Raw genomic sequence first — 144,179 nt, 5'->3', positions numbered from 1 at the left:
TTTATTTGTTCTAATTAAAATGCAACGTGTTGTTGCAGCCATTCATAAAGATATACACATATATATACTTCAGTATAAAAAAAAATATTTGAAATATAAAATCATTATATATACCAGGATTGGATTTTCAACCAACAAAAGAATACAAAAGACCCATCAGTGACGCTAGAAGAAAAACAGTTTTTTAAAAAAGCCAAAAAAGTTCAAAAAATCATGAATACTTAACAACTTAATTCTTTAATTTTTTTCTGGATATATTCAGTTAAAAAATCATATCATTCCACGCTGTGTATTTCTGGACACAATTTTAAACAAATATATATATATATATTAGGGTTATATTTTCTTTGAAGATGGAAATGGCTGCGGTGCTGTTTCAAACAGCATGTTATTTTTAAGTTCCTGTCATTTGACGGATGGCTTTCTCTATCGTCAAAATAAACACAAATAATAATATGAGTATGCGTTAGATGGAATGTTTGGAGAATTGAGCAGTGTATCATGTTATATTTTTTTTTTTTTTGTAAGCCATCGTAAACTTAGTAACATACTAACTGCCAGTTGCAGAACTTCCTTTTTCTGTTTCACTGAAAATATAAGTTATGCTTAAGTTGATGTTTGAAATTATGCTAAGAAAACGGAGATAAATTATTTTTTCTCACTCTCCATTCTTTAAGATTGTATCACCATTTTAATTTTCATGACAGCAATTTATATCAATTAAAACATTGTTAACGCCTTAGTAACAACACAAGTGTTCGCTATTTATAAAAATTCAAATTAGGATAACGTGTTTTGTCATCATTTCTCAAAACAAAGCCACAATCATAGAATACATATCAAATACATTCAAGTAAAATTGACTATTTTTGCATAGTGATCATTTGTTCCGCGTTGTAGGAGAAGACACCATAGTATTTAACCTGTACAATACATAACCCCCTAAACATGTTACACAAATACATACTCTTCGTTTCAAACATGTAGTAGAGGGAATCCTGTCAATGTCCTTCAACTAAATGACAAACGTGACGCGCTATACAAACTGATTACTGTTATTACAGTAATATCAAATACTTTTTTAACAACCTTTTGTATCGCAAACGAATAATAATATTGTTTTATACCTTAAACGATTTTTCATGTTGATATTTTCGTTCTGTTCAGCATTCTTGGTACTTTCTTCATCTTTATTAGAAATTTCATGACCCTCTCTGGTTCCCCATTTCTCATCATTCATGTTTGCAATAGAATATAGGAAAAGCACGATGGACGTGCAGGGAATGGCAATAAAGTACAACAAGCAATGTTTTACACAGCCGCTTTCCTAAAGTAATACACACATAATGCATACATGTATGAACAATAAAAGTGCTTAACATGTCTCTTTAAACCTAGCGAATACATATGTTATTGTTTCGCAAACATATATGTGTAGTCGTATTGATATAAGGCAAATTTGTTTTACACAATAATTTGATCGTATCATGTGAAATTAAACTATGATCTTTCGATAATATAACAATTAGAAAATCGTTCATTTCAAAAAAAATATTTCGACGCTTGAACCTTTGCATATACATTTGGCCACACAAATATTGAAACTATTGTATTCGAAGAATTCAGTACATTTGTTTTGAAAGGTACGATACTAAAGAGATAGCTAAACCCATAAATTGATAAAAGAGGGGCGAAAAATACCAGAGGGACAGTCCAACTTATAAATCAAAAATAAACTGACAACGCCATGGATAAAAACGAAAAAGACAAACAGACACATAATAGTACACATGACACAACATAAAAAAAACTCAAGACTAAGCAACACGAACCCCACCAAAAACTGAGGGGACCTCAGGTTCTCCGGAAGGGTAAGCAGATCCTTCTTCACATTTGGCACCCGTCGTGTTGCTCATGTTATTACAAACCCGGTAAATAGTAAAATTCATTAGGTCACATTTATGAAAAGGGAAGGGGAGTGTAGTTACGACATAAGGAACATATCCGATATCATATGTGAAATATTTATTCCATAACGGGCAACCAACTCGTGATGGCGTCCGTAAACTTTACAAAAGGATGATTTCAACTTCACCATTTGAAACTATTGGTGGTTTAATAGCTACCTTGTGAGCTGAGTAGCAACCACCTATCAAGAAAATCATGATTAGAAATACTAGCAAGGAAATATCGTATTGGAGATATATACTCTGTATGCAGGCGCTGCTGGAATGTTGCTACTTAGAAATGGAAAGAAAACAAAATTCAACGCATTTAACAACAAAGTGAACAATATGAACCCACATTGATGAAGAATTTACTGTAAGAAGTGATTTTGAGTTCCAGTAAAACACATTTAGTCGCCGTATACGTGATACACACTTTTAATCTAGTTATGTGTTATATAGAGATAATATCTTCAGATTAACTTGGTTTATTCACTATGCTTGCAACACTATTTGTGACTCTTCACCCTGTTTAACTTAAGTGACATTTTGTGTGTTGAGTGCATGTATTGTGTAAACGTATCAACAGTTGGCTTTTAATATCATATTACTTTTTTAATAATTGAAAGATTCACATGTACATGCAATTTAAAACCTTACATGTTCCGTTCATGCTAGAATTGCACATCATTTACATTTTGTTCATCTGAGGTGTTTTTCTCTAGTTATAATTTTGTCTTTATTTTTACTCATAATGTCTTACTGGCTCCTATATCGACAACAATAGTCTTCAGAAAGGTAATGTTCGAAGAAAATTAACGAATGTATATCACAAAGGATTGTCATTCTTGGTATTAAATCTTACCTTAGGATGTAGAATCGTAGCCGATATAAATACTCCGACAATAAAACAGAAAAACATAGTTGACGTTGAACATAACTTTTCTTCAACAGCTGACCGGATTACTCCAGCAATTACCAGAACCATCAACACGAAAAATATGAAGGATACAATTTGAGCACAAAGTATCTGGAAAGACAACCGATAATAGGAACTTAAGATTAGTGTTGTAAATCTGAAATTTGATTTTATTGTAGTATATATGTATTTCGATGCACAACATACAAATATCCTCAAATTGAGTAACTCAAAATAATCCATCTTGAAAACTGTAAATCAATAGAAAGCTTATTAAACCAATATTTGCTTGACATACACATGTCTATATTGCATTTAAAGGACGATGTATTTCGAATTGCAATATATCCATTACATTATCATAGTCTTAACAGAAAAAATATCTAAACATATACATCTTTCATACAAAGTATCATACACGTAGAATGTGAAGACGTCTCTGTTAAACGGTTAAACACACCTGTTTGTCTTTCTTGAACATACAAATATATATAAATGTTATAACTGGTATCAAAATCGCAAATAGTAGGACGAATCCAGTAATGGTCTCTACAGTATCCCCTATCATAAGGACTAGAGCTCCATACATCATCATTATTATTGTACCGGGAGTAAGAATAGATGATATGCAGTATAACAATTGGTACAAAATGTACAGACGGGTAATTTTGTTGTTTTTAGCACACACAGTCCTCGCTTCAATAATTAGGTCGATTACATTTGCTAAGGTTGAAGGTATCCATCGACGTCTTTGTTTGAAGAATTCTTCAAACGTTTCTGGTACATATGTTTTTGCGTCTGATTCTGCGCAATAGTCTATTCTAAAACGTGCTCTCAAAAGTAATGTACAAAGCCATCGGTCTTCACCTAGAAATGCAGAAGAGAAAGTGTATTTGATAGGTATAAGAGCATAGATAAATGTGTGAGGATTTATAGCCTGTATTTTTATAAAATTTCACGTTCTTAGATTAAGAATGTATTGCACAGAAAGAAAGGTTGTGACGTCCTCATGCAAAATTATTCTTAGATATTGTGTTGGGTCGTTTTAGTAACATAATGTTCAGCGGATTTAATCTTTTCTGGTCTGGACAGAGCAGCAGGCACCCTATCAGGAATATTAGTTAACATATTTGACACAGGTCGTAATTCGAAGAGGATTATTAAGACTGATTGACCCAATATAGACAAGTGCATACAAAACAAAATGGAATACTAAAGCAAGGGATGGACAGTTCGTAACAGTCGAAGCATCTAATGTGTTACTGTAATATCTTACCTGCGATAACTGATAAAATATTAGTGTTTGAATTTGTATGCTCTTGTGTATTAATGATATATATCTTCATTTGACTGTGAAAAGTGTTCCTGGTTATAAAGCCTGGTTTATGACTCTCAATGTATGTGTGCTATTAAATATACATATTGGTTTTTCAAATGTTGTTACTGTTTCTAATATTTTTTGAAACAAGACGATTATCTAGTCCAAAAGCTACCCGGAATTTAAGACAACATAAATTGAATATGTATGCGTAGTATCCATTGAGTATGAATAATATTAGTAATTATCGACACTTTACCTAGACATGTGATAAGTTTTATTCAGTTATAATTTTTCTTAATGGAATGTTACCTTGGTCATACTGAATAACATGATGTGCTTCCTCTGGCTGTTTAGAGTAGTCCACTAGTATTTCTTTTAAGGCTGACCCTCTAAATAAACTAAAACATCCAGGACTACACAAGACACATCCAATAACATGTTCAGTTGCTTTTTGCAACCAATGACTGACAGCATATTCAAATTTCTGGTACCAAACCATTGGACCTGAATATATTCCATAAGCTATAAAGTGTTTTTTTATCGTTTATCCCTTGACATGACTCAGTATTTATGCATTCAGCCATTTATTTGTTTTTACTTTGGACGTTTGATATTATATTTGTTATTCTCATCGGATTTTGTCTAATGCTTAGTTGGTTACTGTGTGTGTTACATTTAAATGTTGTGTCGTCATTCTCTTGTATTTAATGATTTTCCCTCGGTTTTGGTTTATGACCCAGATTTGCTTTTTTTCTATCGATTTATGAGTTTTGAACATCGGTATACTACTGTTGCCTTTATTTAGGGCACAGGTTGTTCAAGAGGTGTGGTTTGGACGAAATAGAGGTTTTCCTTGTCTTTCTAATTTGTAACTTATCGAGAAAGTATATACTTAATACTGTATATACTATTAATTACGGAACTTAGTGTAGGATTAATTTAAATGTTTGTTTGAGTGTTTAAGTCAATTGTGTTGTATGGCAGTAATGTATGTCTACACAGCTTTCACTGAAGGATCCCAATTGTTGTCACTACAAAAGTCAAAAAGTCTGAAAAGACCAATTTGTGTCTGAACTCGCATGAATTTTACTCGACATTCTTTATTTGTATCAATAATTTATAAAAAAAAACTTAACATAGTATGAATTTGTCTAATAAGGTTGTTGATTTTTCTTGACAAGTGTCTTGAAAGTATGAACATTGTATTAAAAATCTCGACATCAGCTGTGAGTTTGGATTAGTCTCGACCAATTCTTTACTGTCTTAAATTTGTCTCGATCAGTCTTGACATATTATTGACGTTCATAATATTGTCTGGATATGTCTTGACATATTCTTGACAGTCTTAAGGGCATCCGATACAGTTTCACGATATACTGTCATTTTTATAGTTTTGAAATATGTTGTAGGCCTTGGCGAGTTATAAAATAAAACACAAAATAAAACATAGGTCACCGTTCTCGTTTTCGAGAAAATTGAGGCTGAAAATTGGGGATTTGTGCAATTTTGCAAAAAAGTTAGGCAATGTTATAAAAAATTTGAGCAAATATTCTTTGTCGTAAATTATTAAGATCGGATTCAATTTGAAGATGTGATAAATGACAATAAGGAAAAAAATAAATCAATACACGAATAACTATAAATTTATTTAAGCCTTGCTTGGCATCGCGGACCAGATGCTCAAAGTGGTATTTTTCTAAACCTAAAAAAATGGAAATAAAGTGTTTCTGAAAATGTCATTTTTACTATTTTTCTGCATAAACGGCATTTTGTTATGCTTTCTCAAAATCTCAAATAAAATATATAGGTCATCGGGCTGGATTCCATGACAAATCGCAAATTTATCCTAAAAATTGCGTCCCCCCTTTGTAGCCTCAACGTTAGCGCTAAAGTGCACGACGTCGCTGGCAGACAATTTCGACGTTATCGCTTCAAATTACTGGCGACATTTTTCAGATGCATAAATGTTGCTTGTAAAGTACTATCTATAAATTGATAATATTGTTTTCGGAAATAAAATCATGTGAATAACAAATACCTCTTAGTGTTTGTGGTCTAAGTGAGAAACATCAAAAAAAGTTATTAAGGACTGTTGGTATTTTTTACTGCTTTCAAAAGTTAAAGACTCGGCAATTCAGAACTTGACATACAGGTACATTTACTGTACACACTCATATATTATTTCATACCGTATGTTGACCTCTAGATGTTGTTCTTTGTTTTGTTTTGGTTGGTGGGCTGCTATTTCATTACACATACTCCTTAACATCCTTTTATTCACGTTTTTATCACTGAGAAATCCGTTTTTGTTGATACGAATTAAAAGTTAACGTCGTTTGGACAGTAAATCAAATTTGACGCGCATTGCAATTTGAATTAAAATTTACGTTAGGACTTTTAAACTAATTCGAATTAATTAATGCGAATCGAATTCGAATTATGTGTGAACTCAGCAGTATCCTGCAAACGGAACTTCTTTTTTTGTACATAAATTGTAGCACATAAATTAGGCCGTTATTTTTCTCGTTTGAGTTGTTTTATTATGTCATTTCGTGACCTTTTATAGCTGACTATGCGGTATGGGCTTTGCTCATTGTTGAAGACCGTACGGTGACCTATAGTTGGTAATTTCTGTGTCATGTTTGTCTCTTGTTGAGAGTTGTCTAATTGGCTATTATACCACATCTTCTGTTTTATGTGGTCAGAAAACAAAAGCAAAATCTAATAAAGAATAATCTTCAATTTGCTAAAGGATGTTTTTCTCCGGACAGAGAAATTTTAATTTTCAAATTTTTGATTTGGCAAAAAACGATTAAATTAAAAGCGAGAGGACTGGATATATTACGATTAGTTGCGATTAAAATCCTTCTCTCATAGCGTAATTTTATTGGTAAATAACTATATATTTTTTTCACCACAGCGCGTACATAAAATATCGCACGTCCATTCCTCTGTCTGTCCTTCCGGTCCGTCTGGTTAATTAGATTTTTCAAGTGTACAATTCTTGCCAACTTTCTATAAAACTGATATCGTATGGAAACGTTCGAAAATCAGTGCATATCAACTATTCTTTAAAAGTGTTATGCCATTTGGAAATATTAACTATATTGGAAGTTGCATTGTATTTTCTGTCATTCCGTCATTTCTCTAATATATTTATAAAAAATTAAAGAACAATAGTAACAGCTGCGCTCGCTTGAAACGCCCATCGTCTTATGAAAAAAAAACGTAATACATGTTTTTAAAATAACACGGGGGTTGTACGGGAAGTCATGCTATGTATATCCTGACTCATTCATTATTCTTGCTCAATAGGAAGTTTATATATCAAAACATGTTTTAAATGATCCCAAAATTGAAGCTCAATAAAATTCAAAAACTCAAAAATGAATTAAAGAATTATCACGAAAACGTATACAAATCTTAAGAATAATTTAACTAAAAAGTAGGTGAAGTTTTAGGCAATAATTATAAACAGTTTCTGAGATACGGCGCGACATGTGAAAACCCCCTCTTTTTGTCATAAACTCAATAACTCTTAAATAAAATTTTGAATCATTTTCAAAAGTATATATAAATCTTCAGATTAAAATAACTAAGCAGTGTGTAAAGTTTAAAGCAATAGTCATAAATCGTTTTTGCGATGCAGCGCGAACTGTGAAAAACAACTGTTTTACTTTCAAAGTCCTGTTACTCAAGAAGTCCACCAAAAATGATATAGATCGTTTGACCATCATGACTGAAAAACAACCATGTTCACCTTAATGATAATATGCTGTACCATGTTTACGACGGACAGACGGACGCGGGCATTTGTATACCATAATACGTCCCGTCAAAAATTGTACTGGTGTATAAACATATTGTTGGCTAATGCCTTTTGTTAGATAAAATACGTGCAACGTGGAGGAAATAGGAACTTTGCTCTTTTATAAAAGTTGTATCATTGTTTATATTAGCGGCATACCATTATTTTTTTTTTACATGAATAAATTGTTCAGAAAGGAAATTGACTTCTTCGTGTACCTACATTTTCGATATTATTTTAAAAATATCATTGGTTTTCTGTGCTGTATCAGAAAATCGGAACTGGACCAAATCATAGATGATGAATGAAAATAAAAATGATAATTGACATGCATGATAGTAGTAACACCAAAAAGGGTCAGTCGTCATGAGATTGCTCACTATACGATATTTTGTTGAAAATCTCAAAGAAACAGTAATGTGTTTTATTTCTTATTATGTTATTAGACTATCATCCTGTTAGAATCTAATGCACTAATATCAATGGTTAGGAAGTAAGCATGCGGGAGAAACAGAAATTGGAGCATCGAAAAATCCACATAACGTTTCTTCTTACGGAAAAGTACACGCATTACGTCCCGCAAAAAGTGACGTTTTCCGGGAATTCAAACGCTTAACGTCGCGCAAAGAGTTAACTCCCTTGAAACTGTATCGGATGCTCTTAAAGCTGTCTGAATATATCTCGACACATTATTGACGGTATTAAAAATGTCTTGACAGTATAATTTCGCCTGAAATGTGTACAGACATATTTTGCACTGTGTATGACTTTCTATTAATGTTATACACTCCTTTTTATCAATGCTTAACTAAACTTTGAAGAATCAAGGATTAATTGTGTATAGTAAGATACCCTATGGGTGTAATTAAGTGGTGTGGTAAACAGACATAAAGTCACAGGACAAAAAGTCACATGTAATTATTTTTTTAATTGTTATTAGGTCTTTCCACTTTTCGTGGAAAGACCTTTTGTTTTTCTTCTGATTATTATTATTTTCTTTTTTTTTCCTTCTGCCGTCTGAGATGCTTTTTTGTCTTACAACATATCGAATGGATTTTTGGCCAATGATGTTGTACAGTAATGGGGGTTTTAAAACTCACCCTGTGTGACCGAAAACTTATTCTTATAGGAGTTATCTCCCCACGTCCCCTTTTTCTTGTTATCGCTATATCTCTAAAACCGTAAAAGATTTTAGCAAACTGTTTTCACCAAATTGTTCGTCTACTCTTAAGAATGATTTGGTTTATTTGAGTGGAGTGATCGGAAGACATCTTATGGGAGTTATTTCCCTTCGAAAATTTAAGATAGGCGATTTGTTGGATAAATTCATACGTTATAAGTCGTAGAGGCCTACAGTCTTTTGATATGAAGTCCTTGGTCTATTTGAAGGAAATTGAGGTCAAGGTCAAAGGTCAAGGTCCTGTAATAAATTTTGAATTTTGCTTGTTATCGTTATTCCACAGAAACTGTGACAGTCAATGATATGATGTGTATGCCAAATAACTGTTTTACAAAAAGGCGCAACTTCAACCTATTTAAGTCGAAGAGTTTTGGTTAACCCTTATAGGAGTTTTCTCCCCTTTTGTATTTGAAATGGATATTTCTCCACAGCCATACACGTGATTGACCTGGGGTCTTTTGATTTGTAATCACTGACCTATGACCTCAAAATTGAGGTCAAGGTCAAAGGTTAATTTGACGTTCTAGAGTTTGACCTTTGCTAAAAAATCTGTCTGGTTCATTATAACACAATTAAGTCTTCTGCATAAACCTATTAATCTTCTTTTTTTATATCAGTTTGATTTACCACATTACATCAACACAGAGTGACATTTTCTAACATCGTTTTTTAAATTTCATTCTTATTATCGAGGTGGAAAGACCTTCAAGTGTTTTCTCTGAAGAATTGGTTTTTAATAATATATAAGAGAATTATCTTGAAACATTTACATTTTATAAATATATTCATAATAAAGTTTAGGAAATGTGTCATTATACTTGCAAAATAATTTATTTAATTTTAATCATGCAAATAATATATTTCTAGGCACCATGAAGCCATTTAAGTGCCAAGCCACATTTTGTTTTATTTAAACAATTATTTGATCATCATTGATAACTTTTGTCTACAAAGATGCTTCATATACAATATTTCAAGAAGTATACAAAACTGTTTTTGTAAAAGTAAGCGTTTTCTTATTCAAAGAAAATAATCGGAAAAAATTAATTGCGACGTTTTGTCCTGTGACTTTTTGTCTGCGACTTTTTGTCTGTGACTTTTTGTCCTGCGAATGGGTAGACCCCGAATGACCCTAAAATAGTTTAAATTTTTGATTTCATTTTTTTTTTTTTTAAACGTTAAATCACATGTAATTGTTTTCAAGTCGAATATATGTCAAAATTACTGAGAAGCAGCATTTAGATTCTTAATGTTCGAAAAGCTTCCAGTGAAATTTGCTTTACATAAATGGGTAACTTCGGGCAGTTTTAAAATGTGACCATGCAATTCATCTTGTGCTTGTGTGTGGCTAAAAAGGGGAGGGGGCTTTCGTTTGGGTCAAAGAATTTGGTCCCATCTTGATTCAAAAACTTATTCAATGTTTTAGAACAACCAAAAACATTTGTTATTCAAAATTGAGTGTTGAATTTCATCATTTTTATCAAAATCAATAATGGTATTACTCCATCCTGATTATTTCTCTCTCAAGAAATCATAAAACAAGAAAAAATGTTTAGATCTATATTATTGATGTCTGTTTGAGATCCATTTCACAAGTTCAATGATTTACATAGAAATCATAAATACAGTTTATATTATTCCCGGAGTAGATAATAATTTTCTGTTAATCTTTTGGGAAATTATTGAACTTGTTTTTATGTTATAATAATTCACATCATAATTTTGATGAAGCTAATTCTTTTTAATTATTTTTTTTTTAATGAAAATGATGATTTTCATTTTAATCTATCAACAAACTTTTTGAATTCAAGTAGCATGGTCAATCAACTGATAAGTTACATGGCTGATTACTTAATTTTATGGGGAACATCCTGTCGACATGTTATATTTTATATATATTCCAACAGCCGACAATACACACATTTTCTTTTGTTAAATCAAGGAATTGTTTAGTAAGATTATACAAATTCTTAGAAGAAATATTTAAACACCCACATTTTCAATTATTTTTGTTGTAACAAGTGTAACTTGAAACAACAGTATATAATATATAATGAGAAATAAAGATTAAAGTTATATCATGTATATTGGTGATGATTTGTAAAAATTCTCCAGTAAATTTAAGACACAATACAAAATGTTCAGAATATGTCAAGCCATACTGAGAAAAAAAGAATGTCGAGAGCATGTCGAAACATCTTGAGACTGTATTGAAATGTCAAGAATTTGTCAAGGTATTTTAAGACCATACTCAAAATGTTCAGAATTTTTCGACTGAATTTCAGACAAATTTAATATATATGAGAATTTGTCAAGAAACAAAAAGACCCAAGTCATACTTTTGGAGAATATCGAGTAAAACTTCACGCAAATTAAGACAAGAATTGGTCTTTTTAGAATTTTAGACTTTTTAAGTGTGTCACATTAACTTAATATGAAAATAAATGTTTGGGTCGCACGTCCTATTTAGTCAAAATAACGAATGTAAGAACAGTTGTCCAACAACTATGATTGTCTCTATAAAACCAGGTTTAACCTACTATTGTCATTGGAAAATGACCGTACAAATTCAGGATGACGAAGTTAGTTTTCCATGATATCTGTTCGTATCTTAAACCTTACTTCAGGTTTCGTTATTTTTTATAGACTATTTAAAAATACCTTTAAGGAGTTTTGCCCAATTTAATCAAAATGAATCATGGTTTCAATGTTCTATAACAATTGCATGTCATTTTATCAATTTGACTTACTTGAACTTATCCCTGTTGGATGTATTCTACCACATGCTGCACCTACATCAGAGTATTTCCTCATTCTCTGGAGGAGATGCGGCACAGCTTCTGGTCGAAAATCAACATCGCCATCTAACGCCATTATGAAGGTATTTTCTGCTGTATAACTTTGCTTAACCTTGGAACAGTAATCAAGTAGGTAATACATATACATTACCTAAAATAAGATAACCACATAACAATGATATATCAAAAGCGCCAATCTGAAGCGATATGATATCATATCCTACCTGATACTGATTTCAGAGGATTTAACTGATTACGCAATGCCACATGTCCATCCTTGATTCCTTTTTTAAGTATGATATATACAAGAGTTATCCAAAACCCGCGCTTATATGGCAATCTCGATATTACACTTACAGGAAAACATTACATAACATGCCTATAGTACATATATATGCAAGAATATTTAGGACAGAGAAATAAACGAGTACACTAATAGTACATTTCTACATGTTACTAGGTACTAGGCGTATAATTTGATACGCCAGAAGAGCGTTTAATCTACATAAACTCATCCGTGACGGTCAGATCAAAACAGTCAAAAAACCAAACAAGAATAAAGCTAAAGAGCATTGATGATCCACAATTCCAAAACGGTGCGCCAAATACGGCTCAGGTTTTCTATGCTTGGGACAAACGTGGGATATGAAAATCCTTAATATTTAGAATAATTCATACGATTGCAAACATTTAATTTATAAAAATACCATATAATTGATATGCATGTCAACACAAAAGTGCTGACTAACCACATAATAAAACGCACATGTAAAAAAATATATAGGGTAGCATATAAAAACAGCACAACAGGACCAAGCATTGTCTGTTACACGACTGGATAGACGCCTCAACTGAGAAATACTATGGTTTATACATGGTCAATAAGTTGTTTGTGATGATTCGAGTTCAACTTCTTTAAACGTGTTATATACAATATCAGTCCAACGATGACCTGTATCTGACTGAAAACGAATATGTATAAAGTATTTGTTACTATGAACATCTTTTACACTAACGCAACTATTTTTTCCATCATTCTAAGATTTGTGGTTGGTACTTATGTCATTATACTTGTTAAAATATTATCCATCATAAGTTCATGAAGGCATATATAAGACTGTATATATGTTTTCAAGAACATGGAACTATTATAATAGCTTTTTCTAATATCCTATTGAAATCGTTCACCTCTTTTTTTAAACTGCTTTCCAAACATAAACATGATAAAGAAAGAAATGTAGGAAAACATGATTCCGACAGGAATTTGTCAATGTGAAGATTCACTTGTTTTCAAATTCTAATTATATATTATATAAAATATATTTATATTAACAAATTAAATATTTGAATATGTGTAAATAGAACATTTATACCTGACTCCAACGTTTTTTCTTCCGAATTTTCTTACTGTCTTTCAGGTGAAGAATAAGCTGTGTTTTCCCTGGCAAAACCCAAACAATTTTTCCACCATATGGAGTAATAAAGCATTGATGATGCCTTATTTCGAATTCCGCAGAATATAAATATCTTCAAAATATAATCATAGAACAATAATATTTAGAAGTAAATACAAGGTTCATTAAATGTGTTTATCTTAAACGTTGGAATACATGTACTACAAACAAACATGTTATAAGTTTGATTAACCCTGCTTAATCCTACTAAATAGATATTACAGGAAATAAAGATCACACATTCCATAAAGAAGTCTTAAAAACGATACATTTTTTATTTACTAAATTCAGTAGCATATTTCACTGTATCATTAAATTGATCAATGCATTTTATCTCTTTCCAACATAAAAAAGGAAAACCGGAATTAAAAATTAACTGTTAATAGTTGTGTATGACCTTATATAACACCGCTTTAAACCCAGTCTAAAATCGAAATTCAAAGTACTGTTTTTTCTTCTTCAAGCCATATTAATTTTGTAACGTCATTATACATTTTGATTGGTCGATTTGGTATGAAAGTAGTTTTGAACCGGTCTTATCTGTAACTGCTCATTTTATATTTTTTTGTAATGTATTCATCAAATGGGTGACACAATCGGACTGACAGCCTAGGTTTTGTCACGTAAATCCTCTTTTTGTTTTAAAGAGAAACCTGTTTGTAATAAAACTTGTATTTTCATTTTAATCTTTTGGTGAAAAGGTATTAAGATAACACATTAAATTCTCCCTCGCCCTGCTCGTCCGAATCTAAAGCATTTAATCTCTAATTCAATAGGTTATAAACAAGACAAACACAGATATAGGATTAGTTGCTCGCAGTAACATATTATTTTCTCTTGCGATACAATATTTTATTTTACTTTATTGTACATATTTCTTCGATTGAAACAATATATAAACACATGACATATAACATTGTTCCTCTTTCGCATCGTTTCTTTTCCCCCGGCTAATACCTCCAACGCCTGTACGTACAATAAACATAGCAGCAACTGCACATATACCTATGTGACCAACTTCAATTCGACGTAACTGCTAGCACCTTCGATATTAAAACATTTAAATCCAAAACTTTATATAGTACCTTTAAACCCCACCCATAAAAGCCGCCAAAACTTTCCTCGTGCCTCCTGCACATAACATCAAACTTATAAATAGTACATACTGTTATAAAACCAGTATCCGAACTAGTTATACTAGTTCCCATCTATAAATAATACTACAAATAGCAAACGGGAAAAACCCTATTTCAAACGAAATAAAATACATTGATAAAGTTCTTGCATCTGAAGGTTTTCTCAATTTATCTTCAGCAGAAACACTGAGAACCGCTTAATATTTGAAAACAAATAATGCAAACATCAAATATTTTCATTAATACGGTTGTAAAATGAAATAACATGTGAAGCAAGTGCTGATCCTTTTAGTGTTTATTTGTGTTCACAACTTTTTTGTTTATATGTTTTGTTTGTTTTTAACCTTGTATACAATTGTTTAGTTTTATACATCCTACTGCATGAGTATTACAACATGAAATGTTCCTATTTGAATTAGGAAACGTGTTAATATACGCGATCAGCTTCATTCCGTATACCATTCATTATACAATTATTTTAATATGTAAATGCCAAATTTTAACGTTGTATATTATTTAACTTCAATTTAATTAATAAAATATGTTTAATCTAACTCGTGATGGCGTCCATATTTTTTTTGGAAAGGAATGACATCAACTTCACCCCATTTGAATTCCTTGATTAATAGCTTCACTTTGAGCAGCAACCCTCTATCGAGGAAATAATTATAGAGAATACAACTCCTGGAGTATTGTATCAATTAGGAGATATACATGTATACTCCGTATACATGCACTACTGAATGTTGCTAATAGTACTGAGGACTCAACAGTCCAAAAATGTATCCTTGGATAAAAAAATCTTTAGTTTTTCGAAAAATGAAAAGTTTTGTAACAGGTAATTTATAAAAATGACCATATAATGTAATGAAAAGTTCACTATCAGAAATTTGAAATAACTCTTTTGTCGTGAAAGTTGTTTTCTAAGACTGGAACCTGTTGTCAAGTGGTCGTCGTTTGCTGATGTGGATCATTTGTGTTTCTTGATTCCCAATAGTCAAGTTTATATGTTAATTATACCGTTGGTGTTCTTGTTTGAATTGTTTTTCATTAGTGAAAAACTGAAACAACAAAAACACTGCACAACAACAAATGAAAATGCCAACATTCATAGAAACGGACCAAACATAACAACATATAGTGAATTTTTTTTGCTATAGTAATATTTGAAATCGTAATTGAAAAAAATATCTTAATAATTGATTTGTTTACTTTCCTGCTCCAGTAATGGATTCAAATAAAGTTGAAACATATTCATTGACAAATAAGGTCGAACCTTCTAATCGATCGATAGCGTCATCGAAGAATAAATGTACTGCAAATAGAAAATTATATAATATAACCTTTTTTTTTATGTTGTTCTGCATTACTTTTTCTTTTCTTTTGAACGTTTCAGATTCAGTTAAAAATACACCAGCATTTTATTTGATTTAGGTACTGGAAAATGATGAAATGAATTATCCATCACTTTGAAAAAGTCACAGAATAGAAACGGATACAATCTGTTGGTAGAAAATTGTGTCCTCTATTTTCTATACGTAATTATTTCAGTTAAAAGAATGCATTGAATAATACCTATAAATCCTCGTTCGACAGCAACCCTGTACAACTCAACTTAACCTTAACTTGAATAGGATGAATATATCTTCAACCTGGAAATCATGTGTATCAACATCGTTCGCATTTAATTCTATAAACAAAATGCACGAACAAATAAAGTAAATACATGCCTTCAAAGTCGAATTCATACATTTGGTTTTCCAGATGCCCATTTGTTAAATTCTGGAATCGACTCTCTACATAGTGCGAGCGATCCATTCTTCAAAAAAGTAAAAAGGCAAATACTCTGAGTTAAATTATAGCATGTATCAATCACTCTCCAATCAAATCTGAAGAGTAACTATCTGTATCATTTTTTGTCTAATAAATGTGTTTCCGGATATATACTTTTTATGGTCAACACACCTGTGTGATCACATAAGACAAAATATTCAATCCATCCAGGGCTTTTTAGTATACCCTGATTTGAAATGGATATGTTTTTCTTTAGTTTTTCATGTCTTTTTAAAATTCGATCCTAAAAACATAAATAAACTATCCGATCTACCTACAGAATAGTGTTCTTGTTGTTTTGTTTGTTCTTGCATTTTGACCATTTTATTAAGTAGAAGAACATATGTCGAATCAATTTTATTTAACATATAAGAGCAGTCCAAGATTCCGTCATTCAACAATTTTGTAATGGGTTGTTTCAAGTATTTGGACATGTTGGACTGTTGAATTTCGGAGAACATTTCATATAGCAACTTATTTAGTAGTTGACCGATCTTTTAGTCTAATAACACGATTAAGAATAATCTTGGTAATATAAAACAAGTCTCGTAATCGCCAAAATTATCAAAGAAAGCAAGGTAATTCGTGTCTACCAGGTAAGCATCTCCGATTATGCATACATGACCCACTATTTAAATGCACATAACTTCATTTTGTAACAATCCGGAATCGCACACTTCCTGATAAATAAAAATTAGACTACTACTCAAGTTTCTTCAATATTGATTCCACATCATTTGAAACAGCTTTTGTGTAAATATATTTTTTTTCTGTTACTGACTCTCTATGATTGATGTATGGTTTTCCTCTGTGTTTTAGGTTCGGCAAACTCTATGATCAATAAGTGTTGTATGTGCTCTGCCATCATAAGCCCTCGGTAATTGTTTCAATGAGCTAATCAGACTTCATCTAATCAGAAAGTTATATCAATGGAACAAATAAAACGCAGAAGAAATCATCAAACAGAAGCGACATTAAGTGAAAATGATTCTTTGTTGAATAAGATACACTCGATAAAATACGTAAAAGACGAAAATATTGGTATTTGAAGATCTAACACTGTGACATTATTCATAATTACCTAAATATAGATATCATTAATTGCTGCATTTCGTTTAAATTTTCATGCCACAACGTAGCGCATGCGTAAATCATAGCAGATGATGTATCTATCTGGCTGGTCTGTTATGGAAGTCAATAAAAAAACACATTAAAAGACATGTTATAATCTAAATATTCATTTATGAATAGTCAAAAAAATTCTCGAATATCTAGCTTAAATATTAAGTTAATTTACTGATCTAATAGATGAAGACAATTTTCGAAAATTGGACTAGCTCCTAATCTCCCATTAAGATTTGAATGGTCTTTTTTGGTACATTTAATGGTGTTCTACCATTCAATGAAAGTCAGTTTGTATAAAGTGCGTATACAAAACCTTCAAATGAACATAATCTACGCTTTGAAAATCCTTCACAAAAATAAGAACTTTGTGATTCTGATGATTATAAACTACATTTATTACATTTTTTACAATTATAAGTTTACAAGTTGAATAAAGCTTGTGTGGTTTTTTTGTTCATTCCATGGTATTTCAGTTGTAACTGAGCGCAAGTGCAGTCATGACTGTTGCTATTGCTGAAGAGTAAAATTTTTTTTTGCAATGCCAAACGATTGCTGACAGCCCATCATATGCATGAATGATTATATAATTATTACTAAGCTTCAAAGTTAATAACTTTAGGAAAATATGTTGTTATAACAAACTGTGTATTGTTTTCTGTCGTTTCTATTTTTTTCAATTTTCAACTTTTATCATAAATTCAAATAATGAAAGACCAAAACAGTGAGACACTAAAGTAAATAACTTCATTTTAAAGGAAGCTAGATTATATTTACCTTTCCAATGATTACTTCACATTCGTTATCATTTCTTCTCCTATTAAGCAACATAGATACATCCGAAAATATTCCACAAAACATGCCCGAGACAAATATCCTACAAAGGGTATGAATAACAACAAAGACTCTATGCTTTTTCCTACCATGATCAAAAATTTAATGTTAAAGGAGAGAACAGTTACTATTATAGTGATTAGGTTGAAATGCATAGTTACTACATTAAGTCATAACTCTGAAAACAAAACCATAACTTGTGACGTTGACCTTAGTTTTTTGTCTTAAGAACTTCATTTAATAGATTCTAGTTTTCAACGACTTATTGTTAATGACTTACACATACGTATCATTATTTCAAACTCAAATAAAATTACCCATAAAACACGGAATTGCATTGTTTGCTTTTAATTCAAACGATCATCAGTTTTCATTTAGTGATATTCCGTATCATCTTTTCCGGTTATATATACGTCAAAAGTTCATTTGAATACATTTGCTTGGGTTACCTGATCAATCTCTTACAAACGTTTTCAAAGTTACACATTAAACACTTTGTAAAAAACAATTATACATAGTTTGACAGCCACAGATTATGAGTGTTATTGGCGACATATAGTTCGTCTAATTGGTCTTAGTATTTACAAATTATTTTAGTGTCATTTAATTTGAACGTGTCATGATAAGTAATATAACTGTGATATCTTTAAGACAATCATAGACTTTGCTTAATCAGTATATTTTATTTAGATTGACGTGGGTTTGTGATTCTGTTTTACGATTATCACTATCATATCTTTGTTGATAGGGGTTTGATTTGTGTATATATTATGCTTGAAAAATTCATTTTAGTCAGCAGGAACAAAAACTTTCAATATTAAAACCAATTTTAGTTTTAATATAGACCTTCCTTTTTACACAAGGTGTTAGTAATGGGAATAATAATTGACCCATAGTGCAGTTGTGACCATAACACTTTTATATTTACTATCAGGTAGAAAACTTTCATTTGAGACAATAAATAGGAATGTGGTGAATTTATGCAGGGATTACACTAGGCTATGTTATCTCCCAAATACATGAAATGACGCAATAATATACTGAACCGCAAAAGAAACGTCGCAGTAATTTAAAGCAGACATAACGAAAGAATAAATGCTATATTTTTTTTATTGAATGGGCGTATACATACTCTTGTTATTTAGCCAATTCTCATCATTTCAGTTCATTCGTTGTTAATTGATAAAGTTTTTTACCACCATATAACAATCAGTAGCGTGTGTGTCCGCCATTAGCGTTTAGTATGTGGACGGTCATTTGTACTCATGTTGCATTGTGGCGTTCACGTAAACGCTAGATGGTGTGTACATTGAAGTAAAATGTATTTGCAACGACCTGAGGTCGCTGCCAAGAATTCAAACGTCATAATGCCTGTTCTGTTTGCAGTGGGTTAAGGGGGCTGACTATGCGGTATGGGCTTTGCTCATTGTTGAAGGCCGTACGTTGACCTATAGTTGTTAATTTCTGTGTCATTTTGGTCTTTTGTGGATAGTTGTCTCATTGGCAATCATACCACATCTTCTTTTTTATATGATGACACAAAAACTTCGCACATCTTGAATACTCATATAGAGGCACGGATTCAACGTGCATCTCATCATCATAAAATTTGACTGCGAAACGTGCCCCATGGAACCAGCGAAACCACTATTAGAATGCCCGAATTAATGAACGCAGTCAGCCGTAACGGAGATTTTGACATAATCCTAGCATCATTTGAAGGTTATTAACCTAAACCATAATCTGATTTTTTTTTCAATGCATTTGAAAATTTGGGTTTTCGAAAAATACGACGTTTCTTTTGCGGTTCAGAATATAATGATAAATAATTTCATTAAATCTCCATGACAAAATTGTTTTCAGAGTAGTAAACAACTTATGTCTTAAATACTATATAACTAACTTACTGTGCATTCATAACAGATCAGGATTTTCTTTTAAACAAAGAGGATTTTAAGGGAGGGAAAAGCTAAATATAGTTCAAATTCAGTTAAAAGGGTCTTGAATTTGCAATTACAACTTATAGCACACAAAAAGAGTAAAATGTGGCTTCTAGCATTTAAAATGAACTGTTAGGACAACAACAAAAAACACATTGTTTTCTAATTTTTCGGTTTCACCATTTTTCGCTTTAAAGGAATCAGACCACCAATTAAAAATTCCTATCTGCTAAATTTTGTTTTGCATATTTCACAACTTTCAATTATTTTACCTTAAGTTATATTTCGTAGAAACATGGTATACCCAGAATCATACATGTATCACCTTTCTACATTCCAATTTTCAACCTCCCTTTTTTAGTCGTGTAAGAAAGATCTGACCTTGGGAGCACAGGTACTATAAAATAACCCCTGGTATTCTGAAAATCTTAAATTAGTTTAATATGGAGCCCATTAAACCTGAACTTTTCAACGCAAACTCCGAAACAGTGAATTTGGGCTCAAAAAGGTCGAAATCTATTTCTCTTCCAGTTCTGCAAATTTGTTGGTTAGTTTAATTAAACAACAACAAAAAAGCACTTTCTTGTGTCTGAGTAGGGCTTCTTTAACATAGTTTTCAATTGGATATTTAATTTGTGGTCTAACAACTATAATTGTAAACACACACTGTATTTGATCTTTGTTGTCTCATTTGCAATTGAACAACATTATCATTTTATATTGTACATACCTTGAAGTTTTTGCCTGTGTGTAACCATGTTTCCAATTGTACTTTGCTAATAGAATAAATGTTGATATATACAATAGTATACTGGAAGGATACAACAGGTTATCATCAAATAAATTCATGTCCAAGTGTGAAGTATCGAATGCAGGAATTCCAAAATTTGCTGACAAATGTCCAACATATATTTGCTGAAAAAATATTCCTGAAATAGCTGCACTTGTCATTATTGGAAGATAAAAGCCAATAATTTGACATCGTATCCTACAAGCTGTTTTACTTGCTTTATACATAATAAAGCTACATGTGATATGCAGAATTAATACAACGGTAAGGTTACTTCGATTATTGTACGGCGTTAATCCTATTTTAATATCTTTAGGAAATCCACTAAAAACAAAATAGCCGTCTCCAAACAATGCTATGAAAATACCATTGGAGCTATTACTGCGCACTAAAAATATTGAAATCATTGTGAAAAATGTCATAACAATTTTCCAAAGATGAGTGATAAATGAAACCTTTGAACGAGAGTCGTGAAGACGAATTTTCAAATATCTCAAGCTAAAGCTACAGGATGTTTCATTGTCTGTTTCTGTTATTTCAATAAAATTTTCCCAGTATCGAATTGAAATAAAAAGAATTGAAAACGTATATACAGCTATCATATTAATACTTCTCAAACGAATGCCAAGAAGTACAATGCCAACTATTTGCAGTAGCAGAGCAGATATTGTTAGAAAAATATTACAATAGTATGCAGACAATTTGCAATTCATTTTTTCCCAAATCCAGCTCAAAGATGATTGATAATTTGGATTTGTCTTCTTTAATTGTATAACTTCTATCAGTTCAAGTAGACAGGGTAAACAACCAATTGTCCATGCTATTTGTACAAAACGGAAGGGATCTATGGTCGGTAATATAAGAAACGTTATCGTAGTTAGACCAATTGAATGGAAGCCTTCAGTGACTATTACCTTAAAAATATTAAAATATGCATTTTATATTCTTAGCGAGTATATAATAAACAACAATTGTAAATAATAATTATACGTTAATCATCAATTGGAGTAAAGGTGCAATGAAAAAATAACTGTTATGTTCGGAGGATTTAGTTTTAATAAGGTATAATGTATTGGACACCAAGGTCGTTATGGTCACCTCGTGGTCTCCTCCAGACCAACAGTAAAATATCTGACAAAATGGAGCTTCCAAGTAAATGTGTAGGATGTTAATGAAAATGGACATTATCAAAAGCTTTCAATAACCGGAATAAGTGACAAAACTATAGACATACAGATTTGGTTTTGAAGTTTGGTTATTTCAAACGGGATAGCACATCCTCATTTTTACGGAAATGTTGTTAACCATGCCCGGAAATCTAGAAATGATCCTGGTAAACTTATCACTCCTTCAAATAAACTTATTTGTAAAAGTTGCCAATTCAACACTGTAATGAGATCATTGAATGTTAGTTTTTTTTTTGGTATAAATGTTGATTTTGTAATCAGTAAACTAAAAGTTAACTAAATATTACTAATATGTTACATACACACATTCATGAACCCACAATCTGTCGATACCTGTATCTTGGCATTGCATAAGGTATTTTTTTTTCTTACTGTTTATGACGTCTTTACACTTAATCCATTGGATGTTGGATGTGTACGGATTGATAATTTAGTCTTAGATGCATGATTTTTGTATTAGTTGTAAGTGGCTTTGAACTAGCTGTCAGTTAACTGCGGGTACTCTCAGATCTGTACCTAGTGTCTTTTTGTCATTGGGATATACAAGTACCCGGCGACGTCTACTTGTACTTTTGTCTGATGAGTTCAGCCTTTTTCAACTGATTTTTATAGTTCGTTCTTATGTTGTACTGTTATACCACTGTCCCAGGTTAGGGGAGGGTTGGAATCCCGATAACATGTTTAACCCCGCCAAATTATGTATGTATGTGCCAGTCTCAAGTCAGAAGCCTATAATTCAGTGGTTGTCGTTTGTGTGTGTGTTACATATTTGTTTTCCGATCAATTTTGTACATAGAAAGGCCGTTAGTTTTATCTTTTGAATTGTTTTACATTGTCATTTCGGGGTCTTTTATAACTGACTATGCGGTATGGGTTTTGTTCATTGTCGAAAGCCGTACGATGACCTAAAGTTGTTAATGTCTGTGTCATTTTTGTCTCTTGTAAAGAGTTGTCTCATTGGCAATCATACCACATCATCTTTTTTTATATCATCATAGATGTCATGATTAAATTGTATACGCCATACGCGCGTTTCGTCTACAAAAGAGCTACCACTGATATAAGGTCAATTTGACAATAACGTTGTAACAACCAAGCGTTTTGGAATATTAGTGTACACTTTCTTTATAAAGTTTTAATTAAGTAAATATGAATACAGTTGTAACAAGCTAGAAACAGCACTTTTAAAACAATACATGTATGTCGTGATCGCCCCTACTGACCCATCTGCATCAAGAATGCATTAGGTAAAGAAAAGATACACTCGATAGCTCGAATGGTAAATACAGTTTCATCAAAAGCATAGTGCAAATCAACTTATAGTTAGCTGAACTTACTAAAATTAGACTTGGAATGTGCACTGGCTTCATTGACCCCCATTTATAGCTGAATTTTGACAAACATGAAACACATTTATGCAAGTAGGGTGCTATGATGATAAAAAACATTGCCCAGATCCATAATCTATCAACACAATTACAGTTGGAGCAATCAATGTCGTCCACTATGGATGCATTCAATAAACATGAGGTTGATATATTCCCTCCTTTCAAGAAAGCACTTTTTGAGTTGTTTGTTGTGATGTTCGATTCTTTATTGTCTTCTGTAAAATTGTTTGCATTTGAATAGATATTTCTGGAAATAATGAACACGGTAATCTTTATTATAAAACTGCAAATTCCAACGACAAGGAACAACAATACAGTTAAAACAATCTTTAGAATTTTTTCTGGTCGACCTCCCTCTCTTTCTAGTGGTTCCAAGTTGTCTTTCCTGTTTGGATATCTACAAAAAAAAATTGTATGTCAACCAGATAATTGTATATCAACAAGATAATTGTATATCAACAAAATAATTGTATATCAACAATATAATTGTATATCCACAAGATAATTGTATATCAACAAGATAATTGTATATCAACAAGATAATTGTATATCAACAATGTAATTGTATATCAACAATATAATTGTATATCAACAATATAATTGTATATCCACAATATAATTGTATATCAACAAGATAATTGTATATCAACAAGATAATTGTATGTCAACAAAATAATTGTATATCAACAAGATAAGTGTATATCAGCAAGATAATTGTATATCAACAAAATACCTGTATATCAACAAGATAATTGTATATTAAGAATGCACTTGTATATGAATGAGATAATTATCTAAAAACAAACAGTAACCTAAAATGTCCCTTGAAATGCACAGAATAACCATCCGACCTATGAAAAATTAATATAACATATATAATGATTAAGATATTGGAATGCTTTTATTTTTTATTAACAAAAACCAGTTTATTCATGCAGCAATGTGTTCTCTCTTTTGCTTTCAGTAATATTTACTGAGAACGTTGCTATAATTAAATAATGGAAGTTCTGTATATCATGTCTTTATTTTTCTTTGTTGCATTAATGCTTAAAAATGTTAAAAGACGCGTGGAACCGTCTGATGACAAAAGTTATAACACATATTAACATAATATTCTTTGGATATTTGCCTACTAATGAACCAACAATCTTAAAAATTTGATTCTGAATAAAAAAAATATAGTTTTCCTATATTTTCCATTGCCCTATACTTGGCAGAATTTACTGACCTTCCTCTGCCATCTGTAGTAGAATTACTGTTATCTTTAGGAGTTGTGTGTATAGTAATGGATTGATCATTCTTTATACCAGTATTTGTGCTCGTATTACACTCGTCTGATGTTCTATTAATATACTCCACATTTATTTCCTCTAGATCGACTGATGTTGCCATAGTTTAGTCAAATCTAATGATAGAAACAGAATAACACATGTTCAAATCTTGTTAATCCATTCTATATACATAACTAGACTGATATTATCAACAGAACTCAAAAAAGACCATCAAAACACAATTTCACGAATAGACTTCGCCAATCCTGTTTTGAATATTATAAAAAAAAATGACCGAAGAAAAAAGTGATTTGACAGTATAAGGATCTCCTAACATTCATATATACTGCGAAATGAGATTAAATGAGAGGCAGTATTCATATGAAAAGTCTATTGAATATTAGGAGAAATACATATGAATTGTGGTAGAAAACCACAAATATATACATATGAACAGATCTTAGAGATTAAGAATAATTTGGGCACTGCAAAAGATTTCTTTGATGTGAGTTGTTTCCACGCGATTCATTGGGTACAACTGTAAGTACTGTTATGTATTTTACTTTGGATGGGCATGGTTCATTTATCAGTAGTGTTTAGGTTTCAGCTAGTGTCAGTAGCTATGTTTTGGGTGCTTGTGCGATTCTTATAAGATACATTATACCGAACTTATTAGGTCTTTCCACAGAATAGTGGAAAGACCTATTGTATATGCACTGATTATTTATTTTCTTCTGCCGCCAAATGACGAAACGTATTTAGTGGTTTCGCAAGATGCCGCATAAATTGTTTGCATATGATATCGAACAGTTAATGCGCTTTTGAGACTGACCCTGTTTATTCAAGACTTTTTATTGTAGGAGTCATCTCTAAAAACACTGTTTTCTTTGTGGTGAGATCTCCTCTGTAATCGTAAAAAAAGTTAAAAAAATATTTTACCAAATTGTTCGCTATATCCTGAGGATTTCTTTTCAATTTTGACTTCAGACGAGAGTTGTTTCCCCAATTGCATTTGAAATAAGTGATATGCATTTGTAATTGAAAAAAAAACAGAAGTGATAGAGACCTAGGGTTTGTTGATGAGGACTTTAGTCTACCGAATAGAAAAGTAGGTCAAGGTCAATTGTCAAGGTAAAAAGGTCTAGGTCTAATTCCTTGACTTTTCCTTGTTTTAATACTCCTCTGTCACTTTTAATGATATAAATAGAGGAACAAGTTGTTGAACTTTTTGTAATTAAGATAGGATACATTTGGTTTGAAAAATTAAAAGATATCATAAAAGAGTTATTGGACCTGAAATGATTTAATTTTAGGTTACTTGATTATTACTCAAACTTGGTACATGATAAAGCCATAAGGTTAGTTCATGGAATTGAGAAAGGAAATGGGGAATGTGTCAAAGCGACAACAACCCGACCATAGAGCAGACAACAGCCGAAGGCCACCAATGGGTTTTCAATGAGCGAGAATTCCCGCACCCGTAGGTGTCCTTCAGCTTGCCCCTAAAAATATGTAAACTAGTACAGTGATAGTGGACGTCATACTAAACTCCGAATTATACACAAGAAACTAAAATTAAAAATCAAACAAGACTAAGAAAGGCCAGAGGCTCCTGACTTGGGAGAGGCGCAGATTTGCGGCGGGGTTAAACATGCGTATGATATCTCAACCCTCCCCTATACCTCTAGCCAATGTAGAAAAGTAAACGCATAACAATGAGCACATTAAAATTCAGTTCAAGAGAAGTCCGAGTCCGATGTCAAAAGATGTAACAAAAGAAAATAAATAAAATGACAATAATACATAAATAACAACAGACTACTAGCAGTTAACTGACATGCCAGCTCCAGACCTCAATTAAACTGATTGAAAGATTATGTCTTCATCATATGAATATTAGGCACAATTCCTCCCGTTAGGGGTTTAGTATCATACTATCATAAAATATATGAGAAGAACATAACCCGTGTCATGCCAATAACTGTTTTTTTTTTAAATAAATGTGTTTAGTTCCGATGCAAAGACACTATAAGTGAATCATTATTAAAGCCAAAATATGCAATCTTTAATGACCTGACAACTGTATTGTAACTATATCCCTTCTTAATAAGTCTGTTTAAAGGTTTTGTAAGCTTTTGAGGTGAATACTGACATGTTTGTGCTTTGTAAAGAATATTACCATAAAAGATTGGATGTGAAAGACCTGAACGTATAAGGTGTCTGCATGTTGAGTTATATTTACGAATTATTTCCTTATACCGGTGATAAAATTTAGTAAATGTTTTGACCAGTTTGTGATATCGAAAAGCCTGGTGTAATAATTTTTCAGTAATACATAAATTTCTCTCGCTAAAATCTAATACGTTGTTACATACACGAGCAAATAGTACAAGTTGAGATATATAAACACCATAAGATGGTGACAAGGGAACGTCACCATCTAAAAATGGATAATTAATGATAGGAAATGAAAAATCATCTCTTTTATCATAAATTTTTGTTTTAAGCTTCCCGTTAATGATATAGATATAAAGATCGAGAAAAGGGCAGTTGTCTTTGTTAGTATTAGCTTTATTTAAAGTAAGTTCAACAGGATAAACTTCTTTAGTATACATACTGAAGTCGTCATTATTGAGAGCCAATATATCATCCAAATATCTAAAAGTATTGTTAAATGTTTGTATCAAATGTTGTTTCGATGGGTCTTTGATAATTTTAGTCATAAATTGTAACTCATAACAATACAAACACAGGATGAGACTAGAAGATATAGTTTTAACCGCAAGTTGACAATTATCTCCCATTTTACATTCAAAAATATATAGAAACATTTATTTATTGAATCAATATGAAGAAACATATGATTGTAAGTCGAAAGTAACTCTGAGTTAACCGAAAGTAGCTCCCCATCAACAATTAATAAATCAAGCTGAAAATACCTGCAACTGTTCTCTGAACAATTTTTTTTGTTTAATTTCATTTTATTATGCTGAACTATTATTACGATTCGGGCGTCACTTGTGAGTCTTCTGTTGATATACAGTTTGTTATCACTACTATAGAAACAAGGTATTAAATAAAACTGGAAATCAACATCAATTCTAGAAAACCTCCATTTCTTCTTACCTCTTAATTTCATGGTGTTAGTTCAATTATTTTTTAATTTGATGTAATTACCTTTTTTTTCTGTTTAGTTGTTTTTTTTCATATTCAACCTATTAATTATGTTTTACATACATATTGTGCATTATAACTTACCTTAGGAAATAAATTGCAAAACTTGATAGTATGGCTTAACCTTTTCATGATTTGTAAACATGAAAACTTAGAAACTAAGCTTACTCCATGCATGCATGGACGAAGGTAACTAACGTTAACTTAGTCCATGCATGCATGGACTAACACAACAGACTTAGTCCATGCATGCATGCACTAAGGCAACTAACCCTAACTTAGTCCATGCTTGCATGGACTAACACAACAGACTTAGTCCATGCATGCATGGACGAAGGCAACCAAGGCTAACTTAGTCCATGATTGCATGGACGAAGGCAACTAAAATTAACTTTTTTAAAGTTTAAAAAATTTATAAATGCAAAATATTTCAAAAAAATCTAATTTTTCAAAAATTAAAAAAAAAAAAAAATATTTTAAAAAAAATTTCTTATAAAATTTAATTCTTATAAAAATAAATGAAAAAAACATGAAAAATTTACAAAATTATTTTTTTCCAAAATGCTGAAAAAAGTTTAAATTCCATTTTTTTTTCTTCAAAATTACACAAAAAGAAGAAAAAAATTGTTAATTATCACCACCAGATATAGGTACCCTTGGATATAGGTATAAATACCACATGAGAATATTCACGTCTGCCAAAAGATTGGAATGTGTTCACATTTCATTTCAATGGTAAAAACTCTTCACTGAATAGATCAGTTGGAGACGGTCAGTTGGAGGTGATTTGTTTAACATAACCTGGACAGTAGCTGCAATTAGTTCCTGAAAGTTCCTAATCATTTAGTAGTGGTAAGTGTTATTTTAGTTTGTTGTTATTATATCTGTAATAAACATGTTTTGTTGCACTATGATTTTTGCCTTTGTCTCAATAGCAGCTAACTTTTTGTATATATTGTACATGTACATGCATTTAGTCGTCAAATCATCAAACCAACAATGTAAGATCTGTAAATTTGCTTTCACAAATTTTTTGTTCTTCCCATGCCGGGATTCCAATCCATGCTACTGAGATATTGTGACACCAAATCTGTACAATTTTTAAACACCAGAGAAGAGCAGATGATTTAAACACTTTTGTGTAATCCAGCATTATATAAGATGTTTTTGTGTCTAATGTTATTATTGCAGTTTGAGCACTCAAAAACATGTTCATTATGTCCACTGGTTGTGTTTGGTTGCTGTCTGCCATATTAAATGGATTTCCTTTTTTTGTTATTTGCTTAAATTTGTCTATTAGCTTTCTCTTTTGAAATTAAATAAAAACAGTTCACAAATTAAGTGTGCTGGGCTTATTTTAATTAACCTTCATCAGAAACATACTAACAAAAATTTGAAAGCAAAGGATGTAGATACCATTATCTTGGGACTTAATAAGCCCATGTATAATGATCTTTAAATGCAGGCTTTTGCTCATTGTTGAAGACTTCAGGTGAACTGTACTTGTTTACATCAGTGCCCTACTATGCAGGGCTAGTAGTTGTCTCAATTGCAATCATTCAATGTATCCTTGCTTTTGTATCATTTAAAGACTTCAATTCTTTAATCATTTCAGTTAACACATTTTAATTTCAAAACATTCAACAGATATTTCCAAATAACAAATTTTGTAAACAACAGATATAATTGGTAACTGGTAATTATTTTACAGTCAATATGTTTTTATATTTATCAAGAGGCATCATAATCATGTTCATTAAATTCTTTCCTTGTCAGACTGTTACTGATCTCAATTAAAACCAGTGAAAATTGCAAGTACCTTTTGGTTTCTAGTAGTACTATTTTGATAAGATGTGTAATTTTTCGTCATTTCTTTTGATGTTCTGTCATATCCAGTCAGACTATTTCACATGTTGAACTTTACTCACAATTATGTTTCATCTGTAAATGCTAAATTATGCAACTTCTAATGCAGGGAGACATGAGGGTTTAATACTAATTTTTTAAATGTATAACTAGTTTTTATCTAATACAGTATATTTTTTAATATCAAAATAAAAATAACTAAAACTGAGTATTTAATAACAATATTTATTTGCAATTTTTTTCGTTATCTAACTTCAGTTTGCCTCAACTAAATGTTATGAAACTTATAAATCTAGGAAATTTGTAGAACATATTGTTGTTAATTGACCATGTTGATTTGCCATAATTTATCACATTCACACATATTCATTGCAAAAACATCTTCTTTTTCATAAGTGTCTACAGGAGCTTGTGTTTCTGTATCTTTTCTTTAAAGAATCATCATGATAGCTTCTGTTCCCTTCACATTCGAGACATAAATGAGATCTTCAGGAAAATATCTACTCCTTATACATTTTATATCTTAATCTGAAAAAACAAAACAAAAAATATGCTTTGACATAGTTTGACATATTTTTACAAGATTGTACATACTGAATTCAGAAATGTCTTGCCTGCTTTATGGTCATGATTGAACTTTCTGTTGCATGTTTCAATCTGAAGAACATACCACAACTAGTTCCTAAAACATATACACATGACTAAATTTTTCTTCCAACATGATTTTTATTTATTTACTACGGTAATCAAGGTGAGAGTAGACAATGAAAAGTAGATAAACATATATAGATTACCGTAGCTTCTCAACTTTAATTTGATATCAACAAAATGTATTGTGGCAATTTCTCAAATATCAGTGGTGGATCCAAGGGGAGGGTTCTGGTGGTTGAAACCCCCCTTTTTTTGAGACGATCAATGCACTTGAATGGAGACATATAGTTTGAACCCCCCCTTTAGAAATGTCTGGATTCACCCCTGAATATAATACAGGTTACCCAATCATCACAGTTGGTTGACCATTATGGATAAACCATTTCACAGATGATATCGGATGTTTCTTACTTCGTGCCTACAATCCCCTTTCCTTTTCATGAATGTGATCTACCGAAATAGACTATATACCAAGTTTGTAATAACATGTGCAACACGAAGGGTGCCACATGTGGAGCAGGATCTGCTTACCCTTCAGGAGACCCTGAGATCAACCCCAGTTTTTGGTGGGGTTTGTGTGGCTCAGTTTTTAGTTTTTAATGTTGTTTCTAGTGTACTATTAATTGTCTGTTTGTCTTTTTCATTTTAAGCCATGGTGTTGTCAGTTTATTTTCGATTTATGAGTTTGAATGTTGCTATGGTATATTTCACCCCTCTTATTTTTAACAGGAGGTTTTAAAATAAGCCGTAATTAGCAATGGATGTTAGTAGCCATTTAATTCTTTTAAATTAAAACTAGTCTGAAGTACTGAACCATGTTTGATTGAAATATTTGTAGATGCTATAATGACACACTTCTTCAAACATCAGTAACAGTTATAATCATACCTTTGCTGACTTTAGCATTTGGTTATGTCTTCAGTTTCTTTTCTCATCTGTCATAGTATCAATATTATATATGTAGCATACCACCATCTTGATGCATTCTGTATTACAAATAGTTACAGCAGTTTTATCGTAGCAATCTTTTGGTGTTTTTTTTTATCAGGAACTACATGTTCTATATTCTGGAAATCTTACAATGCATGGAAAAGCTGAAATTATAAATTAGGTAAATAAATTTTAATTAATATGAAACGACACAATCAGCTTTATTAATGATAAATGTGTACTAAGTTTCAAATTGATTGGACTTTAACTTCATCAAAAACTACCTTGACTAAAAAAACTTTAACCTGAAACTGAGGGAACACTTTTAATTTCTATGTTCAGTGAACCATAAAAATGGGGTCAAAAGTCTTTAATTTTGTTTGTTTAAAAATAAGAAAGATCATGTCATAAGGAACATTTGTAGTAAGTTTCAAGTTGATTGGACTTCAGCTTCATCAAAAACTATCTTGACCAAAAACATTAACCTGAAGTGGGAAGAATGGATGGACAGACAAACAAACAGACGAAAGGACGCACAGACTAGAAAACATAATGCTTCTCTACTATTGTAGGTAGAGCATACAAATTCATAAAAGAACTAGCAAAAAAAGGCACCAACAAAAAGAAACAAATCTAAAGTAATTGTCCATTAACCAGGAAACCCTTGTTTTTCCCCTTTTGTTGCTCCTAATTCATAAACAGATTGAGTCATAACTCCAATATTCCAACCCTAACTATCCTTTGGAGTTTTGTGGTGTGGAAACTTCAGGCAATTCTATAAACTGTTCTACAAATTATTGTCTGGACAATAGAAAATTGATTATTTGGGCCCCTTTTATACCCCTTTTTCCTACACCAAAGGGACCATAAATTAACCCCCAAATCAATCCAAACCTTCCTTTTTGTGGTTTCAAACTTCAAAGATTTATATTTACTTATGCTAAAACTATTGGCATTTTTTTTAATTAAACTTAAGTTATTGGCAAATTTCCAATGGATTTTATTAATACCGAAGTTATATATGTTGGTAAATTTCAAAATCACATCTTTAAGGTGGTACCCAACACTTGAACTAAAATTAATTTGGCTCGTTTAATTTTCTTAAAATTTTGACAAAGTATTTACTTTGACCCTTTGACAAAAATATAAAAATTTAAATTTTTTTGAACCAACCGTTTTATCAGAAAAATTACACTGGTTATATAGCAGTTTGACAAACACTCATTTTGATCATTGAAAAGCTTAATATCCCTTTAACAACACAACGTAATTAAAACGTTTAGCTGACTTTACAGAGTTATCTCCCTGTAGTGTTAGGTACCACCTTAAAAGTTGTGTGAAATAATTCAAATATAACTTTTGGATTACCTCCCTTACACAGCTTTCAAATTGTCTTGACTAACCTTTAACCAGAAAAATAATTGTTTTTCATCTTTTTTGCCCCTTATTCATAAATGGTTTTATCTATACCCTCAGCCAATCCTAACCATCCCATAGTAGTATAGAGCATTGGGGTATAATTTCAGAAAGATCATACACTTTTACACAAGTCATTAACTTAAAACTACAAAAATGCTTGTGTTTGGCCCATCATTCTTGACTGTTTGCCCCATAACCCTAAAAATAAATTCCAACCTTCTTCAAATCTTATAATATTTAACATTGTGGTACAATTTCAGAGGAATTGAAATACTTATACACAACTTATTGTCCTGAAACTAGATAAATGCTTGTTTTGGTCCCCTTATCCTAAACCTTAGGGACCATAACCCCCAATATCAATCCCAAGCTTCCTTTTGTTGTTTAAAACATTGTGTTAAAATTCTATTCATTTCTATTAACATGATTAACTTGTACTAAAGTTATTATCTGGAAACCATCCGTCTTTGAACGATGCTCAGCTGACCACAAAGACGATGTGATACCAATATAATTATATGATTGCAAAAATTTTATGGTTGTATAAAAAGGTATTCTAGACTTTAAACTAGAGGCTCTAAAGAACCTGTGTCGCTCACCTTGGTCTACATGTATGTGAATATTAAACAAAGGAAGCAGATGGATTCATGACAAAATTGTGTTTTGGTGATGGTGATGTGTTTGTACATCTTACTTTACTGAACATTCTTGCTGCTTAAAATTATCTCTATATATATTAAACTTGACCCAGTAGTTTTAGTGGAAAATGTTAGTAAAAATTTACAAATTTTATGAAAATTGTTAAAAATTGACTATAAAGGACAATAACTCCATAGGGGATTAATTGACCTTGTTGACCATTTCGGTCATGTTGACTTATTTGTAAATCTTTCTTTGCTGAACATTATTGCTGTTTACAGTTTATCTCTATCTATAATAATATTAAAGATAAAAACCAAAAACAGCAAAATTTCCTTAATTATAAAATTACTAATTCAGGGGCAGCAACCCAACAATGGGTTGTCTGATTCATCTGAAAATTTCAGGTCAGATAGATCTTCACCTGTTAAACAATTATACCAATTATACCCTTGTCAGATATATGTTCTAAATGCTTTGGTTTTTGAGTTATAAGCCAAAAACTGTATTTTACCCCTATGTTCTATTTTTAGCCATGGCGGCCATCTTGGCTGGTTGGCCGGGTCATCTGACATATTTTTTAAACAAGATACTACAATGATAATTGTGGCCAAGTTTGGTTTAATTTGGCCCAGTAGTTTCAGAGTTCTAGAAGATTTTTGTAAAGGTAACAACGCCGGATGCAAAGTGATGGGAAAAGCTCACTAGGCCCTTTGGGCTAGGTGAGCTAAACATTACTTTTTTCTAGTTTATAACTGAGTGAAGGCAATATCATATATACCCAATAAATCATCAAATTCGAAACATATTTTTATGTTGATTAAAATGAAGCTTTTTATTATTTGATGCAAATTTTATGTTCGGAGAGCATTTTCCAGTATTCATTTAGGAATTACTTGATCATCAAAAAAGCGGTGTTTAAAATATAATACAGGGGACTCATATTCATTTTAACTTTATTTCGTGCTGCTTCTTTTGATTTTACACAGTTAAGATGGCTCAGACTTATTCAAAGTCTCTATCAGAATGCCGTATTATTTTAATCTTTACAAAGAGTACCTCAAATTTGTCGAAAAAAATAGGGGTTCCAGACCATTTAAGCTCAAAATTTTACTTTCAAAATAGGTACAAGCATGTTAAAGGGACCATTTTCAATAAAATGAAAATAGAGGTGCTGACATATTTTTATGGGATATCAAATAAAAACTGTCTGTGACACCTCAGGTGTGACCTGGTCCAAATCTGTAATGTACAAAGCTGAAATATAGCTTCAAATATTAAGCAAATACAAGGACTTATATACATGTATGCGTCACTGGCAAATACAAGGGTCACCAATAAGGAAAAATAAAAATTTTGCCTTAAAACCCAAATTTTGGCGGGAAAATGGTGAAATTGGGTGAAATGTCAATTTGAGCCTTTAGCAGACCTGTACAGAAATTGCTAACAAAACCACATAGAAGCACATTTCAGAGATGCAAGTAAGAATTGTATAGCTTAAAATTTATAAAAAAAACATAAATATTTAAAAGTTTATAGGAAAGGTAGTTGTTCAATAACATGTAAATTATTCTCACTGATTTTTGTGATAATTGTCTTTTGATGGATCAATAATAAAAAAACAAACTTTTTGTTTTGATTTATAAGCTAGTAGTCAGCTTGGAATTAATAAAAACAATGATGTCATGGATGTACGAACTGTAAATCACGAAAACAGGAATTTAATACAAGGATTTAAAAGTTCGTTTAAAATTACATTTTGTATATATTCTGAGACAAATGTATTAAAAAACAAATTATTTTGTTAAAAAATACCAATGAAGATAAATTAATACATTGTACTCCAGTGTTCTAGCTACTATCATGACAGTGACTTAAAGCAAATAGATAATAAATTGGTTGTGGCAATACAAAAATTCAGCAAATTTTTCAACAAACTTTAACATGTAATGTTCAAATAATTAACATTATGCAACTGGAGTACAAAAAAAAAATCAGAGCAAATTGATCCAGGGCGAACAAGTACAAGTGTGAGTGATAAATTTGTCCTGGTAAAATATGTCAGGACGGACAAATATTACTATATAGTATAAAAAGTCCATGGTTACAGAATTTACTAGTATATATTTAGTCCGATATTAGTTATATATGTCCCCAGACAAATTTTCCTAGGTAATCATGTCCTATAAAATCCTATAAAAGATTCAATTACTTGCATTTGCAAATTTAAATCTTATGTTTTAGTAATGTTTCAGAGTCACATAGTTAAATTTTTGATAAAATTTATGTCCCCAGACTATTAATTTTCCCACAAAGTCATGTCCATGTCATTAGAAGTCCTAGGTTTAAATGTCTATGCCTTTAATTTTTAAAAGTGAATATGAATGTAATATGTTTTAACATTGTTGACAAAACGAAAGAGTTGTGTATCAATCTGTTACAGCTAATTTCCTAAAGCATGTAGAGCAAGACTTAAGTTAGCTTGCTTGCTTTGTATTTAAATTGTACACTCATTAGGATAATATCCAATTGAATTCAAATATTAAATATACAGGTTAAACTATGCCTATATATATATATTATATAAAGATGACCATCATGTCAATCTTATTAACAAAGCTTGTATAAACAATTATACAAACAAAGAAGGCAAGCCAACCAAAGTTTTGCATTACATGCATTAGGAAATTAGCTGTAAATAAAATTTGTCTCCAGACTAATTTTCCTAGGAAATCATGTCCATGTCATATTTTCCTAGAAAATCATGTCCATGTCATTAGTATTGAACTCCTAGGTAAAAATGTCCTAGTCCAAATAATTATGACAGCTTGAAAGGCTATTATATTTTTTGTCTTTGAAGCCTTACTTCGACGAACTAAGTAAGGCGACTCAAAGAAAAAAAATCTAAAAGCCTTTCAACTTACAAGACGTCATAATTTGACGAAGTAAGGCGTCAAAGAAAAAAGATATAATAGCCTATCAAGACGTCATAATTATTTGGACTAAAAATGTCCATGTCTTTTATTATCAAAAATGTTATAAGCAAAGGAAACTGAATATTTATGTTTTTAATAATTAGGTTATTAATGAAATATTCTTAATTTTTATTGGAAAAAAAATTCTTCTATTTTCCAAGGATTTGTATTTTCCAATCTTATCTATAAAAAAAAAATCTTCTATTTTAAATATATTTTATGATACAAAAAAACTATTAGAAAAACAAGTCTTGTGACATATTTTCCTAGGAAAACAAGTTATAAACATAAATTACTAGCTATGGACTGATTTTCCTAGAAACATTTGTCCTGGGACATTAATTCCTAGTAAAATCATGGACATGGACTTAATTACATGTAACTAGGAAAAAAAGTCTGGAGAACAAATTTTACAACCGGACCAAATTTACTGTTACACTATTCCAACTAATTATGACGTCTGGCAAGGCGTCCCATAAAAAAAATAAAAATAGCCTTGCCAGACGTCATAATTATTTGGACTACTGTTACACTAGGACCACAGACACTAGACGGTTCCCCCTTTTATTAATTTCTTGATTAGCTACTGTCACAGTGTATTTGTATATGGCTAAGTATTCAGTATAGTGTTGTTAGTGTGTGACAACATGTATGATTTTAAAAGTAGCTGTTTCAATCTTAATAACATGATTTTCTGAAAGGAGAATGATTCTAGTTTAGGGTTTTACATGTAAAAAGATAGTTATTTAGTCAGAAAACATAAAATTAGACCTAAATAGCATGTTGGACAGAGGTTATGTTGGACGTAACAGGACATTGAAAAATTGAATATTTTCCTTTTATATGAAGGCCTAGTTAATAAATATATCAATTTTTCTCTGACAGTTCATAAGATCTTCAATTAAAGTATATCATTTTGTTAAATTTTTCAAAAACTAACTTATAAGTTGGAAAAATCTTAAAATATGTCGGACAAACGGGGACATTTTTGGATGAGAATTTGTTCCATTTGCATCATTGAAAGTCAAAAACAAAATCAAAACTATGCTGTTTATACTAATATCTACAGCTGTTGTTCCTCAGCAAGAGGTAAAATGGTTCATTATTAAATAAATGGATAAAACAAAACCATAAAAAACTGTAGGACAAACATAGGACAGATTATATTCCCTGTCGGACAAACATAGGACAGAATTCATTAATTTACTGATTCTTATGGGAATTTAAAAATGGGCACCTCTTAAGAAGAGACTAGGAAGGGTCTGAGAACTATTTTTTAGTTTATGTGGACTTGTTAGTTGTTAACAAGGTTCTTTATACTTTTAAAAAGCTGTTACGTCCGACATTAGAAGATTTTGTCCTACGGTTCGTCCAACAGAAAATTAATGGACTCTTGTTACGTCCTAATTTTCAAAATTATGTCAAATTTAGACTGTCAACAGTTTAAAACCTCTTTATTTTTCATTTATATGGTAGTATTTAAGGTTAAGTAATTGTCAAAGTAGAAGCGAAATTGATTCTGTGACTTGTGGTAGCCATTTTAGAGAATATCTTGGATGTTGGACGTAACATTTTTTTGGACAAATGTTGGATGTAACTTCCATCTCTTGGTTGGACAGAAAGAGTGTTCACCCCTTCAATGTCGTTGACCTCAAGTAAAAAGGAACAGTTGACAGCAATACCGTATGCACATCGCGATTGTCGTAAAATTTGTTGTCATAAACATTAAAAAAAACTTAAACTGAGTTGGCAACTTGCAAATGAAAATTGAAATTTTCGCCCGTAACGGTTGGACAGATTTTTCAAGAGTAAACTTTAATGACAATTCCTGAAAAAAATAAAACTTTCTGCTGTAACTTCATGATGAATTATCACATTTTAGTTAATAAGCTCAAGCCTCAAGATATTTTGTGCATTTAATTGCCCTCTATTGTTACATAACTTATATTTCATTTTCACATAGGAAGAAGACAGAAAATGTTAGTCCAACAACATGACCATTTAAAATTGTTTTTAATCCTTATTTTTCGATGATTTTTCATGTTTTAGTGTCCTTAACCTTGCCAACCCTATTGTTTTACCTGAAAATCCTTTTAACCTACTGTTGCCATTCATACAAAAAGGTTAATAAAACAATTTTGATTTTGGGTCATTCGACCATGTCACAAAATAAGCATGCAAAAAATAGGGAATTCAACACTTCATTTATAAAATACTTTATTCAACAATAAACTTTTCATATGAGACTGTTTATATTATCTCTTCATCATGCAGTGAATATTGATTAGCTACCTGCATTAAAACTCAAAATAATTTAAAATATGAAAAAAATGCATTTTTCTGGGACACCCATTGAAACAGCACTTTACTGAATACTTAGCCATATACAGAAGAATTCTAGAGTTTTGTATCACTTTGGCAGTCAAATCCTGACACAGTTGTAGGAAGGCGTCCCAGAAAAAAATTAAAATAGCCTTGCCAGACGTCATAATTATTTGGACTACTGAGTGACACAGCAGCCCAACCAGAGACATATATACATGTATATATGTCTCTGGCCCAACTGAGACCAGATACCATTTTTATTCATGAGTTATGATCAGTATCAGATATAAATGAGGGGGAGGACAGGGATAAGGGAGACATGGAGAAAGGAGGTAGGAGAAAGGGGTGGGAGAAAGGGGGATAGGAGAAAGGAGAGGAAGGTTGGGAAAAAGGAGAAGTTGGAGAAAAAAATAAAATATCTCTTTTTTCCGGTAAATTAAAAAAAATAAAATAAGGAGAAGAGGGGTAGGAGAAGAGGGGTGAGAGAAGGAAAAAGAGTACCCCCTGTCCTCCCCCTCATAATTGACATAAATGCATTTTCAGATCCTTTTTTCGCTTGTTCTATTAAAATCTTACCACGTAAATTCCTTAACTCTCTTTTTTATTTAATTGAATGTTGATTTTGTTTGCCTCAAAACAAACTGTTTTTCCTGTGAATAATTTTCAATCTCCTTGCTTCTAGTATGAAAAATTTGCAAATCATCTTTGACAGACGACGCGAGCACGAATCGCAATCTGTCAACAATGTTCTAAATGCACATAAAAATAGTCCGCTGTCGAGTTTTAATTTGATTTAGAATGACAAGACATTTCATCGTTCTTTGTAGAACAAACCATGATATCAATACACGTTTGTATTTTATTGATCTTTCTAGGGATGTTGCGACTTTGATAATAAATATGCGTGTAGTAATATGCCCTAACTTTTCTGTACGAAAGGAGACCGTGGTAAAGACAGAGCAAACGAAACTTGAGGATGAAGATGAAGATGTGTTGATAAGATCTGATACGTAAAATGCATAAAACTTAAATTTTCTCGGTACAAAGTCACTTACTATTATTTCTCTTTCAAAACTGCCATTAAGGAAACACGCATCAAAATACCCGTTTGGAAAAAGGGGGGGGGGGGGGTCTCAACGGAAGATTCCGGGAACGTTCGGCCTGATATATATATATATTAAGCCGTCATGTTAAGAATGTAAATTATTTGAATTAATATGGGGAAGTTTGTTGAAATGTTCGCCGATTATGGCCAGATAATTGTTTTCCATTGATTTGTGACTTATAAACTTTTGAGCTGCAAAAAAAATCAGTTTCTTTTAAAGGAGCTATCCATTTGATTTTTATGGGGGGGGGCTAGAATAAAATTAGAAAAAATAGGCAGGACAGGAGTTTTGAGTAAAAAAAAGGCAGGATGACACACTTGCAAAAAAAAATAAGACAATTTTGGTAAAAAAGTCAGGATAAACTAAAAAAAAAAAGGCAGGACCAGAGACATATAAAGGATACAATGTATTATATGTCTCTGGCAGGACCGAACACAGTGAAAAATAAAAAAGCAGGACAGAGATTACAGCTAAAAAAAGGCAGGACAAAATTTACATCCTAGCCCCCCCCTAAAAATCAAATGGTAGCTAAATGGAGCTACCATTTGATTTTTATGGGGGGGGGGGGGCTAGAATGAAAAATTTTGTCCTGCCTTTTTTTTTTTAGTTGTAATCCCTGTCCTGTCTTTTTATTTTTCAGTCTATTTGGTCCTGCCTTTTTTATTTCTTAGCTTATCCTGACTTTTTTACAATAATTGTCATCCTGCCATTTTTTTTATTTATTTTTGCCAAGTTACTCATCCTGCCTTTTTTTTTTTACTCAAAATCCTGTCCTGCCTTTTTTTCAAATCAAAGTGGTTTTAGAAAAAAATTACAGAACTGTAGATCATGTCTTTATTTTAAAAACAATAATAAACAAATATTTGTTTAAATTTAAAAAGAAACTATATGTGTGTTTTGTAGATTTTAAAAAGGCTTTTGACAGTGTCTGGAGATCAGCTCTGTTCTTAAAATTACAAAATAAAGAAATACAAGGCAAATTTTATAATATACTGCATGACATGTACTCTAATACCTTATATTCATGTAAATATCAAAATATGTTTACCAAGCCTTTTCTTGATAATCAGGGTGTCAAACAAGGTGACAGTTTAAGTCCAACTTTATTTACTGTAAATTCAGAAATTATTGGGAGGTTTTGATTATTGCGAAAAATGTGACAGACTTGTAAATGCAATAATTTTAACTCGCATTTTGAAATCATTGATATGAATTAAACAGGATTTTTCTCAAAATCATTATAATTAAAATCGCATTTAAGTCTAAAATGACAAAATCACAATAATAAATGCACGCAATAATTTCTGAATTTACAGTAATATATTTGTTGATGACATAGAAAAATACTTAGATACAAACTTAACTAGTGCAGTAAAGGAGTAGGTTCATTAAGACCCCTTTTTGGCCCCAAAATATAGCAGTTTTAGAAAGTTGTGAATATGTAATCGTTAAGATATTTATCGAAAAGTAGAATGCTTTTGCTACATAAATATGGGCTGTTTTTGACAATACAACGCACATAAATTGGGTACTAGCATCATCAAGTCATGCTTATTTACTGAAATCTTCACAATTTGATCATTTAAGTTAAATTTTAAACGGTTTCCGTCTTAAATGGAAGTGGTCGCATTCGTGTTCATCCATAATATTGAACTGTAAGTTGTATTTGATGATAAAACATATTATATATAATAGTTGAGGATGAACACGGATGCGGCCACTTTCATTTTAGACAAAAACCATCTGAAAAGTGACTATTTTTGACATATTTGATAGATTTTTCATATTTAAGCTTGAATTGGAGCGTTTTTAATGACGTAATCAGTTAATCTTTCCTATAAACTAATTGAATCAATTGAAATAGACACTTGAGTGTTTAAAAAGTGTCTAAAATCTTTCGTTAGATGAACTTGAAAATTTAGGCCGAAATCAGACCTTACCGGACCTACTCCTTTAAATGGTCAAAAAGTGAACCATTTATTGTATGCTGATGATTTGTTATTGATATTGGAATATGCAGATGGTCTCCAAAACTCTCTTGATTATTTACAAAAACATAGTACTGAATGGAAACTGGACTTGAACCTTAAGAATTTTCTCTAAAACTAAAAGTAAATTAAAAAAACGTTTACTTTTATTACAGTTCTAATGCAATTGAAATTGTTGATTGTTATAAATACTTAGGAGTTGATTTTCATAGCTCTGGAAAATGTATACAAGCAGTGTCAAGCCTCTCAGATAAAGCTAAAACAGCATATTTTGCATTGAAGTCAAAACTTCCATATAGTGAAAATTTGTCTGTTAAGACTTATCTCCAGCTTTTTAATTCAATGATAACTCCTATTTTAACTTATGGATCAGAAGTATGGTTATCAGAATTCAAACCAAATTTTGAAGCATTTATAGACAAAAGTAAATTAGACAAAACACAAAACTCCATATTTAAAAACATACTTGTGGTTCATGGAAAGTCTTCCAATCTAGCAGTGCGGTGTGAATTGGGCACTTTACCCATTAGCATTAAATGTTATCAACTTATGTATAAATATTATGAGCGTCTCAGTAATATTGGTGAACAGTCTGGTGGTCCGCATGAAATTTTCAAGGCTGCTTTTGAAGTGGACAAAACTCTCACAAATAGAGAAAATTCATGGTCTTATAAACTATCTGAATTAATGAAATATATTGCAATACCATTTAAAAAGCATTGTAATAGTAATTTCAAACAGAAACTAGAAGATTTCTACAAAAATAAAATTATATTTGAACTTTATAAAATAAAAGATGGACACATGGACACTGTGGTAAACTTTTATTTTTTAGTAAAATTTAAACAACAAGAATATTTAAATTTTAATATTCCTAAATACCTTTAACCCTTTCCTCCATGATGACGCCTTTTGACGCCACCCCCCTTACTCAATAATGACGCCTTTTGACGCCTATGTAGTACCTCAGTTGAAACACTTTGACTACAAAGTGTCTGCAGTTGACTTTATAAAATTGGTATCCATTATGAAAAGGAATATCATAGGAATATATATATATCCGACTCAAATTTATTTGATGAAATAGTTGTTTTTCGCAATGCCTTAATACTTTAAAGCATATGTTCAGCATTTTATCAAAAAAATCCTATGCGAATCAAGTATGCAAAAAAAAAAATTCAATGGAGGAAAGGGTTAATTGAAAAAAACTCACTAAATTAAGAATAATGCACACTCATTAGCAATAGAATAACTGGGAGGTATGCAAGACCAAAAATACCATCTAATGAGAGATTTTGTAAATTTTGCACAGGAAAAATTGAAAATGAGATTCATTTCTTGATTAAATGTCTGCAATATAACAAAATTAGATCTAAATATAAAATTAATGATATAAATTTAAATAATTTGGATGAAAATTTTACCAAAATGTTAAATCCTATGTCTGAAAAGGAATTAAAATCTATTTGTATGTACATATATGTATATTGAAGAAGCTCTTGATTTGAGAGACCACCATACCGTTTCATCAGATAATAATCCTTGACAGTAGTTTGTCCATATACATACATGTATATATATATAAATATCTTATATTGTGTGTTTTAAGTAAATATATGAAAATCTAGAATAATACTGAAATATAAGTCTATGGTATCAATATCAGTTTATAATGTATTTGTATACATAGAATTGGCTTGACTTGTTCCATGAATCTTTATTTCATTTGTGTGTTGTTTTAATATTATTAATTATCTGTATTTGGATCACGCCTCTATTGAGCTCTTTCCAATAAAATATTGAATTGAATTGAATAAACAGGAATCTCGGGAGGGGGCACTTCCTATACATATAAGGTGTCAGCTGGGAACAGTATATTTAATACATGTACACATGTTCCCAATGCATAGTCAGATCCTTGCCCCCCCCCCCCTTTCGTGGGAAAAAATTGGTTTATCAGAGGCGGATTTATCATTTAGGAGGGGGCCTTCCCCCCCCTCCCCTTTTTTTGGAAAAATTTGGTTGCTTATATAGGAAATCACTGAAGCGTGACTGGAGCGGCCCCCTCTTAGGTCAGTCAGTGGGCCCCCACTTATGAAAATTTTTGGATCCGCCACTGTTTATATATAGGGAATCATTGAAGCATGACCCTAGCTTAAATTTCACATTATTATACAGTTTTCCATCAGAAGCTTTATTTTGGCTAGCATACCAATTGCTAATATATTTAGTGTGAATTAATTTGCAAGATATGTTCAAAAATTTATATTGTCCGAAATGTTTTACTTCTTCATGTTCTTGTTTAATTTCAAAAACTTTTTCTACTAGCAAATGAGAACTGGCAGAAGAAGTTATGTTAGATTTGTGAAGCTCTTGGCTGCATTTATAAGCATCTTTCAATAGACTGAATTCAGTTGTAAGATTTTCAAATCTATACCCGTATTTTACAATTGACTTTACAATATCATAATGTAAGGGGAAAAGACTGAAGTGGGGACCCCCTCTTAGGCAGTCTATGGGCCCCCTCTTATGAAAATTTCTAGATCCGCCATTGTTTTCTAGTTTAAAAATATGTGAATAGGTGTTGAAAATATTAAGAAATATATTAAGTCAACAAATTAAAAAGAAAATGTGGTACACTGTATGATTGCCAATGAGACAACTCACTATTATGTTTCTAAATAGGCAGAATCAGGGGGCCCGGTCTGACAACACCTTTTGTTAGAAAAATTTAGTTGATTGTATAGGGAATGACTCGAGTAGGGACCCCCTCTTAGGCAGTAAAAGGTCCCCCTCTTATGAAAATTTCTAGATCCACCATTGATTTCTAGTTTAAAAATATGTGAATAGGTGTTGAAATATTCAGAATATTAAGTCAACAAATTAAAAGGAAAATATGGTATACTGTATGATTGCCAATGAGACAAATCTAGTCTCTAGACAATAGACACAATTACATTAGAAATTAACAACTTTAGGTCACTGTATGGCCTTCAACAATGATAAAACCAGAAACTACTATAAGTTACAATAAGGAGGCTCGAGGGTACATGCATTAAAATTTAAGACAAAAATAAACATTTATTTTTTCATTACAAAGGAGTAGATTCAGTAAGACCCCTTTTTGGCCCCATAATATAGCAGTTTTACAAAATTGTGAAAATGTAATCCTTAAGCTATTTATTGGAAAGTAGCATGCTTCTGCTAAATAAATATAGGATGTTTTTGACAATACAATGCATATATCAGGTACTAGCATCATTAAGTAATGCTAAATTACTGAAATCTTCAAAATTTTAGATTTTTTGGTAAATTTTAGACGGTTTCTGTCTTAAATGAAAGTGTAAATTTTCCCCTTACATTATGATATTGTTATTATTCGTGTTCATTTATAATATTGAAATGTTAATTATACCCCATGCAACGAGTTGCGGAGGGTATAATGTTTTTGACCCGTTCGTCCGTCCGTCAGTCCTGTTTCTTGTCATCACAACTCCTTTCAAACCATGCATCAGAATTTCATGAAACCTTTTCAGATAATAAGGACATACTATGTAGTTGTGCATATTGACGGGAAATTGCGTTTCAATTTTTTTTCTAGGTGTTACGCCCCTTTGAACTTATTTACTTTAATGTACTACTGCAACAGTTTGTCATCGCAACTCCTCTCAAACCACACAACAGAATTTCACGAAACCTTTTCAGATAATAAGGACATACTATGTAGTTCTGCATATCGACGGAAAATTGTGATTCAATTTTTTTTCTAGGAGTTACGCCCCTTTGAACTTATTTGCTTCAATGTACTTCTGCAACAGTTTGTCATCTCAACTCTTCTGAATCCACACAACAGAATTTCATGAAATTTTGTAGATAATAAGGACATACTATTTAGATGTGCATATTGGCAGGATATTAATTTTTCTTATACAATTTTTTTCTTACACTAATTTAATTTCTCCAATGACAATGTGGGGACGTTGGGTATGTGAGTGTGCTCACTAAGGTTCTTTAATTGTATTTAATGATAATACATAATATATATATACATGTAAAGGTTGAGGATGCAGCCACTTTCATTTTTTGACAAAAACCATCAGAAAAGTGACATTTTTTGGCAAATTCAATAGATTTTTCATACGAAAGCTTGAATCTGAGCGTTTTTAATGACTAAGTCAGTCAAAATCTTTCACATTAACTAGATTGAATCAATTGAAATAGACAGTTAAGAGTTTAAAAAGTGTCCAAAATCTTTCGTTAGATGAATTTGAAATTTGAGGCCAAAATTGGAACTTTTCCTACTCCTTTTATTTGTTACCTTATCATATGGTACAAAAATAATTTTAAAAAATCAATTTTTGATGGCCTCAGACGAATTGTAAAATGTAGATATCATTAAAATTGCTCAAAATTATCTCCCTTTGGTATAAAAATGCCATTTTTGGAACTCATCCGTGACCTTTATTTTTTATTATTATTTTCAATTAAGCTGTTCTTAAACTAAACTATTGTAAAATTTGAGCGATTTCTGTAATTAAGTTCTCTTATTTCGGTATTACCTCTATTTCTGCTATTACTAGTTCAACAGAAAAAAGGTACCTTTACAAAAATGTATGCTTCTTTCGAAGGCAGATTGTGAACGGTGACCCCATTTTTTTTTATTAAGTAATAAAGTATAAGATTTAAGTACGTTTATCATTTTTACAGAAACAATTTTTCCTTGTAGATGTTGCAGATACATTCATACAAATGATGTTGAAGAAACAAAGAGAAAAGGAACTTGGACTGTACCATTTTGTTTGCAGCTTCTAAGGTGAAGTATACTTATTTAAATGTTTTGTAAAAATAAGAAGATGTGGTATGATTGTAAATGAAACAACTCTCCATGAGAGACCAGTGAGACAAAAATTAACAACCAAAGGTAACTGTACATCTTTCAACAATGAGCTATACAACGTCAAGGACTTGAAATTACCAATGAACAACTTTGGGCCTGTTTTATTAACAAAACATTGAACGATAAACTGTTATGATATACAGCAACAAACTACTGAATTACAAGCTCCTGAATTGAGACAGACACATGGAGTTTGTAAAACATTAAAAATGGTTGCTGGCACGAAACTCTCCTTCTAACCTATGACAGTGGTGCAACATTTCAACTAGCAAACTATAAAAATCATTTGAAAAGGGCTTAATTCTAAGATCAATACAAAGTCAAAGCACAATAAAAAATCCTAAAACAAAAACACATGAAATACACATCTGAGATTTATAGCAGTTACTGAAAGCATGTTCTAATAATCAATATTTTATCCTTGTCCTTACACAATGGGCTGAATTTCTCTTAAGGGCATACCGTACAGTTTTGATCCTGTATTTACAAGTTCGTGAAAATTTGCATATAGGCTATTTTTTACCTGATTTAATCAAATATGTAATAAAAAATATACCTTCATGTGCTACTTTTTGAGAAAAATGAGGTCGAAATTTTGTATATTTGCTCAAAATTCAGATATGTGGCCGTATTTTCTTTTTTCGAAAAAAAGACATATTTTTATTGTTATAAAAGATAAACACAAATTGTTTTTTGTTAAAGTCATATGAAACGAGTGAGTGGTGAAAAATAATGTTTGTCCAATTCTTGAACCAATGGATGTATACATTCATAAACTTAGTCCTATGTGCACGATTTTATCATTATTTTCGCAAATGTATCATATAATCGCCAATTTTTTTCTCTCTCTGTTATGATTGAACAAATATGGCTGCTCATTAAATGCCATGATTAGAAGCCGAGTTTAACCGATTGTCACCTTATAGTAAACAAATCACAAAAAGCATGGGTATTGAGCACGTGTTTAACATGTATAATCAGATATTTGTTTATTTCAATGACAGATCCATGCGTATTGTGGTCACCGGATTTTTACGAGGAGGGTTACGCTCGGGTCACTATGCATACGGAAAATATGTCGGCAAATTGCTTGCTGGCAGCAAGCAATTAAAAATAAGTACTCTTCTTCTAAATGTGGACAAATTAAAGAATTTTCCTCAGAAAAAAGTATATATGTACATAAGTTGTTTAATGAAAACTAACCATTTTATAGTTATAAAAAACATATGCATATTTTTTTTTAATTTGAGGTTTCTTATGACTTTAATAATCGGTAATTTCTGTATTTTATAAGTATCCTATAAAATTATGCATTTTTTATTCCGAAATAACTCGTATTTATCAAATGTTCATGAATTGAGGAAAAATATGTCATTTTTGGCTTTATGTTTATCAAAATTAAAAAAAATCCTAAATTTGGGTCACATAATCTCCCTGCAAATTGAAAGTCAAACAAATTGCTGTTTTGAAAAATGGGGTTCCATGAACTCGTTTTCAAATAAATTCAGTTTGAATGATCAAAATCAGTTGAAAAATGCATTTTTCCCTGGTATGTTAAAGTTTGATGTCGCGAAAATAACATTTTGCATTAGCAACGTCATTACCTCCTCTGTAACTGTATCGTATGCCCTTAAAAGCTAACCTAGACCTATAAATGAATGATTATAGCCATCACTTGATGTCATCTAAACAAATAACATATAGATGGAGAGAAATTTTAGTTTAAGTCGCAAAAATGATCAACAAGAAAAGATCATCAAATAAGTATCATGAATGGTTGAAATTGTCAGTCAACTTCTAATTATTTAATAAATTAGCCACAGAGTTTTTTGTAAGGTCTAGTTTTAATTAGGATTTTATTGTAGATAAAGGAGATAAATTTCCTCTGTTGACAAAAAAATGTTTGAGGAGTCGGAAAGTTTGACTGAAGATTAAGGATATCAAATGAAGGTAAACATAAATTTAAAGTAATGTTTATATTTGCATTAATACATGTACCTCGAGTATGCATCAAAGATGTATTGGGTAAGATGGTAATAACTGTATGTGAAACAATAAAATTTGTTTAAAGTGGGCAGTACATGTATATTAAAACATACCATCAACATTTAAAAGCACAACTAAAAATGCAATCATAAAAGCATCTGCAAAGTTTCATAGAAATCTGTGAAAGTATGACAGAGTATCCATGGTATCAGTTATTTGATGTCCATGTCATTCAAGGTGGATATTGTGTCATTGGCAATAGACAAATTTCCTATTTACATGTACCCACTTTAATCGGAACAAAATTGAGGGAAGTTAACTGTTTAATGCATATGCCATTATGTTTTCTATACATGACTAAATCATCAGAAAACAGTAAACCTTCCCCCAAAATTGCACCATTTATATTTTTGAATTTACTTCTTTCGGGTGTTTGTAGTGACAGAGTACCAGGATGTCTTACCACAGAGAAGGTATTAAAACCTGTTGAAAAAACAGAATCCGAGTCAAAAGTTGATAATGTGAAAATAGACTATTATACCACATCATCTTATTGTCGAGCCTGCAACTTTTGTTGCAGAAAGCTCGACATATATATAATGTTCTGGGGGCCAGCAGAGGAGTTAGCTGAATTCTTAAAAGCTTTATATTTTAGAAGGATGAAGACCTGGATGCTTCATACTTTGAATATATACCAAGATGCCTCAGGTTACCAAGTTTCTCTCAGTCACATGTCCAATGCCCTTGACCTAATTTTCATGGTTGAGTGTCTACTTGAAAAAAAAGTTAAGATTTTTATACGACTGCAAAAATTCAAAATTTTGGTCGTATATTGGTATGAGGTTGGCGTCGTTGTCGTTGTCATCCGAAGACATTTGGTTTTCACACTATAACTAGTATAAGTAAATAGAAACCTATGAAATTTAAACACAAGGTTAAAGACTAGAAAAGGAAGTTTCAAATTGATTTTGGGAGTTTTGGTCCCAACAGATTAGGAGTTAAAGGGCCCAAATAAGCATTTTTCTTGGTTTTTGCACAATAACTTTAATAGTATAAGTGAATAGAAATCTATGAAATTTAACACAAAGTTTATGACCACAAAAGGAAGGTTGTTATTGATTTTGGGAGTTTTGGTCCCAAACAGTTAAGGAATGAGGGTCCAAAGGGTTCAAAATTAAACTTTGTTTGATTTCATCAAAAACTGAATTATTTGGGTTCTTGTATATATGTCAAATCTAACCGTGTATTTAGGGTGCAATCAACAGTTTTTTTCTATGACGTCATATTTTGAGGGACCATCTATAGTTGACCCTTAGTGGTGTTAATGTTAATGAAGATACTTGTATAAAACTAGATATCATTAGAATCAGAGTTTTCTTTAGTTTATAATGAAATAAAAATAAATTGTACTTTTAATAGTACCAAAAAGTTTTATCCAGAGAAAATGGGAAAAACATTGCCTAATCTATGCATAAAAAACATGAAATCAGGCCATGTGCACACCCATGCAGACATGATACATGCACATTTTTCATATTCAAAACAGTATGAATTTCATAGGTTTTTACCTGGTCTTTCTAAAAATTTATGCTTCAGGCTACGTTCGCCTGCTTCGAAAAGAGATACAGTGGGTGCAAATAAGTTTTGCACTTTTCACTGACAAAAAAACAGGATGTTTACAGTTTGTCTCCCCTTAAAACATGTGTATTTAATCTAATTTTTAAAAATTATTTTAATCATTCAACCTGTTTTAATTGAAGCTAATTAACTTAATTTTACAATTAAATATAAAAAACATGATACTTTTTTACCAATTATGTTGATAAAAAGGGACTTCCCTCCAAGTCTATTTTTAGTTGGGGGAATTACCCCTAGTTTTTTATACGAAACTGTTTATAGCACCCTTAGATTTTTAATTTTTGGTCCTGTTTTCAAATTGGTCTACATTAAGGTACAAATGGTCCAAAATTAAACTTTGTTTGATTTTAACAAAAGTTGAATTCTTGGACTTCTTTGATGCTGAATCTAAACATGTACTTAGATTTTTGATTATGGACTGTCGGTCCAAATCAGGGTTCAAATTAAACTTTGTTTGATTTCAACAAAAATGGGGTTCTTTAATATGCTGAATCTAACCGTGTATTTAGATTTTTAATATTTGGGCCCGGTTATCAAATTGATCCACATTGACATGCTTGAGGTCTAAAGGGTCTAAAATTGCACATTATTTGATTTCATCAAAAATTGAATTCTTGGGGTTCTATGATCATGATGATATGCTGAATCTAACCATGTATTTATATTTTGGATATTTGACCATAATAGGTAAATGTCCAATTTAAAATTTATAAGTTTTTTTCTCGCCTTGACGGAGTAAAAAAATGAGACATAGGTATGGTGTTCCCCGCAGCGGCAGCATCAACTATGTATTAGTTTGTGATTAGGTCAATTTATGGTGAACCACTAGTGGTAGGTGAATGATATTTGGTATGCAGTTGTATAAGCATTGGCATATCTCATTTTCATGGAGATTTTTTGACTCCGCCTCCTTAGTCATGGTCTATAGACTTTAATAATTTTGCTAAGTTAATATGTATTAGTTTGTGATAAGGTCAGCTCAAGGGGAACCATTAGTGGTAGGCCAATGTTAATTGGTGTTCAGTTTTATAAACATTAGCACATCTCATTTCCATGGAGAATATTTGACCCTGCCCCCTCAGTCATGGTCTATTGACTTTGAAACTTTTGCTTAGTTTACATGTATTAGTTTGTGATAATATCAGTTTAAGATGAACTGCTAATGTTAAGTCAATGATATTTGGTATGCAAATTTATTGTCATTTGAAAGTGTTGTTTTCATGGAGATTATATAGCCCCACCCCTGATCATGGTTCATTGACTTTGAAACTTTTACATAGTTTAAAAGTTAATGTTTGTGTTTAAAGGGAACTACTTATTATGAGTCAATGGAAATTGGTATGCAGTTGTATTATATTTATCATTGGCACATCTCATTCCATGGAGATTGTTTAGCCATGTACCTTCAGTCATTGTTCATAGCCCTGAGACTTTGAATATTTGCATAACTTACATGTTAAAATATTGCTATTTAATTTCAACATTGCTTTATCAAAATTACATGAATATTTGCATAACTTACATGTTAAAATATTGCTATTTAATTTCAACATTGCATAATCAAAATTACATGAATATTTGCATAACTTACATGTTCAAATATTGCTATTTAATTTCAACATTGCATTATCAAAATTACAAAAAGGCGATACATATCTCTGTGATAACAGTTTATTAAGTGTAAGTTCTTAGACCACATTCATTCTGTGTCAGAAACCTATCTTGTGTCAACTATTTAATCACAATCCAAATTCAGAGCTGTATCAAGCTTAAATGTTGTGTCCATACTTGCCCCAACTGTTCAGGGTTCGACCTATGTGGTCCTTTAAAGCTGTGCCCTGCGGAGCATCTGGTTTGTAAAGTGAAATTCTCTCTTATTATAAGTAATAGGATAACTATATTTGGTATGTGAGTACCTTGCAAGGTCCTCATGGCTGTCATACAGTTTTCACTTGACCTCACCCTCCTTTCATGGATCAGTGAACAAGGTTAAGTTTTGGTGGTCAAGTCCATATCTCAGATACTAAAAGCAACATGTCTAGTATATTTGGTGTATGGAGGACTGTAAGGTGTACATGTCCAACTGGCAGGTGTCATCTGACCTTGACCTCATTTCCATGGTTCAGTGATTATAGTTGAGTTTTTGTGGGGTTTTTTTCTGTTTTTCATATACTATTTGCAAAAGGTCTAATATATTTGGTGTATGGAAATAAAAACAGAATGATTGTTAGGTGTACATTTCTAGCTGGTATGTGTCATCTGCCCTTGACCTCATTTTCATTGTCAGTGGTCAAAGTTAAGTTTTTGAGTTTTTGTCTTTTTATCTAATACTATATGCAATAAGTCTACTGCTATAATAACTATATTAGGTGTATGGAAATATATTAGTTGTATGGAAGAATTATTAGCTGTATAGATGTGTGCCTTGTATGGTTCATTTCACCTTGCCTGTCCTTGGCCTCATTTTCATGGTTTAGTGGTAAATTTTTAGTTTTTTTGGTTAATGTTAAGGTTATGTTTCAATTGTAATAAAGCTTTATTTTAAGGACTACAAAAGAAGGCGAGACATTTCAGCGTGTGGTTTTATATTAAACATTAGAAAGAAGCTACAGATTAATGTTAACTGCAAAAATACTAAAATCCTTTATTAATTAGATCATGTAGATACAGGAAATGAAAATATTTTGAAATTTTTTATCATAAAAATGGTTATGCTCATATATTCAAGTTTCACTAAATTCCAAGAAGGGTTTCCACAAATAACAATGACTGATTTTCAAAATGATCATCATGTAAAAATGAAGAGATGTGCTAAGATTGCCCATGAAAACTATCTTTATGAACAATGACAGTTCAGTGGTTTGCTTTCAGCCTTTAGCAAAAATAATTACCATATATATTGTAATAAGCTATTAATAAAAGCCCCCCATTGTAAAATGTTAAACAATTAAAAAGTAAAAAACAGCGTCCTGATTTTTATAAGTTCGAAGAATAAAATTGAGTCATATTATGGTATGATGTTGTTGTTAGCGATGTATGTCGACACATATGGTTTCCGGATAATTATAAAGTTAAAGCGAATGGATATCCATGAAATTTTACACAAGGTTTAATACCAAAAAGGAAGGTTGGGTTGATTTTTGGGGTGATGGTACCAACAGTTTTGAAATTAGGGGCAAAAAAGAAGCATTTTTGTAGTTTCCAGACATTAACTTGTGTGCCAGTGTACTAATCTCTCTGAAATTGTTCTTCTGTTCTTCAAGGTTCCATATCACAAAGGGTAGACTGGAATTGTTTAAAGGGGTAATTGCCTCAAACGTTCAGGAAATAGGGGGTCAAAAACAAGCATTTTTCTAATTTCCAGACAATATTTTGTGTTTAAGTGTATGGATTTCTTTAAAATTGTACTGCAAAGTACCATACCACAAAGGAAAAGGCTGGGATTAAGTTTTGGGGTAATTACTGAAAGGGGGTTGAAAAAAATTGGGGGAGGGGGATTTTTTTCTCCTCAAAATTTTCAACAAAATCCAAATACAGACAGTCTATCAAGCTTGAATATTGTGTCCAAACATGCACCAACTGGTCAGTCAAATAACAAGGCTTCGCTGCACATCATTTTCTTCATCATATTAATCTGACATGTTAAAGTTTGTACATTATGAAGTTACTAAATTGTTGATTTTGTGTATTTCAGATTATTATTGAAAAAAGAGCACTATGAAGTACTAGGAGAATTTGATAACATCTTGGTGAAATAGTCTGACTGGTTATGACAGAACATCAAAAGAAATGACGAAAAATTACACATCTTATCAAAATAGTACTACTAGAAACTAAAAGCTACTTGCAATTTTCACTGGTTTTGAGATCAGTAATAGTCTGACAAGGAAAGAATTTAATGAACATGATTATGATGCCTCTTGATAAATATAAAAACATATTGACTGTAAAATAATTACCAGTTACCAATTACATCTGTTGTTTACAAAATTTGTTATTTGGAAATATCTGTTGAATGTTTTGAAATTAAAATGTGTTAACTTAAATGATTTAAGAATTGAAGTCTTTAAATGATACAAAAGCAAGGATACATGGAATGATTGCAATTGAGACAACTACTAGCCCTGCATAATAGGGCACTGATGTAAACAAGTACAGGTCACCTGAAGTCTTCAACAATAAGCAAAAGCCTTAATTTAAAGATTTACATGGGCTTATTAAGTCCCAAGATAAGGGTATCTACATCATTTGCTGTAAAAAATTTTGTTGTATGTTTCTGATGAAGGTTAATTAAAATAAGCCCAGCACACCTAATTTGTGAACTGTTTTCTTTTAATTTCAAAAGAGAAAGCTAATAGACAAATTTAATCAAAAAACATAAAAAAGGAAATCCATTTAATATGGCAGACAGCAACCAAACACAACCAGTGGACATAATGAACATTTTTTGGAGTGCTCAAACTGCACTATAACATTAGACACAAAAACATCTTATATAATGCTGGATTACACAAAAGTGTTTAAAGTATCTGCTCTTCTCTGGTGTTTAAAAATTGTTCAGATTTGGTGTCACAATATCTCAGTTTATACATGGGTTAGAATTCCTGCATGGGAAGAACAAAAAAATTGCGAAAGCAAACTTACAGATCTTGCATTTTTGGGTTGATGTTTTGACGACTTGCATGTACATGTACAATATATACAAAATGTTAGCTGCTATTGAGACAAAGGCAAAAAATCATAAGGCAACAAATAAAATTGAGAAAGGAAATGGTGAATATGTCAAAGCGACAACCACCCGACCATAGAGCAAACAACAGCTGAAGGCAACCAATGGGTCTTCAATGTAGCGAGAATTCCCGCACCCGTAGGTGTCCTTCAGCTGGCCCCTAAAATATGCATAATAGTACAGTGATAATGGATGTCATACTAAACTCCGAATTATACACAAGAAACTAATATTTAAAATCATACAAGACTAACAAAGGCCAGAGGCTCCTGACTTGGGACAGGTGCAAAATTGCGGCGGGGTTAAACATGTTTATGAGATCTCAACCCTCCCCCTATGCCTCTAGCCAATGTAGAAAAGTAAAAGAATAACAATACGCACATTAAAATTCAGTTCAAGAGAAGTCCGAGTCCGATGTCAAAAGATGTAACAAAAGAAAATAAATAAAATGACAATAATACATAAATAACAACAGACTACTAGCAGTTAACTGACATGCCAGCTCCAGACCTCAATTAAACTCATTAACCATGTTTATTATAGATATAATAACAATAAACTAAAATAATACTTACCACTTCTAAATGATTAGGGACTTTCAGGAACTAATTGCAGCTACTGTCCAGGTTATGTTAAACAAATTTTCAGCTCCAACTGATCTGTTCAGTGAAGAGTTTTTATCATTTAAATAAAATGTGAACACATTCTAATCTTTTGGCAGACGTGAATATTCTCATGTGGCATTTATACCTATATGCAAGGGTACCTATATCTGGTGGTGATGATACACAGTGATAATTAACCATTTTTTTCTTCTTTTTGTTTAATTTTGAAAAAAAATGGAATTTAAACTTTTTCAGCATTTTGGAAAAAAATAATTTTGAAAATTTTTCATGTTTTTTTCATTTATTTTATAAGAAGTAAATTTTAAAAGATTTTTTTTTTTAAATATTTAATTATTTTTTTTTTTAATTTTTGAAAAATTTAATTTTTTTGAAATATTTTGCATTTATAAATTTTTTAAACTTTAAAGAAGTTAATTTTAGTTGCCTTCGTCCATGCAAGCATGGACTAAGTTAGCCTTGGTTGCCTTCGTCCATGCATGCATGGACTAAGTTAGGGTTAGTTGCCTTAGTGCATGCATGCATGGACTAAGTCTGTTGTGTTAGTCCATGCATGCATGGACTAAGTTAACGTTAGTTACCTTCGTCCATGCATGCATGGAGTAAGCTTAGTTTCTAAGTTTTCATGTTTACAAATCATGGAAAGGTTTAGCCATACTATCAAGTTTTGCAATTTATTTCCTAAGGTAAGTTATAATGCACAATATGTATGTAAAACATAATTAATAGGTTGAATATGAAAAAAAACAACTAAACAGAAAAAAAAGGTAATTACATCAAATTAAAAAATAATTGAACTAACACCATGAAATTAAGAGGTAAGAAGAAATGGAGGTTTTCTAGAATTGATGTTGATTTCCAGTTTTATTTAATACCTTGTTTAGAGTTAATATCTTTTTGTGCATCAATAAAACCTGAAAAAAAAATGGAAACACACTGCAGACAATATTTTGAAGGAAATGTTGAAGATTTATATCAAGTATTAGGGCAGTTAAAATGACAAAATCTTAACTTGAGAAATTGCATTTAATTTTTCAAATTCATTTACCGAATTGGTAAGACCAATCAAGCATTTAAAATAAATAAAAGTAAGCACTTACAAATACTACTACTTATGTGTAGCTTGGTAGTTGGTATATTGCTGCATATCTGAATTCAGTTGCACAAGTATTATTAACGTATGATAACAATTCAGCCATATATCATTTTAAGAATCCTTACGTATCCGAACGAATGTTTGCTTTGAAAAATATAACCTTGATAATCTATAAAGAAGTTTTTTCAGTTCAACGTTTATTTTTGCAAGTATGCTATGCACATATTAGTCCATAAATATAATGCAATATTGTGATGCAGCTGTCATATTCTTCTTCTTAGGCCGATTTTGAAGGTTTCTAGAAATTAAAAGGTTGCACTTCAACATACGATATCATAAGCAAATCGATTAATAACGTGATAGTGAAATCCAGACATAAACAGGTTTTATGGTAGTGTTCTACAATTTATTGTTTTAGCCCTCTTAATTGTAAAAATAATTTACATTAAAAGTACTACTTGCATTGTAGAGAGAGCATCATATGTTATTATGTAAGATATGCATACGCTATACATTTATTACTTTGGGATACCATACATCAAATTCTATTAATAGTCAACAAAAAGGTGAAAAATGCTACGCTGATGAACAAGTCATCAATATGCTCGAGTTTGTTTTTTTTTGTCGACAGAATCCATGACAAACGTGACGCATCTGCCTCTCATACATTATTAAACGTAACAACAAAATATATTAAAAAATAGGTTTTGGCGTATTGAAAAAAAGAAACAAAACAACATTTTCGAGAAAACTTTACTACTTCCAAATTAAACATGTCAAAGCTAGCTGGCTATTCAAATCAAATATATCAACCACACAACAAGCTAAAGTATGAAATCTTTTGAGTGGCCACTGTCCTTGTTAAGGACCTTATAGTGTAAGCAACAAAATGATCCATTTCACGGGGTAATCCAAAATGTTGAACTAAGTTTTGTTTGTAATTGCTAATTTCTTCAAAACCACTTTTATTTTACACATTGAATATATTGATTATATGTTTTAAAATTTTGCTTTCAATAGAAATGTTGTTAATTTCGGTTGAAAATTTAGTATAACTGAAAAGCTGAAATAATCATACAGAAAAATTACTTAAATACCTACCGCTTTTGTAATATGATATATTCAATGTAGAATCTATACTATAAGTACAATTTTTACCATCAACAAAGAGCGTAATAATTTAATTTTACGTGTTAACGATTTCAAAAACAAAACGGTATCGCAAGGTACCCTGCAAAACACGAAATTTAGAAAATTGTGTCCACGGGATTCATGATTGTAAAATAATATGATTTTTCTATATTTACAAACAAAATTAACCGTGTGTTATCCGGAATTTCAACACTTAAACTAGAGGACTTTTTCGGGACATTGGGCACCCCACTATATGAACATGCACACGAATTGTTTGACAAGTGTGATTATATTTCTTGGTAATGTGATTATTTATATTCATGTCTATCAACATTGTTTGATAATATGGTTTCAAAGTAGCTTGTATTAAGCTAAGTACATTTGTACTGTAGGAAGTGTCTTTTGTTTGTTTTTTCGCCTTGTGTTTTACGGTTTTGTATATAGCTGTTAGGTTAACAATGTCTACCTGTGTCTTACCGTTCGTAATCGTGAAGGATTGAATTTCAATTTATCAAATATTTAATGCTAATATGGAAACATTATCTAAGGCCGTGTTCACACTGACCTAAATGCGGTGTTGTGTTAGTGTAACTCACACGTAAACAAAACATAATTGCGTTCCCATTGATAAAACTCAATGTTTACATGTAGTTTAAATCATGTTTTATCTACACACAGTCGATAGTCGATGTAGGCCTTATGTGGGTTTAGTGTACATAAAACAAGATATTTAAAACACGAATTGTACCATGCAGTCTATTTAAAGAAGAAACGTTTTCTTGATAAAAATATTATTTATATCAATTGTTGATAAAGTTCTTTACAAAATTATGTGTTTAAAGTTGATATTCTTTTGTTTTATATATAAAGGCTATTTATATATATATAAACACTTTACGCATCTTTATTAACCCCTTATCAAGACCCAAAGCATCATTATTGCCACATAATTCATTTGAAAATGTCTTCCCGAATTGACTGGACGTTTGCAGAAACAGGCGCTTTAATAAGCCTATGGCAACAGGACCATATTCAGAAGATGTTTAATAGCATGTGCAGGAAGAAGCCAATTTGGGAAGACATATCAAAACAGTTAAAGATAAAGGGTATTGACAGAACGGGAAAGCAATGTGAAGTAAGAATTCACACAATGACTACAAAATACCGGAAAATTGTAAAGGCAAACAAGGAGAGTGGGGCTTCACCGAAATTCTGTCCCTTCTTTGAGCAACTGGATGAAGTGTTGGGAACAAAAGCCAGTACAGCTCCACCCTGCTTGATTGACTCAGGAATAAAAACATCTGGTAAGAACTTCACAATTTTACATTTACTAGTTTTATAAGTACATATAAGAAAATATGCGTGAAATATTTGCCACTGTTCTATATACCTAATCAACGATTCACGAATAAAAGCGTATTCGGTGATTTTTTTTTGTTTGGCTTGTCTTGCAGATTCCAGAAATTCTCTTACAAATAAAAAAAAGTCAGCAGTAATTTACATTGTATGATTTTTTTTAACATCAAAATCATAGAGAAAATATTGGGTATGATTTCCAATGACACAGTTCTCCACGAGATATAAAAATGAGACAGAAATTAACAAGTATAGGTAACCGTACAGCCTTCAATAATGAGCAAAGCCCATACCGCATAGTCAGCTATAAAAGTCCCCGAAATTACCATGTAACATATTTCAAACGAGAAATCAATGTTTAGACGTATCTGCAAGGAAGTATCGGGACATTGCTCTTGGTTCCAACTCCTGATCGTTTTATTCAACCAAAAGTAATGGATTGAGAAAAACGGAAATAAGTTTCTCAAAATCATCAACTCGCTATAATATATATTTTGCTAAACTTGTATATGTGTATGCTAAGCATATTGTATAATCCTATATTTCCTTTTTTAGTTCCTGAAATGGTTGACGACAACAACAATGAAGTGCCTTGTGAGATGAATGCCGGTTCGGTAACTGTAGTTGACAAAAATGATAACGAAACAGATTGCCAGAAAACAGAAATCAGCCCAGAAAAAAATACAACAACCCAGGCCCAGGATGATAAAGGCAATACTGTATCCAATCCTCGCAGGTAAACTACTGAAAACTAAGCATGGCATTATAATTTTAAAGAGCATACTCTTGTCCGCATAAAAGACCTCTATTTCAATGGGGAACATTTTACGTAAAATAAAATTATCCCATTACATACATTTTCAACATAAATAGGTATCCGTTTTAAATTGGCTGTCATTTCATATAAAACTGCATTTACACGTAGTTCCAATAATTATTTGCATGTCCCCCTTACTTAAAGAGTATTTCATTGCATCGGGGGGGGTTGGCGGGCAAAGCATATATTTTTTTCAGATAGGTCATACGTTTTCATTTTTGTTTGGCTTAATGGTTAATTCGTTTACTCCCTTTCAGAATATCAAATAATTAAACTTTTACCAAATATGATATTTAAAAAAAATTGAAAACCATGTCTTTTGTATTTTTAAGCAACAACGATGACAGAAAATCAAGGAAACGTTCAAACACAGAGGATCTGATGACATCTTTCCTTGAAATGCAACAAAAAAGCGAGGAACGTTTTTTTGAATTTGAAAAGAAAAGAATGGAAATGGAGGCAAAAGAAGAAGAAAATAGACAAAAGAGAGAAGAAGAACAAGAAAAAAAGCAACAAGACTTTTTACTGGAACTAGCTAAAATATTTGCAGCAAAAAAATAAATAAAAAAAGTTATAGATTTTTAGTAATTTTGTTATAATTTATAAATCAAGTGGTCACATCAGTTATTATGACAGAAATTGTACATTTGAATTATAAATACACAAGTCAATTATATATTATCTCTAAACTAAATAGGACGCAACAGCAACCCTGATATTTTCAGCATAGTTGTTTTGATTAATTTGCAAATTGGCAAGAAATACATTATCTTGATCACCAACAACGCCATTAAGCCACTGTTCATTGATACCATCACCATGCACTTCACAAAAGTTATGTAATGTACAACAAGAACAAACAACATAAGGCACACGTACAGTAGCGACATCAAGTCTTTTCAGTAAGCAACGCCATCTCCCTTTCAACCTACCAAATGATCCTTCCACAACCATGCGTGTACTTGAATGCTTGTAATTAAAAGTTTTTTGTTCGTAAGTTAAATTTCCGAAATCGGAAAAAGGTCTCATCAGCCAAGATTTCAAAGGATACGCGGCATCACCCAATAAAAATACAGGTATCTCAGTTCCATTAATATTGACTGTATGTTGAGGAAATAGCTCTCCATTCTCTCCTTGTCGATAAATGTCTGAATTACTAAATATGCGCGCATCATGGACTCGGCCTGGCCATCCGACATAAACATTGGTAAAGCAGTAATTTGCATCAACGACTGCTTGGCATACCATTGAATACCACCCTTTTCTGTTGTAATAATCAGCTGGATTATCACGTGGTGCCACTATAGGTATATGTGTTCCATCTATAGCCCCACCTTCTTGCGGAAAACCGTTGATTCGTCTAAAGTCTCGTATATTCTCAATAAGTCTTTGACCTGTAGGTAGACATATATATTTCGGCATTAAATGGTCCGTTATAACTTTGCAAGTGTCATTTGCAATTGTGCAACACGTCGACCTCCCAACAGCAAATAGGTGCGATATAGTTCTGTATTCTGCATTTGTGGCTAATCGCCATAAAGTAATTGCGACCCTTTTCCTTACAGTTATGCATTTCCTGAAGTTTGTGTTTCTTTTCTCGATGTGGATCTCAAGTTCCGTGCACAAAAAATTGAACGTTTGCTTTGATAGCCTGAAGTTTTCACGAAAGTCATTCTCCTTCCAGGACCCATTTACAACATGTTCCCACCAGTTGTCACTCCTTTGTCTTTGCCAAATACTCCTTGGAGGAGAAATGCCATTGGAAACAAACAAAAATGATAAAAATGCAGTTACCCTTCTTTGCTGCAATATCCTGAACATCTCTATCCTTCTTCTTCTTCTATAAGCTCGCTGCTGCAGCCTACGTTTTTTGTTGCGTAATTGAGAAATCTTTTGTATCTTTAAAGAACTGTATATCATCAAAATGGCTTTCATGACTGCTAGATAACTCGTCCGATAAATATGTATTGAACATTTAAATGACATATAGTTTACAAGTGTGAACAAATCTCATGTACAAGTAACTAAACAATGTGTATAGATGTGAACAAATGTAATGTGAAACTAGTGTACACTTCACTAAACTAATTGTAAACATGTTTACTCTACATAGCGTTTGGTGTGAACACGGCCTAAGCCTATTGAAGATTGAAAAAAACTGTAAAAGAAGTTTGCAAAAAATAATTCACAGCATTCATTATATAAAGTTTTAATTTGAATAGAAAAACCAACGGTCTAATTTAAATCCATATATGTAATCAAATATGTTATACCTGTTCTTTGTGAAACACTCAATTTTATAGAATCTGAAGGAGTTAAAAAATCTTTATCAATATTATAAATGTTATAAACGGATGATTTATTAGTTCAATATATTTTAAGAACATTTATTAAGAACATGCATAAATCTTGCAACAAATTTTGATGATCTTATAGGCACTATGAAAACTATTTTGCAAAACAGATAAAGAAGACTTCAAAGTATTTGTATAGGTAAATGCTCGTCAACCTTATATTTGGTTTCGTTTTCCACAGTTTTATGACTTATACAACTCTGATAAAATATACATTATTGAACTACGTATCTTATCCGGTAAAATAGAGGCAAGAGATACCAGAACGAGATTCACATGTACGATTATAAATGAACTGACACCGTCATGTTAACAAAAGACAATACAAACAAAATACAACATTCACAAAACTTAACATAGCAACTAAAGATTGAGTAAAATTGATACCGCTTGTATTGTCGAAAGTGCGGCAAAAGAAGTTTATTAAAGTCGATAAAAACGAAATCATTAAGCAGGACAGGAATGTTTCTGACAGTGTTGCTCTATATAATAACATATCACGTCTTTTAGAATATTAGATGATGTTTATTTATACTTTTTAATCAACGACATCATTAGAATGAAGTAGATTACATAGTCTTACATGTTCACCAATTGTGTCTATATCATCTTTTAATTCGAATATCATTTACAGATAAACTAAAAAAGTTGTAGAGTGCTAGTGCTCCTTATTTGTTTAATTTTTCTCTATGGACGAGGAGAAAATGGTTATCCATAATGTATGTATAAATATATTGGCTGCACATGTAATGTAATACCAATTTTAAATTACTGAATTACAAATATCTGATTGATTACACTAAACATATTCGAGAGAAATGAGCCGTCAAATCTGTTTTCCATATAGAAAACAGAAGATGTGGAATGATTGCCAATGAAACAACTCTCCACAGATACCAATTGACACATAGATTAACTATTATAGGTCACTATACGGCCTTCAACAATGAGCAAAGCTTATTCCGCATAGTCAGCTATAAAATGCCTCAAAATGGCAAATGTAAAACAATTCAAACAAGAACACTAACGTCAACATCTATGTACAAATATTCAAAGAAAAAAAAATGTGTTAAACATAAAAAAATGTCAACCACTGAATTTCAGGCTGGTAACTTAATACAGACACACACATATAGAATATGTTAGGGTTAAACATGTAAGCGGGATCCCAACCCTCCCGTAACCTGTGTCAATGGTGTAACAGTACAATATAAAAACAAACTCTAAAAATCAGTTTAAAGAGGCTTAACTCATAAGTTGGATACAAACAAAAAAAATGTTTACATATGAAATAAATTTAAACAGTCTGAAAGACAAGACCAAAACAATGAAAAAAACAATCTGATCTAATGCATTATTGCCACATTTGTAATTATAGTGATAGGTGGTATCTTTTATTAGCTCTTACTTCTAGTTTTGTGACTTTTGGTTTATAAGTATCATATTTGAAAACCGAAAAGGTAGTACCCTACAACCGGTTATAGTATATGTCAATATGCAAATTTTAATGAGAAAAAAGATTAAATAATGGAAAAAAGAACGCTTCTTTCACGCCAACGTTTGACCTAAGTATGGGTCTGCTTTTGTTTACATCAGTTCTCTGTATAACATGCGGCTACGCTTCAGAACATACTCTTGGTACTTCGTGGTCTTGACATTTCCATTGCTATAGATATGAACGTACATAATTTATGATATCCAAATATACGGGTATTTTCATTTTGTGCGATATGCCAAATTGTTGTTTTACGTTAAGATACACTCTGAAGAATTATGAATTACAAATTCATAAGAAAATATCCATTTTGACTTAATCAATTTCCGTGTTAATGATTAAGAAAAAGAAATTTAACAATTATTTTTTTCTTATTTCTAATACTTATCCACAATCCATAGAAATTATGAAAAATAAATATTGTAATTACCTTGCTGTTATCACAGTCCCGTCTTACAATTCATTCCAATTACCCTACGATGTTTTACATAATATTGCGTATCTAATAATTTTTCTGTTTACCTTATACATGTACACTGTCGTTATAATGGAAAATACTGCATTATTAAACTTCTTTATAATGTTATAAAATGTTGACTAACTTTAGATATGTTTACTCTGCACTTGATATTGAAATGTCATAATAAGTATGATTATACCTTATATATTCATTAGGTGTTTCAAATTTGTCTTAGTCTGCATATCATTTTTATTGCATTTAATTCAAACCACAAAAGAAATCATATCGATCTGTAACCAAATACTCTTTGCAAATCAGAACTTAACTATGGAATATATCTTTCATTTTGATTTATTATACGATTACATGCCAATGAAAAAAAAGTACTTATGCATAATATTTGTACATTACTTTTTATTATACGGTTGAAAATAGCATATTATGAAGATTGTAACTTATATTAGAGTCACTCAAATTTCCGTTATATTGACAAAAATGTGCGAGCAAAACAAAATAACATCATAGGTAAACATGAAAAAACAGAAGAGTACATCAATCAACATTATGTTATAATTATAATCACTATGACCACAAAGTAATAGAATGATGCATAGGAAACGCACAAGATCAGAAATGTCACAGAAGTATACAAAAATAAACGAATCATCCGTACGATTTGCAGTCTTCAAAAAAGAACTCCAAAAAGCAAATAGTGCTACTTTTATGAATTTTTATTTCTGTTATTATGTATATTATTTTTAACTTCTCTGTAACCATTGTATTTGCATGGTTGTATGAGAATAAACTATCTATCTACACGATTATCGCTCACTTGTTTAATTGCTTTAGTTTTTTCTACATTTATCCGTTCGCAAAAATCAGAAAATCTTAAATGGAGATCACAAGCTTTTTCTATTCATTTTGATTATTTCATATTTCATCAGCATTGCTTTGTATATATCTTATATTTTCTTGTTTTATCATTGTAACATAATGATATATACGAGAGAGGGACGAAAGATACCAGAGGGAAAATCAAATTCATAGATTGACAATTAACTGACAACGTCATGACTAAAACTGAAAAAGACAAACAATAGTAAAGACACAAGATATAAAACTGAAGACTAAGCAACACGAACCCCTAATACAACTGGTAGTGACTGCAGGTGCTCTGGAAGAGTAAAATGATTCTGCTCCACTTGTGGCACCGTCGTGTTGCTTTCACAAATCCGAATTGCTTATGTTAATACAAATCCGAATTGCTTCTACGAATTATCAACGATCTATCTTCACAACCAACATGTCTCAACAGTTAAACATACATTTGGAGTTATGGCAAAAAATGTGTGACGAAAGACAATTCATATTATGTCTTTGAATATCCAGGGGTGAATTATAAACGGCTAATATACATTGATAATAACAAATATGAAATAACAAATACACCATATGACCATGATCAGATGATAAAATGCACTATAAAACCTATTAATTTTTTTTTAAATTAATCTTAACGTATTACGGATTAATTTTTGAGTTTTTGAAAGAACACGTGTTTTAAATGTGGAACTTTATTTTTATTATGATATATTGAAAACAAATATTTAATTTTGTATGCCAATAAAACATGTAAACATGGACAGTTGAAGTTATTTCATACATACAATATATAAAATTAAAAAAACAAATACGCACAACTTTAACATTTTTAAAGGACGATCAAAGGGTTGCAAAAGAGACAAGGGGGATTTTGAAACAAATAATTGAAAATGAAACGACAACGTCACTAACGTCAAAGGTAGAGATACTTTTCTAATTTGCATAGCAACCATTTTGCCTTATCATGATGACAACCATTAAAATAGGAATATACATGCCCTTTAAATAAAAATGTCTACATCCTATGTCGAATCACTAATTTGTCCGCATACAAGTGAATTGTACAAGTTCTTTTGCTTCTTCTCGTGTACAAATGAACATTGTCCACTTTGAAAAATGTTAGGCCTCTTTAGCTTAAAAATCGGAAGCCTAACCGTAGTATAATTGCTATATATATTTAATAACTAATATCTTATAAAGTCCTAAAAAGCAAGATTCAAAATAGAAATTAAGATACAACATCACTTGTTCATGATTTTTCGGCATAAAGGGAAACACCTTATAGGTTGAATTGTATAGTTAAATAAGTTTTAATTTACCGTCTTTCTTCCTAACTGTTTTAAAAACATGATGATTTTAACCTTCCCGTTTTGCAAAAAGTAAATGTTTAAGCGTTTGTCTTAGAATTATTCAACATTTTTTGTAAATATCCGCCAGAGGAAATTTTCAAAGGTTCATGACTGAAAATGACTGGATAATCCGCGAATTAGACATAGTATCCTTGTATTTCCTAGCATGATTTCCTTGATAGAGGATTGATTCTCACGAGGAAGCTATTAAACCAAGAGTTCCAACTGGTGAAGTTGAAATCATCCCGTCGTAAATTTTAGGGACGCCATCACGAGTTGGTTGACCGTTGTGGAATAACCGTTTCGCAGATGATATCGGATATGTTCCTTATGTCGTAACTACCGTACCCTTTACCTTTTCACGAATGTAACCTTCCGAATAAGACTATTTACCGGATTTGTAAAAACATAAGCAACACGATGGGTTGTAGAAACTGCTTACCCTTCCGGAACACCTGAGATCAACCCAAGATTTTGGTGGCGTTCTTTTTGCTTAGTCTTTGGTTTTCTATGTTGTGTCTTCTTTACTATTTTTTTAGTGTTTATCTTTTTATTTTTAGCCATGGCGTGTTCAGTTTATTTTCTATCCATGCGTTGTGTTAAATATAAACTAGGAAATATAAGTTTTTTTTGTTCACGCATCGTTGTCAACTGTGATACGTTTGAGATATTAAGCTAGCTATAAAACCAGGTTCAATCCACCATTTTCTGCCAAGTCATGAATATGACAGTTGTAATATATTCGTTTGGTGTATTTCATATTTTGATTTTTACATTTGATTAAGGACTTTCCGTTTTGAATTTTGCACGGAGTTCAGTATTTATTGTGATTTTACTTTTTCCTTACAGATTATTTCTAGTAAATCAGAATACTTGTTGATCACCAGGTACAACAGCGAGTAAATGAATATAAAACCATTATATCTTTTTTTTTCGAGAAACACAACTAAGGTAAAATAACGTAGAGATACGAAAACTTCATCTCAGTCTCGTACTAATTTTTTGCCATAAATTTTTTTTTTTTTCAATACCTATGCATATATCATCGATAAACACATTTGATTTATTTGAATCAGGTTAATTCCCTTTCACTGTCAATTTTGATATACCATAATGTCTTTATAAATATAATTTGCAACTTTAATGCATTATTGCATCATTCTATACATTTTATTTGATAATATTGTTGTGCCTGGACACACTGTTTGCATCATTCCAACAGGATAATTTAAGAAATAATTAATGGAGGCTTGAATATATTGTGATTTTACCACGAGCTGTCCCTTTATGACAAATATTGATGATCGTTTTATAACACTGGTTATCTTTTTTCACAAGATGAATTGAGACTTCAGCATACTCAAGATGTTTTTAATTATAACTACGATCAAACTCCAAAGCAATGGGGCAGTTGCTACGCTAAACTAATGAAGTCAACGAAGCGTAGTGCAAACTCCTAAGCAATGGGGACGTTGCTATGATCAATTGTAAAGGTCAACGAAGCGTAGTGCAAACTCCTAAACAATTGGGACGTTGCTATGCTAAACTAATAAAGTCAACGAAACGTAGTGCAAACTCACTAACAATGGGTATGTTGCTATGCTAAACTAATAAAGTCAACAAAGAGTATTGCAAATTCCTAAACAATGGGGACGCTGCTATGCCAAACTAATAAAGTCAACGAAGCGAAGTGCAAACTTCTAAACAATGGGGACGTTGCTATGCTGAACTATTGAAGTCAAAGAAGCGTAGTGCAAACTCCCAAACAATGGGAACGTTGCTACGTTAAACTAATAAAGTCAACAGAGCGAGGTGCAAACTTCTAAACAATGGGGACGTTGATATGCTAAACTAATAAAGTCAAGGAAGCGTAGTGCAAACTCCCAATTAATGGGGACGTTGATACGCTAAACTAGTAAAATCAACGAAGCGTAGTGCAAACTCCTCAACAATGGGAACGTTGCTACGCTAAGCTAATAAATTCAACCAAGTGTAGTGTGAACTACCAAACACTGGGGACGTTGCTATGCTAAACTAATAAAGACAACGTAGCGTAGTGCAAACAATTGGGACGTTGTCATGATAAACTAATAAAATCAACGAAGCGTAGTGCAAATAATTGGGACGTTGTTATGATAAACTAATAAAGTCAACGAAGCGTAGTGCAAACTCAAAAACAATGAGGGGGTTGCTACGCTAAACTATTAAAGAAAACGGAGCGTAGTGCAAACTCCTGAGCAATGGGGACGTTCAAACGCTAAACTAATAAAGTCAACGAAGCGTAATGCAAAATCGTCAACAATGGAGACGTGGCTATGGTACACTATTAAAGTCAACTAAGTGAAGTGCAAACTCCCAAACAATGATATGGGTACGTTGATACGCTAAACTATTACAAACAATGAAGCGAAGTGCAAACTCCCAAACAATAGTGACGTTGATAAGCAAAACTTATAAAGTCAACGAAGCGTAGTACAAACTGTGTTTCAATGGAAACATTGCTATGATAAACTTATAAAGTCAACGAAGCGTAGTGCAAACTCCCTAACAATGGGGACGTTGCTACTCTGAACTATTAAAGTCAACGAAGCGTAGTGCAATCTTCAAAACAATTGGAACGTTGAAAAGCTAAACTAATAAGGTCAACGAAGCGTAATGCAAAATCGTTAACAATGGAGACGTGGCTATGGTAAACTATTAAAGTCAACTAAGCGAAGTGCAAACTCCCAAACAATACTTACGTTGCTATGCAAAACTATTAAAGTCAAGGAAGCGTAGTGCAAATTCCCAAACAATGGGAACGTTGATACGCTAAACTAATAAAGACAATGACGCGACTTTCAAACTACCAAACAATAGTGACGTTGCTATGCAAAACTTATAAAGTCAACTAAGCGTAGTGCAAACTCCCTAACAATGGGGACGTTGATACTCTGCACTATTAAAGTCAACGAAGCGTAGTGCAATCTTCCAAACAATGGGGACGTTGCTATGCTAAGCTAATAAAGTCAACATAGCGTAGTGCAAACTCCCAAATGATGGGGACGTTGCTATGCTAAGCTAATAAAGTCAACATAGCGTAGTGCAAACTCCCAAATGATGGGGACGTTGCTATGCTAAACTATTAAAGTCAACAAAGCGTAGTGCAAACTCCCAAACAATGGGGACTTTGCTATGCTAAACTATTAAAGTCAACGAAGCGTAGTGCAAACTCCTAGACAATGGGAACGTTGCTTTGCTAAACTATTAAAGTCAACGTAGCGTAGTGCAAACTCCTAAACAATAGTGATGCTGCTATGCTAATCTAATAAAGTCAACGAAGCGAAGAGCAAACTCCCAAACAATGGGGACGTTGCTATGCTAAACTAATAAAGTCAACAAAGCGTTTTGCAATCTCCTAAACAATCGGGATGTTGCTGCGCTAAACTATTAAAGTCAACTAAGCGTAGTGCAATCTCCACAACATTTGGTACGTTGCTATGCTAAACTAATTAAGTCAACGAAGCGTAATGCAAACTCCAAAACAATGGGGACGATGCTGCGCTAAACTAATAGAGTCAACGAAGCGTACAGCAAATTGTGCAACAATTGGGACGTTGCTATGATAAACCTATAAAGTCAACGAAGCGTAGTGCACACTCCGAAACAACGTGGACGTTGCTTTGCTACAATAATAAGGTCAAAGTTGCGTAGTGCAAACTCCCAAACAATGGGGACGTTGCTATGCTAAAATATTAAAGTCAACGAAGCGTAGTGCAAACTTCTAAACAATAGGGACGTTGCTATGCTAAACTTAGAAAAAGTAGCGTACGTAGCAGAGTGCAAATTCCTAAACAATGGTGATATATCTATGCTTAACTATTAAAGTTAACGAAGCGTAGTGCAACCTCACAAGCAATGGGGACGTTACTATGTTAAACTATCAAAGTCAACGAAGCGTAGTGCAAACTCCGAAGCAATGGGGACGTTGCTATGTTAAACTTATAAAATCAACGAAGCATATTGCAAACTTCTAAACAATGAGGACGTTGCTATGTATACTACACTATGAAAGTCAACGAAGCGTAGTGCAAACAATTGAGACGTTGTTATGATAAACTAATAAAGTCAACAAAGCGTAGTGCAAACTCCAAAACAATGGGTACGTTGCTATGCTACACTAATAAAGACAACGTAGCGTAGTGCAAACAATTGGGACGTTGTTATGATAAACTAATAAAGTCAACAAAGCGTAGTGCAAACTCGAAAACAATGGGTACGTTGTTACGCTAACCATTACAGTAAACGAAGCGTAGTGCAAACTCCTGAGCAATGGGGACGTTGAAACGCTAAACTATTAAAGACAACGAAGCGTAGTGTAAACAATTGGGACGTTGTTATGATAAATTAATTAACTCAAGGAAGCGTATTGCAAACAATTGGGACGTTGTTATGATAAACTAATAAAGTCAACGAAGAGTAGTGCAAACTCCAAAACAATGGGTACGTTGCTATGCTAAACTAATAAAGACACTGTAGCGTAGTGCAAACAATTGGGACGTTGTTATGATCAACTCATAAATTCAACGAAGCGTAGTGCAAATAATTGGAACGTTGATATGATAAACTAATAAAGTCAACGAAGCGTAGTGCAAACTCCAAAACAATGAGGGGGTTGCTACGCTAAACTATTAAAGTAAACGAAGCGTAGTGCAAACTCCTGAGCAATGGGGACATTGAAACGCTAAACTAATAAAGTCAACGAAGCGTAATGTAAAATCTTTAACAATGGAGACGTGGCTATGGTAAACTATTAAAGTCAACTAAGCGAAGTGCAAACTCCCAAACAATACTAACGTTGCTATGCAAAACTATTAAAGTCAAGGAAGCGTAGTGCAAATTCCCAAACAATGGGTACGTTGATACGCTAAACTTTTAAAGACAATGAAGCGTAGTGCAAACTCCCAAACAATAGTGACACTTGCTATGCAAAACCTATAAAGTCAACGAAGCGTAGTACAAACTGTGTATCAATGGGGACATTGCTACGCTACACTAATAAGGTCAACGAAGCGTAGTGCAAACTCCAAAACAATGAGGGGGTTGCTACGCTAAACTATTAAAGTAAACGAAGCGTAGTGCAAACTCCTGAGCAATGGGGACATTGAAACGCTAAACTAATAAAGTCAACGAAGCGTAATGTAAAATCTTTAACAATGGAGACGTGGCTATGGTAAACTATTAAAGTCAACTAAGCGAAGTGCAAACTCCCAAACAATACTAACGTTGCTATGCAAAACTATTAAAGTCAAGGAAGCGTAGTGCAAATTCCCAAACAATGGGTACGTTGATACGCTAAACTTTTAAAGACAATGAAGCGTAGTGCAAACTCCCAAACAATAGTGACACTTGCTATGCAAAACCTATAAAGTCAACGAAGCGTAGTACAAACTGTGTATCAATGGGGACATTGCTACGCTACACTAATAAGGTCAACTTTGCGTAGTGCAAACTCCCAAACAATGGGGACGTTGCTATGCTAAACTATTAAAGTCAACGATCGTAGTGCTAATTCATGAGAAATGGGGACGTTACTATGCTAAAATAATGCATTCAACGTTGTGAAGTGCAAACTCCTAATCAATGATGGTGTTTGTTGCTCTAATCTATCAAGTCAACGTAGCGTTTCCACTGTTTTGTATTTTGGAATAGAATCAGTTTTAACTTTGTAATCAATTGATGATGGGGAACGTAGACAATTATTACTCTGGAGACAGTAAAGAAAAATAAATTACAGCTGGAGTGTTTAAAAGCAAATCATTAATTTGACAAAAAAAGGCATTAGAAATATCAATTACAGTTATCTACTTTTTGTATTTGTAACGTGGAATATAATAAGTCGTACCTTTGTTATCCATTGATGTTAAAGGGAGGTAGCAATTATTACTTTGAGACCAATATATAAAAAATGTTTTATATATCTTTTATAATGTCAGCAATCGCATTTAAAAGTAAATTCATTTGACAAAAACAAGCAGAGTAATTAATTACATCAAATTGACAAAAATATAAAATGTTTAACTACAATCAAACTCCTAAACAATGCTGATGTTGCTACGCTAAATTATTAAAGTCAATGTAGCGAAGCGAGGATGAAGTTTCCCCTGTTTTGAAGTATGAAATACAATGAGTCGTACTTTTGTAATCCATTGATCGATGTTACGTAGGTAGTTATTACTCCCCAGACTAATAAAGAAACAATGTTTCATATAACTTATTGAACTGTCGTGTTTAAAAGCAAATGCATTTCACAAAAAAAGTCAGAAAAATTCATTATAGTTATCAAATAGATTAAAATATAAATGCTATTTAGTATTTGCTTTTAAACATTCTAAGTTTAAATACAGTTTTTCGTTGTTTTAGAAATGCAAGTGTATGTTATCGCTTTGATATATAGCTTTTTTTTTCAAAACTTTCAAAATGCAGAAATTGTTGCTGGGAATTTACAAACGAGACACGAAATTTTCATAGTAGAAAAGAATAAGAAAAGCCGGTCAGTGGCTCTCACATCTCTGGGGAAAATGTCTCAACTCAACAAAAAAGGCATTAGAAATATCAATTACAGTTATCCACTTTTTTGTAATTGTAGTGTGGAATACAATAAGTCGTACCTTTGTTATCCATTGATGTTAAAGGGAGGTAGCAATTATTACTTTGAGACCAATATATAAACCATGTTTCATATATCTTTAATAATGTCAGCAATCGCATTTAAAAGTAAATTCATTTGACAAAAACAAGCAGAGTAATTAATTACATCAAATTGACAAAAATATAAAATGTTTAACTACAATCAAACTCCTAAACAATGCTGATGTTGCTACGCTAAATTATTAAAGTCAATGTAGCGAAGCGAGGATGAAGTTTCCCCTGTTTTGAAGTATGGAATACAATGAGTCGTACTTTTGTAATAAATTGATCGATGTTACGTAGGTAGTTATTACTCCCCAGACTAATAAAGAAAAAAATGTTTCATATAACTTATTGAACTGTCGTGTTTAAAAGCAAATGCATTTCACAAAAAAAGTCAGAAAAATTAATAACAGTTATCAAATGGATTCAAATATAAATGCTGTTTAGTATTTACTTTTAACGATTTTAAGTTTATATACAGTTTTTCGTTGTTTTAGAAATGCAAGTATATGTTATTGCTTTGATATATAGCTTTGTTTTTCAAAATTTTCAAAATGCAGAAATGTTTGCTGGGAATTTCCAAACGAGACAGGAATTGTTCTTAGTAGAGAAGAATAAGAAAATTCGGTCAGTGGCTCTCACATCTCTGGGGAAAATGTCTCAAACTCAATGTGCGGCACTATGTTTGAAATTTGGAGAGAGATGTTGTGAAATAACGTATATAACCTCTTCTCGAGAGTGTAAACTAGATCAGTCCGGATGCTGTCATTCGGATTTTGACTATATATCTGGTACAAACCTCATACAAAGAGATCGTACCCATGTCGGTGAGTAAAACCTGTTCTTTTTAATCCTTCTAAGAATAGTGAATTTTTGGTGCACATATAAGTATAGAATCTCCGGAGTTTTTTTTCCTTTTAACGTTCCTGAACAATTTTTGAAAATAATTTCGGACGCATTCAATTATTTAACGTCATGTTTTTAAGTTTTACGGAACTGAATCTATACGTCTGCTGAATGAATATATGCTTTATAATGAATTAAAACAAACTGTTAAAAGTTGTTTGTTTATAAGTTTTGAAATCATAAACAAACTATGGTTTAACACCCTCAGTCGAAGTTGACCTTAGATGGATCTAACTATATTTAATGTATTTTATTGTCATTAAGATCTGTATCTCTTTCGGTTCTCATACAACCTGGGCCATAGAAAATTTTACTTTAGGCGTTTTTGATGAAGGTAAATCAATATAAGAGCTTCGGACGTATGAAATTGCTAAATGTGTGGTTATCAATTTGTACATTTATAAATGTCTTTTTTTAGTAAAACCTCTGCAAGCAGGGATGATTCCACTATATTGTTTAGGGCCGCTTAACGGCCCTTAAATCAGCCAGCGGCCCCAGAAAAATGTTTGTAAATATAAATTCCCAATTGAGGAAAATAAAACAAAAATTGGTATTTCCGGAAAATTTCCGTCACCGATTACGGCAACTTTAATTTTTCATAGTTTGTCGTCAAAACCTAGTAAAATCTGGATAAGAATCCTGACTATGATCGCATTTTATTAACAACGATTTAATTTAATTATGTCAACATGAGGTAAACAATTTTGGCGGCCGGATTCAATTGAAGTTAAAATGTTATGGGAAATTCGGTCTCGTAAAAGTAGATCGCTCAGCAGGTTGATCAAAAATATGCTTTTTGTCAAAATGGGTGTCAAAACAGACCTCGACAAAGACCAAATTCAAATTTTGATATAACATTGATGAAGGAATTTTAATGATAAAAGCAGATTGCCCAGCAGATCCAGTTATGTAATTTGATTAAAACTTGTTTTGTAAAGGAAATTATTTTATATTTTGCTCTTTTTTCAGCAAAAGACAAAATTTTGAACGTTTTTGAAAATAATGTTGAAGATAGACCATTCGTGAAATGAGACCCCCCTGAAATACGATGTCATCATTTTGGAACTGTTTCAAAAGATATGAAAATGATCCAAATAATTTTAAAGTTCACTGGTTTAATTGCTTTAAATATCTTATCAATTAAATATATATACTTTTGTAATTGCTTTTCTGAACTCAACAATTGGCCAGTTCTATTTGAAATACATTTAAATCAAGGTAAATAAAGATGATCTGTTGAAAAATTACCCAATGGTGGATTTTGTTCACTGGTTAATATGGCAAGCCGTTTTTCTATTAAATCTAACTTCAAGATATCTCATTAACTTATAAGATATCTTATATAATACTTCATTAGATATTTGATATAGTTTGAAAGATATCTCATAAAGTTAATAAGCTATCTTATATAGTTCACGAGATATCTTAAATAATTTATGAGATATCTTAAAGTTTATAAGTTATCTCATATAATTTTCATTATCATATACTTAGACTAAATAACATATGATTTTTACCGTATGATAATAGCATTAAATTAAAGTATTTTCCATATTTTCCGAATTGGTGCTTAGCGGGCTGATATGAAAAGTTTATCACATGCTTCGATTGTTATCACATGCCTTTCCGTAACGTTATCACATGGCATTCCGGTGATACTCGGCAAATTCCGGAAAATACACCTCAATGCTACATTTTCAGTGAAAAACATTACAAAGTAGTGTACAAAACAATTATTTGAATAGTGGAAAGTATATTGTGTGAAATGATTAAATTAAATTAAAAAAAAATATATTAAATAAATGCATTTTTTAAGTTTTTCTGAAACATAATTTAGAAAGTTACTTTAAAAAAGCTGACTTTTCCAAACAATGTTCATGATGCATATTGTTGAATTATTTTTTGTCAATTCGTCAATATTTAAATGATTTTTTCTCTGTTGAGGCATATGATAGAAAGATTTCATATTGAATGTATCAAATTTTTGGTCCGACGTCCGTGAACTTTTTACTCTTTCAACTTCTTTTCGGAAACCACGTAGAAAGATCAATATATGAATCTGTTATTTTTCTCTACTGTTGAAGCATATGATAAAAAGATCATAACATGTCATTTTTCATATCGCATGTATTATCAGCCCTCGAGCCATGCGGCTCTTGGGCTGATATTGAACCTAGGGCTGATAATACATGCGATATGAAAAATGCCATGTAATAATCTGATATTATCAGATATCTTATAAATTATATAAGATATCTTATAAACTATATAAGATATCTTATATAAAGTAAATTTGTAAGATATCTTTATAAAGTATATTTATAAGATACCTTATATAAAGTATATTTGTAAGATATCTTATCTATAGTATATGTAAGATATATATATTTTAAAATCGATATAAGTTATCTTCTATATTACATAAGATATTATTCTATATAAGATATATTATAAAAAATATTATTTATGATATCTTATATATTATAAGAAATATTATTAAAGATATCGTATAAATTATAAGATATTTCATATAATTTTCTTAATATGATATCCAACTTATATAATATCAGATTATTACATGGCATTTTTCATATCGCATGTATTATCACAATATACATAGTGAGAACTGTTTGGAAAAGTCAACCTTTTCAAAGTAACTTTCTAAATTATGTTTGAAACTTATAAAGAATGCATTTATTCAATAATTTGTTTGTTTGTTTTTTTCATTTTTTATTTATTTTTTGTTATTATTTTACACAGTATACTTTTCAGTATCTAAATAATTGTGTTGTACACTATTTCTTAATGTTTTTCACTGAAAACGTAGCATTGAGGTGTATTTTCCGGAATTTGCCGAGTATCACCGGTATGCCATGTGATAACGTTACGGAAAGGCATGTGATAACAATCGAAGCATGTGATACACTTTTCATATCAGCCCGCTAAACACCAATTCGAAAAATATGGAATTTACGTTAATTTAATGCTATTATCATACAGTAAAAATCATATGTTATTTAGTCTAAGTATATGATAAGATATCTTATACAAAACATATTTGTAAGATATTTCATATACTTTAAGATATCTTAAATAAATCTTATATATTATATGAGATATCTTATATATTACATGAGATATCTTATATATTACATTAGATATCTTATATATTACATAAGATATCTTATATATTATCAGATAATTTGAAATTCGAATAAATAGCTAAACCGCTTGCCATAGGTTTATGTTAGCTAGTACTTGTGGTACATATGTTTTTGTAATAGGCCTCGTTTACCAAAGTTAAGATGATAGTGCATCATATGCAATGATATTCTCATGTATTACAACTTCCCTAGTCTGAATCCAATAATTTCTTCAATCAGTATACAAGTGAAATTAACTTAATATTCATTTTCCATTTTTACAGGAAAATGATATTATTTCGTATTAGATTGTATGCATAAAAAAATCCCAATTGGGATAAAAATTCCCAATTTGATATTCAAGGGACCCATTTGAAAACACCTGGAATCATCCCTGGCAAGAGGATCAGCAATTGTTTCCATTGTCACCATTTATGACGATACTTTTTTTATCGCTATTTTGTGCATTTTTCCTTTAATCTTTTTTGTGATAATTTGTCATATCATTTTACTCGCTTGAGATGAAAATTATCGCTAGAAACTAAGGCGCCACGTGGCGTTGCTAACGAAATTGACATGAAATTGACAACGTCGTCATAGGTAAAATAGCGATAAACAGATTATCAATGGTCATCTCAACTCGATTGCTTTTCGTGACCGGCTCAAGCAAGAAAATCAATCTCGTTGAGATAACCAACGATAATTTATTAATAATATTAATAATAATATTAATGTTTAACTCATATAAAATTTTCAAATCGTTATTAAAAATAGTACACTATTATTACGCAAATTGTTTTTATTTTATTCTCTTCTGTGTTCACTATTAACAATTATAGATTTGTATTGACTGTGTTTACCAAATTATTGATCTGTAGCTCAAGAACTGAAAAAAAGACATGTTATGCGCACTCAAAGTGTTGGCAATATTTGTTTCCCAAATTTTTCCACTGTTGGTACATTTCCGAATCAAATATGAACAGTTTTTCTTCTCACTAGTGAAAAAATGATAAATCGAAGTTTAATTATGACGTCTTGGTTTCTATTAAATTTCATATTGTGACATCTTGAAAAAATGTGATCATGCCTGGCAACGTCACATTTATACTTCTGTAATTCTCTAAAAGGGAAGAATAAAAATCAAATTAAAAACAGATTCCACCACTATAAATCTAATATTTATATATCTATACACTCTCAGCAATATGGATTTTTTTTTATTTATTTAAATTGCTCGGCATGCCTCAAGCGTTCACTATTAAAATTATTAACAATGGAGTTAAGAAATAACGTTACACATTTGTTGTAGTGATATATCAATATCTTTAATGCATCTCTCAACGGTAATGAAAGGTAAAAAATAAAATCTCAAAACATACTGAGCTCCGAGAAAATCAAAATGGAGAGTCCCCAATCAAATGGCAAAATCAAAACAACAAACAGTGATTCTAAATATAGATAAGGAGATGATTGTCAATGAAATGAAAACCAGTATTCACCAAAGAACAAAAGCAATGATAATAAGCTACTGGTCAAATGATTGCTTTCATAAATAAGCACAGCTTAGAGCAGCGTAGTAACCTTTAAATATGTATACTGGGCACCAGATGTCAACATATAAAACAATTCAACGGATAAAGTATGATTTACGTTCATGAAAATAACGACACTGAATGAAAATATGCCTTATTCCTTTTTTAGTTTATTATTGTGTGGTTCATTGTTTCAACGCCATGTCCTTCGCCTCTTATTCTAAATTTCAATAAATTGATATAAATAATCAACTGAAAGAAATTAAATTTGAAAAGTACGTAATATACTTAAGAAATATTTCAAACGTTGAACATAAATCATAAATATGCAATAGTTTTATCAGCAGTACATTATTGAAGAAAACAGTTTGATGCCATATATCTTTCGGTCTACATTGTATCGTTTACATTTTGCCTGAATGCACGGAAGTCACCGAAATAATTTATTCTATCTGAAATATAATGCATATATAATTTTCCTCAGATTTGTTTGAAAAAGTCCATACATTCATTATGCTGATTGACACGTAAATTTTGTTTTAAATAAATTTGCACTTTTGATCATATGTCAAAATAAATCATAAATAACTTTGTCTTGTTTTAAGACATACATCATAATGTTCAATCTTAAGCTGGTCAATGTTATAAAGATGTTTTCTGTTTCAGTGAATAAGACATTATCTGTAACGAATGGCGGAAGTTTAGGTGTTTGGGCATGTGCAGAATTTTGCACGCGAGGTCATTATGCAATTGGTTTCAGGATGAAAGTATGTATATTTTTATGAAATACGTTTAATCTTGATCTATCAAAACTTTTGAATAAGATTATAAAACTACTATACTAATTTGAGAACTACACCTGAAGACTAAATTCAGTGAATTTGGTCAAAACTAAAGGAAAAAAAATCTTAAACTACAAGTAAATAAGCGATAAATGAAAGCCAAATTAACATCAAATCATCTTAGGTTAAGTATTGTATGAGACAATGTTACGAATAAAACAGTTTGCATGCAAAAGTTGATGGTAACTTTGGATTCATTATTATTTGTTGGAAACCAATTTTCGTGGGTTTCGTTGTTACAGATGAACCACGAATTCAAATGTTCAACAAATATCATAATTTCAAAAGGCTTAAAGCTTTCTAAACAGAGGTTGGTAAAACCACAAAATCAAATACCAACGAATATGCAAGATTTCAGCAATCCACGAAAAATGATACCAACTACAATAAATGAATTCACAGTATATGCATTTAACAGCTCATGGTACATTAAGGAATTTTCAATCTACTAAGAAAACATTTGGTACATCCCTTTCAAGGTACACTTTTCTATTTCGTGAATTCGTTAAGTGACATATAGCTTGTTAACTCAATACTTACCGTGCTTTTTTCCTAAACTAAGGAATTATTTTGTATCTGTGTCTTTTAACAGTCTTATTGACCGAAACAAATATTCTGAAAGTTGTCACACTTAAACATTAACTCTAACTATATAATAATTGTAGCAAACATTTTTTAATTGTAGTAACCTTTTCGTCGTTTATACATTTTATTTATAACGATTCCGACGTTGCTCACGTTGGAATAGTAATTTTTATTTTTATGTGTGCATTCTTTTTTCAGATTGAACCTCCAAACGGAGATAATACAGAACTGAATGCTATTGAAATTGTCTGTGGAAGTAGAGCAAGTGATCGTTATGGTGATATGGCAAGTTCTGGTCAGCAGGTATGGGGAGATTGGACAAGGGAAACACTTTGTCCACCAAACGCATTTCTTGTTGCCTTTTCCCTACAAGTGCATCAATACAGTGTAAGCTGCTTATATTGTAATTATTACGAATTTTTGTAAATATATTTTTGTGACGTCCTGAAAAAAATGTAACCTAGTCTGATGACGTTACATAGAAAGAACACAACTTTATGCAAGTGTTTGAAAAGGAAGGATACAAATCATTGTCATAAATTCTCTTCATTTTCGTACTTTATTTGGCCTTTTTAACTTATTGGGGTTCGAGAGTCACTGATGAGTCGTTTGTAGACAAAACGCTTGTCTGGCTCAAATACATAATTTCAATCTTGGTATATATGATGAGTTTATTTGTCACGGTGCTGATGTTGGTACTTTTCTCCCGCCATTTGTCTTTTGTTAGATTAAGCTGATAATCAAATGCTTCTTAATTTGATGATTTGAAAGATGTTGTAGAAGATTGATTGCATGATAGTTTTCCTTTCATATCTCATTTTATAAATAGATATAAGAAGATGTTAAATGAGTGTAAAATGAGACTAACAATTCAAGTCACAAGTTGTAAAAGTTCCAAGGAAGTCCTTCACCACGGATCTTTGGCTCAAACCGAACAGCAAGCTTTAAAAGGTCGTATAATGACTAATGTAAAGCTATTCAAACAGGAAGAAATAAAAACAAGAAGCGAGAAACATTTATGAACAGCAACCACTAAACATCAGGTTTCTATCTTGTTTATAAGCGGTCCGTTGTATTATTTTTTTAAACAAAATTTAATTTTTAATATAAAATTGCATATATTTTCACTTTACTTGATATAGCATTATCATATGCGTTTTAGTTCACGATTTGAAAACAAAAACGATTTCATGGATTTTTCTTTTTTGTTTTATAAATACCTTACGAAAAACCTTTATAAAAAAATTTAATATGCATCACATTTGAAATAGAAATACGTGTTCTTGTGTAGCCATTATTAATTTTCAATATTGAAATGGAGAACGGGGTCTAAATTATTGATGTTTCTTTTGCAGAAAGCTGTAAATAATAATTCATCATAGATACCATGATTAAATTGTGCATTTACGCCAGATGCTGCAAATTATCAATTACAATTTATTGCCTTTATTGTTTGCAAGATTGAACGATGAATAAATGAAACTAATTTGTGAAATTGTCGTTAGAATAACAATATTACTTTTACATCTGTAACATAATGTTTATAATTCATTTTGTATAAGAATTTGCAATACATTTACCTATTTTTTTCATATGAAGCTTCATTTAAACGTAAATGACCTGAAGATATTTAACTTAGTTGGCTTGTTGACATGCGTACATGTACACGTGTTATTTCTATCTTTTGATTTTTATGTTGTTCAGTTACTATTCGTTCTGTCTGTTTTATTGCCAACTACTGTAAACGAACTGAGTTTTACGAATACCTTATTTTGCGCTTAGTCCTTTGAGTTCAATTTCGCGGCCATTTATGTTTGCGATATAAAAATGTACTTCATGTAGCTTAACAAGAAACGATCAGACGATTGATATCGCCTTTATTTTCAAAACTTGAAAGGAGCGAACATTAGTTGGTTTACAGTTAGTTGGTAAACAATTTGCAGATTCTCCGAGTTTAATAGATATTTGCTAACTGGTATGAAATCTGAAAATATGACATATCTTTTTTGAAAGGTTAATGAAGATAGCACTGGCGCTAATTACGTCAGATTCAGATGCAGATATTTCAAAGATGAATTTGATGTCGTTGACCTTAACTATCCTCCTGGGTATGGACCATATGGCTCATATGGTGAATGGAGTGACGCCTGTCCAATGCACAGTGCCATATGTGGTCTACAGACCAAAGTTGAAGCTCACCAAGGATATGGAGATGATACCGCACTTAATGATGTTATTTTTTTCTGTTGTCAATAAGGAGGCTACCAAAGCAAAATGTACATCAATTGAACTCTTTTGTTGTTTTGGGGATAATATTACTCTGGTTGTGCCGAATGTGAAATAATTACATTTAAAATTATTTAAATTAAAACAGAAAACGAAGGTTTACACATGTTACATTTAAGAAATTTCATATGAGCTGCGTAGGAAAGAAATCGATTTTTTACAAGTACACGTGTGCATCGACATGTATAATACTTTGAAAGATTTTTTACCATCTAAAAGACGAAATAAAAGATGAATTGTTGCCCTCCACATTAGTGTTGTATGTTTTAGAGTTCACAATTATTTCAAACAGTTACATACTTTTTATTGAGATGTTTTCAACCCGTTATAAATTTGTAATAGGTTAATAAATATCTTGATACTTATTTCCATCATGTCGATTCCTAATCGACCCAGCCCATATGTATTTTATGAAGGAAAATATATTAGGTATTTTGTTTTTGTTGTTTTGAATGTATAGTGTGTGATAAAAAAAATTGAGAGAATTCGATGTTTGCTATAACCATGGTTTAATTAAACGCACCTCATGACAATAAAAAGAAGCAAATCAGAATTAAGTTTTTTGCAGTGTTCTAAGAAATATGTTTACTTTGTATTACTTGTTATTTGTGAGACAGAAACTGTTTTAAAAGGGTTAATTATCTTTATAAATTTAAGATCTATTTAGACTTTTGATGCCCTAGCTTTTTATTAATTAAAAAAACGCAAATGAAAGATGCGAAAACTATACCATTACAGATTAGCAAGTTTCTGAAGTTAAAGCAAAATTTATGGTTGACATATTTTATCAGTTATTGCAATATTTTTATTTAAAATATCTATCATTTTCTCCCTATCGAATTTACCCCTCTTACTTAATATGATGTGGACCGGTCATTGTTATTAAATCTTATGCAGTTTGATTGGATTAATTTCTTAGTGTATGTACATAGATTAAGTCAGTAAGTTTATGCATGTGTACAGTAACTTTTAAAACATTCAAACTGGACACAATATAATTATATTCCAATGAAATTAAAATTTGAATGGTTAAAATTGCCACCTTTTATATTTTTACAATATTTTCCACATATAGAGTACATATTTTTTTTTAAACAAATTCTAAAGAAAAAAGAGACGGTTTACAAACAGACTTTTTATGTCATGAAACAATTCATTTTTTCGAGAGAAAAAAAGAAGCATAAATACTTAAACACACGGTTACGACAGGGAAAAAATGTTGATTATTTTAACAAAAAAAAACATATGTCAGGTTAATTATAAAAGTATGGTTAAATTTAATAAAAAAACAAGGTAGTCAGTCTATAAAGTCAAAATATGTCAATCTACCTATTTCTTTATCCTCAAAATGTTAAATCTTGTTATGCACTAGACTGAGATTAGAATAAGACAGTTTGTTTCCTTCGCAAATTTGCCATGGTCTTATCTTCAAAACCATAGGAATTAGCGTAATCTTTTGAACTAAACAAATTGTACAAGTTATTATAATTCCGACGTCATTTTGGCACCCGTATTTCTCATTCTACTCTATCATACAGTATAATATAGTTTTTGTAAGAAATCTTTTGTGAGTCTGCACTGCCTTTTAATGTTTGCCTAGGGTATATTCCTTTTTTTTTTTTTTTTTTCTTATTTATATATGACGTGAATCTGTGCTTATACATCCCGTTATTGTGTTATTGCACTATCATGTTAAATTTTTGTATTTTTGTTATTCATTTTTTTTAGAATTCTTTTAAAAGAGGGACGAAAGATACCAAAGGGACAGTCAAACTCATAAATCTAAAACAAACTGACAACGCCATGGCTAAAAATGAAAAAGACAACAGCACACACGACACAACATAGAAAACTAAAGAATAAACAACACGAACCATTTTAAATGTCTATTTATGTTACTTTGTAACATATTTGTTTGTGTTTTTATAGTGATTAAGCTTATAACACAATGTTGTGACCACATTTTTGACATTTTGACATATTATTATACAGTTGTTATCTATTCTGTTGATGTTTTTAAACTTTTGATCTTGTGTTTTGATATAGGACTTACAACATTGAGTTTACGTCGAAGTACGATAATTTTCTATTTACCACAACTTCATCTTAACGTACTCTATGATTGCAATGTCAAATTAAAATCAGATTTATATTTTGAGCGTTCCTTATGACGGTGATGAAAAAACTGAGATTTGGACTAACATATGAAAAAAACTTTTTTGTTCGGGTGATATTTGTGAATTTCCGTAACGGTAGACATGTTAGATTTTGGCATATGTACATATTCTTTGTTCAAAACACATGGTAAAGAGCTGCATTGTCCTTTTCATAGTTTCTATGAACAGAAAAAACACACAGAAACCAAAGGTTTTTTTTATTTGTAAAAACATGATAACCAACTTTTTTTTTTCGATATTGTCAACTGTACTTTACTTCAAGATATCTGTTATTTCAAAAAATCCATGATTAGTTAATTAATGCCTACATGCTACACCTTTCAAGGTAAAAAAGTTAAAATCCGTAATGTAAACCTTAGTCGGAAGATGGTGATTTAAGAATTGCAAAGGACTATGTTCAGGAACAATGACATTATCTTAAATAACTTTGTTTTATATTTTATGTTACTGCTTGATTTATAGAAATGTTATTTGCAAATAAAATCATTTGAATAAAATTAGTGTATCTATGTTTTCTTGCGTCCGAAACAGTGACTTTTTTTTCTTTAGTTGTGTCTTAATGGTACACTTATGTTTTCTTGTTTTTCTTGATTTTTTGATAAAAATGTTTGGTCTGTGATACCAAGTGGTGCTCTCAAAATCATTCTTTCGTACTTTTTACGCACGCCATCACGAGCCGATTGACTGCAATGAAATATCCGTTTCACAGAGGTTAGTGGATATGTTTCAAGAGCTATTTTTAACCACACTCTCATTCATTATTCCCTCAAATGTGACCTACTGAATTAAACTTATTAAGGTGGCTCATGTGTCTTCCTCCATCTTGGATTTTGAAGAAGCAGATAACTTTGGTCTAGATATTTGATGAATGTGAAAATTTTGAGAGTTGTATGTAAATTATGTCAAAGACTTTATATTAATATAGAAAATTGCGGGTTTTATCATATTTACAGCTGTAATTTTGCACAACCTGTAGCGCGAAAAAAAGTCCGATGACCCATACTTTTAAATATATCTTTGAAAAAAGCATGATAAAAACTTCATTTTGACAAAGTTATCAAAAAATTCGATCAATTTTAATTTAGACTCCCTAGCCACCTTATCAAGTTTTTGTTAAAACTTAAATAAACAACACAGAGGATGACGCTCGTGGAGACAATATTTTCACGATTCCAGAGCACCTGTAATCAACCCCAATTTCTTTTGATGGTCCGTGTTGTACAGTCTTCCGTTTTCTATCTGGTGTATGAGAAACTATTGTTTGTCTGTTGGTCTTTTCTTTTTTAACTGTGTCATTGTCAGTGTAATTTTGACTTTCAAGTATAAATAACCCTTTAGTATCTTCGGCCTTTCTTTGATATGTTATATATATAAAATACCCACTTTTCAAGACTAGGATGTGTTCATATCTTAATATAACGATTGCAGGTGTGTTTATTGTTGACATATATGAGCCATTACATGGCTTTTTATATCGTGTCTTTTTTTCTTCCCATCGACATAATTTCTAGTGCAAAATGTTTGGTCTTTTTTTTCTGTTTAAAAAACAAACAAATGAAATTGTGTTGAAATAAATAGATATGTTGACAAAAGTCGTCATAGAAACTGTTCAGAGATTTTGAAGACTAACAATAATTAAAAATACATAACGTTAGCGAAATGAAGAAAAATGATACCAACGTGATATTTGAACTCATAATTTGAAAACAAACTGAAAATGTATTGGCAACAAATACAAAAGAAAACAGTACCCATAAAAGCATAAAACGAGATAGAGTAACAAGCGCACATTCGATGTATATATTATGAGATACAAGAGGGACGAAAGATATCAGAAGGACAGTCAAACTCATAAATCGAAAAACAAACTGGCAACGCCATGGCTAAAAATGAAAAGACAAAAAATAGAGATCATATCTGTGAAATAGTACGTTAGCAAATAAACAAATCTATGAATAGTATTTAACTTGCTGGTATCCCTGACCTTAAAAATACACCTGTGATTTACATCTTTTATTCAAACTCAGCGTTATTTTCTTTTTTCAGGATTTGAGAGCTATTTTATATTATGTTACTGTATGTTGATTTTGATAGCGAAATCGACATTTGATTGGATGATACCTTCACACGTGACGTGGAACAAAATTTCAGGTTCACTTCCCATCTAACATGTCGGGACTAAATCATACGACGTTACGCACAAAGCTTAGACAGTGGAATAAAACATTCATTTTACTTGGCCTCGGGAGATATGAAGATTCGTTCACCCTCGAAAAACCATATTTCCCTCGGGCAGAGCTCTCGTGAAATATGATTATTATTGGGAGAACAAATCGTCATATAGGTACGGAAAATATATGTATTTTGTTAACCTTTACGCATTCGAACGTATTGTCCTTTTTGGATATTTTAAGCACTATATTCAAATATCCACGGACATGCACGAATATTCGGCTTTAAGCGTTTCTGCTGACAGTAAATATAGAAAAGCTCTTCGGACATGTACCATTTCTTAAGTATTGTGTTGGTTTTTTTTATAGAGTGGGTCCTATTTATATTTAAAATTACTTGATCAAACCTTGTGTCGTTATTTCTGTGATTTCAAAATGCTTTGGTAAATTTTACAATAAAAAAATCGTATGACCAAAGAATGAAACTCTTTTAAAATAACATTATCTTTGTTATCTATCTTAAGTGTCTAAATTTACCTGGTTGAACGTGTATGCCCTAACGTGTTGCATGTTGAGAAGTGAAAATGCATTAATGTACAACAGAACAAGCCTTACTCGAATATATGTAGCAACTAACTCATACGTATTAGGTCTGTACATCAGACAAAATGTGAAGTGATTTATAAATTACTTTGTGATGTAACTAAATGAAATTTGCTTTTAAAACACTTCATTGTACAATTATTGATGATTACTTTTTTATTTTAGAAAATAATCTGGAATTTCTCCACTCGTTAAGCAGCAACCCGGTAAGAACAAGGAACAGTTTTATACCATGTTTAGGTTTTAGATTGAACAACCCAGCCTTAACTTCACATTTTCTATTGAAGAGGGTTGTGGGGGGTACTTATTAATGATTTTTAATTCAACTATCGTCTGGTAATATAGAGGTAAAATATACAAGAAGGACACTCAAATTATTAAGTCGAAAACAAATTGACAACGCCAATTGTAAACAAAATACAACATTGAAAACTAAAGACTGAGCAAAATTGATATTTGTTTTATCAAAATAACAGAAAATAGTTTACAAAAGTCGATAAACATCATCAAGTATTATGTAATAATACGATTAAAACAGCCCTAATACTACCAAAACGGCATGTGTCATACTGTTGACGTTTCCTTGTCACGTTATCTAGATTGCTTTTCGGCCCAGTCCAATATTTTCAATACAGACTGGCAATGAATCCTGAATTACATTTTTTTTTGTACATGCACAATATATGTTTACATGTTATTCAGGATTGTAAACTAATTGTCTGTTCTTCTGATTCATTGCCAGTCCGTATTGGAAATATTGGCACTGTATTCAAATCATTGCAAGTCCGTATTGGACATATTGGCCCTATATTCACATACTTGCCAGTCCATATTGGAAATATTGCATTCAGAACAAGTCTGTATTGAAAAGTTGGATTATTTAATAAAAGTGTTATGAACTACGAGTCTCGAGACCAATACAGCAAACCTTGAATCTATACCAGTGATAATATAAAAACAGACAGTGAATAACACTATAGCATTGCACGTGGGTTGTTTTCATTTTGGATGATGTTAATTCATGCATGTGATATTTTAATTAACACCATCAGTAGTAGGAAGAAGAACATATTCGCTCAAATGTTCCACAATTGTGTCTTTATTATACAAAGATAATTTATGGATAAACTTAAAACGTTGTAGAGAGCTCTTTCTTTGATGACATTTTTCTCTTTGGATGAGGAGATACAAAATGTAAGGCGGGTTATTAATTATATATCAACACATTCATGTAAGCTGAGAATGTAACATAATTCCAATTCAAAATACTGGATTACTAATATATGCATTATTTTCTCATACAAATTCCAAATACCCGAGTCTTCCCATCGGTTTTCCATGTGTTAAAAATAAAATAAACAGTTTGAAAGATATACAATAAAATATAATCTGCTCAAATATATTAATATTGAAAGGATTTCAACAAAGGAGAAGGTTCAGTAAGACCCCTTTTTGGCCCCAAAATATAGCAGTTTAACAAAGTTGTTCAAATGTAAACTATTAGTTATTTATTGGACAGTAGAATGCTTCTGTTACATAAATATCGGCTGTTTTTGATAATACAATGCGTATATATCGGGAACTAGCACCATTAAGTCATGCTAAATTACTGAAATCTTCACAGTCCTAGCATTTTAGTTAAATGTTAGACGGCTTCCGTGTAAAACGAAGGTGGCCGCATTCGTGTTCATCCTTGATATTGAAATGCAAGTTGTATTTGATGATAATACGTAACATAAGTAAAGGTTGAGGATGAACACGGATGCGGCCACTTTCATTTTAGACAAAAACCATCTGAAAAGTGACAATTTGCGGCATATTTGGTAGACTTTTAACATTTGAACTTGAATCGGGTCGTTTTTAATTACTAAATCAGTTAAAATCTTTCACAAAAACTAATTGAATGAAACAAAATAGACTTTTAAGTGTTTAAAAAGTGGTCAAAACTTTTCGTCAGATGAACCTGAAATTTGAGGCCAAAATCAGTCCTTACCGGACCTACTCCTTTAATTACGATAGTATGTGTTATCTTTTGTTAGTTACATACGCACGTCACTGTTTTTGATATCCTGTATCGTTTGCCGTTGATGGAATATGTTCGTTGTTGTTCTGCGCTTTGCTATTGTATCGACTATTATATTATATGTTTGTGCGTTCCCTGTAATGAATGGTCTTGAGTGTGTTTGAAATGTATTTCTGTCACGAAACGTTTTCGTGATATTGTTCAACATTGTCAAAAAACACAAGGCTTGGCATGCAATTAACTCAGGTTAAACCCACCATGTTGTCCTTAAATGCATCACCTGTCGTAAGTCAGGAATCTGATGTACAGTAGTTGTCGTCTGTTTATGTAGTTCTCTCGTTTTTGCATAGATTAGACCGTTTGTTTTCCTGTTTTAATGGTTTTACACTAGTTATTATTGGGGCCCGTTGTAGCTTGCTGTTCGGTGTGAGTCAAGGCTACGTGTTCAAGGCCGTACCTTGATGTATAATGGTTTACTTTTATAAATTGTTATTTGTATTTAGAGTTGTCTCATTGGCACTCATACCACATCTTCCTATATTTATTGTACCAAGTCAGGAACTTGGCCGTTTTGATCAAATAGTTCGTTTCTATGTATGTTTGAGTTTGTTTTAGTTGCACGTCAGTGTGTCTGTTATGTTCGTATTTTTTTCTCTTATACATGTTATAGTAACTATTGTTGTGATTCCCTCGATTTTTGTTTGTAACCCGGATATCGTTTTTCACAATCGATTCATGACTTGTGAACACCTCTATTGTTACCTTTATTTATGAGCTCTTATAAACAGATTGAGTCACTTAAGTATTGAGTAATGACATGTCGGGAATTGCCTACCGGACGGAACTATGCATGAAGCCGGACGACATAACATTTATACGCGTACGGTGTTTATAATGAACATTTAATTATGACTTTTTTTAGTCCAATGATTGTTTTGTGCTTAAATACACTCATCATAGATACTAGGATTAACATTTTATATTAACGTCAGACGCACGTTTCGTCTACAAAAGACTCATCAGCGACGCTCAAATCAAAAAATGTTAGAAAGTCATAAAAAATACGAAGTTGAAGACCATTGAGGGCAAATCATTTTTGTAAAAGGTAATCTATTCCTGAGGTAAAAAAGCCTTAGTATTTCAAAAATTCCAAAATTGTGAACAGTTAATTGATAATTATGATCATATCAATGATAATTCCGGTCAACACAGAAGTGCTGACTACCGGGCTAGTGATACCCTCGGGGAAATAAATCTCCACCAGCAGTGGCATCGACCCAGTGGTTGTAAATAAACCTATAATAGATACCAGGATTAACATTTTATATTAACTCCAGACGCGCGTTTCGTCTACAAAAGACTTATCAGTGACGCTCGAATAAACAAAATGTTACAAGGTCAAATAAAGTACGAAATTTACTGTTATTTATCCACGTTCATGACGTTGTCTGTAATTAAACGTATATTATTATCCACTATTCTATTACAACGATTCTATCAAATGTTGCCTGTCGTTGTCATTTATTGAAGTAAAGACACGACTTGATCACCACTTGCTTAATGAACGAGACTTTTAATCTAGTTAAACAAATGATTTAAATTGAGAGATGTCACACAGTCAATGACATAACACTCGCGACATTGAGTGATAGGTTCTCTGACTGTAGGTAACCAAACGTCTTATATTTGACTATCGAAAAGGTAGTACCATAAACAATGCTTAAACCGGTCATAAGTATGTGAAATATTTAGTTTCTCTTATTGTGGGTTGAAAAACGTCTTATGTATGACTACCGAAAGGTAGTATCTTATAACCGGAATATAATATGTTAAATTTCTTAATTTTCACAAAAAAAGATTGAATGATGAATAATAACCGCTTTTTTTCGCGTTCAACTTTTGACCTGTCGGGCCTGAATTGGTTTACTTCATAACCCTGTATATCATGCGGCTTCGGTTCAGGGAATACTTGGGAACTACATGGTCTTAACATTCCCATTTTGATAGATATAAACGATTTAGACAGTTGTTGGTGGGGTTCTTGTTGCTAAGTCTTTAGTTTACTACATTGTGTCTTGTGTACTTTTATGTGTCTGTTTGTCTTTTTTAACCATGGCGTTGTCAATTAATTTTTGATCTATGAGTTTGAATGTTCCTCTAGTATCGTTGGCTCCTCTTTAATGATATACAACTGTAAATATGTGGTCTTTATTTAGGATTTGATAATCAATAAACAATTTAATAAGATATGAAAAGAAATTTCACATTTGTTAGTTTATTTCTAATATTAAAGCACAATCCATAGTAATTATGTAAAAATTGTAATTACCTTGCTGTTATAACCGTCCCGTCTTACAATTTCTACCACATACCCAAGAAGTGTTTACACAATAGTGCATATTTAACACTATTTCGTTTTACCTGATACATATACAGTGTCCTGAATATGAAAATACTGCATTTCTTTTAAACAGTTTTTACATGTTTACTCACGTTAGCATGGTTAGATATGTTTACTCTGCACTTGATATTAAAATGTCGTAATAAATATGATTATACCTTATATATTCATTAGGTATTTTAAATTTGTCGTAGTCTTCATATCATTTTCATCGCATATATTTTAAAACACAAAATAAATCGTATTGATTTGTAAGGAAATACTATTTGCAAATTAGAATTTGACTGTAGAATATGAGTATCATTTTAATTTATTATACGATTATATGCCCTTGAAAAAAATATATGTATTCATGATATTCGTAACCATTGATATTTACAATACAGTATTATACGATTTAAAATTGCATTTGTCAGTTTTATGAGAGTCGCTAACATATCCACTTTATTGACAAAAATGCGAGAACAAAAGAAAATGACATAATAGGTAAGGATGCAAAAAAAAAGAAGAGATACATCAATAAACATTGTGTTATAATTACAATCACTATGACCACAAGAAATATAGCAACAAAGAAAAACAGAATAGCGTATAGAAAAACGTAAATAATCAGAAATGTAAAAGAAGTATAAAACACAAATGATTCATCCACGAAGTACAGTCTTAAAAAAAACCAAATAGCAAATAGTTCAACATTTTACACATTATCATTAACTTGTTTACTTGCTTTATTTTTTCTACATTTATCCGTTCGTAAAAATCGGAAAAAAACTTACATGGAGATCACAATACATGTGAATGGAATTGGAGAATGTGTCAGAGCCACAACAACCCGACCATAGAGCAGACAACAGCCGAATGCCACGAATGGGTCTTCAATGAAGCGAGAAGCATTTTTTTCATTTAGTTTATTTCATTCATCATCAGAATTGCTTTATATATGTCTTATATTTTCTTCTTTTTGCATTTTACATAATGATATATACGAGAGAAGGACGACATAGACCAGAGGGAAAGTCAAACTAATAGATTGACAATAAACTAACAACGCCATTGCTAAAACTAAAGAAAAAAAAAAGATAAATAATAGTACAGAAGACACAACATAGAAAACTAAAGACTAAGCAACACGAACCCCACTAAAATCTGGGGATGATCGCAGGTGCCCCGGAAGAGTAAGAAGATCCTGCTCCACATGTGGCACCGTCGTGTTGCTTATGTCATTATAAATCCGAATTGCTTATGTTATTACGAGTCCGAATTGCTTATGTTATTACAAATCCTAATTGCTTATGTTATTTCAAAAACAAATTATCAACGATCTATCTGAACAACCAACATGTCTCAACAGTAAACCATGTAATAACAATATCCTTTCCTTTTCACGAATGTGACCTACGGAATAAGACTACTTACCGGATTTGTAATAACATAAGCAACACGACGGGTGCCACATGTGTGGAATGATCTGCTTACCCTTTCGGAGCACCTGAGAACACCCTAAGTTTTTGGTGGCGTTCTTTTTGCTTAGTCTTTAGTTTTCTATGTTGTGTCTTCTGTACTATAATTTGTGTGTTTGTCTTTTTCTTTTTAGCCCTGGCGTGTTCAGTTTATTTTCTATCCATGCGTTGTGTTCAATATAAACTAGGAAATATAAGTTGTTTTGTTCACGCATCGTTGTCAATATAATGGAATTTCATGCAACTGTGATACATTCTAGAAATTTAACTAGCTACAAAACCAGGTTCAATCCACCATTTTCTACATAAGAAAATAATCCAAGTCAGGAATATGACAGTTGTAATATATTCGTTTGGTGTATTTCATCTTTTGATTTTGACATTTGATTAAGGACATTCCGTTTTGAATTTTCCTCGGAGTTCAGTATTTGTTGTAATTTTACTTTTTGCTTACAGATTATTTCTAGTAAATAGTTATCAAAGGTACCAGGATTATAATTCAGTACGCCAGACGTGCGTTTCGTTTACATAAGACTCATCAGAGACGCTCATATTAAAATATTTATAAAGCCAAACAAGTACAAAGTTGAAGAGCATTGAGGATCCAAAATTCCAAAAAGTTGTGCCAAATACGGCTATGCCTGGGATAAGAAAATCCTTAGTTTTTCGAAAAATTCCAAGTTTTGTAAACAGAAAACGTTTATTATGTTAAACTAGTAAAGGCAACGTAGTGAAGTACAAACTCCTAAACAAGGGCGACGTTTGTTATTCTAAACTATTAAAGTCAACGAAGCGTAATGCAAACTCCGAACAATGTTGAAGTTTTTACGCTAAACTATTAAATTCAACGTAGCGAAGCGAGGAGTACGTTTCTACTGTTCGTTGTCTTGAATACAATAAGTTTTACTTTTGTTATCCATTGAGGTTGAAGGGGTGTAGACAATTATTACTCTGGATACCAATAAAGAAATAATGTTTCATACATTTTAAAAGCAATTACAGCTGGCGTGTTTAAAAGCAAATTCATTTGAAAAAAAGGCAGTAGAAATATCAATTGTAGTTATCCACTGTTTAGTAGAGTGGAATACAATAAGTCGTTCCTTTGTAATTCATTAATGTTGAAGGGACGTAGACAAGTATTACGTCAGGGACCAATAAACAAGCCATGTGCCATAAATCTTTAATAATTCCGTCTATCGCATTTAAAATCAAATGCATTTGACAAAAACAAGCAGAATAATTAGTTACAGTTATCAAATTGTTAAAAAAATAAAACGTTTAACTACAATCAAACTCTTACACAATGGTGACATTGCTACGCTAAATTCAACGTAGCGTAGCGAGGTTGGCGTTTCCATTGGAGGGACGTAAATATGTATTACTCCCGAGACCAATAAAGAAACAATGTTTCATATAACTTTCTGAATTTACAGCTATCCTGTTTATAAGCAAATGCATTTCAAAAAAAAAGTCAGAAAAAATAATAACAGTTATTAAATGGATTCAAATATAAATGCTGTTTAGTATTTACTTTTAACGATTTTAAGTTTATATACAGTTTTTCGTTGTTTTAGAAATGCAAGTGTATGTTATTGCTTTGATATATAGCTTTGTTTTTCAAAATTTTCAAAATGCAGAAATGTTTGCTGGGAATTTCCAAACGAGACAGGAATTGTTCATAGTAGAGAAGAATAAGAAAATTCGGTCAGTGGCTCTCACATCTCTGGGGAAAATGTCTGAAACTCAATGTGCGGCACTATGTTTGAAATTTGGAGAGAGATGTTGTGAAATAACGTATATAACCTCTTCTCGAGAGTGTAAACTAGATCAGTCCGGATGCTGTCATTCGGATTTTGACTATATATCTGGTACAAACCTCATACAAAGAGATCGTACCCATGTCGGTGAGTAAAACCTGTTCGTTTTAATCCTTCTAAGTATAGTAAATTTTTGGTGCACATCTAAGTATAGAATCTCCGGAGGTTTTTTTTCCTTTGAACGTTCCTGAACAATTTTTGAAAATAATTTCGGACGTATTCAATTATTTTACGTCTTGTTTTTAAGTTTTACGGCACTGAATCTATACGTCTGCTGCTGGACCAATAGCTAAGTAATGAATTAAAACAAACTGTTAAAATTTGTTTGTTTATAAGTTTTGAAATCATAAACAAACTATGGTTTAACACCCTCAGTCAAAGTTGACCTTAGATGGATCTAACTATTTTTCATGTATTTTATTGTCATTAAGATCTTTATCTCTTTCGGTTCTCATACAACCTCGGCCATAGAAAATTTGACTTTAGGCGTTTTTGATAAGGGTAAATCAATATAAGAGCTTCGGACGTATGAAATTGCTAAATGTGTGGTTATCAATTTGTACATTTATAAATGTCTTTTTTTAGTATAACCTCTGCAAGAGGATCAGCAATTGTTTCCATTGTCACCATTCATGACGATACTTTTTTTATCGCTATTTTGTGCATTTTTCCTTTGATCTTTTTTGTGATAATTTGTCATATCATTTTACTCGCTTGAGATGAAAATTATCGCTAGAAACTAAGGCGCCACGTGCCGTTGCTAACGAAATTGACATGAAATTGACAACGTCGTCATAGGTAAAATAGCGATAAACAGATTATCATTGGTCATCTCAACTCGATTGCTTTTCGTGACCGGCTCAAGCAAGACAATCAATCTCGTTGAGATAACCAACGATAATTTATTAATAATATTAATAATAATATTAATGTTTAACTCATATAAAAATTTCAAATCGTTATTAAAAATAGTACACTATTATTACGCAAATTGTTTTTATTTTATTCTCTTCTGTGTTCACTATTAACAATTATAGATTTGTATTGACTGTGTTTACCAAATTATTGATCTGTAGCTCAAGAACTGAAAAAAAACATGTCATGCGCACTCAAAGTGTTGGCAATATTTGTTTCCCAAATTTTTCCACTGTTGGTACATTTCCGAATCAAATGTGAACAGTTTTTCTTCTCACTAGTGAAAAAATGATAAATCGAAGTTTAATTATGACGTCTTGGTTTCTATTAAATTTCATATTGTGACATCTTGAAAAAATGTGATCATGCCTGGCAACGTCACATTTATACTTCTGTAATTCTCTAAAAGAGAAGAATAAAAATCAAATTAGAAACAGATTCCACCACTATAAATCTAATATTTATATATCTATACACTCTCAGCAATATGGATTTTTTTTATTTATTTAAATTGCTCGGCATGCCTCAAGCGTTCACTATTAAAATTATTAAAAATGGAGTTAAGAAATAACGTTACACATTTGTTGTAGTGATATATCAATATCTTTAATGCATCTCTCAACGGTAATGAAAGGTGAAAAATAAAATCTCAAAAAATACTGAGCTCCGAGAAAATCAAAATGGAGAGTCCCCAATCAAATGGCAAAATCAAAACAACAAACAGTGATTCTAAATATAGATAAGGAGATGATTGTCAATGAAATGAAAACCAGTATTCACCAAAGAACAAAAGCAATGATAATAAGCTACTGGTCAAATGATTGCTGTCATAAATAAGCACAGCTTAGAGCAGCGTAGTAACCTTTAAATATGTATACTGGGCACCAGATGTCAACATATAAAACAATTCAACGGATAAAGTATGATTTACGTTCATGAAAATAACGACACTGAATGAAAATATGCTTTATTCCTTTTTTAGTTTATTATTGTGTGGTTCATTGTTTCAACGCCATCACTGTGTCTAAACCACACCGGCAACATTTGCTCGGACTCGATGGTATCTAACATCCGGCACAATGACGGAACACCAATAGACAAAAGAAAGGTAGGTTTCTCCTTATTTTTTTATTTTTTTCATGATATCGAAGAATATATATACATAAACAACTATTTTCTATTGTGAGATGAAATATTTTCTACAACCGTTCTATATTAACGGAGAAATAAGTCAAAATGCATGTCAAAATGACGAATTGAGTGAACCTTGCATCGAAATTGTTTAATTTCTCGTTAAATTGTTCACATTGTACGGAAAGAAAGGTACGGGAAGATAGATATTGACACGGAGATTGCAAATTTAGTTATTATGAGCATCTCCATAATTGTATCTCTGTGTATGGAACGAAAGAAATGGGTCATGTCAAAATGGAACTGGCCGGTTTCGTCAATGTATGCAACCCGGTTTCGTCATAGATTTCAAAATGCATAATCCGGTTTGGTCAAATAAAAAAAATCATAATCGCATTACATTATAATTGATTATTAAACTTTAGCGTTCAAAAGGAGTTTTGTGGGTCGTTGGAAAACAAATTCGTTCACCGGACAACGGCTTATTATTTATATAAGTCTCAGATTCAAATAAATAATAAGCAAAAACTTGAATTCCTACTCTTATAGAACACAAATATTTTAATTTACTTTGCATTCCGAAATTTTTTAACAGGATATTGAGATTAAAGCTCTCTAAATATGCGTTTTCTATATGAGTTATGGGAAAATATGTTGAACAGGTTTAAACTTGAAATTAAAGTTTACGGTCTTAAAAATCGAAACACACAATTGATATGTGATTTTCTCGCACAAAAGGATGGACACCTTTATAAGTAATCTAATCATTCTATGTATGTAATCTTTTCTACAATCGTTAAAAATAAATCTTCTTAAGGATAAACGTTGATAATAAGACAACTGTATATGCATGCATAATCGACATAGAAAATGAATGTAGGATTACAACTACCATGCATTAAAATAATTTTTTTTATCCCTTATTGTAACTATACTGCTATTTACAAATTAGTATAATAGTATAATAGTCTCAGGTCATCGACAAAATTCAATAATAATTATTTTGTTAACATTACTAAAAAAAACGAGTCTGTACTGTCGCCGTTGTGTTATGATGATCGTACACTGACGTTGGTCAATATATTTTGACAATATATACGGACAGACGGATTCAGTTTATTTCAAATTGGACGTATTATTTAAAAATGTCTATCAACATGAAAAGTTCATACAAATTCCAAGCGACAACAACCCGACCATAGAGCAGAAAACAGCCGAAGGCTACAATGGGTCTTCAATGAAGCGAGACACTCCCGCATCCGGTGGCGTCTTTTAGCTGGCCCCTTAATAAATATTTATACTAGTTCAGTGATAGTGGACTTCATAGTAAACTGCGAATACATGTATATTTATTATATTTAAGGGATAATTTTAACTATGATACAAGTTTTGGCACACATCGCGCATTTACTATACAGGCTCTGTCATCGGACGAGTTGAGCTTTTTCCATTATTTTTTATTATTTGTACTTTTGTTGTACTGTTTGTGTCAGCGACAACACTTTGACTCAGTCCATTCCCGAATCACACGCTTGTAATTCCATGGTTGTATTTGGTTGCTTTATACCATATGCGTTTTGAACATAAAATAGGCAGGTACAGTATAGACTATAGTCGGTTTGGGACTGTTCGTCAATGATTGAATGCATAAATGTATTAATAATTGATAGTAAATATTGTAAACTAAGTGTATATAATAAAGTATAGTAAATTAAAATTATGGCACAATCAAAACACATCCTTTTATTTTTCATCTTTACATACTACTATTATAAACAAAGAAAATATAATAATGTTACAAAATAATTAGATACCAGTGTTTGCTATTCAGTATTTATATTCCATTTCAAATTAGTTTCAAGTTAGGTGAAATAAGGGAAATGTGTATTATCTTAATTAACTATGTCCAAAAGTGCCCGTTTAAAATAGATTTTAACACGCCAAGTTTACTTTACAATAAATATATATTTAAATTCTCGAAAGACAATGTTCAGATCTGTGCCAAAGTTTCTTTTCATAAATTGTTTGTTAAAAAAAAAAACCGGGTGATATATATAGACGAAACCGGGTGATTGTGTAGTAACAACATTGACGAAACCGTTTTATTTTAATTTGACATGACCCTTTTCTTTCGTTCCATACACAGAAATACAATTATTGAGATGCTCATAATAACTAAATTTGCAATCTCCGTGCCAATATCTATCTTCCCGTACCTTTCTTTCCGTACAATGTGAACAATTTAACGAGAAATTAAACAATTTTGAGGCAAGGTTCACTCAATTCGTCATTTTGACATGCATTTTGACTTATTTCTCCGTTAATATAGAACGGTTGTAGAAAATATTGCATCTCACAATAGAAAATAGTTGTATATGTATATATATTCTTCGATATCATGAAAAAAATAAAAAAATAAGGAGAAACCTACCTTTCTTTTGTCTATTGGTGTTCCGTCATTGTGCCGGATGTTAGATACCATCGAGTCCGCGCAAATTTTGCCGGTGTGGTTTAGACACAGTGGCCATGTCCTTCACCTCTTATTCTAAATTTCAATAAATTGATATAAATAATCAACTGAAAGACATTAAATTTGAAAAGTACGTAATACACTTAAGAAATATTTCAAACGTTGAACATAAATCATAAATATGCAATAGTTTTACCAGCAGTACATTATTGAAGAAAACAGTTTGATGCCATATATCTTTCGGTCTACATTGTATCGTTTACATTTTGCCTGAATGCACGGAAGTCACCGAAATAATTTATTCTATCTGAAATATAATGCATATATAATTTTCCTCAGATTTGTTTGAAAAAGTCCATACATTCATTATGCTGATTGACACGTAAATTTTGTTTTAAATAAATTTGCACTTTTGATCATATGTCAAAATAAATCATAAATAACTTTGTCTCGTTTTAAGACATACAACATAATGTTCAATCTTAAGCTGGTCCATGTTATAAAGATGTTTTCTGTTTCAGTGAATAAGACATTATCTGTAACGAATGGCGGAAGTTTATGTATTTGGGCATCTGCAGAATTTTGCAAGCGAGGTCATTATGCAATTGGTTTCAGGATGAAAGTATGTATATTTTTATGAAATACGTTTAATCTTGATCTATCAAAACTTTTGCATAAGATTATAAAACTACTATACTGATTTGAGAACTACACCTGTGAAGACTAAATTCAGTTAATTTGGTCAAAACTAAAGGAAACAAAATTTCTTAAACTACTAGTAAATAAGCGATAAATGAAAGCCAAATTAACATCAAATCATCTTAGGTTAAGTATTGTATGAGACAATGTTACGAATAAAACAGTTTGCATGCAAAAGTTGATGGTAACTTTGGATTCATTATTATTTGTTGGATACCAATTTTCGTGGGTTTCGTTGTTACAGATGAACCACGAATTCAAATGTTCAACAAATATCATAATTTCAATAGGCTTAAAGCTTTGTAAACAGAGGTTGGTAAAACCACAAAATTAAATACCCACGAATATGCAAGATTTCAGCAATCCACGAAAAATGATACCAACTACAATAAATGAATTCACAGCATATGCATTTAGCAGCTCTTGGTACATTGAGGAACTTTCAATCTACTAAGAAAACATTTGGTACATCCCTTTCAAGGTACCCTTTTCTATTTCGTGAATTTGTTAAGTGACATATAGCTTGTTAAATCAATACTTACCGTGTTTTTTTCCTAAACTAAGGAATTATTTTGTATCTGTGTCTTTTAACAGTCTTATTGACCGAAACAAATGTTCTGGAAGTTGTCACACTTAAACATTAACTCTAATTATATAATAATTGTATTAACCTTTTCGTCGTTTATAAATTTTATTTATAACGATTCCGACGTTGCTCACGTTGGAATAGTAATCTTTCGTTTTATGTGTGCATTCTTTTTACAGATTGAACCTCCACATGGAGACAATACAGAACTGAATGCTATTGCAATTGTCTGTGGAAGTAGAGCAAGTGATCGTTGTGGTGATATGGCAAGTTCTGGTCAGCAGGTATGGGGAGATTGGACAGGGGAAACACTTTGTCCAGCAAACGCATTTCTTGGTGCTTTTTCCCTACAAGTACATCCATACAGTGTAAGCTGCTTATATATTTAACTATTACTAATTTCTACTAAATTTCTTATTTAGACGTCCTGAAAAAATGTAACCTAGTCTGATGACGGAAAATATATAGAACACAACTTTCTGCAAGTGTTTGAAAAGGAAGGATACAAATCATTGTCATAAATTCTCTTCATCTTCGTACTTTATTTGGCCTTTCTAACTTCTTTGGGTTCGAGTGTCACTGATGAGTTGTTTTTAGACAAAACGCCTGTCTGGATCAAATACATAATTCCAATCCTGGTATATATGATGAGTTTATTGTCACGGTGCTGATGTTGGTACTTTTCTCCCGTCATTTGTCTTTTTTCAGATTAAGCTGATAATCAAATGCTTCTTAATTTGATTATTTGAAAGGTGTTGTAGAAGATTGATTGCATGATAGTTTTCCTTTCATATCTCATTTTATAAATAGATATAAGAAGATGTTAAATGAGTGTAAAATGAGACTAACAATTCAAGTCACAAGTTGTAAAAGTTCAAAGGAAATCCTTCACCACGTAGCTTTTGCTCAAACCGAACAGCAAGCTATAAAAGCCGTATAATGACTAATGTAAAACTATTCAAACAGGAAGAAACAAAAACAAGAAGCGAGAAACATTTATGAACAGCAACCACTAAACATCAGGTTTCTATCTTGTTTATAAGCGGTCCGTTGTATTATTATTTTAAACAAAATTTAATTCTTTAAATAAAATTGCATATATTTTCACTTTACTGGATATAGCATTATCATATGCGTTTTAGTTCACGATTTGAAAACAAAAACGATTTCATGGAAATTGTTTGTTTTTTTTATAAATACCTTACGAAAAACCTTTATAAAAAATTATAATATGCATCACATTTGAAATAGAAATACGTGTTCTTGTGTAGCCATTATTGATTTTCAATATTGAAATGGAGAACGGGGTCTAAATTATTGATGTTTCTTTGTTCAGAAAGCTGTAAATAATAATTCATCATAGATACCATGATTATTTTTTTTTTTTATTTTTAATTTTGCATTTACGCCAGATGCTGCAAATTATCAATTACAATTTCTTGCTTTTATTGTTTGCAAGATTGAACGATGAATAAATGAAACTAATTTGTGAAATTGTCGTTAGAATAACAATATTGCTTTTACATCTGTAACATAATGTTTATAATTCATTTTGTATAAGAGTTTGCAATACATTTACCTACTTTTTTCATATGAAGTTTCATTTAAACGTAAATGACCTGAAGATATTTAACTTAGTTGGCTTATTGACATGTGTACATGTACACGTGTTATTTCTATCTTTTGATTATTATGTTGTTCAGTTACTATTCTTTCTGTCTGTTTTATTGCCAACTACTGTAAACGAACTGAGTTTTACGAATACCTTATTTTGCGCTTAGTCCTTTGAGTTCAATTTCGCGGCCATTTATGTTTGCGATATCAAAATGTACTTAATGTAGCTTAACAAGAAAAGATCAGACGATTGATATCGCCTTTATTTTCAAAACTTGAAAGGAGCGAACAATAGTTGGTTTACAGTTAGTTGGTAAACAATTTGCAGATTCTCCGAGTTTAATAGATATTTGCTAACTGGTATGAAATCTGAAGATATGACATATCTTTTTTTGAAAGGTTAATGAAGATAGCACTGTCGCTAATTACGTCAGATTCAGATGCAGATATTTCAAAGATGAATTTGATGCCGTTGACCTTAACTATCCTCCTGGGTATGGACCATATGGCTCATATGGTGAATGGAGTGACGCCTGTCCAATGCACAGTGCCATATGTGGTCTACAGACCAAAGTTGAAGCTCACCAAGGATATGGAGATGATACCGCACTTAATGATGTTATTTTTTTTTCTGTTGTGAATAAGGAGGCTACCAAAGCAAAATGTACATCAATTGAACTCTTTTGTTGTTTTGGGGATAATATTACTCTGGTTGTGCCGAATGTGAAATAATTACATTTACAATTATTTAAATTAAAACAGAAAACGAATGTTTACACATGTTACATTTAATAAATTTCATATGAGCTGCGTAGGAAAGGAATCGATTTTTTACAAGTACACGTGTCCATCGACATGTATAATACTTTGAAAGATTTTTTACCATCTAAAAGACGAAATAAAAGATGAATTGTTGCCCTCCACATTAGTGTTGTATGTTTTATAGTTCACAATTATTTCAAACAGTTACATACTTTTTATTGAGATGCTTTCAACCCGTTATACATTTGTGATAGGTTAATAGATATCTTGATACTCATTTCCATCATGTCGTTTCCTAATCGACGCAGCCCATATGTATTTTATGAAGGAAAATATATTAGGTATTTTGTTTTTGTTGTTTTGAATGTTATAGTGTGTGATAAAAAAATTGAGAGAATTCGATGTTTGCTATACCATGGTTCAATTAAACGCACCTTATGACAATAAAAAGAAGCAAATCAGAATTTAGTTTTTTGCAGTGTTCTAAGAAATATGTTTACTTTGTATTACTTGTTATTTGTGAGACAGAAACTGTTTTAAAAGGGTTAATTATCTTTATAAATTGAAGATCTATTTAGACTTTTGATGCCCTAGCTTTTTATTAATTCAAAAACGCAAATGAAAGATCCGAAAACTATACCATTACAGATTAGCAAGTTTCTGAAGTTAAAGCAAAATTTATGGTTGACATATTTTATCAGTTATTGCATTATTTTTATTTAAAATATCTATCATTTTCTCCCTATCGAATTTACCCCTCTTACTTAATATGATGTGGACCGGTCATTGCTATTAAATCTTATGCAGTTTGATTGGATTAATTTCTTAGTGTATGTACATAGATTAAGTTAGTAAGTTTATGCATGTGTACAGTAACTTTTAAAACCTTCAAACTGGACACAATATAATTATATTCCAATGAAATTAAGATTTGAATGGTTACAATTGCCACCTGTTATATTTTACAACATTTTCCACATATAGAGTACATATTTTTTTTAAAACAAATTCTAAAGAAAAAAGAGACGGTTAACAAACAGACTTTTTATTTCATGAAACAATTCATTTTTTCGAGAAAAAAAAGAAGCATAAATACTTAAACACACGGTTACGACAGGAAAAAATTGTTGATTATCTTAACAAAAAAACATATGTCAGGTTGATTATAAAAGTATGGTTAAATTCAATCTAAAAAAAAGGTAGTCAGTCTATAAAGTCAAAATATGTCAATCTACCTATTTCTTTATCCTCAAAATGTTAAATCTTGTTATGCACTATACTGAGATTAGAAGAAGACAGTTTGTTTCCTTCTTAAATTTGCCATGGATTTTTTCTTCAAAACCATAGGAATTAGCGTAATCTTTTGAACTAAACAAATTGTACAAGTTATTATAATTCCGACGTCATTTTGGCACCCGAATTTCTTATTCTACTCCATCATGCAGTGTAATATGGTTTTTTTTTAAGAAATCGTTTTGCGAGTCTGCACCGCCTTTTAATGTTTGCTTAGGGTATATTCCTTTTTGTTTTGTTTCTTATTTATATATGACGTGAATCTGTGCTTATACATCCCGTTATTATGTTATTGCACTATCATGTTAAATTTTTGTATTTTTGTTTTTCATTTTTATTAGAATTCTTTTAAAAGAGGGACGAAAGATACCAAAAGGACAGTCAAACTCATAAATCTAAAACAAACTGACAACGCCATGGCTAAAAATGAAAAAGACAAACAAACAACAGCACACACGACACAACATAGAAAACTAAAGAATAAACAACACGAACCATTTTAAATGTCTATTTATGTTACTTTGTAACATATTTATTGGGTTTTTATAGTGATTAAGCTTATAACACAATGTTGTGACCACATTTTTGAAATTTTGACATATTATTATACAGTTATTATCTATTCTGTTGATGTTTTTAAACTTTTGATCTTGTGTTTTGATATAGGACTTACAACATTGAGTTTACGTCGAAGTTCGATAATTTTCTATTGACCACAACTTCATCTTAACGTACTCTATAATTGCAATGTCAAATTAAAATCAGATTTATATTTTGAGCGTTCCTTATGACGGTGATGAAAAAACTGAGATTTGGACTAACGTATGAAAAAAACTTTTTTATTCAGGTGATATTTGTGAATTACCGTAACGGTAGACATGTTAGATTTTGGCATATCTTTGAAAAGCGTACATATTCTTTGTTCAAAACACATGTTAAAGAGCTGCATTGTCCTTTTCATAGTTTCTATGAACAGAAAAAACACACACAAACCAAAGGTTTTTTTATTTGTAAAAACATGATTACCAACTTCTTTTTTTCCATATTGTCAACTGACCTTTACTTCAAGATATCTGTTATTTCAAAACATCAATGATTAGTTAATTAATGCCTATATGCTACACCTTTCAAGGTAAAAAAGTTAAAATCCTTAAATGTAAACCTTAGTCGGAAGATGGTGATTTAAGAATTGCAAAAGACTATGTTCAGGAACAATGACATTATCTTAAATAACTTTGTTTTATATTTTATGTTACTGCTTGATTTATAGAAATGTTATTTGCAAATAAAATCATTTGAATAAAATTAGTGCATCTATGTTTTCTTGCGTCCGAAACAGTGACTTTTTTTTCTTTAGTTGTGTCTTAATGGTACACTTATGTTTTCTTGTTTTTCTTGATTTTTTGATAAAAATGTTTGGTCTGTGATACCAAGTGGTGCTCTCAAAATCATTCTTTCGTACTTTTTACGCACGCCATCACGAGCCTATTGACTGCAATGAAATATCCGTTTCACAGAGGTTAGTGGATATGTTTCAAGAGCTATATTTAACCACACTCTCATTCATTATTCCCTCAAATGTGACCTACTGAATTAAACTTATTAAGGTGGCCCATGTGTCTTCCTTCATCTTGGATTTTGAAGAAGCAGATAACTTTGGTCTAGATATTTGATGAATGTGAAAATTTTGAGAGTTGTTTGTAAATTATGTAAAAGACTTTATATTAATATAGAAAATTGCAGGTTTTATCATATTTGCAGCTGTAATTTTGCACAACCTGTAGCGCGAAAAAAAGTCCGATGACCCATACTTTTAAATATATCTTTGAAAAAAGCATGATAAAAACTTCATTTTGACAAAGTTATCAAAAAATTCGATCAATTTTAATTTAGACTCCCTAACCATCTGATCAAGTTTTTGTTAAAACTAAAATAAACAACACAAAGGATGACGCTCGTGGAGACAATGTTTTCAAGATTCCAGAGCACCTGCAATCAACCCCAATTTCTTTTGATGGTCCGTGTTGTACAGTCTTCCGTTTTCTATCTGGTGAATGATAAACTATTGTTTGTCTGTTGGTCTTTTTTTTTTTAACTGTATCATTGTCAGTGTATTATTTACTTACAAGAATAAATGACCCTTTGGTATCTTCGGCCTTTCTTTGATATGTTATATATATAAAATACCCACTTTTCAAGACTAGGATGTGTTCATATCTTAATATAACGATTGTAGGTGTGTTTATTATTGACATATATGGGCCATTACATGGCTTTTTATATCGTGCCTTTTTTTCTTCCCATCGACATAATTTAAACATTCCCGTTTGTGTCTATAAAAATATCAGAAGTATTTGAATAAGAGTAGAAATATCAGAAACACTTTTATAGTGCAAAATGTTTGTTTTTTTTCTGTTTAAAAACAAACTAATGATATTGTGTTGAAATAAATAGATATATATGTTGACAAAAGTGGTCATCGAAATGTTTAGACATTTCGTACACTAGCAATAATTGAAAATACATAACGTTAGCGAAATGAAGAAATATGATACCAACGTGGTATTTGAACTCATAATTTGAAAACAAACTGAAAATGTATTGGCAACAAATACAAAAGAAAACAGTACCAATAAAAGCATAAAACGAGATAGAGTAACAAGCGCACATTCGATGTATATATTATGAGATACAAGAGGGACGAAAAATACCAGAGGGACAGTCAAACTCATAAATCGAAAAACAAACTGGCAACGCCATGGCTAAAAAAGAAAAGACAAATAATAGAGATCATATCTGTGAAATAGTACGTTAGCAAATAAACAAATATATTAATAGTATGCATCCCCCAAAAAGAGGCGTGGCGTGTGAAACAGCTATATTTACAAAGTACAACCTATAATGTAGGAACAAATATCTAACATAGAATTGATTATTTCAGAAACTTTTTTCATATATCATATCACTGCATTAATACATACGTTTATCAATTGATCAGTTTATCTATTAATTTCAATAAATTCCTTTCTAATTAGGTTAAGAAAAATAAACTTGAAATTTAAGGCAAATTCTACTTAAAGTTTGTCAGAAATTACTGATTTCCTAAGATCTGAAAATTAATTCACATTAAAGTAAATTTACAATTAAATTTATTTCAAGTTTATAAGAATTTATTGAATGTCTGACAGTTGGAATTTCATAACGAATAACGCAAATCTAAAATATTTGTTACTTCTTACTTAGGAGAATGACTTCTGTTATGTTTATTTGTAATTAAAGTCTAGTTAAATAACATATAACCCCATCTTCAATGAGATTATTATTATAGAGGTTACATAGAGTTAGGAGTAGTTCGAAGCAATTAAGTTTCAAATAATACCTAATTTCATATAAAACAGATCTCTAATCATGTGTAAAAAAATATCGGTTTGAGAAAATATATATTTCTGCCCAAGTTTAAAAATAATATAGCATTAATTTTTTACTCAAGTTATTCTAATAATTTTTTTGTTTTCTTTGTTCAATGAATTATCGAATTACAAGGAAAGTTAATACGACATGATTACTTTGTTTTACTCCAGAAGTCTATTAACGATAAAAGATAAAGAAAACAAAATTAAAAATGTATTATTTTTATAAAAAGCTGAAAACCATTTATCAATAACGCCTGTGTATACTTTTAGGTTGTTTGGTTTCAAAATTACTGATTTATTTTTGAACTTTTATCACAAATGATTATATATATTAAAGTGAAAAGTGCAATTCAAGGGATCAACGTACCGATTGAGCCTCTGCTTCTAAATTTGTGTACTTGTTTAAGTACTTAACATATCTCTGCAGATTATGAAGTATTTTCAGCTAACACGTCAGAAGCCCGCATACGTCAATTTGTTCTATATGTTGAATTTCCATGTATCGATTTCATTACAACTAAACGACAATTTATCAAATAATTGTATAATATATTTAAAAATGTTTATAATAAGATATGTCTTGCAATTAAACAATGTCAATTTATTTAGATCCTAATGACTTTTTTTTCGATAGACAAAACACCTCGCTTGATAATTGGTACATTTATTTAAACAGTTAGTATAGTAATTATGTTATTGAATATTGCTTAGGATCATTTATATTTTCATTCATCTGATTAGTAGATTTAAAAAAAAAGAGATGTGGTATGAATGACAATGAGACAATTATACACCAAAGTTAAAATGATGTGAATTTAAGCAATTATAATGAACCATTAGGCCGTCAACAATGACAAAAATCCATTTCGTATGGTCGGCTACATAAAGCCTTTTTCAACTAATTTCTATAGTTAGTTCATATGTTGTACTGTTACATCACTGTTCCAGGATGGAGGAGGATATTACGCCTTTGATCTTATTTTACCCTGCCACGTATCTGTTCAAAGTCGGGAAGCAGTAATTCAGTGGTTGTCGTTCGTTGCTGTTCGTTCCTTATTTTGTACAAATGTACATTAGACCGCCAGTGTTCTCGATGAATTGTTTTAAATTTGTTCTTTTGGGGCCTTTTACAGCTGACGATGCACTTATGGATGGATCTTATTCATTGTTGAAGGCCTTACGGTGATCGATGGTTATAAATTGATGAGTTATATGGTGTTTTGTTGATATTTTTCTTAATTGCAATCCTGAAATATCTTTTTTTTTCATTTCACAGATCTTGTGTCAAATTTTGCCATCAAGTAACTACCTGAAACTATTTAGACTATTTAAATCAATGTTTAATCTTTGAAGAAAATGTATTTAAGGAGAACGACACAAAGTAAATACAATTCATTTGTTTTCCTGTTTTTTTTGGGTTTTTTTTTTTAATCATTTTAAAACATAGTTATCTCCAATCGCAAATGCAGCATTAACTTAAAGAGAGATAACTTTAATTTTCCATAGACTTTTACTCAATTTCATGATATTATGGAGCTCGATAAATTGCGGTTACTGTGTAATAAAGGATGACAATTTTATTTACCAGGTAGTCATATGAATATTCAGGGATTTTGTAGGTTTTTTTTTCAGATATAAAGCTCTTCAACTGAATCGGTTTTATGCATCCTTAACTTTCAAATATTCGGCTTGGAGCGCTCCATATGTAGGTTAATTCAGAAAAGCGGATCAAACGCGTGAACATTTAAAACGAGTTGTTTTCAGTTGTTAGATATTGTATAGGTTTAAATATGTTACAGCATTATTATAAAAGTTCTCTGTGATAGCTTAAATATCAGAATCATCACTGAAATGGTCAAGAATAAAGTCAACAGTAGTATACCGCTGGTCGAAATTCATAAATCGATTGAGAAAAAAAAATCGGGTTACAAACTAAAACTAAGGGAAACGTTTCAAATATAAGAGAACTACGACACAACAGAAACACAACATTAAAATGTTACGCACACAGAAACGAACTATAATATTACAATGGCCATTTTCAAGACTTGTTACAGGACATTTTAAGAAAAAAAAACGCGAATATACATGTATTACTTATACTACATATACTTAAAGTAGATTTTGGAATGATTCTTTTAAGGTTAAGGATGTGATTGATTTAATTCTTCATTTCATTTCATTAGGAACAGCATTTTTAAAGTAATAGTATAAGCCCAAAAAATAGTAAAAAAAAAGAAATAAGATTTTTATAGTACAATTAAAAAACCATAAAATTGTAAAAAATAAAGAACAGGAGTAATCATTGTTTTATACTTATGCTGTAGTGAATTCCTTAACATGATAAGATGTCTGAATCTTGGACTTTTTCAGAAATTCAAAAATCATCCTACAATATGTTTTTTGTTTGATATGTTTTTTGTTCAAAATTTAAAAAAAAAAAGGGATATTTTTATATCAACTTAAAAATCGACTAAAACAATCTTCAAAACAGATCCATTTCAACACTTGTATACAATTATTAAACTAATATTTGCTGGTATCCCTGACTTTAAAAATACACCTTTGATTTACATCTTCTATTCAAACTCAGCGTTATTTTCTTTCTTCAGGATTTGAGAGTTATTTTATATTATGTTACGGTATGTTGATTTTGATAGTGAAATCAACATTTGACTGGATGATACATTCACACGTGACGTCGACCAAAATTTCAGATTCACTTCTGATGATCATATTCCCCTCTAACATGTCAGGACTAAATCATACGACGTTACGCACAAAGCTTAGGCAGTGGAATAAAACATTCATTTTACTTGGCCTCGGGAGATATGAAGATTCTTTCACTCTCGAAAAATCATATTTCCCTCGGGCAGAGCTCTCGTGAAATATAAATATTCTTGGGAGAACAAATCGTCATATCTCCCTCAGGTACGAGAACTATATGTATTTTGTTCACCTTTACTCATTTGGACGTATTGTCCTTTTTTGATATTCACTTTCTTACAATAAGTGTTTTCCAACGGAAATATTTTCAAAGGACGTAATGCGATAAAGAATGCAAATCGTTTACAAAAAACAAGAAAGTAGTTTTTCACTGAAGTGAAAGACAATTCAATTCAGTTCATTATGTTATTTACGTCTCACCTGGGGCCGGTTGTTCAACTTGTCGTTAACTTAACGGTAGCGTTAGCCTTAACGTTTCGTTAAAAAAGTTTAACGTGGCGTTATAACTTAACGGAAGGAAAAAAAGCTGTTATTCAAGTTGATTTAACGGTAGCGTTAGCTAACGTGACCGTTAACATATCTTAACCGGTCGTTAAAACTATGGTTTAGAGGCTATTTTAGTTACCCATAATTCAGATTTTCTGAACTTCCTCCATAAACAAATATGGCCGACTTACCTTCTGATAATGCATGTACCCAGTCTAGTGTAAAAAAAAACAAAGGAAAGAAAGCCGAATTTCTCGGAAGCGGAAATCAATGTACTCCAAGATGAAGTGGAAAAGAATTATGCTGTCATTAATGATAAATTTGGTAGTGCTGTGACCAATAAAGGAAAGACAGCAGTCTGGGGAAGGATTTCCATGGTGGTGTCTTCGCTTGGTGTCAGTGGCGGATCCAGAAAAAAATTTGGGGGTGGTCCCAAATGAATATTGAATTGTATGAAAAAGGTTAAAAAATACCTTCCGACATTATGGAAGATCATGAATTTGGACAACACCATGCAATGCACATATTCCTAGGTAAAGGAGTTTAAAGACATTTAAAACCGATTGTTCTTTAATATACAATATCTTGCAATCTAAAATAGCAATTCATACAACTGTCATCTGAATTAGGCAAGCTGTAAAAAATGTTTAGCTAAAATGTTCCAAATTTTGCCTTTAACATTCAGTGACGTAGCTGGGTCATTTTTACGTGTACGCCCGAACCTTGGCGAGGGATATGAGGGGTGCCAACCGCTCAATATTAAAGCACCTGCTGGTAGTGGGTTCGAAAGGGACGAAGCCCTCGAAAGCTATCGAGGATAAGATACCATAATGATTCCTGTCAGTAAAAAATCATTGATGGCAACATACTTTTGAATCTAAATGGTTTATTTGTTTTGGTTAAATTTTGTAATATGTTAACTTATTCATCGTGTTAAACGTGAAGCTAGCCTAATGGTCATTGGTTTTAGAGAAAACGTCCAAACCAAGATTACTGTTAAATAAGATTAAAGGGTGCCGTGAGTGAGCATACAACCGACAAAAGCACCTTTTAATGAACACGAAAAAAACATATTTCTAAGAGGTGCAATATAAAAAAAATCTGGAACACCTAGGATTCCTTCCCACAAAAAGTGAATCAATTTATCATTTCTTTAAGAGGATTTAAAAAAAATCTAAAATTTTCTTTTGATATTTTTTTCTTGATCTGGAATATTTCACGACAATCTATGAAGGTTTATAAATTGAGCATGTAAAACAATAAATTGCGTGAAGAAGAGTCCGTCCATTTGTCTATCAGAAAAGAACAGAAAAATGAACGAAAATAAATGCTTTCAAAATTTTAGCTTTAGACATAAGTCATAGAAAAAGCTTCTTCGGCATTTTCATGAAATTCGATAAAGGTTCGACAAGTAGTTAATGTAATTTAGACATAACAAAATGTTAACCTAAACTGCGACCACTTATTAATTGCAGAAAGAAATACATTTTGTCCTTAAAATGCAGGAAAATTAAAGATAATTGCATTATTATATTGCTCTGAATACTCTTTTGATCATAAACAGTTTCTGTCCAACTTTCGTAAAATTTCACGGAGAGTCATTCAAAAGACTATATCCACATTCGGAACCTAATTAAAATATTGACACCGCTTTGTCTCGCTTTTTGGACATAAATTACAGGCTCGAATACAAACAACATATCGAATCTGAGCAGATAGTGAATTGCTTTAAATGTAAGAAAAGTACGTAGAATTCATAGTAGATTCAGACTTTTACAAAAGATTCGAACAAATATATTAAATGATCTTTTTGATTAAATTTAGTCCCTTTTTATTCAAAATTACAATCCATTGAAAAAAGAAGCACAAGGCTGATGTACTTTTGAGACCAGTTTTTCTTATTCTATGTCGATTATTTGTTTTATTTTCAAAATTCAAGTGTACGCCCGGGTGTTTTGACGTAAACGTAGCTACGCCCATGACATTTAAAGTTTTTAGGAAGGAAAAGGAAGGAGAAAAGGGGAAAAAAGGGGGGTGTAAGAGATAGATGCACAAATTTAATTTAATTCATTCATAATGATTGTTTTTTCAAAGTGTACATAAATGAAATTGAAAACCGAGACTCCGTTAGTTGGACAATGCAATTATATATGGAAATTTCACTTAAAAATACAAAAGTAATTTGTATTTATCTTTTAAAATAAGAAGTCAACTTCTTCATATTAACGAGCTGTTCTGACAATTTAATTACATGTATACAGGTGAAACGCATTGTTCCGTATTCTATCATTGTGACACCTCCAGGTATCCAGGTAATCCATAACCAATTAGTGCGATGAAAGGATTAATCTTAAGTGTTAATTTGTTAATTAGCTAGTTATTGAAAAAATAGACACGTTAAAAAAAAATTGAGGTTTGTCATGCGGGTGGTCCGGTGCGCTGTGGGACCACCCCCTGGATCCGCCACTGCGGTGTTGCCCATAGATCAGCTAAGGAGTGTATATCCTGTCTTGCTAGAATTTTAAACTTTCAAAAAGAACACCATACTAACTTTGTCCTAATTAACACTTTCTTACAAGATGTCTTTAAGGGAATCAACATGAATGTTTACCTCTATGTATTATGAGGGTTATAAAAAGTTTTAACGAAAAAAATTGCAGCATGTATATACAACCTGTGACATGGCGTGATAATATCTCAACTACATTCCACTTTAAATGTGTTGTCCCTTCTTATAACTATTGTTCAAACCAATTGATAAAATATCAAATATATATAATAAATTAAAAAAAAAGAAGTTTAAAAAAATGAAAATATGAAAGAACATTTCCGACACCTAAAAAAAATGGGGATCTACTCAATAACGTATCTGTGATCTAAATTTAAAAATGTTTAAACCCAATCGAATTTTTGAAACTAAAACTTTTGCGTATTAATTGGCTTACGACATTGAATTTAAGAGCTATTTTGTCTTTGTTTTAGCTGCTGCAACTGAGGCTAGATTGTCAGAAGATTCTGAAATGGCTTTTACAGGGTCCCATGATTTATTTGAGTCAGCTCTTGAATGTCAACCTGCCTCCTCACTGCAACCTCCTACACCTCCTTCACCTCAGTCACCATCAGTTCTTTCAGGGTTTATTGGTAACCGGGGAGTACCAATTGTGGTAAACCCAACTAGACCTGTGCTCAACAATGATTCCAATGCTGTCCCTACAGCTGCTACAGCCACAAAGAAGAGAAAAGCAACAGCAGGAGATGTTCATGAGCTTCAGGTGAATTTATAACAGTTAACTCTGTCCGGTAGTATAATGTGTCCCCCATACTTTGTTGGCAATACATGTACAGCTCTTTTTTTAATATATGTACTGGTAGTAATATTAAAAATTGATTGTTAAATTATGTTTTCCTTAACATCCAGGGACAAATGTTTCATGCATATTCAGGACAATTTTCCGATTTATATACTGTCTATACATATACAATTTAGTGTACTCCCACAGAGTGTTACACTGGGATTGAAAACTTACATTCACCCTGTTTGTCCGCTCCTCCTAATAAACCGAACAAATTCAGATTTGGTCAGCAGATCATTTATGACATGTGAGAACTTTCAAAATAGTCAGATGTTGTTGTTGACACATGAATGCTGAGTATCCTTTTTGTAACTCTTTTTAACCGACACAGACAAAGTAATGTTCTCTTAAATGGCGTCCAAGCAAACATTCAAAAAGTCCATTACCAATGATTACCTTTATTGCAAAATACGACCTTCCTTTACATATTGTTGAAGTATTTGACCCTTTTCTCTTAATGAAGTTTCGAAATTTCTTTTCATTGGGTTGCTATATCCTACATCTATTTATATCATTTTTCTATGCTGATCGATTTTCTTGAAATGCATTGTATTCATTCAGCTGTACAGGAGCTTGTAATATTTTTTTACAAATTAGTCATGTACAATTGTTGATAAATTCATGTCATTAACATTTCTGTTTTGTTGAACAGGTTGTGTATTTTAGGTGAGATTGAAAAGCAGAAAAAGGAAATGAAAAAGCTTGACTTACAGATCGAACTGCTAAAAAGAATCAAGCCAATGTCGTTATCTCAGTGTCTTGAGGAACTTGGTTCTACTAACTAATATTAACTTAATTTGTTATGTTCTCATGTTATATTGATATAATGTTATTTTTAAAAGAAAAAATGATTATATATTTCACATAATTATCTATTTGATTGAATTAAAGGCGGTCTTAACTATTAACCTCAATGATCTACATGTAACAGTTATCAATAAAACTTCCAGAAATTATTGAACAACACAGAACAGAATCATGCACCTGTTTTTATATCATGTTGAACTTGGTAGGGAAAACGGTTGCCAATTTCTTTTCTTAGAGGAGTTTGTAATGGTTGTGGATGTGGATTATGTCAATGTCCATCATGTTAATATCGAATACGTTTGTAAATGATGTGATGTGTAAAATGGGAACCAAATAGTTCTGACAAAAAATAATAGAAACTGTAATTGATCTGATACATGAAAAGCATCGCAAGTCTGCCTGTGTCACTAGTGTGAATTGTTTTACTTCATGAGCAATAATTGAATCTTTTACTATAAAACTTATACACTTATCGAATAAAGTTTTAATCTTATTAAATCATTTCAATATCGAATCACGGAGATAATAAACCGTCGTTGTGTATGGCCATATACATGTATATGGTAACCAGAAGTTGCTTAAATCAAAGTATTTTGTACTTTGGTGAATAGTTGTTTTACTGGCAGGCACCCCATGTCTCCTTATTTTGAACATCAACAAAATAAAACAGTGTTTCCATTAAGACCATAGTGTATTAAAACTGGTCTTCAATTAGTTATGATCATGTGTCTATGAAAAAGTAAGAAAGCATATTAAAGTGTTAATAATATGTATTTTAGTGGTTAAAAAATACTCTGGCAACGTTTTCTCTCGTGTTTCTTCCATCTTGTATTCCCAGAAAGGAACTTGCACGGGCTGATCAAGTCTAACACCAGCACCGTCGTCATTCACTAACGCTTCATTTCTGGACAAGCCAATGTTATGCAACACTGCACAGGCAACAAAAATTCTACAGACTTTTTCTGGTTTCATTCTTACCTTAAATATGAAAAAAGTATATGCTCATTTAAGTTTCAAGTTATGTAGAGCAATTCATAGTAAATGAAAAAGTGTCATGCATGCAGAAATATATATCATATTTTATATGTCTTGATATATAGATAATATGCAATAGTCATTTAAAATACCTTCATTCAATGTTTTGAAATTATAGATAATTTTTTGCACTTAGATAACTCTTCTAGAAAATTGATGGCGGTGATACCAAATGCATATTCAAAATTCTAAATTGAAGACAAATTTACAACACTTGAAAAAGATCCTTAAGGGCAGCCTTTTGTTGATCAAGGCGAGTTTTTTCTCCAAATTTATATATTCGGGTTGCAATCTCACAGACGTTTAACAAACATCTCTCAGCCATTTTGGTGTGACCATTTCATGGATTTTGTTATTTATTTATGTATGAATTGCAATGTCAAATCTGTATTTAATATAAATATACCTCAGAATGGAGAACATGAAACCGTCTTTTCAAAATACCAAAAGTCCTCTCTATAACGGATCTAGTACTGGCATGGCATCTGTTGAACCTTTGCTGGTGTCTCTCTGTTGGATTGGCATATGGAGTAAGCAGGTAAGGGCGACAAGCATATCCACTGTCCCCAAGAATAACACCATCTATCAATCCCCTGTGATTTGTCTGGAGGTAATTAGACAAAGTTGATGTGTTGAAGATGTGGGAGTCGTGAGTGGAGCCTGGCCAGTTTGCAAATATATTCGTAAATCTGCCTGTAAATATAAATTCAGTGTTTAAAAAAAAAACAAAAACAAAAGACAATTTTAAAAAATAGCAGATACGTACATTAACGCACCTGCTAATAAAAGAAAGTCACACAAAGTACTACACAGTTATTCCTCAACAAACTTCATTACTGACATTTTTTAAAACAAGAAAATTCGGATATAAACACACATAGATAGCTATTACTATATGTTTAAAAAGGAGAATTTGAAATCACAAAGAGTAAAAGAAATAAATGCAAATCACACGGTATCATAGAAAAGTCATATTTATTTAACTAGAGTTATGCCGCTTTGTACCGTGATTTGAAGTTCTTTGTCGTATAAAGCAAAAATACAATGTTGCACAGCGACAAACGTCACACATATTGTAGAGTAGTTTATGTTTTTACCTTTCTGTGTTGACAGATGAATAAAATGGAAACCTTTAATCTTTTTCAACTGTTATAAAGACCGGACTAAAATTAATAGAACCTCCGAAATTTCGGTCGAAACAGAAGGACCCAGTTGTCTCTATTGATAGTGTCAAGGAAATTTTAAAGGAAGAGAACAATTTTTAAAGATCAACAACGACGGGAATAGCAAAATACAGATTAAAATGCCTTCAAAATCACAGACAGCTTGCACATTTATGCTGTGGTACCCCTTTCTGTTTACATAGGATGGTTCATCATCTGTTGGTGCCTGTATTCTCACATGTGTGCAGTCAATGCACCCCAAAACATTCGGAAAGTTACTTTGCCTGTAAAACCCACATTTTATCCTGTTGATTGGATTCACATCTATAGGCCAAACTCACAAAATCGTCCTTAATGTCAATCAATGCATCTGTCACATCACTTACAACACGAGAAACTGTTCCTTTGTCATACCCCAATGTATCTCCGATAACTTGCAAGAATGAGCCGGATGCGTAGAAACGCAGTGCAATACATAGTTGCTGTTCAACGGTCAGTGCTGTTGCTTTATTAGTTGAACTTCTGAGTCTGTATTGTAGAAAATTGCAAAGGTAAGCAATCGAGTCCTTGCCAAATCTATACCTCCTTCTAAGTTCATCGTCATTTAAATTTGTTAAATGTGAAAAGGTTCCTCTAAAAACTCTGTCCTTTCTGGGTCTTAGTGGTGGCATTAACAAAGCAGCCATTTTCTAATTATACCTTGGTTAAATGGTTTAACGCTGCTACCTACCATCGTTAAATTTCACTCAAGTTAAAAACATTATAACGGAGCGTTAAAACTAACTATGAGATGAACAACATGATTAACGAGACGTTAAATTTAACGAGACGTTAAATTTAACGAGACGTTAAATTTTAACGATACATTAGCCAAATTTAACGGAGCGTCAGTGCTAACGACAAGTTGAACAACCGGCCCCTGATGTTTAAAATTACACAATACATTTTGTATGAATAAGCCAATCTGTACAGATTAATGAGAGACGATAATCATGTATGTACATGATGAATATAAAACATGAAGGTAAAATAATGCAACATAATTTCAATTAATATTGACAATATAAAACTTCTAGGCGTTTTTGTTGAATAAAATTACAGGTTTGACTAAGAATCTTATAATATCTTAATTCGAAAAAAAAATACATTTTCTGACATTCTGTTAAATTTTTAAAATGCTCATCAGTAAAAATAACTTGCCTAAGATCATTATAAACAGGACATTGTAAAATGACATGATAGTCATCTTAAACAGTATTGAAACAATTAAAACAACATCACTCTTCAAGCGGCAAATGTTCATACCTCCCAGTTTCAAGCTCAAAAGGATCATTCCTACATTTATATTTTGTAACGGCGCTTCTCTCACAAAAAGGCATCAACAGTTTGCAGTAGTTATCAACAACATAACCCTGCTAAACCTTTATATGTTCTCAACTTGTTACGCCATTTCCGCGTCTGGAAGAAGATAAAATAACAATGGTTTTCTTTTCATTATAATTATCAAACATTCTTGACATGACTATTTCAACAAACATATTTTTATTACTATAAGTGTTTTTGTATTACAGAAGTCAACCAATCAACTGTTTTTTAACCATGCAACTCCATTTTTTATAATGTTTTATTTCAGACTAACCTCATCTGCACATATCAATATCTGTCTGTCAATACGATCTGGCTCATTGGGAACAACACGGGGGTTTTAAAAGAAAACCATTACATTGTTGTATTCATTAGATAATATATGCCCCTGGGGATTGTAAACCTCATCAGTGTAGTTATGGAGAGCTCACTTTCATAATTTATCTACAATAAAAAGTCATTCATGTATAGCATTGTATAGTGCATGGAAAGCAATGTACTATAAAAATAATTGCTTGCATACATATTTAATGAAATGACAGGTATCGTGGTTAAAAGCAAATTGAATTGGACAAAAGACGCAAAAAGAACAGCTGATATCAAATGACTTAAAATGTTAAATATTTGGTTGTAAACTTGTAAACTTATTAATTCATTTAGAGTTTTTCATTGTTTCAGACATGGAAGTATATGTTATCGGTTTGATCTATGGCTTCTTTTTTCAAAATGCGGATATTGCTGTTGGAATTTTTCATTCGAGAAAAGAAGATTTCATAGTAGAGAAGAACAAGAAAATTCTTCCAGTTGATCTGACAACTATAGGCAGAATGTCTAAAACTCAATGTACAGCATTCTGTGCACAACTAGGTGACAGATGTTGTGAGATTACGTATATAACCTCGACTCAAGAATGTAAACTCGATCAGTCCGGGTGCTGTCATACGGGTTTTGACTCTGTATTTGGCTCAAACCTCATACATCCCAGTAGTACACATGGCGGTAAGTCAAACCTGTGCTTATTAGTCATTTCGTAAAACGAAAAAATGTTCGTACTCTCTAGGATCCTCTAATTTTTTTTCATTGATGAATATTTTATTTTTATTTTAGTATGACCACTGCTATGCACAAAGAATTACAAAATATTTCCATTGTTAATTTTTTCATTACACTTTCTCATTAATCATAAAAATGCTTTGATTCTTGTTACCATTTGACATTGTGTTAAAAGAGGAGAACAAAACTATTACGCAAACTGTAATAAAGTTACTTTTGATGTTGTTGCCTATAAAATATTATTGTTGTGAATTGTATTTCCCAAATTATTGATACAACCCGATATTACGAGTCATGAGCAGAAAACAAATCGATAGTAAACACGTGTATCATTATCTTTTATGCATCAGTCAACGGGAATGTTATGTGTAGTGGTGTAATTAAAAAAAATATGGTAAATAAAAAAATAAAGATATGATTGTCAATAAAAAAAAGCAACCAGTATCACCACAGTTCAAAATCAATGATGATAACTACTTCAACTGACTGACTTTATCTATTAGCAAAGCTTTAACCACATAGTTACCAAGTTGACCTAAGATGCATTTTGCTATTACCTTTAGGTGTGTTTGTCATATAGCTCTTCAACTGTTTTGGTACTTATACATTCATCTAATTTTAAATGTTTGACTTTGAGCGTTCCTGATAAAGGTTAATCCAGAAAAGCATGATATTATTTAACGTGTTGTTTTAATTTTGTAACTATAACAGGCACTAGATGACAAAATGTGACACAATCAATCAGATAAAGTTCTCTGATTTACGGTTTTCTGAATACAGTGTAATTGAAAAAAAACTTATATTAAATAGGCACTAACTCAATGTGTTCTTGGCATCGTCAATGGTATTGATTTCAGCTGTATGTCCATTTTTCAGTTTTAAACAAATATCAAACAAGCTAGATGTTACCAATTTCTCGTGCATATTCACGGGGGTTTGAGTTACATCGAAATGAGATATTTACCTAATATTGAAGGCTTTTTCCTTTTTTTTTCTTTCTTTGCTAATTATAAAATTAAAAATAGAAACAATTACATGAGAAAAATTTAATGTGAAAAGTGTACCTAGTGTACTTAAACGCTTTTTTAGCTTGAAGTTTAAATGTTAACGTGTCCATCTTTTCATTGACGGACGCAGGTCACCGAACCAGACGAATTAATTGTATATGAAATACAATATAAAAAAGAAGATGTGGTTTAATTGCCAACGAGACAACTTTCCACAATGCACGACTAACATCGAAATTGTTAAGAAATTCGGTTCGTTCATTACTATTTTAATGAATACTCACAAAATATAAATACAAACATAAATCATGTAAATTGCACTTTTGATAATGAGCCATAAAAGAAAATAAATTGCTTTGTCACGTACTAAGACATAGAACATAATTTTTTAACCATCTAGATAATTGTGCTCAGCTATCGTGTTATAGTGTGGTAGTCTTTATCTATATGTGTGTTGTTTCAGTAACTCAGACATTATCTGTAACAAATGGTGGAGCTTTTGGTGTTTGGAAATCTGCAGAATTTTGCACAATAGGTCATTATGCTATTGGTTTCAGAATGAAAGTGTGTATATTTCTATTATAACTGTTTAATCTCTTAAAACGGAAGAAAATATTGTTTAAATACTCATATCAAGCCAAATAACTATTATATTTTTCGTTCAAATGAAAGAGAGAAATAAATCAAACTATATATTAAGCAGAAAATATAAGCCAAATTAACATCAATCATCTAAGGTTGGATATTGTATGAGACAAAGATAAGAATGAATGATCGTCCATGCAATAAGCAAGTGTTGATTGCTGCATGCATTTAGTATCGCAAGGTACATTAGTGATTATCGATTTACGTATACCAATTCTAGCAGGGTTATTAAATTAAAATCATTACTAGTCGTGTATTTCTTACATTAACACTGCATACAAGTGTTTAGTCATTTAAATAACCCATCTGTTTTACTCTTTGAAATACCTTAAAGTTTGCAATTTGAATGGGCACTTGGTAGGCTAACAAGGTCTATTGTTGAAAATACTTAATCACAAGGTGTCAAAAATATGATTGAATATAAGAAAAATCCGTTAAATCAGAATATAGTCTAAAGCATGTTTGTATTTGTTCGTATAATTTGTGCATATTATTGACAGATCGAAGGATACCATGAGGATAGGTCAGAACTGAATGCTATCGAAATCATTTGCGGAAATAGAGGGGGTGAACGTTGTGGTGACACGGCTACTTCTGGTCAGCAGGTATGGGGATACTGGACAGGGGAAGCACTTTGTCCACCAAAAACATTCCTCACCGCCTATTCTCTACAAGTACATCCATACAGTGTAAGCTGGTTATATCTTAAAATTATATAAATATTCATAGAAATATTACATCGCTTACAACTCTTACAAGTATGACCATATAGAATAAGATCTAAAACTAAGATGCAGATTTTATCGCATAAAGCTATTAAAAGTATTTATTTAGGAATAATACACTAACAAATCTAAGAACACATTCCACCTGTTTCTTTTGCTCGCATGTTCAAGTTTAGTTATATTCCCCAACAAAACGTTGGCATGGACATCGATTTTGAAAAAAAAGATAATTTGGAGAACATATATGCATTGTCCTTAAATTTTCCAATGTTTAGCTATTCAGATTAGTTTTCCATGTATTTATTTTTGTCTTCTTACTTGTATATATAAACATATATTTTATGTTTTTTCTGTATCGGTGATTTTCGGAAAAGTGACAGTGGAACAATACTGTGTGACATTATTATGTTTGTGTGGTCATTAAGTCCATATAGTAAGGACGTTCTTATATCAGTACTTTGTGTCCGTCTTCACTCAGACAAATTTAAACAATTTTACATCCAATTCATTTGAATTTTGGTGGATAGTTGCAAGCATACCACAGCTGCATATTGACGTATTACTCAGTCAAAAATTTGCTCATCGTTATTTCTTTTATAGTTTCATTTGAGCGTAACTGACCGGACGGTTTTTTTACAGGGCTGGCTCATGTGCACACGTGCAATTCTTTTTTTTTTTTGTTATTGTGTTGTTCCGTTATTTTTGTTTACTAATTTATTTATTATTAAATTTCAAAACATAAATACAGGCGATTTTTAAAATAAACTGTTTTTGGAATTGCCTCTTTGTTTATGTAAGTTATTTGTATGAAAAAGTAAAAACCTCAAAAATACTGAACTCCGATGAAAATTTAAACGGAAGGTCCCTAATCAAACGGCAAAATCGAATGATTAAACACATCAAACACATGAACAATAACTGTCATATTCCTGACTTGGTGTAGGCATTTTCAAATGTAGAAAATGGTGGATTGAACCTGGTTTTTTAGCGAACACATTAATGCAGTTCTATTTTAAAAGTTGCAACGTATCGGACTTACAAATGAACTTTTTCTATAAGGAAATGTCTGTACCAAACATGCCAAATAGAGGCAACAGCAGTTCAAAAGTCATAAATCGAGCGAGAGAAAAAAATCTGGGTAACAAACTAAAACCGAGGTAAACACATCAACTATACAAGGAACACTGAAGTACAACAAAAAGCAAACGGTAACATACATAGAAACGAATTATTTTATGACAAATGACTTGCAACAGGACATTTCAAGACAACAATGGTGGGTAAAACCTGGTGTAAATGGTAGCCAAACCTCCCGCGTTATAACAATGTTCAAAATATTGCTCAAATGACAACTCTTAGTGGCAGAAATACAGCACAAAATACGCAGGAATAATCATCAAAGTGAAATGCTTAATCAAATAATAGCATAGTCGACACAACATGCAAAGCACAAAACAACATCGAACATAGTCCATCAACGATAGATACTAAAGGATATCACAAACAGTGACGCACTTACGTAACTAACATGCATGCTCGAACGTTATACAATTATTTTCACAATACTCGTCCAAACAATTTTCTTGATAAAGATGTTATGGAAGTAAAATTTTATAATGATTTGAACAACAAACGGTAAGACATAACAGATTATCCAACCGAAATCATTAAAGAAATATCAAAAATAAATATATTAATGTTGTTTGTACAACATACCGAGACATGTCGAAAAGCAAATCGGAAATATAAAAATTCTTTTCCAATCGTTTCATCTGTTTGAGGTTTTGGATGTGCCATGTGATGAAAGACTTTCGGTTTTGGATTTTCATATGATTTCTGTATTCTTGTTGTTTTGCTTTTAAGTATGAGTTTACTTTTCTACACATTAATAGTATATAAGATACATGTTTTCAGATTCCACGTACATAAGACTTAGACATTTGCCTATTTGATTAAGGTTCATTTAATTTTAACATCCTAAAATTTCTATATATTTCGATTCCAAACCTTAAATCTTGTACCTTATTAAAAAGGAAACACCAAAACGTATGCAATGCACTAATATCGTTTCCAATCTTCAAAGTTTCGGAAATCTATATCAAAAGTCATGGCACTGTCAACTTCTGTAAATCGACCTATGTTCGCGAACATTTTAGGTTGATATGATAACATGTTTTGTTTTGGACCATGACGCGGCGATTGAAAATGTACTGAAAATGGCTTAATCAAGAAAGATCCAAGTGTTACATAGCAACGTCAATTTATATTCGCGTTCATTTTTAATCGCAAAGGAAACGAACATTACAGTACACAACCTTTTGACCAACGGTTAAGGGGAAAATAATTTACAGATGCTCCGCTTTCAATAAATTAATTCTAACTGGTATGTAATCTCTTTTGTTTGATAGGCTAGTTATGATAGTACTGGTGCAAATTACCTCAGATTCAGATTTCAAAGATGAATTTGATGTCGTTGACCTTAGCTATCCTCCTGGAATTGGACGATATGGCACTTATGGCGAATGGAGCGACTCTTGTTCGGTGAACAGTGCCATATGTGGTTTACAGACCAAAATTGAAGCTTACCAAGGACAACTAGACAATACTGCTCTGAACGATGTTAAATTCTTCTGTTGTGAATAAAGATATAACAGTCATTGTAGAAAAATGTACAATAATTGAAGTCTTTTTTCTCCAACTTAAAATATTTATTTCACTACTGTTTCGAACAATGTCCCTTAGCGCTACAACAATGACAATTGAACTCTTAGAATTAGTTTAACTTGTAAGTTCAGAATATGGAACGATAACATTTCAAATTATTTAACTTAAAACTCAAAAGGAATGTGTATAAGTCAGTAATCACTTATATTTTTTTATGCAGAAAAATGTATAATGTACTTTATTCGTTGTTCTAAATGTTAGTGGAATTAGAAGCAGATATTCACTTTCTTTTCATGTGTCAAGTGTTTTGTCATTTCATTTTGCCATGTGCGTAGTGATTTTCCGACTAGATTTTTCTCGGAGTCTCAGTATTTGTGTGATCTTACTTTTTTTCTAAATTTGACACCGTTTTTTCTTCTTAAAAATTATAGACATGACCGTAATCTTTTGCACTTAATTTGTAGGTGTTATACTTCGGAATAGTAATACGTCACACTCGGTTGCATATGTAAAAGGGTCGAAAACATATATATTCCCTTGAATTTGTCAGAAATTAGTCCTGCATTTCATTGCAATACACTTTTGTGAGTCATAAACATATGTCTTTGGTTTTTCTAAGCGCCATTTTTTTTATTGTGCTTCTATAGAATATTTTGAAACTTGCGGCTACATGATAACTACAGCTTGCAAACAGGGTAACAGTTTGGTGAAAATTTGATTGAATAATTTAAAGTGATTGCTATTGTCTTATATGCAATAAAATGTCGTGTGCAATTTTGTCTATAGTACTGGACCGAATTTGACTACATACATGTACGGGTTTCAGACTTAACATTTGATTAATATTGTGATATTTATTAGTCTTTTAAAATAAATGTGAATGAGTTTTGTGATTTTTGAAATTATCATTATGCATGTTCTCGTACTGTGTGTGTTTATTTTTCAATAGCAATATATATATATATATGTATGTTGAAATTAAATGATGAACATAATGATAACACCATGGCAAATAGCGTACATGGATATAGGAAGATGTGTTGAGAGTGCCAATGAAACAACTATCCATTCAAATAACAATTTATAAAAGTAAACGTACATGTTTGTTTATTTTTTTTAACCTGTAAGCTGTTCCTTTGAGTAAATGATTATGTATCGGCCCAATTTTTTTATGTTTTAAATTTGAATGACCCGATACTTATTTTCTGTATTGAGACAATTATTGCCTATATAATCTACAACTTGATCAGGTCAGTTTTATTGATACTGGGATAGTGATCAGTGGTACCCTGACCCATTCTTTTCAGTTTTGAAATCGCTGCTTTAAAATTTACATTTGCATCGATAAATGCAGTGTCCTTTATTATGCCAAATGTTTTGTTGTAAGGGGATGGCCTCAATTTTTTTTTTAACCCATATCTAATGATCAAGTGACGAAATCTTGTAGTGGTTACCGTCTGGTTTTCTTGCATTGATATAAAACTGCCCCAATATTTCATTCAGGCAAACTTCATCGTATTACTCTAATCTTATATCCAGATCTGATTGTCCCATATATTCCCTGAGTGTGTTCCCGGCCTTTTTGTTTGATCTTAGTGTGTTTGCTGCATTTATCTTAAGCCATTTGTCCGTCATCTTTTCGTCCGTCGTCTACCCAAAATGTTTTAAGCTTCCAGTCGTCATTTTGCAGACGTAAAAAAAAACAAAAGGGAAGCAACTCCAAATCTCTTTTTTTTTTATTAAGTCAATGGTACAAGGGAAATAATTCCAATTGACCTAATAAAAAATTGTACTGAAATTTATTTGGACAATATCAGCCAATCAAATTGCGAGAAATTACTATAAATCAGGATAACATTAAATTATCATAATTGTTATTATAAATAAGGGATTCAACTTTGTGAACAATTACTAATCGAATGATTCCATCGAATTAGGCCTATATTCGAATTCACGTTAGGGAATATATCTACAACACAGAAACACAAAAAAACGTATTAAACATGATGTGGTGTATTTTTAAACGAACGAAACATTATCAACAAAAGTATCTTGGGCAAAGAATGACATAGTTATCAAAGGTACCAGGATTATGATTTAGTACGGCAGACGCGGGTTTCGTCTACATAAGACTCATCAGTCATATTTAGTACGCCAAACGGTCGTTTCGTCTGCATAAGACTCATCAGTATACGATACACAATAATTACTAACTATGTCAACCTAAATGTTTAGTACTAATTAAGTAAAAAATATTAATCTTATCAAATTTATTTGATAAACACCTTTTCTAAAATTATAACAAGGAAAATATATGTCAAACACATGTATTTGGTAATCGTTAAGAAAACAGATTAACGGTTTACAAAGGCGTTAGCATTAGAAGTTTAACTTTGCACTGAGGGTCGATACAATTTATTTTATTTAGGGGTAATCGGGTTTGCAACTTTGTCAATTATTGTCTTGCCGCCCAACATAGTTTATCATTCTGACGGTACCGATATGTCGCAATGTCTAACATACTCAGTATTTGTAGTGTAAAGTGTTAGCCTAAAAAGGTTATGCATATTGAAACAAGTTGTATTTGTTTAACTTGTATGATTAATCATTGATTCCTTTTTTAATTTTCCGAAATAGGTTCTCAGGAAGATAAATCTATAATACTAAAAATACGAGGTCCAATTTGTCAGCCGTCATCACGTAAAAACGCCGAATTAAAGGATTCAACTTTATATATAACTAATATAATGCCAAAGTGTAGATTAAAAATTACACCACTCCAGGCCCTTTTGTTTTCCACGTAATTAATATTGCCAATAATTAAGAAGTTCCGGGTCGAGTCCGATACCGATACCAATAGTATATTCACCTGTTACCTATTACCTTATCTGTACGTTCCGCATCTGACAGGCGCACCACCAAACGATGTATTCAGGATTAATATGCTATATACAGGGGTCATAATCACAGGGTTGACACTACTAAATTGTCAAATTGTTACCTTTTGTAGTATTTTAATCAGTAAGACTTTCTAAGATAACAATATGAATACTAAAAATCTGGACTAAAAATAAGGCGTATAGGTACAGTTCTCAATTTGTTAGCGGGCATGACGCTGTTTTACGGGCATGACGTATAATATCGAATCAAAGAATTTAACTTTATTTAAAACTAATATAGGACAATGCTGTTGATAAGAAAATACTCCATTCCAGGACCTTTTGTTTTCCAAATAATTAATATTACCAATAATTGATAAGTTCCAGTTTGACGGGTTTAAACAGAAAGATTTGAAAGTAGAGAAAACTGTGTATCTTATAATCGGCATGACTTTATCAGATGACAATGCTAATACTAAAATAAGGCTTGCGCATATAGTTATATACATTAATTCAGTCACGGACCCGCAATATCACGGGTGTGTTCTAGTGTTATATAAAGAACACAGCAATATTCTAACAAGAAACCGATGAGTTTAGTATCGTTTTTGGTATTCGATACTCGGTTCTACCGAGTGTACTCCAATACTCGATTCTACCGAGTGTACTCCAATACTCGATTCTACCGAGTGTACTCCAATACTCGATTCTACCGAGTGTACTCAAAATCGCAGTAGTCAGCACTTTTTGTGCTGACATAAATTATCATTGATATTGTTTTATTTATAAATTAACTGTATACAAAATTTTGATTTTTTTTGAAATAATAAGGCTTTTCTACCTCAGGCATACATTACCTTAGCTGTATTTGGCAACACGTTTAGGAATTTTGGATGCTCTTCAACTTTGTACTTTATTTGGCTTTTTTAATTTTTTTGGATTCGATCGTCACTGGTGAGTCTTTTGTAGACGAAACCCGCGTCTGGCGCATTTATTAAAATTTAGTCCTGGTATCTATGATGAGTTTATTATTCAATATTACCCACATTGATATTGGTTAAGTCTAATCCAGTGGTCAATATGTGTCAAATATAAACATGTCAAAGAAAAAGCCTAGATTTTATATATTTTTTATTTGAAAACTTACTACTAGTAATTATCTTCGTTTCTATGTGTTATGTATTTGGAAAAAACTGTACTGTAAACTAGTATTTAAAAGGCATAAGAAGACATTTCAAACAAGAAAATTTACGGCCACATTTTAAGTGTATTATGACGCGAACATCAGTTATGATTATCTTTCAGCTGACATTGTTTTCATTTCTACATGTAAACAACCACATCTTCCTATATCTTATTATTCGTAAATCCAAAACTATATTCATGAATGACCATGGACTTCTGTATTTGAAATTTCTCCTTTTCAAAAATACCGTATAGAATCACGGTCAATTCATGTTTGTTTATATATCATATAAATAATTTATCAGTAATATAAGCAAGCTTGGGGGTTTCCAGAGTTTTTGGTTTTTAGTTACAAATAAGCAAACTAGTTATTTAAAGCAATTTGATAATTCGTTTCAAGAAATGCATATTTATTTTGTAAATTAACTTTGGAATCTGGGAGATAACACCATCTTTATATATGTGATGTTCAGTTTTAATTAAAGATTTAGTTGTTATCATCATTTGGAAATTATAATTGTGACATTACCTTTATTGTTTCTTTGCCATTAACAAGTGATTAATTAAATAACTGGTGTACTTAAGTTATGTTCAGTAACTTTTTCAAATATGGTCAAGTAGCTTATAGTTTATAAGTATTTACTATTAATGGATTAGAGAATACAAAACGTTGTATGACCATTCAATGATTGATTTGTTCTCTTAAAAAGGCCGTTAATTACAAAAAGAAAGAAAATGCTTGGTAAATACCATGGATGGCAATGAATACCCGAGTACTCGACTACTCGCTCGGAAGGTCGAGTACTCGAGCAACTTTAAGTACTCGAATACTTGATAGCCTTTAATCAATATTTAGATATTCAAAATTCTTCTAACAATTCGTCTCACTTTAGTTCCCCTTGAAATATCCTTAGTAATTCTTAGCAAAATAATGTATATTCACAACGTAAATTATATGTTTATCCGGAAACTTCCATGTGATATGACTTATTCCCAGGTTTATCTATAATTGCAAAACGTGTTTTAGCAGTACCTGCATATATAGTCCTTCCGAAAGTATTGTTCTCGTGCAGGATTTGTTGTAACAAAACTAAGAAAGAGATGTAGGTCGCATCATATTTCTAGCACAACATAAAAGTGCCCTGTGTGTAGGTCGTAAAATGACTGCCTTATTGTGCAATCCTTGTTTTTAAAAGTTCAGATGTAAGGGTTCATTGTGAAATTAAATCTAGAAAAATCCTTTAGACAAACGACTTTTTTAAGGGGTGATTAAGTTAAAAAGTTCTCATGACGAGGAGTAAACTAAATGTCTAGTCAAATGTAGCCTTATTTTAGCATTATAAAACCTGACAATGTTTTCAACGGATATTGGCCAATTGTTGCTACATGTATATATTAATTTCAGCTCACAGTTGCTTTGTTATTTATGTGCATAGTCGTCCCCAGAATTTTGAGTTCACATTTATGTAGATTTAAAAGGACACTCACAAATTCAAAATATCATGTTCTACAATTATAGTTATTAAAAGTACCAGGATTATAATTTATTACGCCAGACGCGTATGCCGTCTACATTAGACTCACCAGTGACGCTCAGATCAAAATTGTTATAAAACCAAACAAGTACAAAGTTGAAAAGCATTGAGGAACTAAAAGCTGTACGACATATATTTCTTTGTAGTGCAATCTACCAGGCTTATTTTTGTTTCAACACATGTGGAAAAGTGTGACACTGTTTGCATGAACTTGTTCAGAACGTATCATTTATCACAGCCTTATATTTAATCTATCAATTTTTATCAACAATGTATTATCATTACATTGTGTCCGTCTCTCATGCAATGAATAATCTGAGTGAAATAAAGATTGCTAAAGATTAAATGTGTTTTATTTTAAATTATGGCAATATTTTTTTAAACATAAAATTGAGATTGATAATGTTAAAGATGGTCAATTGTATTTTCTTTTGGTTTTTTTGCCATTGAATATTTTGTAATTTTGACTTTCTAAACATGTACTAGTCTCTAGCGACCTCGGGAAGGATTTTTCATTTACACCAGTCCTGTGATTCACACGAAAAGTGTATAAAAATTTTGTTGATAGTTAATATCATTCGATACCTTCTTTAAACTATGTCAGGTATCTTTTTCTAATTAGAACAGCTCGGCATCTTGCAAATTTATTGTAAAATGTCCGGTTTAAATAATATTGGCGACCTATAGCTATTAATTTCTGTGACATTTGGTGATTTTTCGAGAGTCGTCTCATTTGCTATCATACAACATCGTCTTTTTTTAAAAATTTAATATTTAAAGACAAAAAAGAGATTATGGACCGAGTTTCCAGAATAAGAAATAATTGGAAATTATTTGAAGAAAAGATTTTTGACCTTGCCCACAATTTTATTCATCCTTTTAAAAGGTTTTTTTTTCAGTACTCAATCTTCATTTTGCTCCAACCAATTGAAAAAACTCATGAAACAATTAATAAAAAATCAACATAACAGAGAATTGAAAGTTCCAAAGTAACGGATTGGTTCTAACTCAATATCTGCTGCACGTTCTAGAATTTCATTCTTCATCACCATCGATGTTCATTTGATGCAACCTAAAATATCTATTGTTGTTCAACGGTGATTTATAACAAACATCCCAAAAGTAAATATATAATAAGATGTTGTGGTATGCTTTTCAATCCTGACTTTGGAAATGATCAGACAGGATGTGTAGGGCTTAGCGAGTTTGCCTGCTATCAATAACCGAACTGAACAAAGAAATAGCACGACGGGTGCCGTATGCAGTGCAGGAAATGCTTACCCTATACTAATACTACGACTGGTTGAGGGTTGAGTATCACTATTATAAGAACTCCCAATCTTAAAATTTATACATATAACAGTATACAATGTAACTGTATGCAAACATTCCTTTAATCGTAAGTATTAATCGCGCAGTTTGCAATTATGAATTCACACAATAATTACAGTAATATTGCACTTGCAGGGTGACTAGAAAACAGAAGCCTCATGTATGGAGTGTGTCAAGGTCTTTGTGTTTACGAATGGTTGCAACAGTTTTAAGGGGTCAGCAGGTAGCCAATATTATGATCAAATATCTGCTTTTATCCTGCTATTAGATAACTATTGTACAAATAAAAGGTTCACAAATAAATATTTGCTTTATTTGTACAAATAAAGTCTCCTGTTACCCACTTTTTTTTCTTTCTGAGAAAAAGTTCATTTTGTGGTCCACTTCGCAGTCCGCGTTTCAAATATGTTGATTTCTTTGAAAAATCAGAGGCAATGATTCGGATTTAAACAACGAATGCTCATGTTCCGGGGGTAAACTGAAGGATAAAAACAATATATGTACATGGCAGGAAATATAAAATGTATTTGTACTCGCAACGAATAGTAGAAAAGCTCGGTTAGACTCGCTTTTCGTTATGTTTATAAAGCTATAAAAAATAAATTTCATATCTTCCGACAATGTACATATATTGTATAATTTTCTCGCATCTACTCAATACAACTGGAGGACTAGATTTCTGCCCTATATGTCTGTTCACCAACTTTGCAAAACATATCTTTTTATCGATTGTTCTATATATTTTAAGATAATTCCAACAGGACGTTAAGTAAGCAACGGCCAACCAATACAATTCAAATAAAGGTTTCCACTCAAATTATATCCATGAGTTTGGAGCACGCTTACATATTGGTGTTCTGGTTTTGTTGTGTCGTAGTTCTCTTATATTTGATACGTTTCCCTCAGTTTTAGTTTGTTACCCGGATTTGTATTTTCTCTATCGATTTATGAATTTTGAACAGCGGTATACTACTGTTGCCTTAATTTATACAATCCAAGACCTTTCTTGTTGAGCTTTGGCATCATGCTCTACATTTTCTTAATATATAAGATTTTAAACAATTAAATAGGTTACAATCATCTTTTTGTAACATTTTAATTCTGGTTATCCTTAATATCTTACTGACATTAGTTCGTTTCAATGTATGTTGGTTTTTGTTTTTGTTGCACTTCTGTTCCGTTGTTTTCATCTTATAGTTGATGTGTTTCCCCCGGTTTTTGTTTGTAACCTTGATTTGTTCTCTCTCAATCTATTTATGACTTTCGAACAGTGGTATACTACTGTTACTTTTATGTCTTTCAGTATCATATTAAAACACTTGTATACTTTTTATTTGATTTATTTGCCATGATAGCGACTAAAAGGATAAAAGAGGGGCAACAGATACCGAAGGAAAAATCAAACTTATAAGTCGAAAATAAACTGATAACGCTATGATTAAAAATGAACAAGAACGACAGACGAACAATAGTATTGTTATGCTATTGTGATTATTGTATTTATTTATGTTGGCCAGATCTGTGTTGTGTGGCCTGATATCTGTTTACCAAATAATCTTATAACTGCGGAGTTTAGAAATCACTGGAACAATCACAGAATGATTGGAACTTTCCATTTGACTTCCATGATGATTCCAGAATGATCCTAATAAAAAATGCATATTTTAAACTTCTACATTTTACTAGAAACTTCCGTAGTAACTTTCTAGGACGTTCAATTTCTAGAGTGTTCTAGAAATTTGTGTGACAACTTTATATACAGACACTAAAGTTAAACTCTCAGACTTAGACATCGATAGACATTGGTATTAATAGCATTTGGATTGACACTTTTATTCTACAAACAACATCATACTGGATTGTGACCTTAGTAGTGAACGTAATATTCAGATTGGATTCCGAAAGATTTCCGGATACAGATAAAGATAAAAGATTGGACTCATATTTTGACAGTTAAGTTGTTAGTAAAATTTGTGTAATACTTCTTTTAAACTTTTGATAATAAATCTTGTTAAATTTTATTATTGATTTGTGTCTTTTGATGGCTACAATTTAAAGGTGATTTCTGACCGTAACAGTATACGAAAACTAAAGACTGAGCAAAACGATTCCCACCAAAAGCTGTGGGTGATTTTAGGTGCATCGGAAGTGTAAGCAGACCCTTCTCTACAAGCTGTCGTGTTGCTAACTCTTACACTATCAAAGTCGATTCAAGTCACAGTTTCATCTTTTTCATTTATAGTTTAATTGTTCTCATCCAAAACATGCATGACATATGTGTCACTTGACCTTGAACAACACACAATCAATCAATTAATTATTACAACATTTCAAGCTTTAAGCTTCACTTCACCGATAGTTTTATAGGTTTGTTGGTCAGGGCTTTGCTACTGAAATAACAGTATATATCAAGAGCTAGGCATTACAAAGCAAATTTCATTCAGTTTGAATTGTCTAATTTTTACTGATTTCTGTTCACTAATGGAACTTATTAAAACATACCTTTAAATTTTGTAATTTCTTATGCCTTCACTGGGAATCGAACCCGTCCTCGAAATCTGTTATGTGCTACTGACATCAACATATCGACGGAACCTCTCGGCTTCCAATATGTTACGATTTAAATGTCTAGTAGATATATGAAAAATGAACGTATGATATACATCGGTACAACGGACACACAGGGCATGTACTTTTATATATACATAATAGGCAAACGTATAGTATAAGTTGATAGCCGCGAGCTTAACATGGTGAAGATAAAAGAGTTAAAGATTGGAATATATCGGTTTACGTTCGAATCCCTGAATTCTCTTTGTCCTGTTTTTTTTTTTTTTTTTTTTTTTTTTTTTTTTTTTTTTTTATGTGTTATTGTAGATATTTTTGTAATAATAGCGAATTTTATCGTTTAATTTAAGAGATTAGTATTGGATATTTCACATATGTGTGTTCATCTGTTTAACTATATATTTTACAAATGTTTACTCGCAAATCCTATCATATTGTCATGTTTTGGAATTTTTGTCACATTTTCGAAATCATCTGGTTTTATTTATTTGAATGCCTTAAAAAAAATTCCCATCGACCCCCGATTTTCTTTTTATAAATCTTTTACAGTATTATTAGCCATTTGTAAAAATCTTAAGAAATCTAATTTATTTTTTAATAGTTTTTGAGAACTTTTACTTGTCATTAATAAAGTATGAAAAATCAAGAGAGAACATTTTCCGACAAAATTTCAATGACTTGTATCTCGAAAACAAGCACATTGACCTATATATATTTTTTTTGCTGTTTTGCTTAAATAATCTCCTATCCATATATACTAGTTTTATGAACAGCTATCTATTTTGAAACTGAGTAGCAAACTTCCTTGAATATAAATTGTTATAGAAGATAAACATGCACTGCAAAGCTACCAGTGAAATCAGGACAATTAAATTGCAAACTTTGAAAATAGACGGTAAGAACTGCATCAGGAATTATCTAAATTGGAAGATTGTAAACTGATCATTTACAGATATTTGTGAAGAGGGGGTCGGATCTTTATCGGGACACCGGGATCGGGTGTATTTTAGCTCGGAATTTAGGGATTGATCCTTTTGGGATCCGGGAATTCTTTTTGCGAATTTCGAGATGTCGAGATTTAAATTTCTTTAAATTCGGGACCTCGGGATTTCATGTTTTTAAACCTGGGATTTAGGGATCAGGACCCCTCCGATCCCCATCCTCCCTGTGAATATTACGTTGCCAAATGGATCAAATGATTGATGTATTAAAGTATTAAACCTTTGGGATCTGATAACCTCCTAGAAGTAATGTTGTTGAGGGTTCAAATGATACCTTACAATATAAAATGCGTTGTGCTAACTCGGTTCAGATGAAAACAACATATTAAATACGTTGTGCTAGAAACATTTGATATAAAAAATCAGTGTGTTATCCATATTCAAAATATTGTGTAAATGATCTTGTATCAATCTAATTATAAAATACTGTGTACTACTGTAAATTTATAAAACTTGCTTCAAATCATAGTCTAAGAAACACAAACCCGAACAACACCATTACCTGTTGGAATCCCAGATGCTCCTGACTGGTTAGCAAATCCTGCTCCACATGTGACATTCATCGTGCTGCATATGTTAGTACACATTTTATGATATATCTCTTTCAATATTTCACATGCTAGTAAAAGACGATGTACAAGTTCATTGTTGAAGTTGACCTTCTAAAATATTTCAAAAACCTGTCTATAAACTTTTATAGATATAAATGATCGAATGTTGTCAGATAGTTTCATAAAATTGACGAGTTATCTAATGGTTACCTTTTTAATACTTTAATCTTAATTTCTTCTTGTTTAATGAAGTGGTCAATCTTTTCCACCAATTGAACGGCTACATTCTTGGATTCCTGAAATTTATCAGCACTAGTGAACAAATTTCATTGAGCACAATTCAAATATAATAAAAACACAAAAAAAACCGCGATTTTTCTAACAACATCGTAGCAGGTAAATCCTTCAAGTTGATCAAATCTACATGTGTTTATCGTATGTCATTATTGATTGATGTTTACATTACTTTTCATGGTACATAAAATATCTTCAAAGTCTTCTTGAATGTTTGATGAGTCACATACATGTTAATCATGTAATATTCTTCAGACTTGGTTTGTTCATTGAGGTTCTAATTTTCTAACTTGATGAAAACTCTGATTCCTTGTTATGTTTTGGCTTTAGGCTCCAGTGTTGTTTGATTAGCTCCTCGATGTTTACAAGGTTTTTGATTTTCAAATATGTTGATGTCGAGCATCATTCAAGAGAGATGAATTGTCAATGTCGTTAATTATGCGATATACGACTTTAAATGAAAATGAGCAAATACTAGTATCGCATAAAAATAAAGGTACACACATAATTCGTTTTGAAATGTGATTACCCTTAAATTACATTTATTTATAAATGTTTAGGTTGTTGTATATTTTAGCAATTGAATTCGTAACGCCTATGATAGTTTTAGGATACAGGTACATCAAAATGGGATTGAGTGGTATAATGTACTTGTTGTGTTCAGTTCAATTGGTCTGATAACTGATTTGTTATGCTTTTTGACATTCTGACAGCAAAATATAGATAACTTTATGCACTTGTTTATAAAAAATCAAATTAGTATACGTAGAGTCATATCAGTTTGTAAATGTTTTTACCTCGATTTAGAAATTGAAAAAAAGTAAAATCACAAAAAATGCGCATACTGAACTCTGAGGAAAATTCAAAACAGAAGTCCCTCATCAAATCATTTGTTGAATGGCAAGATCAAATGATAAAACACATCACACGAATGGACAACAACTTTCACAACCCTGACTTGGAATTATATTAAAGAAAAGTATTAATCAAATACGCCTTTGTCACAACACACGTGCGATAACAAAGGTGTTATGATTCATAAAAGGAATAACAAGCACATTAAAGGTGATCACATTAACCGCCAAAATTGTAACCCTTCGAAAAAAAAACATCTGTGATCCCTGGTGGATAATTGTCTGAAAAGCAATTATACAAAATTTCTTTATTCCTATTTCAAAGACAAACATCAACAAACAACTCATGATCAAGATATTATGTTACTCGTTAGATGACCAATGTGACTATGTAGATAATTTGGAGTATTATATCATGTATATAGTGACGTTAGTGTCAAGATGAGATGACACTTGCATAAAAGTAATATTAAAGGGAAGCACTGAAATTCTAAATTGATTTTGCAAGCCTATTCCAAACCTATTTTAAAATTATGTCCTGTGTCAGTGTTTTATGGCATATCTTTGTGTATTTCATTATACTGAAAATTGGAAAAGAATGGCAGATGTTTGATTGTATTTCGCCTTTTTATTTTCAGGACTACATATATTGTTTAAGCACCTTTATATTGAAGTTTTGTTTTTTCGCTCTGGCTTAATTTTTGGCTGCTTTATAGTTTACCCCGCATACATGTACAAACAGGTTTTATTCATATACATATTGAAAAATTAAATCATAACAAAAAAGGTTGATTCTTTCTAACGTCAAGTAGATAGAATTGCTTTCGCTCCGAAAGGGGCATACCATCCCTATCGATAGTTCTTTTCGTTGCAATAGACCGGTAACCATTAAAACAAACAGAACAAAGAAAAGGGACAAGTCAAACACAAAATAACGGTGTTGAAGTCATTTTGAGAATTAAAAGAATAATGATACATACTGACTGATGTACCCTTATTTAGGACATCAATAGATTTTATGTCTGTTTGTTTTGCTCGCACCTTGTTGTTTATATATAATTAATTTTACTTGATCAAATATAGGCAACAAAAGTATACCGCTGTTCAAAAAGTCAATTTTCGATTAAGAGTGACCAAATCTATAAAACAAACCTAAACCAAAACCGAGGGAAACACACCAACAACAAGATGACAGCAGAAACACAGAAATACAAACAAGGCAAATGCAACCACACACAGAAACAGAATGCCTGATTTACAGCTGCCATATTCCTGACTCAAAGGGGTACGATATGAACGATAGTTATTTTTAATCTAGTTTTTACCGTATATTCACTAAGCACTTATATTGCAGGGATCATTTTTTTTATACAAAGGCACAAACACGTGCTTCTGGTAAACAGCGTCTTGGAACTGTATCTTTAAGAAGAAATGCTGTGCAGAAGGGTTCACTTGGTGTTCGGTGGGAGAAATCAAGAGTTAAAGAATCAAAACTGTTACCGACACGTAAAATGGGAATACCAAACGAGTAACAATTTATTATTTGTATGTACTAATCTGACAACTAAACTAGTTTGTTTTATTATTATTTTGGGGGAAATACGTTATAAATGGTGATATATTTATATATTTATATATTAATAATGTTATTTGTTGACTTTTACGGTTGTTGAAGTTGATTGTTAATGTTGACACCTTTATAAACTATTATGAAATGCATAATTTGTTATGTGGTATATGATCGTATATTGGATGTAAATTTTCCGAAAAGTATGACATGGAAAAGCAATGATGATTAAAAACAATATATTTGGTAAATATCTGCTTGTTCGTTTTTACAAATGTAGTTTCACATTTGTATAGCTATTTACGTAAGTTTTTTTTTATCTAGTTACATTTGTATTTTTGGTATTTAGAAGAATTTACTTGTTCACAAATAACTTCAATTGCATTGCATTGTAACAAGAATACACAATCACCAAACAAGCACACAAAAAAACAAAAAAAAACACACACACACACATACACACAAAATAAAGGAGCAACTCCAACTTAAAAAATGAAGAATAAATTTAAAATTTTCGCCTGTATAATGGTGTATATGAGACATGTAGGATAAACAATACTATAAAACGTTTGTGTAAGGCATTTTTATTCCTATGCTATCAACATAAAAGATACAAAAAATAGCAAGTAATATCACAGAGATAATATAATGTTATCAAAACCTCTTTTGGTCATTATAATGTAAAAATGAAAAAAAACATGATATAAGAAATTGAAAAAAAAAACAAGATTGTCATGAGCAATAATTTAATTTGTCTACCACTGGTGTTTTATTTTGATGTGAGCGTCTAAATACCTCTTTGAAGTGAATATCTTTTCACATTGAGTACATGGTATTCCGCTGTTATGGACGGCCTGGTTTTGTTTAAATTATCCTTTCTATTATAATGTTTACCACATATTGAACATGAATATTCCTCTTTGACGTCATGAGTCTTTTTGTGTCTATTTAGATTGCTGCGGAAACGGAAATTTTTGTTGCAAACAGTACATCTATAGTCTTTAACACCAATATGGATTCCCAGATGATCCTTTAGGTGCTTCTTTTCTTCAAAAAATTTGTCACAATATGAGCACTTAAATTTTTTATTGTTATTTTCTCTGTTTTCATGTTTTTTTTTAATTCAGTCTTTCCTTTAAAACATTTTCCGCATGTAGTGCATTCGAATGGTCTTTTATCTGAATGACTTCTGGTATGTCTTTCATGGTTTGAATTACTAAATGATGTAAAACTGCAGTTTTCTAGTGAACATTCGTATGTGCCTTCATTTTGGTGCCTCAGTTCATGCTGCCGTAAAGTTGATTTGTTTGTGAACAGTTTGCCACAGTATTTGCACAGCTTGGGTTCATAAGATGATGACATTTCTAAAATAAAAACAATAATCAAAGGTCAGTTCATAAAAAGTTTATCAAGGGATTTTGATTAAAGGAGTAGGTCCGGTAAGGACCGATTTTGGCCTCAAATTTCAGGTTCATCTGACGAAAGATTTTGACTACTTTTTAAACACTTAAGTGTCTATTTCATTTGATTCGATTAGTTTATGTGAAAGATTTTAACTTATTTAGTCATTAAAAACGATCAGATTCAAGCCTAATTATGAAAAATCTACCAAATAATGTCACTTTTCAGATGTTTTTTGTCAAAAATGAATTGGCCGCATCCGTGTTCATCCTCAACCTTTATATATGTTATGTATAATCATAAAGTACAACTTACATTTCAATATTAAGGATGAACACGAATGCGGCCACTTTCGTTTTACACGAAAACCGTCCAAAATTCAACTAAAATGCTAGAATTGTGAAGATTTCAGTAATTTAGCATGACTTAATGGTGCTAGTACAATGTACCCGATGTATGTGCATTGTATTATCAAAAACAGCCCATATTTATGTAGTAGAAGCATTCTACTGTCCAATAAATAAATAAAAGTTTACATTTTAACAATTTTGTAAAACTGCTATATTTTGGGGCCAAAAAGGGGTCTTACTGGACCTACTCCTTATAAATGTTACATGAAAGTTCATATCAAATTATCAATATTTAGTTGATGTAACGTATTCTAATGTATGGTTCAACAACGTGTAGTTAAATAAGATTTTTTTAATCTGGTGTCTGGGATGACATTGCATAATTGACTGGGTGGAACGCCTTTACCAGCATAGTTTCCCATGAGATATTTTTGTACTGTAGAATCATGAAAGTTCGATTAAAAAGCCAAATTAACTATGGTATTATCTGCAAGTAAAAATGTAACGAAATGCACGTCTGGCGTATAAAATTTTAAACCTGATACTTTTTGTTAGCTATTATAACATGTATTAGTGTATTTCTCTGTCCTATATTTTCTAACATTTTTTTGTAATGTAATCATGTCAGGTAATGTTGTCATTTTAATGTTAAATTCATCATTGCCATTAAAAGAGGGACGAAAGATACCAAAGGGACGGTCAAACTCATAAATCTAAAACAAACTGACAACGCCATGGCTAAAAATGAAAAAGACAAACAGAAAAACAATAGTACACATGACACAACATAGAAAACTAAAGAATAAACAACACGAACCCCACCAAAAACTAGGGGTGATCTCAGGTGCTCCGGAAGGGTAAGCAGATCCTGCTCCACATGTGGCACCCGTCGTGTTGCTTATGTGATTACAAACCCGGTAAATAGTCTAATTAGGTAGGTCACATTCATGAAAGGGAAGGGGATTGTAGTTACGACGTAAGGAACATATCCGATATCATTTGTGAAACGGTTATTCCATAACGGTCAACCAACTCGTGATGGCGTCCGTAAAATTTCAACTTCACCTTTTGGAACCCTTGGTTTAATAGCTTCCTTGTCAGCAGTAACCCTCTATCAAGAAAATCATGATAGGAAATGCAAGCACGGGAATATCGTATAAATTGGGAGATATATACCCCGTATGCAGGTGCTGCTGGAATGTTGCTACTTAGAAATGGAAAGTTCACAATTGGAAAGCTGAAATCATCTCTTTTGTCGTAAAGTTTTGTTTTCAACCGACCCTCATTGTCAATTTCTAAATGTAAGTCAAGATATGAAGCCGACTTAACTGTATCTGTAGTATCCTTTATCTCCAATTCGATGGGATAGATGCGTACACATAGTCACCAAATTTTGAATTGTTTAGTGAAAGAACGTCATCTATATAGCGGAAGTAGAGTTAAAGGATATTGCTAACTTCTTATCTTTCTTCCTAAGAAGTTCCTGCATGAAGTCAGCCTCATAATAATAAAAAAACAAGTCGGCAAGTAGAGGGGCACAGTTTGTTCTCATTGGGATGCCGACAGTCTGTTGAAAAACACCTCCGAATGTTACAAATATGTTGTCAATCAAGAAATCAAGCATCTTGATAATATCGGTTTCAAAGAATTTTTTGTTTGAATCAGAGTGATTCTTTACAAAGTATGATTTATCCCTCCCTAAGACAAGATACTTTTATCTACGTTGGCCATTCTTTTTTATGAAGCAAAGTAATACCAACTCTTTCAATTTGTCTTTTAGTTTGGAATGTGGAATACTTGTGTACAGAGTAGAAAAGTCAAATGTTTTATTACTGTTACAAGATGAAAGAGAGTTAGATTGTATGTACTCTAAAAGATCTTTGGAATTTTTAAGTATCCACATCTGATTCACGCCACCTCTAGAATAGGCAGTTTCACCATAACTTTGAAGCCCGTCTTTGATTGCTGATAAAATAGATGTTAATAATTTAGAAAGAGGTTTCGTGGAGCACTTGGAAGACCCAGCAATATACCGTTGTTTGTAAGGACACTTATGTAGTTTAGGTATCCAATACAGTGATGGAAGATCCAGTTCTTCATCTTTGGTTGAAATACCAAAGGAACAAAGAACAGACCTATGATTATCCAGGATTTCCTCTTTGGTAAGTGTCGTGAGGGTATATGTTGAGCTTCCAAGTGAATTGTCTATACCTAATTCGTTTATCAAGCAATTAATGTAGTGACTTTTACAGACAAAATCGATGCTTTTTGGCGGCTTTGTCTGCAGGGACAACAACATATTTATCATGGAGGTCGAATAAGTGTTTAGCAATATTTGGGTCTTTAAAGATTGACGTAGCAAGGGCATTGATGGACCCATTCAGTTTCTTGATTCTAATTTGTATTAACGACCTCACTGCCTTAATACATTCAGATAGAGTGTCTACGTCTTCCTTTTCACGTTTAGCCCATTGCCTGGCATAATCCTGGACTGAGTCCATCAAAATTTTAAAGTTGTATTTCCAATTGATGGATTTAGGCTCACGATATTTCGGACCTTTCGATAACACATTTCGTAGAGAAGTGTTATTAACAATGTTAAGGTCACCGGTAATAACGTGGCCAGCAGGATTATATATGAATTGGGAACTAGCACAAGTGCAATCAGAAGGTTTAGACTTGAAGTCGTCAATATCGAGATTCTGCAAAACGTGTTTGTAATTGAAAATTTTAGTTGCAATAAGTTTGGTATATGTATAAGAAATTATTGATACAGACTGGTCTTTGAAATAAGGAGGTATTTTCGATTGAACTAATTTATGATGAAGGATATTGGCTAGGTTGACGCCATCGAGACCTTTGTTGGCAAAGGAAAGATTTAGAAAAGATCTTTTCTCTTTTTCATCTTTTCCAATGCGAACTGGCTTGAAAAGTCTGTGACTTGCAATATCCGAAATTATAGCTTGAAATATGTATTGGTTTGAATGAGGGTTTGTAACAGTGGATTCCAAACATAAATTGAACAGAGAATGAAGTTTTGAAAGGGGTAATGAATAAAGTTTCGTGCGAATGTGATGAATACCTAACGGCTTTTTTATGAATGACAGCAAGTCATTAATAGAGACATCATGCAGAGAAGGGGATGTATAATGACGATGACCATGACTGCGTCTACGTCGAGGAGTCGAGTGGAAAATATTCATCACATTGACCGAGTTACACGAAGGACTAGATAGGATACCTATACTATCAATTTTGTCATTGCAGCCATACGGTGTTGCAGTTCCCAATTGTCTAATCCAGTAGTCTTCTTTT

The 144,179-nt window shown here is 31.6% G+C and overlaps 4 protein-coding genes and 2 long non-coding RNA genes across 7 annotated transcripts; 3 read left to right on the top strand and 3 right to left on the bottom strand.

Annotated features, from left to right (window-relative positions):
- Positions 1–29,710: 29,710 nt before the first annotated feature.
- Positions 29,711–51,470, bottom strand: LOC139498937 (uncharacterized). 2 transcript variants are annotated; one of them, XR_011658049.1, is made up of 3 exons: positions 50,452–51,470; positions 31,507–31,712; positions 29,711–30,495 (listed from the first exon to the last, which is right to left on the bottom strand). It is a non-coding gene; the product is annotated as an uncharacterized lncRNA (long non-coding RNA). The 2 variants fall into 2 exon arrangements; XR_011658050.1 differs by lacking the exon at positions 50,452–51,470 and adding an exon at positions 39,483–39,704.
- On the top strand, positions 39,830–54,570 carry LOC139498936 (uncharacterized). The gene is made up of 4 exons (XR_011658048.1): positions 39,830–39,945; positions 46,727–46,813; positions 48,763–48,847; positions 54,216–54,570. It is a non-coding gene; the product is annotated as an uncharacterized lncRNA (long non-coding RNA).
- Positions 54,571–59,000: 4,430 nt separating this feature from the next.
- On the top strand, positions 59,001–60,952 carry LOC139498935 (uncharacterized). The gene is made up of 3 exons (XM_071287528.1): positions 59,001–59,407; positions 60,015–60,195; positions 60,609–60,952. The coding sequence occupies exons 1-3, from the start codon at positions 59,065–59,067 to the stop codon at positions 60,835–60,837; spliced, it is 753 nt and encodes a 250-aa protein (XP_071143629.1). The 5' UTR covers positions 59,001–59,064; the 3' UTR covers positions 60,838–60,952.
- Positions 60,953–60,960: 8 nt separating this feature from the next.
- Positions 60,961–62,211, bottom strand: LOC139497778 (uncharacterized). The gene has a single exon (XM_071286013.1). The coding sequence runs from the start codon at positions 62,209–62,211 to the stop codon at positions 60,961–60,963; it is 1,251 nt and encodes a 416-aa protein (XP_071142114.1).
- Positions 62,212–73,896: 11,685 nt separating this feature from the next.
- Positions 73,897–85,446, top strand: LOC139498934 (vitelline membrane outer layer protein 1 homolog). Its single transcript, XM_071287527.1, has 4 exons — positions 73,897–74,315; positions 79,736–79,836; positions 80,695–80,883; positions 82,510–85,446. The coding sequence occupies exons 1-4, from the start codon at positions 73,988–73,990 to the stop codon at positions 82,750–82,752; spliced, it is 861 nt and encodes a 286-aa protein (XP_071143628.1). The 5' UTR covers positions 73,897–73,987; the 3' UTR covers positions 82,753–85,446.
- A 30,522-nt stretch (positions 85,447–115,968) lies between these two features.
- On the bottom strand, positions 115,969–118,574 carry LOC139497776 (putative nuclease HARBI1). The gene is made up of 4 exons (XM_071286012.1): positions 118,168–118,574; positions 117,132–117,414; positions 116,484–116,668; positions 115,969–116,029 (listed from the first exon to the last, which is right to left on the bottom strand). The coding sequence occupies exons 1-4, from the start codon at positions 118,572–118,574 to the stop codon at positions 115,969–115,971; spliced, it is 936 nt and encodes a 311-aa protein (XP_071142113.1).
- Between the last annotated feature and the right edge of the window lie 25,605 nt (positions 118,575–144,179).

The sequence above is a fragment of the Mytilus edulis genome, chromosome 12 (assembly GCF_963676685.1).
Source record: "Mytilus edulis chromosome 12, xbMytEdul2.2, whole genome shotgun sequence".
Lineage (NCBI taxonomy): Eukaryota > Metazoa > Mollusca > Bivalvia > Mytilida > Mytilidae > Mytilus > Mytilus edulis.
This window is presented reverse-complemented; position numbering and strand designations above follow the sequence as displayed.

Coding starts and splice junctions, on each gene's coding strand:
- LOC139497776 (XM_071286012.1), bottom strand. CDS start 118,574: ATGGCTGCTTTGTTAATGCCACCACTAAGACCCAGAAAGGACAGAGTT. Junction 117,415..118,167: donor ATGTGGGTTTTACAGGCAAA/GTAACTTTCCGA, acceptor ATTTACAGGCAG/ATTTACGAATATATTTGCAA. Junction 116,669..117,131: donor TTCATGTTCTCCATTCTGAG/GTATATTTATAT, acceptor TTCATATTTAAG/GTAAGAATGAAACCAGAAAA.
- LOC139497778 (XM_071286013.1), bottom strand. CDS start 62,211: ATGAAAGCCATTTTGATGATATACAGTTCTTTAAAGATACAAAAGATT.
- LOC139498934 (XM_071287527.1), top strand. CDS start 73,988: ATGCAAGTATATGTTATTGCTTTGATATATAGCTTTGTTTTTCAAAAT. Junction 79,837..80,694: donor CAATTGGTTTCAGGATGAAA/GTATGTATATTT, acceptor TTCTTTTTTCAG/ATTGAACCTCCAAACGGAGA. Junction 80,884..82,509: donor TACAAGTGCATCAATACAGT/GTAAGCTGCTTA, acceptor CTTTTTTGAAAG/GTTAATGAAGATAGCACTGG.
- LOC139498935 (XM_071287528.1), top strand. CDS start 59,065: ATGTCTTCCCGAATTGACTGGACGTTTGCAGAAACAGGCGCTTTAATA. Junction 59,408..60,014: donor CTCAGGAATAAAAACATCTG/GTAAGAACTTCA, acceptor TTCCTTTTTTAG/TTCCTGAAATGGTTGACGAC. Junction 60,196..60,608: donor ACTGTATCCAATCCTCGCAG/GTAAACTACTGA, acceptor TGTATTTTTAAG/CAACAACGATGACAGAAAAT.